The 132157-nt window shown below is 43.6% G+C and overlaps 4 protein-coding genes across 9 annotated transcripts; 1 reads left to right on the top strand and 3 right to left on the bottom strand.

Annotated features, from left to right (window-relative positions):
* Window positions 1-48191: 48191 nt before the first annotated feature.
* On the top strand, window positions 48192-62698 carry kansl1l (KAT8 regulatory NSL complex subunit 1-like). The gene is made up of 7 exons (XM_078403764.1): window positions 48192-48238; window positions 49945-50069; window positions 55245-55299; window positions 55739-55851; window positions 57289-57448; window positions 60050-60325; window positions 62358-62698. Exons 2-6 carry the CDS (start codon window positions 50008-50010, stop codon window positions 60272-60274), a joined length of 615 nt encoding a protein of 204 aa, XP_078259890.1. The 5' UTR covers window positions 48192-48238; window positions 49945-50007; the 3' UTR covers window positions 60275-60325; window positions 62358-62698.
* rpe (ribulose-5-phosphate-3-epimerase) lies at window positions 52084-86852 on the bottom strand. Of its 5 annotated transcripts, none has more exons than XM_078403761.1 (7): window positions 86701-86852; window positions 78209-78288; window positions 75021-75160; window positions 71300-71434; window positions 66348-66434; window positions 64633-64794; window positions 52084-52736 (listed from the first exon to the last, which is right to left on the bottom strand). In XM_078403761.1, exons 1-6 carry the CDS (start codon window positions 86820-86822, stop codon window positions 64672-64674), a joined length of 687 nt encoding a protein of 228 aa, XP_078259887.1. In that variant the 5' UTR covers window positions 86823-86852; the 3' UTR covers window positions 52084-52736; window positions 64633-64671. The 5 variants fall into 5 exon arrangements, with proteins under 5 accessions (XP_078259887.1, XP_078259885.1, XP_078259886.1 ...); XM_078403759.1 differs by lacking the exon at window positions 52084-52736 and adding an exon at window positions 60015-60218; XM_078403760.1 differs by lacking the exon at window positions 52084-52736 and adding an exon at window positions 60015-60215.
* A 2179-nt stretch (window positions 86853-89031) lies between these two features.
* Window positions 89032-115778, bottom strand: ftcd (formimidoyltransferase cyclodeaminase). Of its 2 annotated transcripts, none has more exons than XM_078404495.1 (14): window positions 115582-115778; window positions 113873-114056; window positions 112974-113102; window positions 110980-111068; window positions 109643-109822; window positions 103628-103765; window positions 102824-102955; window positions 101264-101325; window positions 100478-100607; window positions 98663-98824; window positions 97016-97059; window positions 96074-96212; window positions 91340-91435; window positions 89032-89308 (listed from the first exon to the last, which is right to left on the bottom strand). In XM_078404495.1, the coding sequence occupies exons 1-14, from the start codon at window positions 115633-115635 to the stop codon at window positions 89297-89299; spliced, it is 1551 nt and encodes a 516-aa protein (XP_078260621.1). In that variant the 5' UTR covers window positions 115636-115778; the 3' UTR covers window positions 89032-89296. The 2 variants fall into 2 exon arrangements, with proteins under 2 accessions (XP_078260621.1, XP_078260620.1); XM_078404494.1 differs by having other exon boundaries at window positions 89032-89274.
* A 3763-nt stretch (window positions 115779-119541) lies between these two features.
* On the bottom strand, window positions 119542-129808 carry LOC144596270 (speriolin-like protein). The gene is made up of 4 exons (XM_078404493.1): window positions 129616-129808; window positions 126042-126416; window positions 121088-121239; window positions 119542-119865 (listed from the first exon to the last, which is right to left on the bottom strand). The coding sequence occupies exons 1-4, from the start codon at window positions 129806-129808 to the stop codon at window positions 119542-119544; spliced, it is 1044 nt and encodes a 347-aa protein (XP_078260619.1).
* Window positions 129809-132157: the final 2349 nt, after the last annotated feature.

The raw sequence follows: 132157 nt of genomic DNA, 5'->3' as shown, positions 1-132157 counted from the left end.
AAACCCAACTACTACAGGCCAGTCAGTTTAACCTCAGTGATGGGAAGCTTTTATATTTTACATAACTTATAAAAGATGTTATAAACCTCTGAGATCATTCCTCAGCCTGCTGTACTCCAAAGAAAAGAACTCCACTCTATCTACGCTCTCTATAACTCAAGCTTTCAGTCCCAGTAGCATACTTGGAGTCATACACGCTGACCAATATGCCCATTTGCACTTATGCCCTGTGCGCTTGGCCCATAACCCTCTAAATCTGTCCTATCCATGTACCTGTCCAATTGTCTCTTAAATGAAATGTTATGATAGTACCTGTCTCAACTACCTCCTCCAGCAGCTTGTTCCACATACCCACCACCCTTTGTGTAAAAAAAGTTACCCTTCCGGTTCCTATGAAATCTTTGCCCCCACCCCCCTCACCTTAGACCTATGTTCCCTGATTTTCGATTCACCTACCTTGGTCAAAAGACTCTATGCATATACCCAATCTATTCCTGTCAAGATTTTGTAGACCTCTACAAGTTCATCCCATCCTCCTGTGCTGCAAGGAATAAAGTCCTAGCCTGCTGAACACCTCCCCATAGCTCAAGCTCTCTTGTCCTGGCAACATCCTTGTAAATCTTCTGTGCCTTTTCCAGCTTGACACTATCTTATCTATAACGTGGTGACCAAAACTGAACACAATACTCAAAATGTGGCCTCCCCAATGTCTTATACAACTGTAACATGACCTCCCAACTTCTGTACTCAACACTCTGACTGATGAAGGCAAATATGCCAAAAGCCTTTTTGACCACCCTTTCTACCTGTGATACCACTTTAAAGGAACTATGTACCTCTACTCTACAACACTCCCCAGAGCCCTACTATTCATGGGTCCTGCTCTTGTTAGACTTCCCAAAATGCAACACCTCACATTTCTCAGTATTAAATTCCATCAACCATTCCTCATTCCACCTGCCCAACTGATCAAAATCCTGCTACAATTTTCGATGTCCATCTTCACTTGTATGTTTTATCCCTCCGAATATTCCCTAGTAACTTTCTGACTACAGATGTTAGGCTTACTGGCCTTTAATTCCCAGGCTTTTCCCCTTGTGAATCTTTTCTGCACCCTTTCTAGCTTAATAACATCCATCACTGGGTGACCAGAACTGCACACAATAGTCCAAGTGCGGTCTCGCCAACATTTTGTACAACTGTGACATGACATCCAACTCATGTAATCCGGACCCTGAACAATGAAGGCAAGTTTGCCAAATACCTTCATCACCATCCTGACTATCTGCGTCACTGTTTTCAGGGAAAGGTTTGTCATTACATCCCCACCATACTCTATGCCTCCAGCAATAACTGCAACCATCTTAATGCAAGGAGTATTTTACTTTTGATACCCATCAAGATGCAACAGGCATGTCTGGCTAATATTTCCTCTCCAACTACAACATTTGTAACTTCTAACAGCTGGATTCATGATTTAAATTGTGGCTCTCTTATTTACCAACTCTGGCCATGAATTTGCCACAATGCTGCTTTGTCACCACAAGAATATTTCGGCTTTCTGCTGCATATTTGGACCAAGATTGTGATGAGGTTTGGAACCAATTTGTTCTGGTGATTCTCAAACTAGGCATCAATGACAATTGATCAAAGGTCAATAACCTGAAACATTAACATTGTTTCAAAATCCACAGATACTGCCTGATCTGCTGAGTACTTCCAATATTTTCTATTTCTACCCCAGGTTTCTAGTTTTCTGCTTTTAGGTTGGTGGCCATTGAGAGAACTGTCAATGACACCTTGAAGGTATATTTGACAGTCTAATTAACTGCTTTGTGGAGAACAAATTGCCTCAGGTACATAATTTTAGTAGTTTTTTTCATTGATTATATGGAAGGAAGATAATGTTTGATACGTCTTTATTTGGAAGTAGAATGCTTTAAAGTTTTTAGACTTGCATTCACCTGAATTATTGTTGGAAGTTATAAACCATGCTGTTAGGAAGGGAAATATCAGCCAGACATAGACATTCCTATTGCATTTAGATAAGCGGTAACTCCCTGCCAGAAGTGCACGTGTTGGCGTTGAAGGGCAAGATCAGACACTTCTACATTGACCCTGTGTGCAGACAGCCTTCCAGCATTTGCTCGCTTGAATATTTGGCTCAAAGGTCTGAGGCACTGGAGGATAACCAGTGACTCTGCAGTCAGCACCCTCAGCAAATGATGAAGATTGGTGAGGTACCATACAGCCTGGGGTTTGGTGCTAACTGGCATGTGTGCAAATGATTCTCATTAAGCTGCCAGTGAGATAATTATGGAAAGTGTAAATGAAAGGCTCCAAAAATGGTGGAGTTGTCAGTTAATCATACAGGACCCTGAACGGCAGGGTCCCTTTAGAACACCGTTTCTCAACCGGGGTTCCCAGGAACCCTGGGGTCTGCGAGAGGTCGCTTGGGGTTCCTAGAGAAATAGTGATAAATAGGCTAATCGTATGTAAATGCATTTTGGAGGTATAGGGACAGGTGTTACATCTCCTGGAGTTGCAGGGTAGGCCATTTAGGACTGAGATGTGGAAAAACGTTTTCACCCAGAGAGTTGTGAATCTGTGGAATTCTCTGCCACAGAAGGCAGTGGAGGCCAATTCCCTGGATGTTTTCAAGAGAGAGTTAGATTTAGCTCTTCGGGCTAAGGGAATCAAGGGATAGGGGGAAAAAGCCAGAATGGGGTACTGATTTTAGATGATCAGCCATGATCATATTGAATGGTGGTTCTGGCTCAAAGGGCCGAATGGCCTACTCCTGCACCTATTTTTTATGTTTCTAAAGATATAAACGGTACTTAGGATCAATGAATGGAAGATATGCAAAAAGCAACGATAATCAAGGAATTGTGGAGCCCACAATGATTAATTGTTGGCTGCGGGGTAGTAAAACTAGTATGATGACCGGGTGGGGTGGGGGAGGAGGAGGAGGGGGGGAGGGGGAGGAGGAGGAGGGGGGGGGGAGAGGAGGAGGGGGGGGGGGGGGGAAAGAGAGAGAGAGAGAGAGAGAGTGAGGGATTTTCATACCGGCAGTTTACATCCAGCGGTATGAATATTGATTTCGCCAACTTCAAGTAACTGCAAAGAATCATGCAGAGCTTGTGACTGCGCTTTAAACGTTGGCGAGTGGATGAAAACATTTCCAAATACTCTGTGCCATTTCCAATGTTTAATGGTTTCTCCAACTTGTACAGCGACTAGGGTGGGGAGGGATGGAGAGAGGGGAGGATCTGGAGGTCATGATTCATGTAAGCACCAACAACATTGCAAGGGCAGGGAGGATTATAAGGAGGTCAGGGCAAAACGGGAAAGCGGAATTACAAAAGTGATAATTTCTGGATTATTACCTGAATTTGCAAAGGGTACATTTGATGTGTCACATTGTTCAGAATAATAAATGCACGGCTCAAAAATGGGCATGGAGAAATATATTCCGATCCATGGGACACTGGTACCAGTACTTTGGAATGAGAGAGCTGTTGGGATGGGATGGGTTGCACCTGACTGTGCTGGAACCAGTATCTGATACATCACACATCCTGCGTTGTAGATAGATCTTTTACATAAGTAAATAGGAGAGAGGACGGCTGCAGAAACAAAATGTTTAATAAATCAGGAGGACATAAAAGAGGAGCAGGATAATCCTGGATCGCCCATGATATCCAGTAGAACAACAGAAAGAGCCCGACTTCGTTTCCTGAGTGGAACTTTTCTATGGTTCGGTGCCGATTATTTTCCGGCCCCTATGATTATGGTTCGTGTGCTCAGAATCAGGTAGTGGACGAAAGATTGGAACGGAATTAAAGAACGATTAGGTTTTATGTCCCGTTCTTTAACGGAATTCATCAAAATCCGTTGGATGTGAATCCAGACCATTTTTTTTCTGACCGAGGATGCCGCAGAACTGACAAGAGGATAAACTAAAATAAAACTCGAAATTGTCTTGCTTACCTCTAATATTTTAAACATGCTCAGCTTGAAGAAACATGACCTTCGACAACAAATTTGTCTTTTTTCTTAGTATCATGCGGCTTCATTTGAACTCCATATCGCTTTTGATGGGTATAGGGGGAACACGATTACAACTTAAAACAGTCAGCCCAAGTGTAAGAACAAATTGAATGTGGACCAGACTGAGGACACCCTTGCATGTAACCAGTGTGTTGTTGACCAATCCTTTTAAAACTTAAATGGTCACCGATTTTTTGCTTATTGTGAGTATACTTGATAAGTTTTATAATTTATTTTTATCTTGTAGTAAAATTAGAGTATGTGCATGTACCACGGTGTGTCGCTTTCTGAAATGTATCATCTTGTAAACAATATCTTAAATCTCAGATCAGATTGTCTGAAGAGGATTCCCGCCCGAAGCGTCACTTACAAATGTTCTCCAGAAACGCTGTCTGGCCCGTTTAGTTGCTGCAGCACTTTGGGGGTTTTTTCTCAGAATGTTTTAAATTCTGAAAATCACACCTTTCGCGAAGACATTTAAAGTGAATATTGTAAATGAAATTGTTGCTGAGTTTGTACACTAAATGTCAAATTTAGATGCACGATCAATCACATTTGTCTCGATGTTTTTCCCGCATATTTATTTTCATGGTAATTGAGTAGGACGGAACTGCAGATGCTGGTTTAAACCGAAGACAGGCACACACTGCTGGAGTAACTCAGTGGGACAGGCAGTATCTCTGGAGAGAATGAAAGGGTGACGTTTCGTGTCGAGACCCTTCTTCAGACAAAAATGAATACTACAGTTCAGACAAAAAACAGTGCTGCAATTCACTAAAGCATTGCCTTTTTAAGCCGTGCTTACTAGCTCTAACTGAACAGATGTTGGGGGCGCCTAGTTTCTGAAAATGCAAAATAGATTCACAACTTGACCATTTAAAATGGTGTTTGTAAGTTGAAAACCCAGAACCTTGCTCAGTCATTGCAAGGCGCTCGCTGTCAAATGCAGCTCCACCTGTGCGGTTCATTCTTGCTGGAGGCCAGAGGGTGGGAGCGGGGATAGATCAGGCGCTCTCATTCGCCAGTTCCTCGGTCCCTGGGCGCGATTGGCAGCTGCTCCCTTCCCTGATGTGCGCGTGTCTTGGTGTCACGTGATACGGGGGTCGCCTCATGACGGGCTAGATCGCTCATCAATCACCACGCGTCACGACAGGTTGGTCCCGCCCCCCCGTTAAAAGCGCGGTGACGCGGCGAGCTGCGGGACAACGACACTTCTGCCAGAACAGCAGCGGGAATAGGCGCCGTCCGACTGCGCAACACAAACGGCCCCCCTTTACTGTGGTATTCTAGAAAGGCCATGGGTACTTTCGTTGTATAACTGGAAGATTTTCGTGATAAAAGTTGATATTTTGGGGTCGGAAGAGACCGAAGCGTGTGCGTGTTTATGCGCGGAGTTGCCGAGGGCGGGTGGGCGGGCGAGCGAGACGCGTTCGTTTTTTTCGCCTTGGCTGCGCGGGGCGGGGCCTGGCGGCGCCGGATCACGTGGTCAGGTTCACTGGTCGCCTCCGCTGTCGACACAAGATACTGGAGTAACTCAGTGGGACAGAAGGTCCGAAAAAATGGTATCGACCCGAAACGTCACCCATTCCTACTCTCCAGAGATGCCTGTCACGCTGAGTTACTCCAGCATTTTGTACCTATCTTCGGTTTAAACCAACATCATGCAGTTCCTTCCTACACGTGCAGTGAACGACAAGACTCGCTGGCTGCGTCTGCTCTTCGCTACCGCAATGCTCACCTTCCAATGCGGGGGAAATTCGGCGATCACAAGGGAGGGAAAAGGTTGGCAAAGATCTGCTTTGGCAAATTCAATCACACTCTTCACGGGTAAATGTGTCGGTTCCCAGGGAGCGAAGTAGTAAAGGCAGTGGACTAACTCTTTCAACTGGTCATTCTTGCAAACACGAAAAAACAAAACAAATTAATTTTAATAAATATAGTGTCTGTTTCTACTTGTCCACCTCATACTTATAGGATAAAATTTATTGCATAATTTGGTGTTTTGTGAAACACCATGGAGCGTTTAGATTAGGATGTTTGCCTTTGACATAATTTGAAAAATGTAAAGAATAAGCTGATTACTGACAGACAGGTTGTCACTGGAAATGTCCAGTGAAGAGAAATTGTACATTTAAAAGACATTGTATCAAACATCTAAAGGAAGCTGAATATTTTTAAACTGCACAGAAACAAGCCCTTTGGCCAAACTCATCCACACTGACCAAAATCCCCACATGAGCTGGTCCCATTTGACTGCCTTTGGCTCATATCTCTCTATCCATGTATTTGTCCAAATGTTTTAAAAGTTGTATCTGCCTCAATTACTTCCTCTGGCAGCCTGTTCCATCTTTCCACCACCCTGCTGTATGCAGAAGAGATATGCTGACTTATATAAGAAACTAGCAGCAGTGTATCTATTAAGCATACAAGTTGGGGCATCCTACTACAGTTGTACATGACAATGGTAAGGCTGCACTTGGAGTATTGTGTTCAGTTTTGGTTTCCCTGTGAAAGGAAAGACGCCATTAAGCTGGAAAGAATTATGAGGATGTTGCCAGGACAAGGGCCTGAGCTATGGGGAGAGGTTGGCAGGTCTTTATTCCTTGAACCACAGGAGGCTGAGAGGTAATCTTACAATGGTGTATATAATTATGAGGGGAATAGATAGAGTGAATGCAGTCTTTTTCCCCATGATAGGAGAATCAAAAACTACAGGGCCTGTTTCTGTGCCCTATGACTTAAGTTTGAAAATATTCAGCTTTCTTTGATTAGCACGGGTGTCAGGGTTAATGAGAAGACAGGAGAATGGGATTGAGAGGGAAAAATAGATCAGCCATGATTGAATAGACAGTGGGCTGAATGGCCTAATTTTCCTCCTATAACTTATTAACATGAACTCAGGCTTTTGTAAATGAGTCATTGTTTTAGAAAATTGTGTTAAATAGACAGCTTAACAGTACATCAAGTGGAACTGGTGCCCTACAGCTTCACTGACAGTGTGGACTTTGCTCATTTTGCTGTCAGTGTGGACTTTGCACATTCCCTTGTCACTGCATAAGTGTTATCTGAGTGCTCTGGGGTTTTCTCCCACATCCCATGTTGGCTGTTAAGTTAATAGACAATAGGTGCAGGAGTAGGCCATTCGGCCCTTCGAGCCAGCCGAAGTAATTAATTAATTATGGGGATATGGGGAGAAGGCAGGAATGGGGTACTGATTGAGAATGGTCAGCCATGATCACATTGAATGTATTCTTTTCCTGCCTTTTTGATTCTTCAGAGATTATTCTTATTTGAAAAAAATCTATATTATTTTGCAGTAAATATAAATTGAGAACAATTTATATTCTTAAAAGAATAATTTTATAAGAAAATAATTTTAGAAAAATGTTTTGGACTTAAACAGCTCAAATGTATTTAGCAAGTAGAGTGTTGAGTATCTGTATAAAGAGCAGTTTTCAGACCTCCCAACCCTTCCGAATTTGGCGGAAAGTTTCTGCTTTCTTATTTCATTTCCGCCATTTTGATTTCGCCTCACATTTTTCCGCAAAACACATGCCTCGCCGCTCGCTTCGCCTCTGGCCTAGCTGCTGGACCGGCCTCGCCGCTGTACTCGCCTCACCGCTAGCCTGGCCGGGCTTTGCCACTGGACCGGCATCGCCGCTAGCCTCGCCTCACCTTGTCTCTGGCCTCGCCTCGCCGCTGGCCCGGCCTCACCTCGCTGCTGGCCTGGCCTAGCCTCGCTGCGGAGTGTGAGGCCCGTTGATGTTGAGAGGGGATGGGGGGGGTTGGGGTAGGGGGGCAGTGGAGTGGGAGGAGGGAGTGGGGATCGGGGGGGTGGAGGAAGGGAGGGGGAGAGTGGGGGAGGAGGGGTGGGGGAGTGGATTTGGGGGGAAAGGATTTGGGGGGAAAGGGTGGAGGGAGTAGGGTGGGGGGGAGTTCGGGGGGTGGAGAGAGGTGGGGTGGGGGGGAGTAGGGTTGGGGGGGACATGGACCATTGTAATTTGCTGTTGAGCACTGGAGCAAGTATGTACTCAATTAAATTAGGTATATGCAGTTTCTTTAATGAAACTCTTCATAACTTAGTCATACATTTTATGATCATTGCTTTATTTAATACCAAGAGAATTGGGATGTATAAGGAAAATGCAAAATAGAAAAAACAAAACAACAATTTTTTCTTTGTTGTAAAAAGTATTTCTGTTCAATAACCTTTCTATATTATTATATACTCATGATAGGCCTGACATAGGAAAATAACTGCAGATGCTGGGACAAATCGAAGGTATCACAAAATGCTGGAGTAACTCAGCAGGTCAAGCAGCATCTAGGAGAGAGGGAATGGGTGACGTTTCGGGTCGAGACTGAAGAAGGGTTTCGACCCGAAACGTCACCCATTCCCTCTCTCCTAGATGCTGCCTGACCTACTGAGTTACTCCAGCATTTTGTGATACCTTTGATAGGCCTGACATTGTCCACGTAGTCCAAGAACTACAGACTGTTGGAAATAATAGTTGTTTTTCACAACGCATTTGGCCTGCATACTTTTTTTTGCTGAAAAGTTGCATTACGCGCCATATTATGAATTTTGATGTAAAATTCTGAATTTGTAAAATCAAATGTTGGGAGGTCTGAGTTTTGAGGCACGTTGTTTGAAATTTCTCAACAAGAAAAGTAATTGTTTTGCAATTAACATTAAGTTTTTATTTAATTTTGTTTCAGAGGGTTAACATTGTAATTGCCCTGGGATTGGTTGTGCAACACTGCATGGCTGCAATGGCTCCTGCTCTCACCGAAACAACTACAGAAGGGCATGGATTCCAGCTATCATCATCTTTACCTTCTAGTTCTATTGAACCTGACACATTCATGCACAAGGATGATACTAGTGCAGAACAGAAGCTAAATGGAAATTGTGACACACAGGCTACTTGGTCTCAATTGGCATATCCTTGTGCAGCACATGGCCAAGATGCAAGTGATTTGAAAAATAAACCTTATGGATCTACAGTAATGCACTCCTCAATCCCAAATAATACTGCCTTGTTAACCAGTGTTAATTCTCTACTGGATAGACTGTCTTTAAACTTAAATCTTTCCGGTAAAAAATCGTTCAGCAAAGACTCACCAAATATTGTTACCAAAACGAACTTATTCTGTGATAGAACTACACAAACATGTGGTTTTAATACTAGTAAAATATATGCTGAACCTGAAGCAAAACTAAATAGTAATAAAAACAGTATAAAAGGTTTGAGCTGCAAGAAAAATAGTCCTTTGAAGTGCATGAGCATGTTAACTGATGCTGGAGGGATTAATATGGCCTGTGTCTCAGCTTCAGTAAACCTCAACACTCCCAGTGACATAGCTTCAAGTCAAAAGGCCGAGTTGAAACCAAATGAAGTTAACGGAATTCAGAACATTGTACCAGCAGAGAATACCATGCATGCTGAAAATGTACCTGATTGTTCCAGAGAACTGATCCAGCTGAGAAAAGAGAAGCAACTCAGTAGTTCTACAAATATTCAGAAAACTGAAAAAAATGCTGAGCTGCTTGTGTGCCTTGACAGACAGCAAAAACTAGCAAAAAAGGCAAGCAGACTTAGAAAACGTTTGCAGATAATACAGGCAAAACATATTGCACACCATATTAAACAAAGAATGCAGCAGTTGAGAGATTCGGAACCAAAAAGGCAGCAGGCACTTAGCAAACTTGATGGTTCAAAAACTAAGCTTGCTCATTTGGATGGAAGAAAACATAAAGACGGTGTGCAGATTGGATTAGTTCCAAATCCTGTAATTTCTGAACTTTGCAAATATACTTACTTTTCCAAAGCACAACTTTCGCATGTAGAAGGAAATATGGATTCGGATGCAACTGATAGTAGCACAGATGAGGATTCAGATATGGAACAGATTTCATTGAGGAAGAATATTTCTGTGTAAGTAGAATTGATAGCACTCTCATTTTGGTTCAATTTAGGAGACTGGATTGGCTGCAATTCAAATTGGAAAATGATCTTGATCAGCACTTTATGCAATCTTAATTATTAAATCCCAACATTTGAATACTTTTAAATGTTGACATGGGCTACTCCTTAATGTTGCTGGATATCAGTTTGGTTTAGTTTAGTTTAGACATACAGCATGGAAGCAGGCTATTTGGCCCACTGAGTCCATGCAGACCAATGATTACCAATGATCACCTGTTCACACTAGTTTTAAAATGTAATTTTAGTTTAGAGATACAGCTTGGAAATTGGCCCTTTGGCCCACCAGAGTCCATGCCGACCATTGTTCACTTGTACACTAGTTCTATGTCCTACACACTAGGGGAAATTTACAGAAGCCAATTTACCCGCAAACCTACACATCTTTGGAAGGTGGGAGGGAACTCCATACAGACAGCACCTGTAGTCGGGATCAAATCCAGGTTACTGGCGCTGTGAAGCAGCAGCTCTCACTGCCACCCTAAATGTTATCCCACTTGTGCATCCATTGTGGGAGGAAACCAGGGCAGGATCTTCACAGTGAATAGTAGGCCATTGGGGAGTGTTGTAGTGCAGAGAGATCTAGGAGTACAAGCACGTAATTCCTTGAAAGTGGTTTTGCCATTAGCTGGGGTGATCAAAAAGGCTGTCGGTACATTGGCTTTCATCAGTCAAAGTATTGAGTATAGAAGTTGGGAGGCCATGTTACAGTTGTGCAAAACGTTGGTGAGGACACACTTGGTTCAGAGGTATTGAATTGAATTAAATTGAACTGTGCTCAGTTATGGTCATCCTGATGTAGGAAGGGTAATTAAGCTGGAAAAAGTGTAGAGAAGATTTATGAAGATGTTGCCTGGACTTGAGAGGCTGAGCTATAGGGAGAAGTTCGGCAGGCTAGGACGTTATTCATTAGAGTGCGGGAAGCTAAGGAGTGATCTTATCAAGGTGTATAAAATCATGAGGGAATAGATAGAGTGAATGCAGTTTTTTACCCAGGGTAGGGGAATTAAAACCAGAGGGCATATGTTTAAGGTGAGAGGCGCAAGATTTAATAGGAACCTGAGGTCAAACATTTTCACTTAGGGTGATGGGTATATGAAACAAGCTGCAGAGGAGGCAGTTGAGGCAGGTTCTATAACAGTATTTAAAAGGCACTTGAACAGGTACATAGATAGGTAAAGTTTAGAAAAATATGGACCAAATGCGAGCAAATGGGATTAGCTTAGTTGGCATGGATGAGTTGGGCTGACGGACTATATGACTATGACACCTGGATGAAAAACATGTGGTCACAGAGGACCTGCAAACTCCACACAGATAGTATCCGAGGTCAGGTTTGTACCCGGGTCTCTGAGGCACCAGCTCCAGTACAGCTGCAGCTGTGCCACTGCAAAGATCCTATATAGCTGATATTGACAGAACTGATATACGGAGAGAAAGAAATTTGTGTGTTGATATGGTAGGTCTGTGTAGGTAGCTTAATGGTGTTTGCATTGTCGCTTCACTGCTGATCACAAAATCTGAGCAGTTGTTTTGAAGTCGAGGAAAAAATGGGAGATTGTTGATTCGGGTATAAATATTTAAACAATTAGCATGGAAATCAAGAATCACGACCTGGATCATGATTGGAGAGACCAATGTGAGGCCCTCTTTGTTTCACACTTTTTAATCTTCCCATAAGATGGGTTCTAATCATGGGTTTTAAATCTAGCATGAAACTTTTCAAGTGATAATTTGGATTGGTTGGGTATTTAAGTGGAACAAGCCGGTATTGATAAAACGCTTGGCTGCTTCTGTTGCAAAAAAAACCATTTGAGTGTGGATCTGCACTCTTAAGTATTAAAAATAACTGCACATGCAGACATGATTTAGTGGGTTCAGTCCAATGCTTGACTATTCCAGTATCTTCACCACAAATTACACTCTAATGAGCTTTTGGATCGCTGGTACAATCCGGGTACACAAAAGCAAGCCGATTGCAAGACTAAATACTGATTACAAACTATTCAAAACAACTGCACATTGCTATTGCTACTGTTTGGGAGAAGTATTTTGATGCAGGATCTAAGTGTTTTCTTTTTTCTCATTTTTCTTAATGTGCATTTGCACAAATGTTCAATAAACTCATGAAAATTACTTCAGTGTTTGTATGAATGAAATACTTAATTGTAAATTCTTTTCAAACATTGTTACCAAAAAATCTATTTGGTAAATGTAGGATTTAAGAGCACAAACTAAGAGCAGGAATAGGTCCTTGTCTGCTCTACCATTTCATAATGTTGTGGCTGATAATCTACCTTAACATCATTTGCGGCTGTATAGAATGTGTAAACTGCAAAAACACTTCATCCAAGGTCAGGATCGACTTGAGTCACGAGCTCTGCCATCCTGGCTCTTGGGTAGAAATTGCATTCGAGAACAGACTGATAGAGCTTTTTTGTCATTTGTCTACAGTGGAATCTGAACCCCTTTGGACATCAACATTTCCCAGTCTCTACATTTCAAAAATATCATTTTTTCTACTGAAGTGGATAATCTCAGTCTTTCACATTGTTTACACCCACTCAGTTGCTATTGCTTTAGTCCACAAATAGTAATTTCAATGCTATTTGTTGTTATTATTATAGCTGTTCATAGAATGAAATACCAGAAGAGGCATTTGACTTTTGTTGTCTGTAAAATACTTTGTTGACTAGTTCTGTCCTTTCTCCCATTGCCATTCTTTAAATTTTAACCAGTTCCTCTTTGGATGTGAACATTCTTCATCATTCGTTAATTCTTCATCATATTTTGAGGAGGTATAGATCATGACAAGTTTTTATGTACCCTTAAAGACTGACCATCCTGAGTGTTTCTAGCATTTTCTAGTTTTATTTCAGATTTCCGATTGATTTCACTTTTTATTCTACAGACCATTCGGAAAGTATTCAGACCCCTTCACTTTTTCCACATTTTGTCATGTTAAAGCCTTATTTTAAAATGGATTAAATTCATTTTTTTAATCATCAATTTACACACAATACCCCATAATAAAAAAGCAAGAATAGGTGTTTAGAAATTTTTGCAAAGTAATTAAAAAGAAATAACTGAAATATCACATTTATATAAGTATTCAGACCCTTTACTCAGTACTTTGTTGAGGCACCTTTGGCAGCGATTACAGCCTCAAGTCTTCATGGGTATGACGCTACAAGCTTGGCACACCTTTATTTGGGTAATTTCTCCCATTCTTCTCTGCAGATCCTCTCAAGCTCTGTCAGGTTGGATGGGGAGGGTCGATGCACAGCTATTTTCAGGTCCCCCCAGAGATGTTCGATTGGGTTCAAGTCGGGCTCTGGCTGGGTCACTCAAGAACATTCACAGGCCTGTCACGAAGCCACTCCTGCATTGTGTGCTTAGGGTTGTTTTGTTGGAAGGTGAACTTCCGCCCCAGTCTGAGGTCCAGAACGCTCTGGAGCAGGCTTTCATCAAGGATCTCTCTGTACTTTGCTCCGTTCATCTTTCCTTCAATCCTGACTAGTCTCCCAGTTTCTGCCGCTGAAAAATATCCACACAACATGATGCTGCCACCACCATTCTTCACCGTAGGTAATGGTATTGGCCAGGAGATGAGCGGTGCCTGGCTTCCTCCAGACGTGACGCTTGGCATTCAGGCCAAAGAGTTCAATATTGGTTTAATCAGACCAGCGAATCTTGTTTCTCATGGTCTGAGAGTTTTTGGTGCCTTTTGGCAAACTCCAAGCGGGCTGTCATGTGCCTTTTACTAAGGAGTGGCTTCCGTCTGGCCACTATACCGTAAAGGCCTGATTGAAGGAGTGCTGCAGATATAGTTGTCCTTCTGGAAGGTTCTCCCATCTTCACACAGGAGCTCTGTCAGAGTGACCATCGGGTTCTTGGTCTAATGCGTATTTTTATTAAAAGTCGTGAATCATTGTTAGACATGTTTGTCTTTGTCGCCTATTTTTCCCTCCTTGCCACCGCCGCTCACCCTGGGGCTTCTGAACAACAACTACAACACTTGTTTGTTATTTAGCTGCGCTAAAGGGAGACAGGGCTGGGGAAGAGAGTGGAGGAGCGGCGCAGATCTCGTTGGCGCTGGGAGAGAGAGGGGAGAGCAGCATCCGCAAGTGGCGGCGCTCCTTCACCAGACCCTCTGACCCCCTCCCTGCGCTCCCGCTCTCACCCGCTGCTCCCTCTACCCCGACTCTCTCTCTCTACCCCCTCTCTCTCGCCACCCCCTCTCTCTCCCCTATCTCTCTATCTCTCCCTCCCCTCTCTCCCTGCGCCAGCGAGATCTGCACCGCTCCTCCACTTTCTTCCCCAGCCCCGTCTCCCACTAGCGCAGTGAAATAAGAATAAACACGTGTTGTTGTTCAGAAGCCACGCATCCCTGGCATGAGCGGCGGTGGTGGCGGCGAGGAGGGAAATTTCCTTGGGTTTGTTGTTTGCGAGGGGGCGCTGCGATCTCTCGCCTTGTCCCGGCTTTGGGTCGGTGGCAATTCGCTCTCCGGTGAACCTTCGCCGGCAGCTTCTGCCTCCAGTCCCCGCAGCCACGGCTCCGGGACAAGTTAAAGAGTCGGGGGGAGTTATGGGGAACTCGCCGCATAAAGCAAAGAAAACCTTCAAAATCATCGTAGTTTTTACTAATTAACCATATATACACCAAATTAACAGTTTTGAAAATAGTATTTTCTTACCTATACGGAGAAAAACTGGAAAAAAACATCAATGTTTGCTGGATTTTGGTCCTTGAAAATGGGATTTTTGGATCTTGAAAGTCCTTGAATTTTTTGCTGTTCTAAGTGTACGAACCCTGTCAACTCCTGTTGTGATTGCAGCATCTGAATATTTTGCTTGATTTCCTGCAAAACATAACAGGTAACATTGAAACATTAATGAATTTAAGGAAAACCTGGAAAAGCACAAGATAGAAGAATAATAATTCAAGATTCAAGATTCAAGATATCTTTATTTGTCATCCAAAAAACAAGTTTTTTGGACGAAATTTCGTCACCCACAGTCCAACAATAAGAGCAATAAAATAAGCAAATTACACAACCCCAACCAACACAAAACCCCCCAAAAAGAAACATCCATCACAGTGAGTCTCCTCCAGTCCCCTCCTCACTGTGATGGAAGGCCAGAATGTCTTTTTCTCTTCCCCTGCCGTCTTCTCCTGCGGTCAGGCTGTTGTCGTTGCCATGTTCCAGGCTGCGCCGGACGGTGAAATGTCCGCAACGGGCCGACCCAAGCCCCGCTGTAAGTCGGGGTGGTCGGGGCTCCCGACATTGAAGCCCCCGCCGAGCAGAGAAAATTCCGTGGCCTATTTCAGGCCGCGCCGGACGGTGAAATATCCGCGGCGGGCCGACCCAAGCCCCGCGATCCGGGGCGGGCGAACACGCTGCCGCTGCCGGAGCTCCCGATGTCGGCATCCACGCGGCCCGAGCCTAAGGCGAGTCGCAGCCGCTCCCGCAGCCTCCGAGAACGGCCGGCTCCGCTGATGGTGAGTCTGGTCCGCGGGCTCTGCGAACCAGAGCCCTGGAGGCCGCCAGCTCCAGGAGTTGGGCCGATGGTAGGCCGCAGCAGGAACGGAGACACGGCCCAGAACACAAAGGTCGGGTCTCCGTTCGGAAGGGACACATATTTACAATGTTACAGTTCCCCCCCTCCCCCCCACATACACACATAGTACACAAACACAAAAACACCACATCACAACTACAATTAAGACAACAAAAACAACAAAAACACAAAGACAAATGGACTGCAGGTAAGCCGCAGCTGCTAGGGCAGCGCCGCCATCTTTTTATAGAATAACATAAGCTAATTTTTAACTCTTCCCATCACAATTGAAATTGCAATCACTTGCACTTGGAAGATTTTGTAAAAACATGTGTTTAATGGGAAACTCTTCTCATTTTTCTCATTCTCAAAGCCTGAGATTGAAAGTTTGGAACTAAATTAAGAAAAGCTTGTGTTAAATTGTATCCACTGGGCTTGATAAGACTCATTAAACCCTGAATTTTTAGGAGTGATTCATCAAATTCTGGAACTCTCCAAATAAGAAAGGAATTATAGATAGGTTTCAGTTCAAAATAATATTTCAAAGTTCATTGAAATAGAAAGCATGTGGTGCTGGAAAATTTTGTGTTGCTGGAAAATAAACACGAGCTTGAATTTCAGTGTTAAACTGTTGAGCGATGTTTTTTGTATGGTAAATTAATTTAAAAGATAATGTTAATCTGCTATTATTTTACCATTTACTTAATTGAGTGTGAACACAGCAAAACAAATAGTCTGCCGGAGTTTGGCCCATATCCCTCTAAACCTTTCCTATCCATGCCCCTGTCCAAATGTCTTATACATGTTATTGTTTTTACCTCAATTACCTCCTCTGGCTGCTAGTTCCATTCTACCACCCTCTGTGTGAAAATGTTGTTCCTCAGATTCCTATTAAATCTTTCCCCCTCATCTTAAACCTGTCCTCTGGTTCTCGATTCTCCTACTTTGGGCAAGGGATTGCATCTACCCGATCTATTCCTCTCATGATTTTATACACCTGTATAAGATCTCCCCACATCTTAATGCGCTCCAAGGAATAGAGTCCCACTTGCTCAACCTCTCCCTATAGCTCAGGCCCTCGAGTCCTGGCAACATCCTGGGGGTTGGAGGGAGAGATAGATCAGCCATGATTGAATGGCGGAGTAGACTTTGTGGGCCGAATGGCCTAATACTGCTCCTATCACATGATCTTTGTAAATTTTCCAACTTTCCAACATCTTTCCTATAACCTGATGTCCAGAACTGAACACAATACTCTAAATGCGGCCTCACCAATGTCTTGTATAACTGCAACATGACCTGCCAACTTCTATACAATACGGATGAAGGCCAATGTGTCAAAAGCCTTTTTGATCACCCTATTTACCCGTGATACCACCTTTGCAACGTTGTTCCTTGATCCTGAATTTTGTTCCTGAATGTTGTTCCCATAGTGGATGGTTGGGGGGAGGTACATAAACAGGAGTGTATGGGGGTTTGTGGTAAGAGGTCGGAGTTTTTAACAGAATTTGAGGAGGATGTCTTTGTACATAAAATGGTTGATATCTGGCACTCATTGCCAGAGGAGGTGGTGGAATCAGGAACATTGTATAAGAACACATGTTTAAAAACCATTTCGGCAGGCATTTCAAAAGACCAAGCACAAGAAGATACAGACCTAAGGCAGGCAAATTGGATTATTGTATATGGGCAATATAGTGGTAGGCTGAGGTGCTCATGTTTGTACGGTACAACTCTGACTCTGTGAACACGATCTCTCCTGTGTATAGGTATTTGTGAAGTACCTTTTAACCCTTATTTTTAAAAAAATAGGTATTTTAAAATGGAGAAGCTCTTAAAAACTAATTTCAAAATATTCGTAAGTATTAAACTGATGTCATAAATGTATTCCTTTTTATTTTATTTTGATTTAACTGCAGATCTGAATTTCTGAATTAATATTGTTTTATATTTGTAAATTTGTATATCTTATTGCTTTAAAAGTTTCCCATAATGTTTTACATTTTGAAAAATAGTGCTTTTTTTTGAGTGTGCTACAAAAGACAGCAATTTATTTTATTGTCTTGTTTTACAGCAAGCACAGATCAGAATGGGGGTGGGCAATGGATCGAGGCAAAATTTCAAGTCGGTGGACATGGCTTCAAGCACATATATCAGACCTGGAATACAGGATACAACATATGTCTGATATCCACAGGCAAATACGTTCCACCAAGGTAGAGATTGTCAAAATCGTGGTTTTAGTTCAACAAATTTGAAGAAAATAGTTAATGATATGTATACCAGACCAAATGAGATAACAACTTAATCCACTAGCATTTAGACAATAGACAATAGGTGCAGGAGTAGGCCATTCAGCCCTTCGAGCCAGCACCGCCATTCAATGCGATCATGGCTGATCACTCTCAATCAGTACCCCGTTCCTGCCTTCTCCCCATACCCCCTCACTCCGCTATCCTTAAGAGCTCTATCCAGCTCTCTCTTGAAAGCATCCAACGAACTGGCCTCCACTGCCTTCTGAGGCAGAGAATTCCACACCTTCACCACCCTCTGACTGAAAAAGTTCTTCCTCATCTCCGTTCTAAATGGCCTACCCCTTATTCTTAAACTGTGGCCCCTTGTTCTGGACTCCCCCAACATTGGGAACATGTTATCTGCCTCTAATGTGTCCAATCCCCTAATTATCTTATATGTTTCAATAAGATCCCCCCTCATCCTTCTAAATTCCAGTGTATACAAGCCCAATCGCTCCAGCCTTTCAACATACGACAGTCCCGCCATTCCGGGAATTAACCTAGTGAACCTACGCTGCACGCCCTCCATAGCAAGAATATCCTTCCTCAAATTTGGAGACCAAAACTGCACACAGTACTCCAGGTGCGGTCTCACCAGGGCCCGGTACAACTGTAGAAGGACCTCTTTGCTCCTATACTCAACTCCTCTTGTTACGAAGGCCAACATTCCATTGGCTTTCTTCACTGCCTGCTGTACCTGCATGCTTCCTTTCATTGACTGATGCACTAGGACACCCAGATCTCGTTGTACTCCCCCTCCTCCTAACTTGACACCATTCAGATAATAATCTGCCTTTCTATTCTTACTTCCAAAGTGAATAACCTCACACTTATCTACATTAAACTGCATCTGCCATGTATCCGCCCACTCACACAACCTGTCCAAGTCACCCTGCAGCCTTATTGCATCTTCCTCACAATTCACACTACCCCCCAACTTAGTATCATCTGCAAATTTGCTAATGGCACTTTTAATCCCTTCGTCTAAGTCATTAATGTATATCGTAAATAGCTGGGGTCCCAGCACCGAACCTTGCGGTACCCCACTGGTCACTGCCTGCCATTCCGAAAGGGACCCATTTATCCCCACTCTTTGTTTTCTGTCTGTCAACCAATTTTCTATCCATGTCAGTACCCTACCCCCAATACCATGTGCCCTAATTTTGCCCACTAATCTCCTATGTGGGACCTTGTCGAAGGCTTTCTGAAAGTCGAGGTACACCACATCCACTGACTCTCCCTTGTCAATTTTCCTAGTTACATCCTCAAAAAATTCCAGTAGATTTGTCAAGCATGATTTCCCCTTCGTAAATCCATGCTGACTCGGAATGATCCCGTTACTGCTATCCAAATGCTCAGCAATTTCGTCTTTTATAATTGACTCCAGCATCTTCCCCACCACTGATGTCAGACTAACTGGTCTATAATTACCCGTTTTCTCTCTCCCTCCTTTCTTAAAAAGTGGGATAACATTTGCTATCCTCCAATCCACAGGAACTGATCCTGAATCTATAGAACATTGAAAAATGATCTCCAATGCTTCCACTATTTCTAGAGCCAGCTCTTTAAGTACTCTGGGATGCAGACCATCAGGCCCTGGGGATTTATCAGCCTTCAGTCCCATCAGTCTACCCAAAACCATTTCCTGCCTAATGTGGATTTCCTTCAGTTCCTCCATCACCCTAGGTTCTCCGGCCCCTAGAACATTTGGGAGATTGTGTGTATCTTCCTCAGTGAAGACAGATCCAAAGTAACGGTTTAACTCGTCTGCCATTTCTTTGTTCCCCATAATAAATTCCCCTGCTTCTGTCTTCAAGGGACCCACATTTGCCTTGACTATTTTTTTCCTCTTCACGTACCTAAAAAAACTTTTGCTATCCTCCTTTATATTATTGGCTAGTTTACCCTCGTACCTCATCTTTTCTCCCCGTATTGCCTTTTTAGTTAACTTTTGTTGCTCTTTAAAAGAGTCCCAATCCTCTGTCTTCCCACTCTTCTTTGCTATGTTATACTTCCTCTCCTTAATTTTTATGCTGCCCCTGACTTCCCTTGTCAGCCACAGGTGTCTCTTACTCCCCTTAGAGTCTTTCCACCTCTTTGGAATAAATTGATCCTGCAACCTCTGCATTATTCCCAGGAATACCTGCCATTGCTGTTCTACCGTCTTCCCTGCTAGGGCCTCCTTCCAATCAATTTTGGCCAGCTCCTGCCTCATGCCTCTGTAATCCCCTTTGCTATACTGTAATACCGACACTTCCGATTTTCCCTTCTGCCTTTCCATTTGCAGAGTAAAACTTATCATGTTGTGATCACTGCCTCCTAATGGCTCTTTTACCTCTAGTCCCCTTATCAGATCAGGATCATTACACAACACTAAATCCAGAATTGCCTTCTCCCTGGTAGGCTCCAGTACAAGCTGTTCTAAGAATCCATCCCGAAGGCACTCTACAAACTCTCTTTCCTGGGGTCCATTTCCAACCTGATTTTCCCAGTCTACCTGCATGTTGAAATCTCCCATAACCACCGTAGCATTACATTTTTGACACGCCAATTTTATCTCCTGATTCAACTTGCACCCTATGTCGAGGCTACTGTTTGGGGGCCTATAGATAACTCCCATTAGGGTCTTTTTACCCTTACAATTTCTCATTTCTATCCATACTGATTCAACATCTCCTGATTCTATGTCACCCCTTGCAAGGGAATGAATATCATTCCTTACCATCAGAGCAACCCCACCCCCTCTGCCCACCTGTCTGTCTTTTCTATACGTTGTGTACCCCTGAATATTCAGTTCCCAGCCCTGGTCCTCTTGTAGCCATGTCTCAGTGATCCCTACAACATCATACTTGCCCATGACTAACTGAGCCTCAAGCTCATCCACTTTATTTTTTATACTACGCGCATTTACTACGCGCATTTCATCCACTTTGCACACTAGCATCCTGTCACTCTCTGCTCCTTCATTAAATTCTGGCTTTTTGCAATGACATTATAACTGGATGTACAGTGAAGCTACCTTCACGCTGCCCTTATTTCACCACCAACCTCTGGTGTCCTGTCCTGTCATATTAATGTGAAAATGTTGTCATGTCTGAATGCTATTGTCATTTTATCTCCAAATGATTTGGTAATAGGCCCCAGCCCATTGTGAGGTGGGATTTCCAAACCAAATGCAATGTTATGGGATATTGCCAAAAACTCGGCTAGAGAGAATTATTTTGAAGGAACATCTGAAAGGAATTCCAGAGCTTTTTGACGTAATTGATGTCTGGAATGAGCAGGATGTCAGGAACTTGTGACTGGCAGTGTGTTGGAATCAAGTCAGTGCTGACAATTTCAGCAACAGCTGAGCTAAGGCCGTGAATATAACACCAAGTGTAGGAGCATTTAGTCCAGATGTTTGCCAGGGAAAGTGATGTAGTTATGATGTTGTGTAGAGCACTAAACACATGGGCTTGTGCAGTTGAAAACTAAAGGCAGCTGTTCCAATTATTATAACGTTTTGTGATCTAGTTCAGATGGAAACAGCACCTCAATGCACCTAAGCCATAAAGATCAGTTAAATTCCAGACCACCTCTAATCTTGAGTAAAGTGCATCTCTAACCTTGAGTAATTCAGCACTGCAGTTGGGATATTTAAATAACCTTAAGTTTAGAGTTGGAAGAATAAACCCTGCCAGGGCTATTTTCTCATTTTGATTTCCAAGTAAAAACCTGTTGGAACGTAGACGTTGGTTGAGGATAAGATTGGACTTATATCTTGATGCATTGTATAGGAATCGCATTTGCAGAAGATCACCTGGGCAATGGGAACTATGCAATTTTAATTTACTGACTACTGAAGCTATTTGATAAACCAAATGATTTCTAACTCCAGCCATTCTTTGCAATCGTTGTCTAGGAAATGGTAATCCTGGATGATTTGCAGCCTTCCAAAGGCATTCTCAAGCAGCAGCTACAGTTGATAGAAGCAACAGTTTTATTAGTTGCAACTGAGGATAATAAAACTCCTGCAGAGATGATGTATTCAACTCTGCATTGCAATTTGGAAATGTCACCAAGCAGCCCTTCACTTCTTCTAAGGAATATAGATAAACAGGTAGAAAGAAAATGTCTTAAGAACTTTAATCTGGAATCAGTTTATAACAGAACACTCTTAGCAGTGCATGTAATAATCTGTCACACTCTGTTGTACAAAAACATATTAAATAAGTGGGATAAAGATTTTTTGTAAAAATTGTGTTTGTTCAAGATATAGATGTTAAGGATGGTTCAACCTAGAAAATTGCTGTTTAGGTATTTGCTTCACATACACAGACTTGTGCACTTAGACGCAGAAGTTGAAAGGATTGTTTATTAATTGCCTGCAGAGTGCACAGCTGACGGAATCAGTCAACAGTTTGATTCCTCCACTCAATTTATCTCCTGCTTCTTCTCCTGTATCCTGTAAGCCATGTAACAGTCTTGAAGTCCCTGTCTACAGGTAAGACATTTGTTCATTTATCTTTTTAACAGTCAAATTGGTAATTTATTTTGCATTTTCTACATTAGGATGGAAGTCAAATGACGAATGCCTCATGTCAGAATTTAATATCATAATCTTCTTATCAATATAGTATTAATTAAACACAACCCTAGTATTAAATGGTATATGAGGTGTAAAATGTATGTCCTTGGACTGAAAAAAGTACTTAAATGAAATAAGGAGGCTATCTAGTATTTGATCCCCTGGAAAAAGTTTGTTCTTCTGTACTGCGATGGTATTTTAGAGATTACATTGTATTGGTCCTAAATTGGAATGCCGTGATTTGAAGATTTGTCACTGCGATTAGTATATTCTCCTTAAACCATATATCATTAATTCTGTTAAGAAAACAGTCCATGGCAAAGTACCAAGCACAAATCTAATTGTGTTTCAAAGTATTTGAACCACTTCATTCACTCCCAATCACCATAGCTGAAAGCCAGAAGTACTGAAAAAATGTGCAAAGTGCAACAAAAATAATTAATAGACTTAGATAATCAAGCTGCTGTCTAGACTCCTGAATGTCAGACATTTGCTGACAGGAAAATTAGCTTGAACACAATTCATGTTTAACATGTGAAGTGGATAGTTAAGAGGAAATTAGAACCGACTTGTTAGAAACTACAAATTTAATTCTAAAAATACTTTAATATGTAGAACTAAAGATAACTAAAAAGGCAATACGGGAAGAAAAGATGAGGTACGAGGGTAAACTAGCCAATAATATAAAGGAGGATAGTAAAAGCTTTTTTAGGTATGCAAAGAGGAATAAAATAGTCAAGGCAAATGTGGGTCCCTTGAAGACAGAAGCAGGGGAATTTATTATGGGGAACAAGGAAATGGCAGACGAGTTGAACCGGTACTTTGGATCTGTCTTCACTAAGGAAGATACAAGCAAACTCCCAGATGTTCTAGTGGCAAGAGATCCTAGGGTGACGGAAGAACTGAAGGAAATCCACATTAGGCAGGAAATGGTGTTGGGTGGACTGTTGGGACTGAAGGCTGATAAATCCCCAGGGCCTGATGGTCTGCATCCCAGGGTGCTTAAGGAGGTGGCGCTAGAAATTGTGGACGCATTGGTGATCATTTTCCAATGTTCTATAGATTCAGGATCAGTTCCTGTGGATTGGAGGATAGCTAATGTTGTCCCACTTTTTAAGAAAGGAGGGAGAGAGAAAACGGGAAATTATAGACCAGTTAGTCTTACATCAGTGTTGGGGAAGATGCTGGAGTCAATTATAAAAGACGAAATTGCGGAGCATTTGGATAGTAGTAACAGGATCGTTCCGAGTCAGCATGGATTTACGAAGGGGAAATCATGCTTGACTAATCTTCTGGAATTCTTTGAGGATGTAACTAGGAAAATTGACAGGGGAGAGCCGGTGGATGTGGTGTACCTCGATTTTCAGAAAACCTTCGACAAGGTTCCACATAGGAGATTAGTGGGCAAAATTAGAGCGCATGGTATTGGAGGTAGGGTACTGACATGGATAGAAAATTGTATGACAGACAGAAAGCAAAGAGTGGGGATAAATGGGTCCCTTTCAGAATGGCAGGCAGTAACTAGTGGGGTACCACAAGGCTCGGTGCTGGGACCGCAGCTATTTACAATATACATTAAAGACTTGGATGAAGGAATTAAAAGTACCATTAGCAAATTTGCAGATGATACAAAGCTGGGTGGTAGTGTGAACGGTGAGGAAGATGCTATGAGGTTGCGGGGGGACTTGGACAGGTTGTGTGAGTGATAGGAAGGCAATTATCTGAATGGTGTCAAGTTAGGAAAAGGGGACGTACAACGAGATCTGGGTGTTCTAGTGCATCAGTCACTGAAAGGAAGCATGCAGGTACAGCAGGCAGTGAAGAAAGCCAATGGGATGTTGGCCTTCATAACAAGAGGAGTTGAGTATAGGAGCAAAGAGGTCCTTCTGCAGTTGTACAGGGCCCTAGTGAGACCGCACCTGGAGGTACTGTGTGCAGTTTTGGTCTCCAGATTTGAGGAAGGATATTCTTGCTATTGAGGGCGTGCAGCGTAGGTTTACTAGGTTAATTCCCGGAATGGCGGGACTGTCATATGTTGAAAGACTGGAGCGGCTGGCTTGTATACACTGAAATTTAGAAGGATGAGAGGGGATCTTATCGAAACGTATAAGATTATTAAGGGGTTGGACACGTTAGAGGCAGGAAACATGTTCCCAATGTTGGGGGAGTCCAGAACAAGGGGCCACAGTTTAAGAATAAGGGGTAGGCCATTTAGAACGGAGATGAGGAAAAACTTTTTCAGTCAGAGAGTTGTGAATCTGTGGAATTCTCTGCCTCAGAAGGCAGTGGAGGCCAATTCTCTGAATGCATTCAAGTGAGAGCTAGAGAGAGCTCTTAAGGATAGCAGAGTCAGGGGGTATAGGGAGAAGGCAGGAACGGGGTACTGATTGAGAATGATCAGCCATGATCACATTGAATGGCGGTGCTGGCTCGAAGGGCCGAATGGCCTACTCCTGCACCTATTGTCTATTGTCTTTAGTCATGTTGTCCTGCATTTAGGTATGAATAATGCAGTCAGTTTCTCAAGTGAATAAAGTTGTGGAGTAGATCCCAGAATATGAAGCACACTGATACTAATTTTTAACAGAAGTGTAACTGTCAGTATTTCACCATAGTTACATTGTCAACTTTGGAATTTATGTGGAAAACTCGCTTATCAAGAACTTAAGGTGTTCACTAGATGGTCTCCCTGTAAAGTGTCCTGAGTCTGAAGAAGCGTCCCAAGCCGGTTTTATCTGCCTATTCCCTCCACAGATGCTGCCAGATAGGTTGAGTTCCTCCAACACTTAGTGTTTCACTGAAACGCTTATGCATTGTTGCATACGGTTTGAGAGTTTTTAAGTGTATTAACAATAATTGTTCTGCTCTGATAAAATGTATTTTTAACACTGTAGATTGTAAATCTATCATTTACTTTGGAAAATAACATTTTCTGTTTCTGTTTAAATCTATGTGTAAGTTCCAGTCTTTATTTACTACTTTATTAAATATTTAAAACGTTACTTAAAAGTTGTCCTTTTGTCCTGTTTTCTTGTCTCAAAGTTAATGAAAATGTCAGCCAGTCTAAATTTTGCAGTTGCTGAATTGAAAGAATCAACAACAACCAGTGTCAGAAAAGGAGAAGCCAAAGCCATGGAGTTTACCAATTCTTCTTGACTAACAGTCTCTGCTAACTTCAAAATCCAGACCTATGAGTTGACCACAATCAGAACAGCATGTTCACTGGACCCAGAAAAGCCCAATGATCATGCTAAGATTATAGCTATGAAGACGCTGCTTTAAACTAAATCTTTTCCAGAACAAAAGAGAGAGTTTATATTGGACTAGGATTTTCTCAATTTAAATTATGTTGGTATTATCAATTTGGCCACATCAAAGAGGATCTGACATGGGCAACGCACATTGCCGCACTGGTGGGTAAGGCAAAGCAGCGCCTTTACCACTTTAGACAGCTGAGGAAATTCAGAGTGTCTCTGAGGATCCTTCATTGCTTCTACTCTGGGGCTGTAGAGAGCATCCTGTCCGGCAACATTACAGTCTGGTTTGGGAACAGCTCTGCCCAGGACAGGAAGGCCCTGCAGAGAGTAGTGCGTTCGGCAGAACGCACCATGGGAACTACACTCGTCCCCCTGCAGGACCTATACATCAGGAGGTGTAGATCGAGAGCAAGCAAGATTATGAGGGACCCCTGCCACCCCAGCAACGGACTGTTCCAGATGCTACGGTCAGGCAAACGCCTCTGCTGTCACGCTGTGAAAACGGAGAGGATGAGACGGAGTTTCTTCCCACAGGCCATCAGGACTGTTAACTTTTATAACTCCAGGGACTAAATTTTGTCTTCTCTGTATTAACTTTATTTGTATGCTGTAACTGTAATTTTTTTTTGTGCACAATCCGCAGGCATTGCCACTTTCATTTCACTGCACATCGTGTATGTGCATGTGACAAATAAACTTGACTTGACTTGGATTTTGTGATAATTGTGTCCGTTTGAAATAGTATTTTTAAAGAAATAAAATCATTACCATTGTCTAAGTCACAAAAGTAAAAAAATAACTGTCTGTTAGTATTTTAGGTGGTGATGATCCAAACTCTTCAAACAGTTCTGGTTCTGAGAAAAAGCAACTGGAGAAGACCGAACAAGAGCTTCTTTCAACGACTGACACGTCAGCAAGAGTTAGGCAACTCCGGACACACAATAAACGCAAACTTTTCTTTTCTGTTCATAATGCAAATAGAGAGGTAAGTTGAATTGCTTTAACATAGTAGAAGAAATATTTTTGATGTTTGATCAAAGTTCAAATTTTGCATTAATTTTAGGATTAGAATTCCTCCCATTTTGGGTGTTTTTTAGTTGTCAAAAGGTATGTATAAAACACATTTCAATTAGGGCAGGCAGATGTCTTTTATTTAATCAGTTTGCGCTAAAATAAACTCGGGACCATGGAGTAATCAAAGTTCACTTAATTCAATAGCCTTCATTCAAATTTCACTTGTTTTTGTTTACAGAAATTTAGGTATTTTACTTGTGCAATAGTTCCCAATCTTTTTCAGTAGAAGTTGCTTTCTTCACACTCAGTAAAAATCACCCCCTGCTCTCAAATAATGTCCATCATGGGCTGCCTTTTGTAAGGAGTTGGAACTATTCTGTGCATTCCCGCTAGCAGTGTTGCAAACAGCGTATCAGGTTTTTAAAATCTATTTGCGCATTTTTGTGAACCGTCTTACTCAATTATCTCTATGATTTAAAGCTTTATAGGTTCGCAACAATTGTGAACCATTGTACTAGTGTTACACTGGTTGTCATTATGAAGACAGTACTGATATAATTAATGGTAGCTTATGTAGTAATGATGCTTAAAGAGCAGCGAAAACCCCAAATCTGACCAATCTGATTAATTTTTTTAAGAAGGTAACAAAGTGTATTGATGAGGGCAGTGTAGTAGATGTAGTTACATAGACTTCAGTAAGTCTTTTGACAAGGTCCCACATGGGAGATTGGTCTAAAAGTCAAATGGCCAGTGGATCTAGGGCAAGTTATAGAACTATACAGCACAAAACAGGTCCATTGCCCCAACTCGTTTATGCTGCCCAAATTGTCTAGTCCCACTTGCCTGTGCCTGGCCCATATCGCTCCAAATCTTTCCTATCTATTCACTTGTCCAAGTGTTTTTTAAATGTCAGATAGATCCTTGAGGGTGGCAGCACAGGTAGATAATGTGATAAAGCAGAGTTACAGGTAGATAACGGAATGTAGGCAGAGTCACTAACATCATTTAAGAAGTGTCTAGAAGAGTCCTAGAATCACCTTAGCATTGAAGGGTTTTGGCTTAGTGCTGGAAGATGGAATGAATACACGCTAGTTGGCATGGACATGCTGAGCCAAATGGCCTGTTTCCACAATGTATGACTCAATGACAAATGGACAAAATTTTGTTACTGTGAGCGAACCCTCATTTCAAATGTTTAAAGATAATGTGAAATAAAACATAAGAACAAATGAATAATTTATGCCACAAAATGCAGGAGTAACCCGGGTCAGGCAGCATCACTGGAGAAAATGGATAGGTAATGTTTTTGGACTCACCCTTCTTCAGACTGATTGTAGTAGGGAGAGTGGGGGAAAAAAACTGGAAGCACAAAAGAACCAGGACAAATCAGGGTTGGCAACAGATGACCCCAGGCAAGGAGGTTTCCTGATAGGGCGATTTTGGATAGAAACTGGTGTGAGCCTAAGAGGGATGCATCGTTGCAAACTATGGAGCTGGCTAATTGACTTTTAATGGAGGGAGGGGAGGTGGGAGAGGTGTTTGCAGAAGTTAACTAAAATTGGAGAATTCAATGCTCATACTGTTGGGTTGTAAGCTACAACATGATAATGTTGAACAATGAAGAATATGAATATAATATGAATAGCTTACATATTGTCTACGCTTAAAATTCAAGTGAAATATTCCCAGTTGCTGCACAGGAACATTATCAAATGGAATTTGACATTGACACTACAGATGGTAAGGTAGTCTGGACAAAACGGTAGGCTTTAAGAAATGTCCAAGAGGGAAAGAGAGGTGAAGCAGTTTAACTGCCTTTGGAAAAGGTGATATGTGGGTTGTGTCAATTTGTACATTGTAACTTTAAATACAGACATGACATCACATCAATATTTATGGTGTGCTTGGGTGGAATTATGCGAGTTATGAGGCAAGATGTTAAGTACAGGTATTGCTGCTAGAACTAGATGGTTGCAGAAAAATTCTACAGGCCCGTATGTTGCATTGTTTAATTGTGTATGGTTGCACAAGTGTCAATGGAAGTGGTTGCATGTTATTTTCCATGGCCACCCATAGTTAAAGTAGCAGCTATGTTCTTAAGTGACAATGGCGTCTGATTACTGCAGTGAGGTTACATAGATCAAGGAGGGGAGATAAAAGGGAAATGTGGAACTTGGGGATGGGAAGTGAGCATACAATGGTGGTGAGAGTGGCAGGGTGACGAGATGTATGCCCATTGGGATGGCTTGGGGCAGGGAAAAGAGAGCGGGGGTAGAGGAGATTATCACTTGGATTGAGAGAATTCAGTGTACAAACTGTTGGATTTTAAGATGCCCAAATGGAATATCAGGTGCTGTTCCTGTAGTTTGGCCGCACTCAATGAATGAGGGAGGCCAGTGGAAGAAAGGTTGGAAGGGGAAGGGGTATTAAAATGCTTTGCAGCCAGGAGATCCAGCAGGCCTTGGCAGACAGATGCAAATGTTTGACGAAACAGCCGTCTGGTCTATCCTTGGTCTTTCCAATGTAAAGGAGGTCACATCCAGAACATTGAATGCAGTAGATGAGTTTGGAAGAGATACACATGAACCTCTGTCTCACATGGAAGGGCGGCTGGGTTCCTGGAGTGAATTGAGAGAGGTGTAGGGACACGTGTAACATTTCCTGTAGTTACAGGAGAAGGTGTCTGGGGAGGGGGCAAGTTGGAATGGGATGAGCAAAACAATCATTTGTGGAGGCGGTCTCTTTGGTAAGCGGAAAGAGATGGTGACAGGAAGATGTGACTCGTGGTTGGATCACATTGAAGATTGGCAGAAATGTTAGACAATGAGGTGTTGGGTGCAGAGGCTGGGGGCAGCAGGGTGAAAGGTGAAGGCCAGAGGAATTTTATTAGTCTGGGTAGAGTGGGTATGAGAGCAAAACTGTGGGACACAGGAGACTTGTGAGATCTTCAACCACAAGAACAGGGGGGAAGCCACGTTTACTAAAGAAAGAGGACTTCCTGGATATCCTAGAGTAGAAAGCCTCATCTTGGGCGCATATGCAGCGAAGATGGAGATATTGAGAGGTAGGGATGGCATCTTGCAAGGGGTAGGGTGGGAGAAGGTTTAGTCAGGTTAGCTGAGGGAGCTGGTGTTGTTGTAGATGTCAGTCGATAGGCTGTCCCCTGTGATGGAGACAGATTAAGAAAGGAAGTGTGTCAAGTTGTTGAAGTCGATTTTGAGGGCAGGGTGGAAGCTAGTAATAAAATTGATGAAATCATTGAATTCTGCCCCAATGCAATTGTCGAAGTAGCAGAGGAAAAGTTGAGTAATGGCACTGGGGCATGTTTTGATCAAGGAGTGACAGGCATAGCTGGTGCCCATGTGAGCGCTGATGGCTACACCTTTGAACTGAAAAAAAAAGAGTAGAGTCAAAAGAGAAATTGTTAAGTGTGAAGACAGGTTTCACCAGGCAGAGGAGTGCATTAATTGAGGAGAACTAATTTGGTCTCTGCAAGGAAAAATCGGAGGGCCCCAAGGCTTTTCTGGTGGAGAATGGACATGGTAAAGATGAGGCGATTGAGTGCCTAGGAACTGAAAGTACATGTGAGAAATCTTGGATGTAGATCAGAAGGGACTGAACAAGGCGGGACAAGATAGAATAGGGGTTTTGGATAAGAGTTGGATGGGGCAGGAGCAGGCAGAAACAATGGATCTGCCAAGGCAGTCTGCTTGTGGATTTTGGTAAGGAGATAGAAAAAGGCAGTGCAGAGTTGGTAAATTATAAGGTTGGAGGCTGTGGTGATTATAAGGTGATGATCGCTGTTGGTGTGTGAGATAATGCCTGGTGTTTGTCCGTGGGGTCACCCTGCTTCTTTATACCTATGATGTTTAAAATTAATCAATTCTGGTGCTTTTTAAAAATAAGTCTCAAACTTTTAAAGAATAGGTGTATTGTGACAATAAAATGGATTTCATTATGGACAAGGAAAAACAGTCTGTGAATGGCACAGATTGAGACAGTATGAACACCAAGATTCTCTGAGATTGGGGAAGAAATAAATCCTAGAGAGCTAGGAAGCAATTATTTAGCACACATATCCTCTGAACTCACTTAGCCTGCCAAACTGACAATATTCATTATCAGTCAGAAATTATAACTAATATTCACATTCACCCATGCCGCCGCAGCCTCCTGTCCACATCTTATAGATGGCACACAATGAAATCTGGCCAACTGGGGCAGTAGTATTATCTGGACTGCACTACATTTTCCCTGATTGCAGGAGAAGGTGGCATATGTTGGAGAAATAGGAGTCTAGTAGGAATTAAGGAAGTGAAGAGATTAAATAATATATTTTTTAATTGAGAAATTGGTGTCGATGGAAGTTGATAAATCCTACGGATTTAATGATCATCTTCCCAGAGTTTTGAAAGAGTAAAGAGATCATTGTCAGGCCAGTTTGGTGGGCTAAGAAGAATAATAAACTGGGAATTGGTGGTTTGGCCCCAGCTTTTCGCAATCAATATCAGTAGTTTGACCAACATAACATAACTTAAATAGTTGAAGGTTAAATGTGATGTTTAAGGTGATCAAGTTATGTTTATAAACAAGCTGCTGCAGGTTAATTTGCATTTGCACTAAGTAATTAAGAAATGAGATTGCATCTGTTAATTGCAGTCATCTATCCATGTTCTCCAGACACACTGCCTGACCAGCTGAGTTACTCCAGCACTTTGTCTTTGTCAGTAAACCAGTATCTGCAGTACCTTTACATCCTTAGGTCTCCTCACCTAAGAAAGGATGTATGTGCCATAAAGAAAGATTCACTAAACTGGTTCCAGGGTTGGCACGTTTGCCATAAAAGGAGGGATTGAGTAATCTCGTATCATGTTGTCCAGAGTTTAGAAGAATAAAGGGAGGCCACATTGAAGCATACGACATGTTTAAAAATCTTGAAATTTTTTGGACTTTCAGACACCAGCACAGCTGCCTGTAATTTGGCGTGTATAATATAACACAAATAAGTTTTAACACGAGTGATGAATTAGGGAACACCAGTGTCATACAACACGGAAACAGGCCATTCTGCCAACTCCATACTGACCAAGATGCCCCATCTAAGCTAGTCCCATTTGCCTGCATTTGGCCCATATCCCCCTAAACCTTTCCATGATATGGAAGTATGGGCATTTGAATTAAATGTAAAACCAAGTCTCTGCTTTGTTTATTTAGATGAATACAATAGATTGTTTATAATCTATATTGAAGCTTTGCTTGTGCTTGGCTAGTTTTATCCTGCTACTGGTACCACTAATACAAATCATCCTATCATTTGTTGTTCAAAGTTTGCTCTTAAGAAATGTTTGTAATATCTGCCTATAAAGTAGTCCAAATAATTTATTAAATACCTTGCAAACTCTTAAGGCTATGGAAGTCTACTTTTTAAATTATAAATACAAAATAAAAGAGCATTGTGGAAGGAAGATGCTGTAGAGTCTTAGTATCCTGAGACACCATCCATTTTACACCCATAGTCCATAGAGCATTGATAGATAGAAAATTACATGGTTTAGTTCTGGAATGTCATTTATACATCCTTAAACTAATTCAGTTACTTTATTGTGTGAAAGCTTGTTTCTAATTGTCATCTGCTTTAACTCCAGTTGACAAAAATCTAACTGTGAAACCAACATTTTCTGATTTGTTTTAACACGGCAATTGTACTTCCAGCTTCAGTCTGCTGCTGTGCAGTATCAAAGTAGCTTGCCAGTATGCTGCAATAAATGTGATGTGGTAGACCAAAGAACACTGATGCGGGAGGATCAAATAGCTCTACTGGACCCAAGCTTTCATCCAGTGTTGTCACTTCATTGTGGTATGACTAGTTATACAATATTATTTTTCTGGAATATTCTTCAGCTTTTTTGCATTTCTGGTTTGAGTTTTTATGTTAGCTTTATTGTTAGCGTTGTTTCATTTCTGTTTACTCCCATTTTATAAAAAATAAACTGCCTCCATCTGTGGTTCAGAACTGCTGGTGTTGGCAGGCCTCTGGTACATCACCCTGAGGTGACAAGGTAATTGAGTGAGAAAGATGTCATAAGCACAATCTGCTTTGTGCAAGAGTCACAATAGAAATCAGGTGTGAAATCTTGGCTCTTCCCCTAATCTTCTGTACCTCCTTGGTCACATTTTGCTCTGTGGAAACATATGAAACGGTGCAATACAGCAGGATTCTGCTTCTCATTTATAGTTTAGTTTAGTTTAGAGATACAGTGCAGAAACAGGCCCTTCGGCCCACCGAGTCTGCACCGACCAGTGATCCCCGCACATTATAGACAATAGACAATAGGTGCAGGAGTAGGCCATTCAGCCCTTCGAGCCAGCACCGCCATTCAATGCGATCATGGCTGATCACTCTCAATCAGTACCCCGTTCCTGCCTTCTCCCCATACCCCCTCACTCCGCTATCCTTAACACTATCCATCTGCTGCCGCTTGGCTGGAGGACGTAATGTTCTTTCTAAAACTAGAAAAGATCAAATTTACACTGAGGGGATCTGTGAAAAAGTTTAATTCAAAATGGGAAGCTTTTTTGTCATACTTTGAGAGTCTAAAAGAATTACCCACTGACTGAGAGCACTTGACTGTAGCTGGGGATCTGCCTTTAAATATGTTTTACTTTTATTTATTTACTTATTTTTTGTTTACACAAGTGTTGATTACCTCACAGGACGGTTGATGCATAATGAATGAGTTTATTCTGAACCATCTGGTAGGCTGTGGGTATGTATGGGCCTGCGCGTTGGAAGAATGTAGAGGTTTTGCTTGTATCTGTGATATGTTGTATTATGAACACATCAGCTGCCAAGGGGTGTCCAGGGAGGGTGGGTGAGGGTTATTTTGTTGTTATATATAAAAACAAAATTGGAGGGGAATGTAATGCACTACGTCAGCCTTATTGTATCTTTCCTTCAATTTAAAAAATGAAATACACTATCCTACACACATTAGGGACAATTTACACTTGTACCAAGCCAATTAACTTACATCTTTGTCTTTGAAGTGTTGGAGGAAACCGAAGATCTCGGAGAAAACCCACGCGGTCATGGGGAGAACGGACAAACTCCGTACAGACAGCACCTGTAGTCGGGATCAAACCCGGGTCTCCGGCGCTTTAAGTGCTGTAAGGCAGCAATTCTACCGCTGCGCCATTGTGCCGCCCCTCTGCACTCTGGCTATCAGAGCTGAGGTGAACTAAATCAGAACAAAATCATAACCTGGAGTAGTTTGTATGCCTTAGTGCCACAGAGGTGATACCGTCAGTCAGATTTCTAACAGAACTTTATGTAATTATTAGTCATATTTAATTATGCATCTCGGCAGACAGATATAAGACCACACCAATAAGACCAAAAAGAATTTAAAGTAATTCCTTATGTATTTTTAGTAGCTAAAGTGATTTTGAGGCATAGAGAGATATAACAGTTCCTTCAGCCCACCAAGTTTGTGCTGACCATTTACAATCCTACATTAACGATGTTTGTGCAGATCATCAATCAGCCCACATAGTCATAGAATTTTACAACGTGCAAACGAGCCCTTTGACCCAACTGGTCCACACTGGCCATCATGTCCCATCTACACTAGTCCCACCAGCCTGCATTTGGCTCATATCCCTCTAAACCTGTACTATCCATATAGCTGTCTAAATATTTCTTAAACGTTGCGATAGTACCTGCTTCAACTACCTCCTCCAGCAGCTCGTTTCAGATACCTACCACGCTCTATGTGAAAAAATTACCCCTTAGGTTCCTAGTAAATCTTAGAAAACATAAAAATATAGGTGCAGGAGTAGGCCATTCGGCTCTTCAATATTCAACATGATCATGGCTAATCTAAAATCAGTACCCGGTTCCTGCTTTTTCCCCATATTCCTTGATTCCTTTAACATAACATAACATAACACTTTATTGTCATTCGGCACAACACCGAACGAAATTTCAGCAGTCACAAAACACAGCAAAAAGAAAAAAACACAGGACACCCGACCCCAACACAAACATCCATCACAGTGACTCCAAACACCCCCTCACTGTGATGGAGGCAACAAAACTTCCCCTCTCTTCCCCCCGCACCCACGGACAGGCAGTCCTAAGAGCTAAATCTTTCCCGCCACACCTTAAACCTATGTTCTCTGATTCTCGATTCCCCTGCTCTGTGCATCTACCTGATCTATTTAGACAATAGACAATAGGTGCAGGAGTAGGCCATTCGACCCTTCGAGCCAGCACCACCATTCAATGTGATCATGGCTGATTCTCAATCAGTACCCCGTTCCTGCCTTCTCCCCATACCCCCTGACTCCGCTATCCTTAAGAGCTCTATCTAGCTCTCTCTTGAATGCATTCAGAGAATTGGCCTCCACTGCCTTCTGAGGCAGAGAATTCCACAGATTTACAACTCTCTGACTGAAAACGTTTTTCCTCATCTCATCTATTTGTCTCATGATTTTGTACACCTCTGTAAGAACATCCCTCATCCTCCAGCGCTCCAAGGAATAGAGTCTTAGCCTGCACAACCTCTCCCTATATAGCTCAGGCCCTTGAGTCCTGGCAACATCCTCATAAATCTTTGCACCCTTTCCAGCTTGACAACATCTCTCCTATAACATGGTGCCCAAACCTGAACACAATACTCTAAATGCAGCCTTACCAACATCTCATGCAACTGCAACATGACCTCCCAACTTCTTTTCTCAATACTCTGACTGATGAAGGCCAATGTGTGCGGCACGGTGGCGCAGCGGTAGAGTTGCTGCCTTATAGCGAATGCAGCGCCAGAAACCCGCGTTCGATCCCGACTACGGGTGCTGTCTGTACGGAGTTTATACATTCTCTCCGTGACCTGCGTGGGTTTTCTCCAAGATCTTCGGTTTCCTCCCACACTCCAAAGACGTACAGGTATGTCGTTTAATTGGCTTGGTAAATGTAAAAATTGTCCCTAGTGGGTGTAGGATAGTGTTAGTGTGCGGGGATCGCAACTCGGCAAGGACCTGGTGGGCTGAAAGGGCCTGTTTCCGTGCTGTATCTCTAAACTAAATTACAATAAACTAAATGTGCCAAAAGCCCTTTTGACCACCCTATCTACCTGAGGTGCCGTTTTCCATGAACTAGGTACCTTTTTCTCTTAGATCCCTCTGCTCTACTACACTCCCCAGAGCCATACTATTCACTGTGTAGGTCCTGCCCATGCTAGTGCTTCCAAAATGCAACACCTCACATTTTTCTGTAGTAAATTCCATCAACCATTCCTCTGCCCAACCGATCAAGATCCTGCTGCAATTGTTGACATTAAGCTCATTTTATTAACCCTACGTTCTCAGCAATTCTGCCCAGATTTTACCATTCAGCTAACCAAGGGGACAATTTATATTGCCCAGTTAATCTACTAATCTGCGTGTTTTGGGGATATTAGAGGAAACTAGATCACCTAGAAGAAACCCATGTGGCTACAGGGAGAATGTACAAACTCCTCAAATCCAGAGGTTGGGATTGAACCCAGGTCTCTGGCACTGTTAGGTAGTGGATGTACCCAGCTGCTCCACTGCCACAGTCTTTTCTGCAATAGCTTGGATCATCTGCTAACCTGCTTTACATTAACATATTTAATGAATTATCATGGTAAAATGTATATTTCCAATTTGTGGCCTGTAAAATAACTCTTAGTAGTGCCTGATGAAACATCACCCATTCTCTCCAGAGAAGCTGCCTGTCTTGCTGAGTTACTCCAGCATTTTGTGTCTACCTTCGATTTAAACCAGCATCTGCAGTTCTTTCCTACACAATTGAGTATTGAGGTTGGGTCGTTATAAAACAATTGTACAAACTGGTGAGGCTGCACTTTGAGTACAGTAAACCCTCACAATACCCCGGGGATGGGAATGGTGTCCGTTATTGCCAATTGTTCGCTATAACCGAGGTGGGTACCATTTAACCCAAGGCTGGGAAGGAAGAAGTGCGGTGTTGTGGGGGGTTAAACAAGCGGGAATTCACAGGCTGGGGTCCCACAGAGACCCCCTCAACCCCTCATGCTGTGCACCAGGGACGGGTCCGGCTCTCACGTCGCCTTTATGCTGCTCGCTCTCCCCACTCCTGCAACTAGAAGTACACTACGTGGCGGCAGCTGATTGAGTAACTGATGGAAATGGGCGGGAGGGGCAGTACAACGGGAACCTTGGTCCGCTATAACTCTAGAGAGGTCCATAATTGGAGGGTTTACTGTATTTTGTTCAGTTGTAGGAAATATACCAATAAGATGGTATAGAACCACGAGTTCCTGACTACGAGTGCTGTCTGTATGGAGTTTGTATGTTCTCCCTGTGATTGCATGTGCTTTCGCTCGGTGCTCTGGTTTCCTCTCACGTTCCAAATACGTTCAGGGTTGTCGGTTAATTGGCTTCAGTAAAATTGTAAATTGTCCCTAGTGCATGTGATAGTACTAGTGTACCTTTTTCCATACTGTATTTCTGAAGCCTAAAGAATATTTATGAGGATGTTGCCAAGACTCGAGGAACAATGAGCCAAATTTAGGCAGATATGGTCCACATTTAGAGGGGTATAGGCCAAACAAAGCCAAATGTGATGAGCCTAAAAAGGCCATCTTGGTCAGCATTGATGGGTCAACAGGCCTGTTTCCATGTTGTATGATTCTGTGACCGCGTGAAAGGGATAGATTAGAACTTTATTTCTTGGAGTGTAGGAGACTGAGGGGTTGTTCTCCTTTGTTTCCCACAATATCCTGGAATAGATCCCATTGGCCCCTGCCGACTAATCCACCTTAATATTTTTCATGACACCCATAACTATATGCCCTCGAATATCAACATATCCCTCCCTCCAAAAGCCCACTATCATCCATGTGCTTGTTTTCAATTTAGCCTTGCCCATAGAGGATCCACATGGTAGGAATTTAATGTATGTACTATTCTGAATTAAGAGGTGGAGAGGATATATATGAAGATAACATACAAATTGCTAGTGTAATTGATAAGAATGATATTGATGAATTGCAGAGATGGGCAAATGGAATTCACTCCTGAAAAATGTGAGATGATGCATTTTGGGTTTAAGTTCCTCTAACAGTTTGTTTTATACTATTCCAATTGCTTGAATTATGCTTTATTTTGCCTATTATTTACTTTATCTTAAAACTTGAATAAATGAATACACATGGGGAAATTGTGAAGATCTCAAATCAAACAATGGGAGAAATGCCCAGCTGGTGGTAATGTGGTGTTAACGATGCAACTTTTTTTTAATATAGATGTGCCTCTTGGTGTCCACTTTCAAACTTTATTGAATGGGGAGGAATGGGACAATCAGCCCTTTCCACCAGTAATGAATAATTTAAAGGCTTCCTCAGCAAACAGTACACTGTGTAAAAGACATACATGTGAGGACATTTTAGATTTAGTTGGTAAGTGACAATTAACTTTATTTTACTTATAGTTGTACTGCTGCTTTATGCTTCATGGACTTCATAGGCATTTCATTTGCATGAGCAGTCCTTGATCTTCCTTCATTAAAACATTAAACAAGTATATTGTACATATTTTGTCACTTGAGTAAATTGTAAAATACAGTTCTTTAGAACCATGGCCTGTCTTGTAAGTGAGCAGAATGTTACCAGGTGTCTGTACTGCCTTATTATTGACAATTGGTCTTGTATAGTCAAATTTATTTCCTCAAAAACAGTAACATGTGATTCTTGTGAACTTTTCTGCCAAGGTCAGTGTGCTAGATCATAGAGCAGTGGGATTGAATTAATGTCTGAAATTTGTATTGATTTTTTAAAATAACACAGATGTCACCTCACTCTTGTTTGCTATATAAACATGGACATCTGGTTTAAACAATTTCTATGATGTTGTTTTGATTATATTCATGTAGACATGCTAGTTTACCAGTCACTGCACTGGTGCATAACATTTTTCTTGGAGACTGACAAGCCAAATCACTTTTGAGGGCAACTTAATTGCATAGAGGGATTATTGCATAGAGGGATAATTACATAGAGGGACAACCATGTACATGTACAGAACAGCCTCATTGAGCTTAGGCGCTGTCATCCCAACTACCTTACAGCCCTGGAATTCTCATGAAGTCCACAGTTAACCACTTACCCTAAACTGAACTTTGTATTTTCAGCACAGAGCAGCTGTAAATCAAGACAGTCGAGTTTATTGTCATATGTACATGGTGAGACACAGGTACAATAAAATCTTGATTGCAACTGCATCATAGCACATAGATTCAGACAACACGCAAAAACATAAAAGACGGGAGAGGGTGATGCTTGATCTAGTCTTGGGAAATTGGGAGGGGCAAGTGGATGAAATGTTCATGCATGAGCCTTTTGGGACAAGCGACCAAAATTCTATTAGGATTAAGATAGTTCTAGATAGAGACGGAGTGGGCACACAAGTTAAAATTCTAAATTGGGGCAAGCCTAATAACTTTGAGGGTATGTGACAGGAACTCGCTGAAGTTGATTGGAGTAGTTTGAAGGAAAAGGAACATCAGGACAAATCGACGTGGGCATGTTGGGCCGAAGGGCCTGTTCCCACGCTATGTGACTCTGACTCTAAATGTGAGGTTTTGCATTTTGGGAAGTTTAACTGGGACAGATCCTAGACAGTAAATGACAGGGCTCTGGGGAGTCTTATAGAAAGAGGGATCTTGGGGTGCAGGTACATAGGTAGATAAGATGGTCAAGAAGGCTTTCATCAGTCAAGGCACTGAGTGGAGACGTTGGGATGTTATGCTACAGCTGCACAGATGCTACAGATGCTGGTGAGGCCTTAGTTGGAGTATTGTGTTCAATTTTGGTCACTCTGCTTTAAGAAAAATGTTGTTAAGCAGGAAACAACGCAGAAATGATTTATGAGGATGTTACCAGGATTTGAGGTCCTGAGCTAGCGGCAAAGGTTGGGCAGGCTAAGACTGCTAGGACTATATTTCTTGGAGCATAGGAGAATGAGAGATGTTTTTACTGAGGTGCATTAGATCATGAGAATAGATACGGTAGATGCACAGAGTCCTTTACCCAGAGTAGTAGAATCAAGAACCAGAGGGCATAGGTTTAAGGTGAGAGGGGAAACATTTAATAGGCATCTGAGAAGCAAATTTCTCAGAGGGTGGTGGGCATATGGATGAGCTGTCGGAGGAGGTAGTTGAGGCAGAAACTATAACAGCATTTATGAGACATTTAGACATGGATAGGAAAGATTTAGAGGGATATATGGACCAAATGTGAGCAGGTGGGACTAGCGTAGATAGGCTACCATGGTTGGCAATAGCAAGCTGAGCCGTAGGGCCTGTTTCTATGTTGTATGAGGTGGTTAAGGTAGATACTATCACATTTTTAAAAAATTGGATAGGTACTTGGATAGGGTAGGTTTGGAGGGATATTAGCCAAAGACAGGCAGGTGGTACTGGTGTAGATGGGACATGTTGGCCGGAGTGGGCAAGTTGGGATGAATGGCCTTGTTTGCACAATGTATGACTCTGGTGGGCTGCCCAAACTAAATATGAGGTGCTGTTCCTCCAATTTCCGGTGGGCCTCACTATGACACTGGAGGAGGCCCATGACAGAAAGGTCAGACTGAGAGTGGGAGGGGGAGTTGAAGTGCTCAGCCACCGGGAGATCAGGTTGGTTAAGGCGGACTGAGCGAAGCTGTTGAGCGAAATGATTGCCGAGCCTGCGTTTGGTCTCGCCGATGTAGAGAAGTTGACATCTGGAACTGCGGATACAATAGATGAGGTTGGAGGAGGTGCAGGTGAACTTCTGTCTCACCTGGAAAGACTGTTTGGGTCCTTGGATGGAGTCGAGGGGGGAGGTAAAGGGACAGGTGTTGCATCTCCCTGTCTGATCTTTCTGTAATGGGCCTCCTCCAGTGTCATAGTGAGGCCCACCGGAAATTGGAGGACAGCACCTCATATTTCGCTTGGGCAGCTTACAGCCCAACGGTATGAACATTGACTTCTCTAACTTTAGATAGTTCCTCTGTCCCTCTCTTCCCTTCCCCCTTCCCAGTTCTCCCACTGTCTTCCTGTCTCCACCTATATTCTTTCTTTGTCCCTGACATCAGTCTGAAGAAAGGTCTCGACCCGAAACATCACCCATTCCTTCTCTCCAAGATGCTGCCTGACCTGCTGAGTTACTCCAGCATTTTGTGATACCCGTACACTAGTTCTATTCTTTCCACTAGGGGTAATTAACAGAAGCTAATTAACCTCCAAACCTGCTAGTCTTTGCAATGAGGGAGGAAACTGGAGCACCCTGAGAAAACCCAAGTGGTCACATGTACGTACAAACTGAAAATTCAAGTAAACAGCATCCAATGACTTTCCTTCGTCTATCGTGTTATTTACTTCCTCAAAGCTTTCCAACAAATTTGTCAAGCCAAGATCTCCCCTTCACAAAACCATGCTCACTTCAGTTTATTTTATCATGTTGTCTTTGTATACTGTGTATACTGTTTACTCTGAGCATCTAAATTTGCTGGAATTTAGAAGACTGAGGGGGGATCTTATTGAAACATATATAATTCTTAAGGGGTTGGAGAGGCTAGATGCGGGAAGATTGTTCCCGATGTTGGGGAAGTCCAGAACCAGGGGTCACAGCTTAAGGATAAGGGGGAAGTCTTTTAGGACCGAGATGAGAAAACATTTCTTCACACAGAGAGTGGTGAGTCTGTGGAATTCTCTGCCACAGAAGGTAGTTGAGCCAGTTCATTGGCTATATTTAAGAGGGAGTTAGATGTGGCCCTTGTGGCTAAAGGGATCAGGGGGTATGGAGAGAAGGCAGGTACAGGTTACTGAGCTGGATGATCAGCCATGATCATATTGAATGGCGGTGCAGGCTCGAAGGGCCGAATGGCCTACCCCTGCACCTATTTTCTATGTTTCTAATAAGGAATTTCATGGCATTCTGGGGTATATGGCAATAATATAATCTAATCTGCACTCCCGCTGTGACAAGGAGAATAAAACTGCACAATTCTCTGGGTGTTGCCTTGCCAAGGCCTGATATAACTTAAACCATAGAACAGTACAGCACACAAACATTAGGCCCATAATGTTTGTGTCGAACATGATACCAAGTTAAGCTGATCTCATCCTCCAGTACATGATATATATCCCTCTACTTCCTGCACTGCCATGTGCCCATCTAAAAGCGCTTAAATGGCACAATCATATCTGCCTCCACTACCCCAGGCAACACGTTCCAGGCCCCCACTACTCTCTGTGTAAAAAAACATCTATGCTACTTGGTCAAAGTCATATAATTCCAAACCAACAAGCACTGTGGGAGTACATTCAAGAAGTTGACTCAACACTACTGTTCCCTTGAACATTTGGAAATAGAAACATAGAAACATAGAAAATAGGTGCAGGAGTAGGCCATTCGGCCCTTCGAGCCTGCACCGCCATTCAATATGATCATGGCTGATCATCCATGTCCACTAGACCATATGCAGAATAGAGTCATTAGTTTACTACATAACCAAGATCTGGAGAATATCTCCCTCTTTCAACTACAACATTCTAGTGTATTTCCTGAATTTCTTGTCAGCTTTGAGCTTCATACCATGCATATTATTGAATGCTAATGCAATGACATTAACATGGTCCACCTTGACAGAAATTTCATTTGGATCCGCAAAAGCTAATCCAATGTGAATTAAGATTTGACTCTTCTTCAGTTGAGTGTGTAAAGAGCACTATTAATTTTAATAACTGTACAAAAATAAATGCCTCCAGGAGGGTATAAAATGAAGAGAAATTAAAAGTGAACTGCATTGGGAAGTTTGAAAATATGTTAATATCTTGGAAAAAATGTGTACTTTAAAATTGACAAATTCCAGAAATATTGTCAAATTTTTATTTCTTCCTTGCAAGCCAAGCACGCAGTACTGGAGTAACTCAGCAGGTCAGAAGGCATCTATGGAGGGATTGGATAAGCAACTTTTCCGGTTAGGACCCTTCTTCAGACTTGTCCATTCTCCAGAGATGCTGCCTGACCTGCTGACTCCAGCATTTTGTATTTTGCTCATGGTTCCCGCATCTGCAGTTCCTTGTGTTTGTCAAAAAATTGTATTGATTTTAATTTTAATTCAAATCTTGTATATTTGTACGAAATCCATGATCTTTATAACTCATCAAATAAATCTTCAGGGTGCAATGTTAATAAAGAATACTGTGCAAAGGTGCGGGGACAGCATTGGAACCAGTCTTTTAACCCTGAGCTGCATACTCGGACAGAAGCATCAAGGAAGCCCCTCAAAGAAATAAGAAAAAGAAAGCATTCAAATGAAAAAACTGCTGGTGAGGACATCACATTCTTTTTGGGGGATCCATTCTGTAGATATAATAGCATTATTTTTTGTGTTCAAATTATGAAAGGTCTTGCTCCCAAATTGGCATTACAGCATTTACAGGCTTAATTGCTGTATCTGCTTCTCCTCCCAGATTAGATGGGGGTGTGTATATCACATTACAAGAGCCATATATTTCCACATAGGCTGTGACATTTACCCTGCCAAGTCACATCCATCCCAGTACTTAGTATAGTACTGGTGCTTTGACCAGAAGAGAGATTTTTTTTTCTCTCTGGTTGAGAATAATTTCTTTCAATTGTGCTTCTCTTTCTGCAATCAATGGGTTTATGTCTCCAGGATTTGATCAGATAGGCTGGATTGATGCAATTTGTGCAATACCAAGTGTGTGCTATCTTCTTGTACCCCTTATACACAGGTATATAGGACATTTTAACATTTATCCTTCAATCATGATCATAAAAATATATTACTGTGAGCATCTTGCCTTTGTTAAACAAGTAACCTTGGTATGCATATTTATTTAACATTTGCTCTTACAAGTGTCTGCACTTCAAAAGTTCTGATTTGTTTGTGAACTACTTTGGTTTCACTTGCGGAGGGCAGATTAATTATTTTAGTACTGTTCCTCAAGCCAAACTGCTTAAGTTCCTTGTTGCCTTTGTCACCACTGATTCATGTTGCACTGATAATTTATGGATATTTTCTCCTACCAATTCCCACCTAGATCCCTTTATGTTACTTCCTCTGCTCAGGTTCCACAAACTTTGCACTTGCATTATTTGAACCCCAGTCCTTATCACCTTGAATTCCCCTTTTTCAACAGGAAAAATGGTGTATAAAATCATGAGGAAAAATAGATAAGGAGAATGCACAGTCTTTTTTTTCCAGGGTAGGGGAATCTAGACATAAAGGGCATGGGTTTAAGAAGAGAGGAAGGACTTAATAGGCAACTTTTTCACACAAAAGATGGTGGGTATATGGAATGAACTGCCAGGGGAAGTAGTTGAGGCAAGTACAATAACAACATTTAAAAAACATTTGGATATGTACATGGATAGGAAAAGTTTAGACGGATATGGGCCAAAAGCAGGACCAGCATAGATGGGGTATCTTAGTCGGATTTGGAAGGGTTGGGCTGAAGGACTGTTTCTGTGCTGTATGACTCTCTACCTCCATAAACAACATCTTCAGCTTGTTATTTTAATTTTAAAATATCTGTCTGCCTGTTTTGTAGTGTTCACTGCCCTTCCTAATTCAAGTGATGCCTAAAGAGCAAAAGCAATCACAGCTAAAGATTACCAGTTAGGTGTTTGAACAGTGCCCTATCATTATTTCCTGAACCCAAGTTGGTTAAATTGTCTTGTCAACCTTTGAAGTCTTCAATCAGTCACTGCATATTTATTTTGTATTTCAGTTGTAAATAAAAGACACTGTGCTCTGCTGAACTCTGGTGAACCTCCTGGCTCATTGGTGAAAGTAACACAGACACCGGGTCTTATTCAAGGACCTCAATGTTCCAGTCCAACAGATAGCTGGGTGTCTCGATCAACACCATCTCAAAGAGCACTTCCACAGACAAAAGATGTAAGATGTAGTGGAAAAACTCAATAATTTATTTGACAAATTGAAACCAACCTCTGGTATTCTGTTCTTAAAGGTTTTGCAGTATATTGTTTCCTGACATCAAATCTCTTAAGGTCATAAAAATGTTTAGTTCTGCATTTTTAAAATAGCTAGAATGGAAGATGTTTTCCTCACGGTGATAAGGATATTTTCTCTCATGATAAAAGTTTGAAATTATGGTCATTTAATTTTGGTCTATGAAAATGTCAGTGTTTTATTTTCCCCCTTATTGAAATATATCCCCATATCGCTTAGGAAATGGGGATATTGAGTGGATTGGTAAGGACACCCTCACCTGCCTGTAGATCGCATAACCAACTACATAACTACACAAACATACACATGAACAGGATTGGAGGCACAGTTACATTGTACCTGTGAGACTGATGTTCTAGGGACTTTTAACCTCTTGCTCCCGACCAATATAACCGATTAGGTTAATAATGAAACTTATGTGTGACATTGCTGTAATCTGAAGGTGATTTCAGCCTTTGATTTACTGGAATGAATCCAGATGAGAGAGAAGGCAAAGGCCATCCCCACACATTTTGATGAAGTATTTGTTCATTCACAATCTCAATGTGCAATAATGTATGAAGTGTGGTATATTAGGCAGGTTGGTCATGGATATGGCAACCCGTCCTCATTTGTCATTTTTTAGGACCGAGATGAGAAAACATTTCTTCTCACAGAGAGTGGTGAGTCTGTGGAATTCTCTGCCACAGAAGGTAGTTGAGGCCAGTTCATTGGCTATATTTAAGAGGGAGTTGGATGTGGCCCTTTTTGCTAAAGGGATCAGGGGGTATGGAGAGAAGGCAGGTACAGGCTACTGAGCTGAATGATCAGCCATGATCATATTGAATGGCGGTGCAGGCTCGAAGGGCCGAATGGCCTACTCCACCTATTTTCTTTGTTTCTATGTCATCTATATATACTAAAACTTGTTTGTTTGTTCCTGAACTACAGCCAAAACAGTACACAATAGCATGATAGTTTTAGGCCCAACGTACTCACTGTCGTCCCTTTGGTGCTAATGGAATTGGTTTCATTGAAATTGGTATATATTTAAAATTATTCACATTTTAAAGTTTAAATCTATCTCCTAGGGGGGGGAGGAGGGGGGATAAGGGGGGTTGAGGGGCATGGAGTGGGGGGGGGGGAGGGGAAGGGGGTTGGAGGAAGGGGGGGAGGAGAGGGTGCTGCACCAATGCAGGTTTGGGCCCAACGGGCCCACGGTCTAGTATCTTTTATCTATCCATCTTATATATATATATATATATATATATATATATATATTTTATATTACTAAAACTCAGATCTTGTATATATATATGTATATATTTCTGAGATTTGGCCGTGGGACTACGTCAAAACGGTAAACGATAGCGCCACAATTTTAGCATCACCTTAATCACCGTTGTCCTGGCGACTGTCAATGAAAAGTTTTATTTAAATTGGTCTTATATTTTTAAAGATAGAGATTTTAAAGTTTAAAAATTACCTTTCAATCTGAGTTCTTAAAGGTCCTCAGCGTGTGACGTCACAATGGGACATGCACAACTTTAATTACGCTCCCCCCCCCCCCCCCCCCCGGAGGGGTGCGGCGCCAGAGAGAAGGCCCCTCCGTCTCCTTGAGTGCCCGCTTCAACTGACGGCGTCGTTGAGTCCCCGCCCGGGCCCAGCTCCCCGCACCATTACCGGTATACAAACCCCCACGTGCAGCTTCTTCTCCTCCTCCCGCGTCTCCTCCAGCGGCCGCTTCAACCAACATCGTCATTGACAACTCCACAAAATGGCGGTCGCTCTCCGTCTTCTCCCGCTCCGCCATCTTGTATATATTTCTGAGATTTGGCCGTGGGACTACGCCAAAACGGTAAAGGATGGCGCCACAATTTTAGCACCACCTTAATCACCATTGTCCTGGTGATTCGATGAAAAGTTAAAGGTCCTCAGCGTGTAACGTCACAATGGGACACGCACGACTTTAATTGTGATCCCCCACCCCCCGAGGAGTGCAGCGCCAGGGAGAAGGCAGAAGAAGATGGCCGCTGGCAGGACTGGGTCAGTGGCTCCCTCTCCCCTTTCCTCTCCCCTCTCGCCCGCACCAGGCCCCAGGGGAGACTCCGAGTAGGAGGGAGATGGTCTTCGACTGATCGTTTCCCTTCGTCTACTCGAGCGCCCGCTTCAACCGATGGTGTCGTCGAGTCCCCGCTCCCTCCCGGGCACCATCACCGGAATACAACCCCCAGCGGCCAGCTTCATCTCCGTCTCCTCCAGTGGTCGCTTCAACTGACGGCAATATATATATATATATATGTCTGAGATTTGGTTGTGGACCTAGAGCCAAAACGGTAAACGATAGCACCACAATTTTAGCACCACCTTAATCACCATTATCCTGGCGACTGTTAATGAAAAGTTTAATTTAAATTGGTCTTATATTTTTAAATTTGGAGAGATTTTAAAGTAAAAAAATTACCTTTCAAACCGATTTCTTAAAGGTCTTCAGCATGTGACATCACAATGGGACCCGCACAACTTTAATTCCCCCCCCCTCCGGAGCAGTGCGGCGCCAGAGAGAAGGCGAAAGAAGATGACCGCTAGCAGGAGTGGGTGAGTGGGGGGAAGTGCCGGAGAGCCCCTGACTGGAGAGGGGGGAGGGGGGTGAGGGGGGATGGTGCACAAGGGGGGTTGAGGGGGGATGGAGTGGATGGGGGGGGGGGGGGGAGGAGGATGCAACACCAATGCAGGAGGCGTTGGGCCCAACGGTTGTCTGCCGGATCAGTGCGTGCACGGTTGGGGAAAGGTTGCCATGTTGTTTTCAGCTCCGTCACGTCCGCAATTGGGGGAGGGTTGCCATTTTGTGTTCAGCTCCGACCACACTCGACGCCCAATTGGTCCGGATGCAAAGTGGGGGGAGCGCCGGCGCTCCCCGCTCTGATTGGTCGCCGGAGCATCCTCATTTACTCTTGCCGCTCACCCCCACATGGGTTCATTGATTGGCTCCGACCTCACGCTCGACGCCCGATTGGTCCGTCTCCCACGTGGGGGAGTGCTGACGCACCCCCCGCTCTGATTGCTCGTCGGCAAGTCCTGATTTGCTCCAGACATTCACCCTCATGTGGAGTCCATTGATTGGCTACAACCTCCCATTCGACCTCTTTATTTTACATAGGATCTTTATTTCCTTGAGATTAATATCATTTTTTAAAAAAAGTAGTTTATTTTAAAGAAAGGATGAAGGGGGGGGGGGGGGGGGTGTGTGAGTGTGCTAGACCAATATAGGAGAGGCTTTGGGACCACGGCTCGCTCTCGCTGCAGCGCTGGTGCCACGGGGCCGAGGTGAGTACAGGCGCCCATCCCACCGTGCCCCGCGCCTGACCTTCCTCCCGTGGTGCAGCGTGGCGGCAGAGAGGTGAAAGAAGATGGCCACTGGCGGAACGAACATGCGGCAGCGCCGTGCGGCCGCTCTCCTGCTGCCAGTTGCCCGGGGTGAGTGGCTCCCCTTTCTTCTCGCCCCCCACCACCCGGTGTCCGCGTCCGCCCGTTGCCGTGCTTCCCGGCCTGCGGCTTGCAGGGCTTCCAGGAGTAGATGGAGCGCCTTGGTGCCGGTGGAGCTGCAGAAGCTGGCACACGGCGGCCTGGTGGGTGGAGGCCGCAACCGGCCGCCGCACAGCCCACTCCGCCTGCTGCTCGATGCCGAGAATTGCCTGCACCACCTGTATGGCGGCTTCTACAATGACTGGATGAGCGGCGGGCAGTGGTGTCACATATGTGAGCTACCTTGCCTCCCTGTTCAAGGCCTGCCTCAGCGGCAACATCGAGCTGGTCATGTACTTCAGCGGCGTGCTGGAGAAGCCCAGCATCTTTGAGTGGGTGAAGAAACAGATCAACGACAGCCAGACAGCCCAGCTGATCATCAGCCACGTCCAGAACAAAGCCACTCCGCCACCCAAAGTCTGGTTCCTGCCCCCTGTCCGTATGAGCCATTGCATCCGCCTCGCTCTTCTTCGCTTCCGTGTGAAGGTAAATACAGACTCACAGGCTCGGCCTACATGCATTCAAGCATTAATTGATTAACCTGCAGCTCCATGCCCTCGGTTTATATTTCATTGCTCTGGTGTGGGTTTGGGTGCAATACATGTCATTCAAATTGAAGGACTCGAGGGACTTGTGGTAATAGCAACAATTTGTTAACATTCCTATCCCAAACTAACATTCATTTAAAAATAATCAGACTGTCGATACTGCTCAGGATTACATCATAACAAGAAATTGTATTACGTAAAGGTTTGCCTGTCCGCTGAGTTACTCCAGCATTTTGTGTTTATTAAAGTTTGGAGATTATGTTAATGCATATATCCGATCTATTGTGTATTTTCAAGTTTCGTTCAAATTATTGCGCTAACGTGTACCATTTTGGCTGTATTTCGGACACATACCCTATAAAATAAACATTGCCATTTTGATCTAATACTTCCGTGTTCAATGTGTGCTTCGTTGAACTCCTGAGGTAAATGCTCAAATTTTCTTCAAGTTAAAGTTTGACCACTCAATAATATTAAAATTGTGTGTCTTTTTTTTCATCAACCACGGTCACAACAGGAACCCAACGGGTCCATGGATCGTGTTTCATTCAAATTGTTGCGCTATCGTGTACTGTTTTGGCTACTTTCTGCCCAACCAATTTTTAAAGCACTTTTGATTGCAACATGCGCCTTAATTAGTTCAGCAAAGAAACTGACAAGTTACTAAAGAGCCTTTAGTAACAACGGGACCCAACGGGTCCATGGGTCATCTAGTGATTTCTAAAGATAACTGTATCAGAGAACCCTTTACCTTTCCTGATATACATCCATTCCAGTAGATCAAAGGCCTTGCAGAGGTAGCCTTCAGGATGCATGAAATTTCTTGTAAATCTAATCATTTTTTAACAGCAAATTTAGAAGTCTTTAGCACATCAGTTTCACAGGAACAATGTAACTATGCCCCTAGTTAATCCTATTCATGTATGTGGATGAAACTGGAAAGACTAAGGATCAGAACATTGTAGGACCTTTACTTAATGCTATGCCAATTAAATCATGGGTTGTTATTTGCATCTCTGCTTTAAATATTGATCTGACATATAGTAAATTGAGCTGGCTGCTATCACAAGTCTTCATAACAAAAAAACTGTATACATTTTATCTTTCCAGATTCCTTTACGTCAAAGGCATCAGAGTGAATGTTGTTATGATATTGATAACATCGTGGTGCCCATGTCATTGGTTGCTACTTCCAAGATTGAGAAGCTCCAGTATAAGGAAATAATTACACCAAGGTATAAGTTTTTACATGATTGTATCTGCAAGAGCAGTAACTTCAAGGGAATATAGGTGTTTATGGAGTTGCGTATTGACAGCTTGGTCTCTATCTTTCCAATGGCTAGACTCTATCCAAGGGCAGCACAGAACATACAAACTCCGCACAGACAGCACCAGAGGTCAGGATCAATCCTCTGTCTCTGGTGCTGTTAGGCGGCAACTGTACGTTCTCCCTATGACAAGCGTGGGTTTTCTCCAGGTGCTCTGAATTCCTCCCACATTCCAAAGATGTGTAGGTTTGTAGGTTAATTGGCTTCTGTAAATTTTTTCTAGTATGTAGGACAGAATTGGTGTATGCGGGTTGGTCATATTAATCTAGGGTCATTGAAAAGATGGAGACTAAGAATAGTAAATAAAAATTAAATATGAAACTATAAGGGATTGCACCATATTCTTCTTAAGGAGTGAAATGGTCAGTGCAAAATTATATGGTGCAAAGAGCACTGTCTGGTTTGGTTTGCTTTAGTTTAGAGATACAGCATGGAATCAGGCTCTTCGGCCCACTGAGTTCATGCCAACCATTGATCCCCATATACTAGTTCTATTCAACACACTAGGGACAATTTATAGAAGCCAATTAACCTACAAATATGCATGTCTTTGAAATGTGGAAGGAAACCGGAGCACCCAAAGAAAACCCATGCGGTCACAGGGAGAACACACAAACTCCGTACAGACAACACCCATAGTCAGGACGAACCTAGGTCTCTAATGCTGTAAGGCCTACGGCTACACCACTGTGCCCCCTAATTGGAATGTATTTAAACAGTCATTAAAGATTTTCATTCATTTTATTCTTGATCACATTTTTCAATAAATGCATGGGTAAATAACCATGCTCAGTGGGAAGAGGTTAGGTTAGGGGACCAGACTTTTATAATAGGAGCTTTGGAGAGCCCTTAGTTATTTTACATTGTCTTGTTCTGGGTAGCGTTGTAAGGGGTTTCTGCGCCGAGTTTTCGCCCGACCTAAGGTCCCCGTGCCTTGCTCTGATCCCTTGACCAGGCCGTGCACACTGGTTCCCCGTGAGTGGTTCGACCCACTCACCCCTTACGGTTCTAGACACTGGACTTAGGTGCAGGAGCTCTGATAGTGCAGAAAAATTCAACCAGACCAGATTTTAAAACCAGGGTTTAAATGAAAAGGCTTTTATTCAGCACTTGGGACTATTGTCCATGAATACGTATACAGTTCTATAATACATGTCTATGAAACACATACCGAATCACACGAATACTTATAACTATGAATCATAAAACACAGTTCTATAAGACATATACACAAATACCTTTTACTTATGAATTCTTAAACACAGTTCTGCAAGACACATACACGAATACCTTTTACTTATGAATTCTTAAACACAGTTCTGCAAGACACATACACGACTGTAAGATGGGGAACGCACGACGCATCGCAACCTTGACCAACACATATTTTAGTACACACCCAACGTTTATTCACAACCACCCTCCCCTCTACACTAAACTATGTCCAGGATATGTAGGATTTGGAATGCATGCTCACCATGGGGCTATTACTGGGGTTACTGGCTGTTCGTTTGGCAGTATTTCTCCTCGAGTTGCGTGCCTGTTCCTCTCTCTTGCATCCGTTTTTCTTGCCTGTCTTTTCTTCCTCCTGCATTCGTTTTCTTGCCTGCTTGCGTTTCTTGCAGGTTTTCTTCTCGAGTTGACTTAACTTCTTCTTCCAGTATTTCTTCTTGAGTTTAAAACCCAAAAGTAGTGGCCAGTTATACTGTTTCTGACCCGTCCTATCTCCCGCCAGATCTTGGAATCTCTTTGTTCAAAAAGATATGTATGAGGTTTTCTTCTGATCTGCGCTTATGTTCGGGGATACCGGGGATGGCCAGAAGGTGTAAATTGGGATTTCATTGTGAGGTGATGGGTGTTAACTGGTTTCCCATCACCTACCAGGTAGTTTTCTATGGGCTATTGTGCCCCCTCACTGAGATGAACTGTTTAGGTCGGCTTGGGGCATTGTGAGTATGCTGATGTCAGCGCCCCAGTGTCTGGACTCCGACCTGGTTTCGTAGGTTTCTGCATGGCCAATACCCATCCTTTGTTCTGGCCATGGCTTTGCAGAAAACCTAGAGACTGGGATGTAAGGTTTTTACCTTTTTTGTGGCTGGTCACGAGGTCCTGCGGCCATTTTAGGACCCACAGATTGTGACATCCTTTGGTAAACTGACTGCAGCCTTTCTCCGCTATCAGCCCCAGTCTCCCGTTTAAAATGTCCAAACTGCCGCTCTTTGGTTTTGTGTTGAATTGTGTTGCTTTCCAAATGAGGGAAAACTTCTCAAATCTTACAGCGTCAAAGTGTAATACAGGTAGTTCTGCTCTATAATGTGATAATAATAATAATATATTCCTTTATTCGTCCCACACCGGGGAAATTTACAGTGTTACAGCAGCAAAGTGGATAGCAAGAGAGCAAGAGATCATTCATTATAAATCAAAGATACATAAATTGTCATCAGGTTTTTTTTTCGTGTGTTCTTAGCTGTTATTGTTGATAGTTGCATACCCAAGAAACCTCACGATATAGAAAGTAACCGTGTAAAAACCGTTGTTCAATGGAGAAGTGGTGAAACTGACAGACCGCATCTGAAGAGACAATGGTATCCAATTATTGTTTGATGGTTACATGGGGGGAAAAAATTCCCTAGGCGTATTTCCCCCCCCCAAGACAAGCTTTTTTACAGCATGTCAATTTCCAATGTATCAGTTTTTCATTTCCAGACCAAAATCGCATTGTAAGCAATTTGGCCCACATAATACCATGTTCCCTAATGCATCAGTTACGTCATACCCAATTTGTATTATGAAAATTATTATGTTATTAGCAGATATGTTCACAGGTAAATTAGAAGCAAATCACTGAACGCCAGTTGTGTAGAAAGTGCAGATCAATTTTCCTGCTAATCAGCAAGTGCTTCTTAAATGTTCAGTGTATGGTTATAGTCAAGCATGGGTACCCCAGCAGTGTTTCCTCAGAATGCTGATGGTATCATACAATTGGACAGCCGAGAAGTTGCTTGTTTTAGGTCATTGAAACAGCTTTCCACTGACCCTAGACTTTCACCTGATCCTTCACAATAGCTCTGCCCTATATCTGCTTACCTTTAGAAGTTACTGTTGAATCAGCTTTTCCTGTGTTCAGTGTTTCCAAAGCATAACAAGCTATTGCTTAATTTCTCTGGTTCAATTGCCAATTAATTTCTGGTTCTCTGGTTCAATTGCCAATAAATCTGTCTCCTCTAGTTAGCAACTCTTTTTTCCTAAAATGGGACTAAATTTCCTAAGACTTAATTTCACATTTTATTTGAAATGTGGAACAAATAACGTGCATTAAAGATAAACACAAAATGCTGGAGTAACTCAGCGGGACAGGCAGCATCTCTGGAGAGAAGGAATGGGTGATGTTTCGGGTCGTAACCCTTCTTCAGACATTGTTCTTTCAATATTGAACCGTAATGGCATCATTGAGCAAGTGGGCTGAAATCTGCTGTTGATAGTTGCAATGAAAATGGGGTTTGGGTTTTAATTTTTTTTATTCCACTTTATTTTCTGATATTTCCCACATTTCCTTTTTTAATTTCAGATTTACTGCAACTATGTTTTGAATCTCAGTTCAAGCTTTTTGTTCTGTTCTCGTTCATTCCTTCTCTCAACAGAGCAGCTATGATTAACAGGTCTTCACCAAACCGTCTCAACTGGGTCCATAACCACGTATTATTGATTTCCTTGGTCTCACCCCATAAACACTCTTTTCTCGCTGTTTTTTTCAGCCAATCTATATGCTAAAACTCTCGTTTGTTTGCTTGTTCCTGAACTACAGCCAAAACGGTACACTATAGTGTGACAATTTTAGGCCCGCCTTACCCACCGCCGCCCCGTGGTCCTATAGAAGAAGTTTCATTGAAATTGGTGTTATATTTTAAAAGTTATTCATGTTTTAAAGTTGGGGCCCCTTTGATCTGGTACTTCCGTAAGATGACCGCCGCATCTGTGCGTGCGCAGAACAAACACGTCCGCGCCTGCGCAGTTGGGGCCCGTTAATCTCGGGTAGGAGCAGGGCTCGGTCGCCTGTCTCTTGGGGGTGGGTTTGCCGGCTCCGAATCGGCGGGAGAGCCAGGCCTAGTGTCAGGGGAAGCAGCCGGAGCCTGGGCCTGAGGTGGGCCAAGGGGAAAGGCGGCAGCAGCAGCGCCAATGAGGCTGGCCGTTGGAGGCCTGGCGCTGGCCCTGTCAATGGCTCCCCCGTTCCCCCTCCTCGCCCCGGCCGGCTCAGCACCTTCCTCACGCTTCCCAGAGTCCAGCGGCATCGGCAGCTGTCAGGCGGGGGGGGGGAAGAGTCCAGCGGCATCGACCCGAAGCCCATCGGTGGGAGAGGCGCCGCCGTCTACCCACCGCACTGGACCCCCACACCGGGACGGGACAGGACACACCCCCCCCCCCCCCCCCCCCCAGTTGTACTAACGGTGGCCGCCCGGGCCGGGAGGCGGGTTGCTAAGCAACCTCTTAGGTGGCGCCCGGACCGAGGGGGGGAGGGAGGGGGGAGAATGGGGGGAGGGGGGAAAGAGAAGGGGCGGGTGAGGGGGGAGGAGAGGGTGCTGCACCAATGCAGGAGCGGTTTGGGCCCAATGGGTCCACTTGGTCTAGTTAAAAATAAACATTTGATTTCCAATTTTCCCAGGACATTTGAAGGGTTTTTGGCTTGAAACAAATTTTCTCTACTGATGCTACATGATCTACTTAATGTTTCCAGCATTTTTTGATTTTTCTGGGATTTGCAATTTTCCTACTTTCCTCCAAGTTTTTATGGTGAGGAGCAGGGCAAATCTCATTGGCGCAAGTAACCGAAGAATACAGGTTTAAGATAACTGGCAAAGAAATAAAAGGTAAGATGACATTGTGGTTTCATGGAGCTTGTTGATGTACATTTAATCATGCCTTCCAACGTTGGATTAATATTTGAGGGGAACTGGTTTGGGGAAAGACATGGAGTGTAGGATTAATTGTAAAGTTTCTTCACTGAGCTATCAAAGGCGATCAACTGTCTATGCTGGACTATACAGTAAGTAGTTGATCAACTGTTTCCCATTGTATCAACAGCTGGCGAACTATGGCCTTCCAACCGCTAAAGGAACTGTACATGAAAGAAAATGAGGTAGGCTTGAAGTGTTCACCAGATTTTCCACTAACACAGTGGTATTTAATGTGACCCTTTCATCATGCATTCAGGTTTCTATTGTCAAATTGACCTGTTCATATTTTCCATTAATAGTAACTTTGTGCCAGCACACCTCTGCTTTTGCTTCCAGCTCACTGCCAACTTTTTCATTTTCTATCCTTGATAAAGTCCACACAGTAATTAAGAAAAATCAATGGTCACAAACCTGTACATACTGACTTCTGGAACTTTTTAAGATTCTGACCTCTATCAAATACCTTCAACAAGTAAGAGGGTGGGAGGGAATGAAATGGTAGAGAGTGGGGAATAAGAATATTACAGGCCTATCAGTAAATATGCAAACATCTTGGTTCTCCACCCAAAAAACATTCTGCTAAAAGGAATAAGATGCTAATTCTAACTTTCTGTCTTACAGTTGGAGGACACTTCAGATAAAGCATTTTCTCTACGACATAAAAAGCATGAAGTAAGGGAGCAAGCAAGGTGGCTCTTGTGGGAGCAAAGCAGATGTCATCGAAGGAGCAACAGGCAGGTGTACCGTTCCACCGAAAGTATTTCACTCTTTCCCCTCCCACATTATGAAATCATTTTGGAGGTTGTTAAGAATTGTGTTCTGCTGTTCATAGGTTCACAAGTCAGAGAAGTAGGCCATTCAGCCCATCGAGTCAACTCTACCATTCAATCATGGCTGATCTATCTTTCCCTCTCAATCCCATTCTCCTGCCTTCTCCCCATCACCTTTGACATCCCTTACTAATCAAGTATCTGTCACTCTGCTTCAAAAATTCCCAATGACTTGGCCTCCACAGCCGTCAGTAGCAATGAATTCCACAGATTCACCACCTTCTGACGAAATAAAATTTTCTTCATCTCCTTTCTAAAGGTATATCCTTTTATTCTGAGGCTGTTTCTAGACTCCCACTAGTGGAAACAGCCTCTCCTCATCCACTCTATCCAGGTCTTTCAGTAAGTTTCAATGAGGTCCCCCCTCATCCTTCTAAACTCCAGCGAGTCAAGGCCCAGTGCCATCAAACATTCATCATACGTTAACCCAAACATATCTGTGATCATTCTCGTAAACCACCCCTGGACCCTCTCCAATGCCAGCACCTAGTTCCTCAGATATGGGGCCCAAAACTGCTCACAATACTTGAAATGCAGTCTGACTTGTTGCTTATAAAGCCTCAGCATTTCATTCCTGTTTTTATATTCTAGTCCTCTCAAAATAAATGCTAACATTGCATTTGCCTTCCTTACCACCAATTCAACTTGCAAATTAACCTTTTCGCACTCCCATGTCCCTTAGGGAGATTTACTCTTCATCCTAAAGATGGTAAATTTGTGGATAAATTATAAAAGCATTATCACATGTATTTTAGGCAACTCAACATATACTAACACCTGCCCAAATCCTCTCTATGCACTGACTAATGTTCGTCAGGTTAAGAGTTTCAGTATTTTCTGAGGTTTTGTTGTGCCAATATTGCAGTGACGGTGAAATTGCTATTTGAAGCTTTGTCACAACATCAGAGCTGAAGAATTTATGATGCTGTGGTCTGCAGATTGGTTCCCAACATGTATGTGTTTAGTTTTGAATGATTGTAGATTATAAAATAGTATTATTGGGGTGGCGGTGGGGGGGGGGGGGGGGGGTAAATCCCTTTTTTTGATGAACAGTACAAAAAGGATCAGTAATCCAGATGGTGCTCCTGTGAATCTGCATCCTGCTAGCCTCATTACTTTGGAGCACTTCAGGAACAATTTCATGTATAAACTAATTTCCACTCCACAAAAGGGAGAGTTTATCTCTTAAATTAAGTAAGTTGTCAGAGATTTGTTCTCAATTTTCAAGTAATACATCTGGGCATGTAACTTGTGCTGAAAATTGTTAGGTTTCCCTTCCAATTTTAAAATCCTCTATTTTGTGTTCGCAATTCAACTTTTCACTTCAGTATTTCCCTTTAGGTTACCATCATTCATTAAGAATAACGACGCACATTTGAATCCTCGCTTTCAACCTCCTCCAAATAGTGAAAAACCTTCTTGCTCAATGCTTTGGTGTTCTGAATTGGCACAAAACAAAGAGACTCAGGTTTTACTGATGGAGGGAGAGCTTGACACAAAGGTAGGAAAGTGATTAATGTTCATCAGGTTGTAGAAAAAGTTATTCTCATAGTTCACTGATGTAATGCTTGTGACATAAATATTGTTTGAAGGAAAAGAAACATCAGGAAAGTGGGATGTTTTTAAAAGTGTGCTGACAAGAATTCAGGACATGCACGTCACTGTTAGAGAGAAGGCCAAGGCAGGTAAATGTAAGGAAGCATGAATGATGAGGGAAATTGAGGCTTTGGTCAAGAGTAAGAAGGAGGCATGGTATGGGCAGCTGGAATCAAGTGTATCCCTGGAGTTTTAGGAACTAAGGAGCAAGCTAAAAAAGGAAATCAGAAGGGCAAAAAGGCGACAGGAGATAGCTCTGGCAGATAGCATTAAGGATTATCCCAAAAGATTTTATAAGTACATAAAGGGAAAAAAGAGTAGTTGGGAGAGAGTAGGACCCCTAAGGAATCAAAGTGGGAAACTCTGCGTGGAGCCACAGGAGATGTGCATGGTCCTTAATCAGTATTTCTCTTTAAAAAATCTGAAACTTGGGGCAGTCACTGGAAGTGTCTTGAGCGCAGTCGATATTACTGTCGAGGAGGTGCTGACACGTATGAAGGCAGAAAATCTCACGGGCCTGATCAGATATATCCCAGGACACTGTTGGAAGCTAGAGAGGAAATTACAGGAGACCTGGCTGAGATTATGTCATTAAATACAGGTGATGTGCTGTAAGACTGGAGGTTGGCAAATGTGCTTCTATTCAAGAAGGGCTGCATGGAAAATGCTGTGAAATGCAGGCCAGTGAGCTTAATATCTGTGGTCGGGAAGTTACTAGAGAGTATTCTGTGGGATAGGATATATATGCATGTAGGCAGACAAGGGCTGATTTGGGATAGTCAGCATGGTTTTGTAAGTGGGGGGACGTGTCTCACGAATCTGATTGAGTTTTTTGATGATGTGATCAAAGATGATGAAGGCAGAGCTGTAGATGTATATATGGACTTCAGCAAGGCATTTGACAAGATACCACATAGTAGGCTGCTCTGGAAGGTTAGTTCCCATGGGATCCAAGGAGAGATAGCTGAATGGATAGAAAATTGGCTTCATGAAAGGAAGCAGAGGGTAATGGTGAAAGGTTGCTTTTCAGACTGAAGGCCTGTGACTTGTGGTGTACCTCAGGGTTCGGTATCAGGCCCAATGCTGTTTGTCATGTATATCAATGATTTGGATGAGAATGTACATGACATGATTAGCAAGTTTGCAGCTGACACTAAAGTGGGTGGTATTGTAGATAGTGAAGAAGGTTGTCAAAGATTGCACCAGGATCTTGATCAGTTGGGCCGAGGAATGGTTGTTAGTATTTAGTACAGAGAAATGTGAAGTGTTGCATTTTGGGAAGACTAACACGGGCAGGGCCTACACAGTGAATGGTGGGGCTCTGAGAGTGTTGCAAAGCAGAGGGATCTAGGGAGTGTGGGGACATAGTTAATTGAAGTGGCACCACAGGTAGATAGGGTGGTCTTCACACTAACAGGAACATGCATGCCCTGAACTGTCATCATACATTTAAAAGCATCCTACTTTCCTTCCAAACGTTCCTTTGCACGCTAACCACCTACTCCACTCAACTTGAGCAAGTTCCTGGCCTGCCCCAATTCAGTATTTTAACTCGTGGGCCTGCGCAGTCTTTATCCATAACTATTATAAAGCTAATAGAAAAGTGGTTGCTGGTCCACAAAAGGCTAGCCCACATACACACTGTCACGTGCCCTTCCCAATTTCCTTAGATCATTCTTTGTCCTCTCCCATGTAGGGCCCTCCACATATTGCCTGAGGAAACTTTCTTGAATATATTTTACAAATTCTACCCTGTCGAAGCCCTTGGTAATAAGATAGTCCCAGTCAATATTAGGAAAGTTAAAATCCCCTACCAAGACTACCTTATTAGTCTTGCAGCTGAAGCAATCTCCTGGCATATTTTCTCTACTAATTCCCATTGACTATCCCTCTGAAAAATAAAAGGAACCAAGCTAATTGGTCCAAAGACTATAAGAACTTAAATGGAAGAGTGCAAATAAGTTTTGCTCAGGAAGGTGGTGTTTGTGCAGTACCAAACGTGCGCAAATACTTCCCACTCCAGTTTAATTTTGCTGTCATAATCATGACATAGCTTAATCATCCACGATATAGTGAAAGAGATCATTTTGCATTGGTGAAAGAGATAATTTTGACTTTGAGCATCTAGATGGGGCAGCATAGTGGCTCAGCAGGTAGTGTTTGCACCTGAATCATGAGGCTGTGAGGAGACATGTTAACCATGGTGCTATTTGTGTGGCGTTTAAATGACTCTCTGTAACCACTAGGGACCCATTCCCTCCCTTCTCTCTACTCTTCCCCCTCCCCTCCCCAATGTGGTCCAGATTCAAAGACAGGGTAGGTCTGTGGCTGCTGTATATCCTGTAGTATTTCAGCTTCACAGGGATTGAAATACAGACATCAAATAGTTCTGCTCAAAGTTTCAGGATTTGCTTACGTGTAGGTCCTTGCGAGCATCATATTGATAACATGTAATGGAAAAATCAAACATCTTTCTCCTGTTAAAAAATATTATACTTTATTGCAGGTTGTACTACCATGGAATTGTCATACATTCCCTCTGAGCGAGGAAGATATAAAACACTCAAATCATCCGGAAGAAGTTGTCGATGAAAAAGGTAGTCTTAGGCCTCTCACAAGATTATACGCAGCACTCAGTGAGAATGGCCGGGCAGCTTCGGAGAGAGTGCCATCTGCTGGAGAAACAGAATGTAAACTCTCAATCTGGGGACAGAACCGTGCAAAGCAATAGTGCCAATAAATCTGGATTTATTTGGAAATAAAGTTTAAGAACTATAATAAGGTAATATTACAACATTTTTACTTTTCCTTGTGAAGATCTTAGTTCTAGCCGAACTGTCATCATTGTGATGCACGTTGCACAAGAAATTGTAATAAGATTAAATCTCTGGGAGATCCTACAGTTCCTGCCTGAATAGTGCAAAAACATTACTATGATGTGGCTGTTTCTTTGTTTAGTATATTCTGCTGAAAAAGATATTGGTATTGATGTTAAGTGAACAGAGTATTTTATCTCTTTTCAGAATGTAATGGAAACATGCCTGTTAAAAAATGCCTGGAAAAAAAATTACCTAAATTTAAACCAGTCCTTAATGCTAGCATAAAATGTTGAACATTTGGTTATTTATAAGTGAAACTCAGTTCATAAGTTCTAGGAGCAGATTTGGCCTATCAAGTTACTCTGCCATTCCATTATGGCTGATGTATCTTTTCCTTTCAACCCCATTCTCCTGCCTTCACCCCATAACCCCCGACACCCTTACTAATCAATCTCCGCCGTAAAAATATCCATTGACTTGGCTTCCACAGCCACCTGTGGCAATGAATTCCACAGATTCACCACCCTCTGACTAAAGAAATTCCATCACATCTCCTTTCTAAAGGCAAGTCGTTTTATTCTGAGGCTATGGCCTCTGGTTCTAGACTCTCCCACTAAACATCCTCTGGAAACATCCTCCCCACATTCACTCTATCCAGTCCGTTCACTATTTCAATGAGGGCCTCATCCATCTAAACTCCGGTGAGTACAGGCCCAGTGCCTTCAAACACTCAATAATTGTTAACCCAACCATTCCTGGGATCATTCTTGTAAACTTCTTCTGGACCCTCTCCAATTTGAGCATTCTTCCTCAGATATGGGGTCCAAAACTGCTCACAATACTCCACATTTCTATTTACATTGAGATTTTCTGTTGCATCTGCATTTCTCACTGTGGACATAGGCCAAATTACACATTGGGATTACGTCAGATGTTTGGAAATGGACTCTAAGTAATCCATTACAATTGAGTCAAGTTCTATCGATAATACCCTAGTAATATTGGCCTTTATAACAGAGGAGAATTTGTGACCAATTATTCACCACTTGACATCTTCCATTTGTGACGGTGCAATTAATTATAGATTCCTTAAATAACACGAAAATAGACACAAAAAGCTGGAGTAACTCAGCATCTCTGGAGATAAGGAATGGGCGACGTTTCGGGTCGAGACCCTTAGATTTAAACCAGCATCTGCTGTTCTTTCCTTCAGGGAAACGAGAGATATAGACAGTGATGTGGAGAGATAAAGAACAATGAATGAAAGATATGCAAAAAAGTAATGATGATAAAGGAAAACAGGCTGTTTGCAGGTTGAAAAAGAGAAGCCAGTGCGACTTGGGTGGGGGAGCGATAGAGAGGGAATGCTGGGGCTGCCTGAAGTGAGAGAAATCAATATTCATACCACTGGGCTGTAAGCTGCCCAAGCGAAATACGAGATGCTGTTCCTCCAATTTGCCTTTAGCTTCACTCTGACAATGAAGGAGACCGAGGTCAGAAAGGACTGTGTAGGAATGGGAAGGAGAATTAAAGTGTCCAGCAACTGGGAAAGTTCACGCGGGCTGAACGAAGGTGTTCTGCGAAATGATCGCCCAGTCTGCGTTTAGTCTCGCTGATAAGAGTCCACATCTTGAACAAGGGATACAGTAGATGAGGTTGGAGGAGGTGCAAGTGAACCTCTGCCTAACCTGAAAGGACAAGGACTGTCGGGGTCCCTGAAACAGCACGAGGGAGGAGGTATAGGGACAGTTGTTGCATCTTTTGCTGTTGCAGGGGAAGGTACCAGGGGAGGGGGTGGTTTGGGTGGGAAGGGATGAGTTAACTAGGGAGTTGTGGAGGGAACGATCTCTGCGGAAGGCAGAAAAGGGAGGAGATGGGAAAATGTGGGGATCCCGTTGGAGGTGGCGGAAATTTGAGGATTGTGTGGTGTAACATATCCTGTTTGATTCTGTCACTATTAAACGCAACTAATGCTTTGCATTTTCTTTCCGTAAGGTAATAAATTGAAGCCATTCACTTCAAGAACCTTCCTATGTGATTGATTTGACATCTCAAAATGAGTAAACTGCACAAATATTTTGAAGTTGAAGTCTGAAGATTTACAGCTGCCAAGTATCACTGCAAAGCCATGAATGTTTGCATTTCAGGAAACAAACATTGAATGTATTAACAGACTCCACGGTGATGTTGTGTCATAGTGCAACGTCCAAATACAAGCTTTGCTAAATCCACTGGATATTCTGTACTAAGATCATTTGACCAGCGGCTGGCTCGGAGGTCATAATTCAACAACAAGAAAATGTTTAAGAATTGTTCTAAAACTACATTTCACACCAAATTGCCTTGTTTACTTTTTTTTTTTTAAGTAAAATTATTTTAGTAAAATGTCTCTCTCATTGGCCTGTCACGTGCACAAAGGGTTTCTATCCTCAGCTACAAAAGGGGGAAAATGTGGGCACCTTGAGCATAGCAGATATGCACTGATGTTTGCAGTCAAATCAGGTCAGCATCAGAAATCATAACTTGGGCAGCAAGGTGGTGCAGCGGCAGAGTTGCTGCCTGACAGCACTGGAGACCCAGGTTCGATCCTGACTACGGGTGCTGTCTACATGGATTTTATGGGATTTCTCCGGTAGCAGGTGGGCCGGAGCCAGTTTCAGCACTGTATCTCTAAACTAAACATGTCTGCTCACAACATACTTTATATTAACATGGCATGTGGCTAAGTTGTATTCATCTTAATTTGCAAGATAGTGTCTGAGTTGAGAGTTTAGTTTAGTTTATTGTCACGTTTACCAAGGTACAGGGACTAGCTTTTGTTGTGTGCTAACCAGTCAGTGGACAGACAATACATGATTACTGTTGAGACATCCACAATGTACAGATACATGATAATGGGAATGGGTGCAAGATAAAGACCAGTAAGGTCTGATCAAAGCTAGTACCAGGGTCTCCAATGGGATATTATAGTAGCTCAGGACGAGTTGTTGGCACGAATGGTTTAGTTGCCTGATAACAGCTGGGAAGAAACTGTCCCCGAATCTAGAGGTGTGGGTTTTCACACTTCTATACCTTTTGCCCAATGAGAGAGGGCAGAAGGAGGAATGACAGGTGCGACAGAGAAGGGAGTGGCCGGGAGATTTCTAATTTGTGTCACAAGAAATATAATCCCAAATATTCCTAGTGCCACTTTGTTACTGAAAATATGTTAATACGTACCATGAGCTTTAATTCATGACCAACATTCACAGCATCAGTTATTTTTTTGTGGGGAAGACAAGATTCGGATGCATACCAAACAGCAGGGGCTGCTATTATAACCACTGATTTTTTTAAAGTTGTGCTTTCACTCACATCTCACTAAACATAGCAACGTAGTTAACTGAGGTTTATTTAGACTAGAAACATCAGAAATTGCAGACACTGAAATCTTAAGGTACTGTTTGACCTGACCCACTGGCATCCTATTTGAATAGACCAGACAAAATTAATGATAAATTCTCACTTCCTCTCTGGTACCATAACAAGACCAGATGACAGTAACACTCAATTAAGAACAAACTTGAATAGGTGCAGGCAATTCAGATTACATCTGATCTGTACTGTAACTCATTTCCCCACCTCCATGTGACTGGATACTTAACAATCCAAATAAATTCACTTAATTTCCACCACCAGGCTTCAAAGAGTTTGCCATAGTAATCAACAAAAGCTCCAGCTGCACACATAACATATTTTCTGCATTCTATCATGAAAAGTAACCCATTAACAAGCTTTTGATAATTTTCCTCACAACGATTGTGACGGTGCAAATCGATGTATTACAACCAAATTATGAATATGAATTCACATAATTCACACTTTCATGCTGCAATTTATTTTTTACACAGTGGGTGGTGAGTGTTTGGAACACGCTGCTGAAGGTAGTGGTTGAAGCAGTTGCATTAATGGCATTTGAAAGACTTTTGATAGGCATATGCAGAGAATAGAGAGATATGGGTTATGTGCAGATAGATAAGTGATGGTATTGGCATCATATTCGGTACAGACATTGTGGGCCGAAGGGCCTGTTCTTGTGCTGTAACTTCTATGCTCTATTTCTATGAAATATGATGGCAGTGTAACATTTATTCAAACCAGCAAAAACTATGGTCAGCCACAGAAAGTAAAATGGTAGTAAATATTTGCAGAGTACTATATCATTTTGGATTGAAATTTCTTTCAAATTGTTTGAACAGTACCAAAAAGTGTTTTAAGTTCATATTCTCACCACTAGACGCAGGCATGGTGTAGTTGTGCTATTGAGCTTTCACCTGTCCAGACAACGCTTCTGAATAGCTTCCATACAAGCATTTCGGAGCAGGTTAATCACCGATCTGGGATCATCACTCTTCATGACAGCACTGCCAGACACGATCATGTTTGCTCCAGCCTGAAAAAAATTACAAGTGAATGTGAAGCCCCAGAATCTCTCTCCACTTTAAGCCTCGCTGCATTTCGTTGACCAGTGAAACATAATATTCTGGGGATGTTTAATGAATACGAGCAATTATGCTAATAAACGCTGAATAGTCAAATAGCTGAAAAAATAGTTCAACAAAATGGAGAGAATAGTTATCGAAGCCCCGGCTTTATAAAAGTTGAGGATCAGGTGAAAATATAAGGACAGGATGTCCTACGGTGCTCCAAGCCGATAAGGTGCTTTGTTCCAGAGCCTGTCTGGATTATCCATTTTGCTGGACCATTAGAAGTCAGCCTCTGAGAGGAAATCCCGGAATGGGTCACCAAGGCAACCAAGGAGCCTAGCTAGATACCTGCTCGCAAAGTAAGCCTCAGAAGTCTGCTATGGGAACAGATCTACCGGCTCCGGCCAGGCCGGAGTTCCAGAACCCCAGTCGCAGGGGGCAAATTATACCCGCCGATTGCCACTGAAGTCTGCTAAGGGAACGGATCTGCTGGCTCTGGCTGGGCAGTTGGGCCCTGGAGAGTGTTGTATAGCAGAGGGATCTAGGAGTATGAGTACAGTTACTAGAAAGTAATGCCACAGGTAGATAAGGTGGTGGAGAAGGCTTTTCGCCTTCATCATCCCAAGAACTAAACACTGAAGTTGGAATGTTAATAAATAACATTTATTTCTTGGCAACTTTTTCCACACAGTGGGTGGTGGGAATATGGAACGAGCTGCCTGGGGAGGTAGTCGAGGCAGGTACAAAAACAAGCAGTTAAGACATTTGGACAGGTCCACGGATAGGAAATGTTTAGAGGGATATGGGCCAAACATGAGCAGGTGGGACTAGTGCAAATTATATAAATTATAATATCCTGTATATAAGTTGTACAAAACGTTTAGAAGAATGAGAGGTGACCTCATTCGAAGATCGTAAGTGGAGCTTGACAGGATAGGTAGTGGGATGTTTTCATTAGTCTCGATAAAGGGGACATAACTACTAACGCTGGTCATTTAAAATTGAGCTACACAGAAATTTCTTCTCAAGAGGGTGGAGAAAATCTGCAATCCTCTGCCCAACACGTGGCAGAAGCTGAATTATTAGAAATATTAATAGTAGAGGATAAATAACTGATAAAGGGCTAGAGGGATGTGTAGAAGAGCCAAGGCCAGAATAATTCAAACGTGGTCATATTTAACAATGGGGCTGTTAAAGGACCAGGTAGTCCACCCCTGCTCCTATTGTATTTTGGTGTAATTCCTGTTATATGGGCCACTGAATTCACTTTCTAGGTTACGGCAATAAAAGTGTTAAGTATCAGACAGATGCTGTCACCCAACTGTCCTCCTGCAAAGCTAATACTTTCAGGAGTATAGATTGATGCTCAAATGCATATCGAGTGACTCAGGCCCATGTCCCAATCACAGAATGGCCAAAGGAATAAGAAATGGACTTGCAAAGAATTATGTGAACTTGGAAATAATGGAATTTATTCTGTGATCATACATCTGGATTTCATATTTTAAGGGTACAATACCTCTGCACATTTATGAATAGTGTCTGGTCCTACACCTCCATCAACTTCAATATCCAGGGAAGGAAACTGTGTCCTCAACCAAAGCACCTGAAACAAACATAAAAATTGTTGCTTATGGTTCCAAAGCTTTTTCACAAATTATCAGCAAAAGATGGATGGGTAAGGGAAAAACAACATTCTAAGATAACCCATAACCAAAGGACGGCTAATATGTTATACTAGAACTTTACTCAGAGTAGGAGAATTAAGAGTGAGAGGACATAGATTTAAGGTGAGGGGAAAGATTTAATAGGAATCCGAGGGGCAACTTTTTCCACACAGTGGGTGGTGGGTATATGGAACGAGCTGCCTGGGGAGGTAGTCGAGGCAGGTACAAAAACAAGCAGTTAAGACATTTGGACAGGTCCACGGATAGGAAATGTTTAGAGGGATATGGGCCAAACATGAGCAGGTGGGACTCGTGCAAATGGGGCATATGGAATTGATCCTTGACTTTCTGACCCACCGATCACAATCTGCGAGGATAGGTGACAACAATAATTCTTAACACTAGGAAAAGAAGGGTCTTGACCCGAAACGTCACCCATTCCTTCTCTCCAAGATGCTGCCTGATCTGCTGAGTTACTCCAGCATTTTGTGATACCATAATTCTTAACACTGGTGCCCACAAGGATGTTTTCTCAGTCCTCTGGTATACTCTATATACACTCACAACTGTACAGCCAAATTCGGTTCTAACTCCATCTACAAAAAATTGCAGAGATGTAGACGTAGTCCAGTCCATCACACAGACCAGACTTCCAACCACTGACTCCATCTACACTTCATGTTGCCTTGGAAAAGGAAAAGCAGCCAACATAATCAAAGACTTGTCCCATCTTAGCCATTCGTCCTTCTCCAGTCGAGCAAATGGTACAGAAGCTTGAAAGCGTGCACCACCAGACTAGGGAACAGTGTGCAGCGCTGTTATCAGATTTTTGAACAGTCCTTTTATAAGCTAGGGTACATACGGTCATAAGGGATAGGAGCAGAATTAAGCCAATCGACCCATCTTCCATTGTACAACGGGCCATGCAGCCAGAAGGCTTCCCGACAGGCCGCGGCTGTGGACTGGGAACGCGGCCGGTGGCCTTTATTGAGGAGCCGTGGTCTTGATGCTGCGTGGAAGCCTGGCCGGGGCCGCGTGGGTCGGAGTCCGGGTCAGCGGAGCGGAGGCATGAAGTTGGGGGGAAGGGAGGACAATGGACAATTGGGGAGGGTGGGAGAACAAAGAACAATGAGGTCCCAGCGTGGGGGAAAGGAGAACAAAAGGGGGAGCCGGCGTGCTTTGTAACTTTGCCAGCGCTGTAGGAGGCTACAATCTGTATACATTGGGTATGCAGCAAAGAATTTCACTGTGTCTAGTCACATGTGACAATAAAGTATAAAGTATTCCATTTCATTCAAGTCTACTCTGCCATTCAATCATGGCTGATCTATCTTCTCTCCTAACCCCATTCACCTGACTTCTCCCCATAACCTCTGACACCTGTACTAATCAAAAATCTATCTATCTCTGCCTTAAAAATATCCACTGACTTGGTCTACACAGCCTTCTGTGGCAAAGAATTCCACAAATTCTTCACCCTCTGACTAAAGAAATTCCTCATCTTCCTAAAAGAACGTCCTTTAATTCTGAGGCTATGACCTCCAGTCCTAGACTCTCCCACTAGTGGAAACATCCTCTCCACATCCACTCCATCCAAGCCTTTCACTATTTTGTATGTTTCAATGAGGTTCCCCCTCATCTAAACTCCAGAGTACAGACCCAGTGCCGACAAATGCTCATCAAAGGTTAACCTACTCATTCCTGGGATCATACTTGTAAACTTCCTCTGGACCCTCTCCAGAGCCAGCACATCCTTCCTCAGATATGGTGCCCACAATATTTCAAATGCGGCCTTACCAGCACCTTATAGAGCCTCAGCATCACATCCCTGTGTAAAAAGGAACTGCAGATGCTAGTTTAAACCGAACATAAACACAAAAAGCTGGAGTAACTCAGCGGGACAGGCAGCATCTCTGGAGAGAAGGAATGGGTGATGTTTTGGATCAAGACCCTCCTTCCTAAGAAAGTCTCCCATTCCTTCTCTCCAGAGATGCTACCTATCCCGCTGAGTTACTCCAGCTTTTTGTGTCTATCTTTAGCATTGCATCCCTGTCTGATTTGCCTCTGTACGGTTGTGAACATTTAACTTACTCCATGGAACTGCTACGGTACAACACTCAGAACTATATCCCGCTCTCTGTATCTCCACTTTGCTCTATCAATCAAATAGATTGTATTTACCTACATTAATATCTGTTTTGTTTGGATAGCATGCAAAACAAAGCTTTTCACTGTACCTTGGCACAGTCATACAGCATGCAAACAGGCTCTTCGGCCCAACTTGCCCACACCGACCAACAAGCCATGTCAATACTAGTTCCACATGTCTGTGTTTGGCCCATATCCCTCGAAACCTATTCTATCCATGTACCTGTCCAAATGTTTTTTTTAAATGTGATAGCACCTGCCTCAACTACCTCCTCTGGCAGCTCGAAGGTAGACACAAAATGCTGGAGTAACTCAGCGGGTCAGGCAGCATCTCAGGAGAGAAGGAATGAGTGACGTTTCGAGTCGAGACCCTTCTTCAGACTGATGTCAGGGGAGGGGGCGGGACAAAGATAGGATGTAGTAGGAGACAGGAAGGCAGTGGGAGAATTGGAAAGGGGGAAGGGAAAGAGAGGGACAGAGGAGCTATTTGAAGTTGGAGAAGTCAATGTTCATACTGCTCGGGTGTAAACTGCGCCCAAGCAAAATATGAGACGCTGTTCCTCTAATTTGCGCTGGGCCTCACTAAGACAATGGAGGAGGCCCATGACAGAAAGGTCAGACTGGGAGTAGGAGTTGAAGTGCTGAGCCACCGGGAGATCAGGTTGGTTAAGGCGGACTGAGCAAAGGTGTTGAGCGAAACGATCGCTGAGCCTGCGTTTGGTCTCGCCGATGTAGCGAAGTTGACATCTGGAACAGCGGATACAATAGATGAGGTTGGAGGAGGTGCAGGTGAACCTCTACCTCACCTGGAAAGACTGTTTGGGTCCTTGGATGGAGTCATCTTCTGCGGTTGCAGGGGAAAGTACCTGGGGAGGGGGTGGTTTGGGTGGGAAGGGACGAGTGGACCAGGGAGTTACGGAGGGAACGGTCTCTGCGGAAAGCAGAAAGGGGTGGAGATGGGAAGATGTGGCCAGTAGTGGGATCCCGTTGGTGACGGAAATGTTGGAGGATAATTTGTTGTATACGATGGCTGATGGGGTGGAAGGCGAGGACAAGGGGGATTCAATCCTTGTTACGAATGGGGAAAGGGGGAGCAAGAGCGGAGCTGCGAGATATAGAGGAATCCCGAGTGAGAGCCTCATCTATAATGGAAGAGGGGAACCCTCGTTTCCTAAAGACGAGGTCATCTCTGATGTCCGAGTATGAAACGCCTCATCCTGGACGCAGATGCGGCATAGATGGAGGAAGTGGGAGTAGAGGATAGAGTTTTTACAGGAAACAGGGTGGGAAGAAGTGTAGTCAAGATAACTTTTATTGCTGTTTATCAACATGAGGACCAGTTGTGCCAATGAAAGTCAAAGAAGCCTTTATGAGACTGAGAAACAAGAATAAAACTATTAGAGACCAGCCAACCATAGGCTTACCAAAAGCAACTGTTTGGAACATTATTAAGAAGAAAGAGACCAATAGTGAGCTTAGGAATCGCAAAGGCACTGGCAGGCCAAGGAAGACCTCCATAGCTGATGACAGAATTCTCTCTATAATAATAAAAAATCTCCAAACACCTGGCCGGCAGATCAAAAACACTCTTCAGGTGTGGATTTGTCAATGACCACTATCCGCAGAAAACTTCATGAACAGAAATACAAGGCTACACTGCAAGATGCATACCACTGGTTAGCCGCAAAAATGGGATGGCCAGGTTACAGTTTGCCGAGAAGTATTTAAAAGAGCAACCACTGTTCTGGAATAAGGTCTTGTGGACAGATGAGACGACGATTAACCTATAACAGAGAGATGGCAAGAGCAAAGTATGGAGTAGAGAAGGAACTGCCCAAGATCCAAAGCATACCACCTCATCTATGAAACACGGTGGTGGGGGTGTTATGGCCTGGGCATGTATGGCTGCTGAAGGTACTGGCTCACTTATCTTCATTGATGATACAACTGCTGATGGTAGTAGCATAATGAATTCTGAAGTGTATAGACACATCCTATCTGCTCAAGTTCAAACAAATGCCTCAAAACTCATTAGCCAGTGGTTCATACTACAGCAAGACAATGATCCCAAACAAACTGCTAAAGCAACAAAGGAGTTTTTCAAAGCTAAAAAATGGTAAATTCTTGAGTGGCCAAGTCAATCACCCAATCTGAACCCAATTGAGCATGCCTTTTATATGCTGAAGAGAAAACTGAAGGGGGCTAGCCCCCAAAACAAGCATAAGCTAAAGATGGCTGTAATACAGGCCAGGCAGAGCATCACCAGAGAAGACACCCAGCAACTGGTGATGTCCATGAATCATTGCACGCAAAGGATATGCAACAAAATACTAAACATGTCTACTTTCATTTACATGACATTGCTGTGTCCCAAACATTATGGTGCCCTGAAATGGGGGGACAATGTATAAACACAGCTGTAATTTCTACATGGTGAAACCAAAATGGATAAAAATGGCCTTTATTAAAATCTGACAATGTGCACTTTAACCACGTGTGATTTTTTTTCTATTACAAATCTCAAATTGTGGAGTACAGAGACAAATAAATAAATGATGGGTCTTTGTCCCAAACATTATGGAGGGCACTGTACTTTTAAAACAGCATGGCAAGCCACAAAATAACTTAAAATAAAGCAAAATAGTCAATGATTTACCTTTGGCATCATATCAGCCATGAACGTCTGACCTCCAAACCCCGGCTCCACAGTCATCACCAGAGCCATATCAATCTGATTTGCCCATGGAGCCAAATCTTCTACAATTGTGCCTGGTTTAATTGCCAACCCCACCTGAGGAGAAACCATACAATGTTACCTCATTATGTGGTCTTGGTGACTACCTTAGTTACTGTGTCCATGAGGTAATCAAAGGTGGAAAGCTTATAGAACCAGGCATCAAATGTCTTTCACCTTTGGACTGAGAAACAGCGCGCACGTCAATGAAGTGGGTCTCCTGTAGCAGAAAACAACTAGGATTTAATTTAGGATCGTATCTAACAGTTATGGAGTAAAGGAACCATTCAACAACAAAACTGTAGGAAATAGAAATTCCAAGGGCTTTCATAGAAACCAATTCTTTGCTCACAGGTGAAATATAAAGTCAATGGAAGACTTTCTACTTCAAACATGTCCTTTAGCCCTGCGTTTTGTAACTTTTATGTTCATTCAAATTCTCACTAATCATAGCTGTTCCTCATTTTCTCTCTAACCACCAGCATTAATAAATCAACAAGCTCCACTACTTTACCCCTCAGTAACGCTGGCATCACCTTATCAGAGATATCCACTTTGCCCTATCCACCTCTCCCCACCTGTGCAAGTTAATGCTGACTTTTATCTGTGCCAGTTCTGATGAAGATCTTTGATCTGAAAGGTTAACTGTTTCTGTTCCCATGGACACTGTCCTACCTACTGAGTGTATCCAGCATTTTTCTTTTTAATTTCCGATTTAAGTATCTGAATTTTTTTTAGTTTTCAATTAGAGAAAAACTGTGCACGCACATAATAAAATTGATAAGCTGCAGATAAAAGTTGCTGCATATGTTTTTGATGTAGTTGAACTAATATAGATATTGTTCAAACAAGTCTCGTCGATATTCACCAGACATGACGATATGGAGGCTGGAAAAGTGAGGGGTACAGTGATATTCTGGAGTATGTCGGCATCAGGAAGAAGAAAATCTTAGACATATTGGCACAAATTAGAGTGGATAAATCCCTCGGGCATAACGGGATCTACCCCAAGATGGCAAAGGAAATAAGGGAGGAGACCTCTGGGGGTCTGATAGAGTTTGTTGCATCTTTAAGTCAAGTCAAGTTTATTTATATAGCACATTGAAAAACAACCCACGTTGACCAAAGTGCTGTACATCAGTTCAGGTACTAAGAACGAACATACATAACATAACAGCACGTACATAAACAGTTCACAGCCCCCCCCCCCCTCAGAGGGCCTCAAACGCTAGGGAGTAGAAATAGGTTTTGAGCCTGGACTTAAAGGAATCGATGGAGGGGGCAGTTCTGATGGGGAGAGGGATGCTGTTCCACAGTCTAGGAGCTGCAACCGCAAAAGCGCAGTCACCCCTGAGCTTAAGCATATACCATGTAGCCAGCAGACTGGAGAATAGATAATGTTGTCCCCTTAGGGATAAGATAGGAAACTATAGGGCAGTGAGCCTCTTTTAGTGATAGAAAAGTTGTAGAAGATTGTGAGGGACAGGATTTATGTTCACTTGGAAAGGTAGATACTGATTAGGAGGAAAACAAAGTGCTAAAGGCAGCATCTGTGGAGGGAATAGACAGACAACATCCATTTTACTGATTATAAAGAGCCAGCATGATTTTGTGCAGGGTAGATGATTTCTCACAAATCCCATCAAGTGCTTTTCTCATGAGGTTTGCATGGACTTCAGGAAGGCTTTTAACAAGGTTCTACCTGGTAGGCTTGTCCGGAACATTCAGACACAAAGGACCCAAGATGTGTTGCAAACTGCAACTAAAATTGGTTTGGTGATAGGAGAAGGTAGTGGTAGATGGGTGTTTTTTTTACTTGAACAAGTGATATATATTAGGGATTAGTGCTGGAACCTTTGTTGTTTCTAATAGAATGCAGATGATTCAATTAGTAGGATATTTAGTTTATTGCCACATGTACCAATGTACAGTGAAAAGCTTTTTGTTGCATGCTATCCAGCCAGCGGAATGACAATTCATGATTACAATCGAGCAATCCACAGTGTGCAGATACAGGATAAAGTGAATAATGTATTCACTTAAGCCCAGTAAAGTCCGATCAAAGATAGTCCGAGGGTCTTCAATGAGGTAGATGGTCGCCCAGGACTGCTCTCTAGTTGTTTATAGGATGGTTCAATTGCCAAATGACAGCTGGAAAGAAAATGTCCCTGCATCTGGAGGTATGCTTTTACCCAAAGGCATAGAAGAACATGGTCCTAATGCAGGCAAATCAGATTAGTGTAGATGATCAAAATGGATGGCGTGAACCTGGAAGAAATCCCCCTCACTGAGCTAAATCACACACCCAGGTGCAAGATGCATCTGCAGATAATAGCAGATAACAGCAAGAGTTAGGCTGCAGAATAACAGACAGGACTTCAAGTTGGATAGAAGTACAAAGCATTTCAATTACGAGGAGACGATTGCTGGGTTTATTTTCCTTGAAGCACAGTTGATGAAGGATGATGGAAGATTTGCAAAATTGTAAGGGGCATAGAGTACATTATAGACAACTTTTCTGAATGGTGAGTGTCTAGAAACAGAGGGTAGACACAAAATTCTGGAATAACTCAGCGGGACAAGCAGCATCTCTGGAGAGAAGGAATGGGTGACGTTTCGGGTTGTAAGGAGTCAGAGGCATCCGAGGAATAATTCTTTCACCCAGTAGGTCTTGGAATTTGTAACATTCTGCCCAAGTGATTGATGAAGGAGAATATTTCAAGAACATTTAATAATCAATATTTAGAGGTGGAGTACTTAAAATCACAAAGTCTTACTCATCTGTCAGAATATGGTGGACAACCTGAAAACTTGGCAGAAGCCAAATCCATGAATGATTTTTAAAGGGAAGGTGGACAATTACTTGAGCAGACCTAGAAGAAATGCCGAGAATGTGGAGGGGAGGGGCAAACAGAACATCCAGAAACAAATCACTGCAGATGGTGGAATTAAATATTCCAGGATATAAGATTTTGAGGAAAGATGCAGCAAATGAACCAATTAAAAATCCCATCAATTTTAATAGGTCAGGATGAAAGGAAGGAAAACAAGCAACAGAACTCCTTGATTATGTTAATCCTGAGTTGTCTACAGGCATCCTTAGAGCAGCATTCAAATGGAAAATCTATCAATTCAGAGTTGAAAGGGCTGGTAGCTAAAGAAACCTTTCACTCAAAGATTTCAGGAAAGCTCAAGGTATAAAGGCATTCAATTCCATGGGCACAACGAGGGTCGTTTTTCAGAGGTAATAAGATGGTAGGGTATACTACATTTTAAACAGAAAATGAAAATATATTAATTAGTTCAACTGTAAGGAACTATTTACCCAAGAGTGATAACAGTACAAGGAAATAAGGTGTTATATTTTAGAAATGTAACAGCTGGTGTTATTTGAGATTTTGGAATGGATGGGAAAAACAGCTGACCAAAGCCCAGACAGAATATTACTGGGCACAACTACAGAGGAGCATGGAGGCAATAAAAAAAGTTATATGACCCAGATTTGGAAGGATACAATCCAGGATTCTATTCACAGTTACTTTTCCACAGTTAAAGATAATGCAGTTGTTCCTTCTGTACACTGACAATTCACATAAACAAAACACTCTGGACAACACTGAACACATCAACTCTTTCATCTCACCTTCATACAGTTTTCTCTTATGTCTTTGATGAGAGGACCAGGGTTGTTTGTAGCCTCCAGGTGGAATGTGTACTGATTCGCTCCTGCTACTGCCATAGGCTTCACCCACTGCTCCGGCTTTGAGACCATCATGTGCATGTCTGTAAAACAAATAGTACAGTACAAGGCAATACTTCTTAAGTTCCTCTCACTAGTGTTCATAACCATTAGATCTATGAAACTCACTGTAGAAATAAAGCCAGGTTCTGCAAATGAAGAGAACAACTGCTCTGCAAATGACATTCACAAATTTCACTTTACAACCTTGACAATTAGTAAACTAAAAACCTCATAGAACTTATTTATTGAACATGGACAGCCCCACAGACACTCAGGATTAGTTAGGTTTTGAGGGGAATCTTAAAAGAAATTAGAGGTATTGAGAAGATTAACTGCGAAACATGAAATCTAGATAACTAAAGGTAAAGCTGCCAATGATACTTTTAAACCCCTTATTCTAAACTAAATGCACTGCCTCTCAAGTTTATGGTCTCCTTCACTCAAGATATCTTGGGATTTATTGGAAATTTTATTTACCGAGTGTTTACACAACATTCACATTCCATCCAGGACAAATGGCTAATCCAAGTTATAGCTGCTGTCCAAAAATATCCAGGTCAGCTTAACAATTCTTCTATATGGTGTTAAATCGATGAACTGTACTTATGGCATTGTGAGGATAGGGTGGTCTCTTTATTAAAATCTGCTGCATAGTATTGCAGCAATAAAGTGAGCAGCTGTGGGATGCCTCACCACTTCCAGTGGCTGAGAGTTAAATTTTGATTTGCTAAAGAACCTTTACTTTGCTCCATCTTTGCTTTGGTGAGAGATAAAGGTGCACTTTGTTGATTTTTCGCACCCTATGCCACCTTCCTGCCATTTTCAATACTAAAACATGCTAACATGCTTTGATATGGCACCAAATGCCTATACACAACTGCTCACCCTTAATGGAGTGCCATACTTGAGAGACAAGTACTCTGTCCTTCGTAGGCAGAAAGCATGAAATGCTCGAGTCACCATCCAGCTTTAGCTTCAACTTCCAGAAGCTAAGGAGCTTCAGGGGTAAAAGGAATGCAATTATCATCAACTTCCATTTATATCAAACCTCAAACATAGTAAAATATTGCAAATACCTCAGTGGAGCATATCAAACTAATGCCAAGGTTTACAAGATGATTACCAAAACCTGAATCTCAAAGAAGTAGATTCCAAAAAGTGTCTCAAGGGCAATAGACAATAGGTGCAGGAGGAGGCCATTTGGCCTCTCGAGCCAGCACCGCCATTCAATGTGATCATGGCTGATCATTCTCAATCAGTACCCCGTTCCTGCCTTCTCCCCATACCCCTGACTCCGCTATCCTTAAGAGCTTTATCTAGCTCTCTCTTGAATGCACTCAGAGAATTGGCCTCCACTGCCTTCTGAGGCAGAGAATTCCACAGATTCACAACTCTCTGACTGAAAAAGTTTTTCCTCATCTCAGTTCTAAATGGCCAACCCCTTATTCTTAAACTGTGGCCCCTTGTTCTGGACTCCCCCAACATTGGGAACATGTTTCCTGCCTCCAACATGTCCAACCCCTTAATAATCTTATACGTTTCGATAAGATCCCCTCTCATCCTTCTAAATTCCAGTGTATTCAGGGCAACAGGAGGCAGAGCACACCCAGCAGAGAACTTTGGAGCTTAGGATCTTGATTGCAGAAGCACAGCTGCCAATGATGCAGCCATTAAATTCAGGAATAGTGAAGAAGTCAAAACTGGAGCAGTGTGGGTATCTGGGATGTTCACCTGGTTGGAGCAAATTACAGGGTAATGGTGCTTGAAATCAGGGCTTGAATAGGAAAGATGACTTTTTTTTTCAATTGAGACATTAACTCAGAATTGATGTTGGTCAGCGGGTTGTTGAGTGGACGGAGCCTGGTGCAAGTTAGACTGGCAGTAAAGTTCTGTTAAACTACAAGTTTACAGAATATAGAACTTGAGAACCAGGAGTGCACTGGAACCATCAAGTCTGGAAGTATCAAGACATACATTAAAGCTTCTGCCCCACAGGCTGGGGTAAGGGAAGCAGGCAGACTGGCATGGCAGGCAGACTGGCATGGCACCAAGGCTGCAAATGGTCTGGGTACATTTTGACCACTATTGCTGGTGAGGATGAAGTTATTGGCTGAGAAATAATGAGTGACAGAGCCCAAGATGAGGTCTTTAGCATTCCCAATATTTAGATGAGCTGTTCCTGTAATCCGTCTTAGTCATACAGTTACTTCATTAAAGCAATTTATAATGCTTGGAGTGAAAGACAACATGCATCTCGAGCTTTATTGCAACTTTTTCATTTATTCTAAGACATTAGAATTTAAGAGATTAAGTAATTGTTGATGTTTTCAAACATAGGCTTGAACATGGCTGCCAAAGATCAAATAATCTCTTTGAATTCATGGTTTAAAGTGGAAGAATATATTTAGAGTCACCTCTGTCGAAACAAAGAACAGAAGATGCTGGTTAATTTGATGTTTCCAAGGAGCTGCACTATAAATAATGATTAGTCCAAACCTGGATAAATTGTGAATGGGGGAAATGCGCAAGTCAGAGGTAAAATCAATCCTTGAGAAAGAGAAAACATACAGGTCTCAGCATCCTGCTTGTCATAGCTCAGATATTAGCTTCATGTTCAATCATAGGATAAAATCCAGGCATCTCCATACAAGCACATACAAAACACAACACAAACAGGGCTGCAACATATAACATGAGCGATTAAGAGTGGTTTTGTTTGATTTATTATTGTCAAACGTATTGATATACAGCAAAAAATTGGTTTGCATTTATAATAGATGCAAGTAAATTGGCTGGTGCCAGCATGCAAACCACGCTCCAACATCTACTGCTTGCAATGTAAATACTGTTTATCTGTGCCACCATTTCAATAATTTGATGTACACAACTACACACATCTGTATTGACCAGAGACTGCAGGTGCTGGAATCTGGAGCGACGAACAATCTGCTGGAGGAACTCAGCAGCATCTGTGGATATAAAGTAATGGTCCACTTTTCGGGTCAAAACCCTAATGAAGGTGCTACTCGGCCTCTGATCTCCTCCAACAGATTGTTTGTTGCACAAGACACTGATGCTGCAAATCTTACCAAAGAAGGGCTCTTGTCCAAGTTCTTTCCGAAGACATTCCACCACAGGATGACCAAAGGTGATATTAGGCACAAAATGGCTGAAGGAGAGAGGACAAAGTCTTCAAATGTTTGAATCATGACATTACCTGCAATCAGAATATTACAACACACATGGCAGCCATTCAGAATCAGAACTCAACCCAACTCTGCAATTCAGATCTCCAAAAGCACGATCCCTTCTCCAAATCCCTATCTGATGCCTTTCGGACAGTGCATTAAACACCCTATCTTCCCTTTTTATGCTGGAGGTTAAAATGAGTCCCATTTTTGCTGCCATATTTTTGCCAATTCATTCCACAAATATATCCTATTTGTAAGCTCATTTTCAGAGCAAACTGATACTTGCTCACATAACTTAAATATTTCAATAAATCTCTTCCTCCTACGTCCTGATATACTTAGAATGAAATCTTCAGAATTCAACCAAAACCAAAATTCAATAAAACACAATAACTGAGACCTAACTAATGAATTGTAAGAGCTTACTGTTAACTCTCGGCAAATGTTCATCCCACCTTCCTCTATACTTAGAACCTCCCCCAAAAATTGTATTATTGACTCTTCATGCTGTTTCTCCAAAATTTCACGTTTATTAACACACTTATTCACGACATTAATCCACCTCTGCCTTGCATGTTCACATTTTATCAGTTGTCCCTGTTCTCATGAAGTCTGCAATAATCCTGCTTAATTTTCTTCTCCTGTCAAGTCTTGTATCTTGAAGAGAGACACAAAATACTGGAGTGACTCAGCGGGACAGGCAACATCTCTGGAGAGAAGGAACCCATTCCTTCTAAAAGGAACCCAGAAATGTTGCCTGTCCCGCTGAGTTACTCCAGCATGTTGTGTCTATCTTGGATTGAAACCAGCATCTGCAGTTCCTTCCTACACAAGAGTTGAATCTTGTTCAACAATCAAATTTGCATTCCTTATACCCAAGTTCAGGGTCTGTCAGGTAAAAGAAGAAAAGTCTTAATGCGAACCCTGACAGGAAACCAGTGTAAATTTCTCTCCAGCCACAAAATATCAATTCACTATCTGTCACCTTCCCCTTGCCCAATGCATCCCATGCATCTAATTGATCACAACTCTCATACCATGGGCTTCTCTAACACTGATGTGCAGAACTATTGGGAAGTATTCTGTCATTGTATCACAGGGTTCCAAGTGGACACAGATCATTCACTGCAAGAATGAGGTCCAAAACTGTGGTATTCCATCACCACATAACACAGATGTACTGGGATGGTAGGTATATATCTGTTAACACATGATACTTGTAAATAATCTATGGTGCGTAGGTCTAGATTAGAAGACGAGGACACAAGGGATGTGAGTGAGGAAATTGAATACAAAAATGGTTTGCTGATAGGAGGTAGATGGTGTTAGTGGACGCCTGTCACCAGTGTTGTGCCACAAGGATCGGTGCTGGATCCTTTGTTGTTTATTATGTATATTAATGATTCGGATGACAATGTAGAGCTACCTTGCCACATTTTCTTACTGCCAGTCCCTCCGGGAGTCAGAGTCTCAAGAGCGGGGCGGGGCGGGGGGTCAATGATTCAAGGCACACAAAGTTTTATTTATCCACTCCAGAGGACTATGGCGGCTCAGACATCAAATAGTGAAGGCCCCCCTCGGTCATGGCTGACCATGGGTGATGCATCCTGGTTGTTGGCTGCTTGCTGCAAACCTCAGCTGGAGCAGCGTCGATGTGTGGTCGGATGCAAGCCTGGGCGATGTCATATGAAGGACAGGCTGTTGCCCATGCAGCACGTCCCCCCTCTCCACGTCGCTGATCAATCCAAAGGAACGGCAGAGCCATTACAGTTTGGCACCAGCACCGTCGCAGGAGCTGCCAGAACGAGGTTGTAGACAACGACAAACTGCCTTAGCAACTCCAACTCCAGATTTTTCTTGAGGTTTACTCCTGGAGCCTTTTCCATGACTGGATATGGCCACAAGGCAGTGGAGGTTTTAGATCAGAGTTTTCCCTCTCCTAGATGGACTGCCTTCCCAGGCTGATGAGCCTCATCTGCCCGAGAGTCATGGGGGCGGGAGCGTCTACCTTCCCGTCTGTAAACATTTGGATATTAAGGGAATTGATATGGGATTAGTACAGGAAAGGAGTGCTGAAGTAAGAGGGATTCAAGGAAGAGAACCAAGAAGCGGGGGGGGGGGGGGGGGGGGGGGGGGCACGCTTGTTGGCCCAGAGATGGCAGTTAGGGGCCTGGCGAGTTTGTGGAGCATGGGTAATAGCAAGTAGAACGAGACTAGGTAAACAGAACCCGGACAAGAAAATAGTTAAAAGAATGCAGCGGCAGGAAGGGGACGAGCAACCATTCGGCAGAGCAGCATTCATAAAAATTAGACTTTTAGGAGGGACTGGCAGTAAGAAAATGTGGCAAGGTAGCTCTACTAATAAAATGTAGAAAAGCCAAGCCAAGATGTATTTAAAAAAACAAAGTGCCAGAGTAACTCAGCAGGTCAGGACCTTTCCCCAACCTGAAACGTCACCTATTCATGTTCCCCAGAGATGCTGTCTGACTTGCTGAGCTACTCCAGCACTTTGCACTTTTTTTGTAAGCCAGCATCTTTAGTTCCTCATTTCTTCAAAAGATGTAGTCATTTTGGAGGGAGCCAAGGCAAGAAAACACTGCTGTAATACCATATAGCCACAGCATAGGAAAGGATATAAATCCACAAATAGTGGGACCTAAGAGTCCGGGAGGAGTTGGCTGCGCCTAACGGCTGTGGTTCTCTGGCAGTCTGTTGTCTTTTTTTGTTGTTTGTGTCGGTGTTGGGATGGTTTTTGTTTCTGTTTTTGGCTGTGTATGTGTGGTGGGGGGTGTGGGGTGGGGCGGGGGGAAACCTTTCTTTTATTAGGTCTCTTCCCCGGGGCGCGGCTCGCCCGCGGGGCCTTCCATCGCCCGGCGCGGCTCGGCTGCGGGACTTAACATCGCCGGCGCGGCTCAGCCGCGGGACGTTTCAGTGCCCGGTGCGGCTCGGCCGCTGGACTTAACATCGCCCGGTGCGACCGCGGGACGTTTCAGTGCCCGGCGCGGCTTGGCCGCTGGACTTAACATCGCCAGCGCGGCTCGGCCGCGGGACGTTTCAGTGCCTGGTGCGGCTCGGCGGCGGGACGTTTCAGTGCCCGGCGAGGCTTGGCCGCTGGACTTAACATCACCAGCGCGGCTCGGCCGCGGGACGTTTCAGTGCCCGGTGCGGCTCGGCCGCGGGACGTTTCAGTGCCCGGTGCAGCTCGGCCGCTGGACTTAACATCGCCCGGTGCGACCGCGGGACGTTTCAGTGCCCGGCGCGGCTTGGCCGCTGGACTTAACATCGCCAGCGCGGCTCGGCCGCGGGACATTTCAGTGCCTGGTGCGGCTCGGCCGCGGGACGTTTCAGTGCCCGGCGAGGCTTGGCCGCTGGACTTAACATCGCCAGCGCGGCTCGGCCGCGGGACGTTTCAGTGCCCGGTGCGGCTCGGCCGCGGGACGTTTCAATGCCCGGTGCGGCTCGGCCGCGGGACGTTTCAGTGCCCGGTGCGGCTCGGCCGCGGGACGTTTCAGAGCCCGGTGCGGCTCGGCCGCTGGACTTAACATCGCCCGGTGCGACCGCGGGACGTTTCAGTGCCCGGCGCGGCTTGGCCGCTGGACTTAACATCGCCAGCGCGGCTCGGCCGCGGGACGTTTCAGTGCCTGGTGCGGCTCGGCCGCGGGACGTTTCAGTGCCCGGCGAGGCTTGGCCGCTGGACTTAACATCACCAGCGCGGCTCGGCTGCGGGACGTTTCAGTGCCCGGTGCGGCGCGGCCGCGGGACGTTTCAATGCCCGGCGCGGCTCGGCTGCGGGACTTAACATCGCCGGCGCGGCTCGGCCGCGGGACGTTTCAGTGCCCGGTGCGGCTCGGCCGCGGGACGTTTCAGTGCCCGGTGCGGCTCGGCCACTGGACTTAACATCGCCCGGTGCGACCGCGGGACGTTTCAGTGCCCGGCGCGGCTTGGCCGCTGGACTTAACATCGCCAGCGCGGCTCGGCCGCGGGACATTTCAGTGCCTGGTGCGGCTCGGCCGCGGGACGTTTCAGTGCCCGGCGAGGCTTGGCCGCTGGACTTAACATCGCCAGCGCGGCTCGGCCGCGGGACGTTTCAGTGCCCGGTGCGGCTCGGCCGCGGGACGTTTTAGTGCCCGGTGCGGCTCGGCCGCGGGACGTTTCAGTGCCCGGTGCGGCTCGGCCGCTGGACTTAACATCGCCCGGTGCGACCGCGGGACGTTTCAGTGCCCAGCGCGGCTTGGCCGCTGGACTTAACATCGCCAGCGCGGCTCGGCCGCGGGACATTTCAGTGCCTGGTGCGGCTCGGCCGCGGGACGTTTCAATGCCCGGTGCGGCTCGGCCGCGGGACGTTTCAGTGCCCGGTGCGGCTCGGCCGCGGGACGTTTCAGTGCCCGGTGCGGCTCGGCCGCTGGACTTAACATCGCCCGGTGCGGCCGCGGGACGTTTCAGTGCCCGGTGCGGCTCGGCCGCTGGACTTAACATCGCCCGGTGCGACCGCGGGACGTTTCAGTGCCCGGCGCGGCTTGGCCGCTGGACTTAACATCGCCAGCGCGGCTCGGCCGCGGGACATTTCAGTGCCGGGTGCGGCTCGGCCGCGGGACGTTTCAGTGCCCGGCGAGGCTTGGCCGCTGGGCTTAACATCGCCAGCGCGGCTCGGCCGCGGGACGTTTCAGTGCCCGGTGCGGCTCGGCCGCGGGACGTTTCAATGCCCGGTGCGGCTCGGCCGCGGGACGTTTCAGTGCCCGGTGCAGCTCGGCCGCGGGACGTTTCAGTGCCCGGTGCGGCTCGGCCGCTGGACTTAACATCGCCCGGTGCGACCGCGGGACGTTTCAGTGCCCAGCGCGGCTTGGCCGCTGGACTTAACATCGCCAGCGCGGCTCGGCCGCGGGACGTTTCAGTGCCTGGTGCGGCTCGGCCGCGGGACGTTTCAGTGCCCGGCGAGGCTTGGCCGCTGGACTTAACATCGCCAGCGCGGCTCGGCCGCGGGACGTTTCAGTGCCCGGTGCGGCTCGGCCGCGGGACGTTTCAATGCCCAGCGCGGCTCGGCTGCGGGACTCAACATCGCCGGCGCGACCGCGGGACGTTTCAGTGCCCGGCGCGGCTTGGCCGCTGGACTTAACATCGCCAGCGCGGCTCGGCCGCGGGACATTTCAGTGCCTGGTGCGGCTCGGCCGCGGGACGTTTCAATGCCCGGTGCGGCTCGGCCGCGGGACGTTTCAGTGCCCGGTGCGGCTCGGCCGCGGGACGTTTCAGTGCCTGGTGCGGCTCGGCCGCTGGACTTAACATCGCCCGGTGCGGCCGCGGGACGTTTCAGTGCCCGGTGCGGCTCGGCCGCTGGACTTAACATCGCCCGGCGTGGCCGCGGGACGTTTCAGTGCCCGGTGCGGCTCGGCCGCTGGACTTAACATCGTCCGGTGCGGCCGCGGGACGTTTCGGTGCCAGGGGCGGCTCGGCCGCGGGGCCTTCCATCCCCTTGCGGGGGCTGTGCGTGTCGTTTGCCTCGGTAGGGGTCGAGCTGCCTGTCCGTGGGTGCGGGGGGAAGAGAGGGGAAGTTTTGTTGCCTCCATCACAGTGAGGGGGTGTTTGGAGTCACTGTGATTTATGTTTGTGTTGGGGTCGGGTGTCCTGTGTTCTTTTCTTTTTTGCTGTGTCTTGTGGCTGCTGAAATTTCGTTCGGTGTTTGTGCCGAGTGACAATAAAGTGTTGTTATGTTATGTTATGGAGTATGATAATTATTGGAGACTTTCATCTTTATGTAGACTAAGATTGTCAAGTTGGAAAGGGCAGCTGTAGCAGCAAATTCATGGAGTGCATTTGGGATAGTTTCTAAGAGTAATATGCCATGGAGCCAACCAGGGGGGCAGGCCATTTTGGATTTAGAAAGGTGGCAGGATAAATAAATGACCTCTGTAAAAAGATTCCCAAGGCAATGGCATAGGAAGGAACAACAGATGCTGGTTTCCATTGAAGATAGACACAAAATACTGGAGTAGCTCAGCGGGACAGGCAGCATCTCTGGATAGAAGAAATGGGTGATGTGTTGGGTCGAGACCCTTCTTCAAACCAAGAGTCAAGTGAGAGGACGACACAGAGATAACGAGAAGGATAACGTGTGAAACGAGACATCAAAGGGGATGAAAATCACGGAAAATGTAGAATAAATTATTGTTAGCTAGGGGAAGGTGACAACAAAGCGCACAAAGATAAAAATTTAATCAAGGGGACAGTCAGACTGGTCGGAGAACTAGGCTGGGGGAGAGAGGGAATACAAGGGTTACTTGAAGTTAGAGAAGTCGATATTCATACTGCTGGGTTGTAAGATGCCATTCCTCCAATTTGCATTGGGCCGGCCTCTGACAGAGGAGGAGGCACAGGGCCGAAATGCCACCCAGTCCTTCTACCCAAGGCAAACCAGACATCATGCAACATTGTTGTAGGTAATGCATTGGCAAGTATTAGGGGATTGCACATAAGGTCGTAAGGTCAAAGTGCGTGGCGCACGGAGTCGCTCAAGCCATCTGGAGGACATGGCAGCTTACAGCATACCCTACCAATACATGCAACACGGACATCCCTACCTTTAAAAAGCCGCCAAAAGGCCAATTTTTGTGCTGTAAAAAATGAGGAAGAAGCTGGAGGATCTGGCGGAGGAAGAGGAACCAGGAGAAGGGCTGCCAAGCCCGCGGACACAAGAAGCAGCTGGGAAGACGTTTGGCCAGCCGGCGGGAGAAGGGTAAACGCGGCCGAGAATGGAGCCAGGAGAGCAAGGCCGAGAAGCAGAGGGCCGCTGACCGGGGGAGAAGAAGTGGAGCCTGGAGGGTCTGCAAGGGCAGAAGCAGCGAGCGCTGGAGGTCGGCGATCCGCCGGGGCCTGAGGGCGAAGGGCCCAGGGAGCCGTGCTCGACGGCCTTGGAGAGGAGGTAGAAGAAAATAACTGCAGATGCTGGTACAAATCGAAGGTATTTATTCACAAAATGCTGGATTAACTCAGCAGGTCGGGCAGCATCTCGGGAGAGAAGGAATGGGTGACGTTTCGGGTCGAGACCCTTCTTCAGACTTGGAGAGGAGGTGGTGGAAGAGGAGGAGGAACGGAGTATCGAGCCCGAAGAGGAGCCGGGGAGCGGCCGATGGGCAGCGAGAGCTGGGCTGGGCGCTGGGAGCCGAGGCAATAGGCGGAGGACCAGGCCACGGCTCTGCTCGGAAGCCCCAGCCACGAGGTGTTGAGGTCGGCCAATTGGAAGCGGACCCCGGCTGACGGAGGGCGAGCGGGGAGAAGGGCCAGCAGGAGCGGCGAGGGGTCGAAGAGCCGCAGGAAGCGAGGCACGGAGCAGGGGTGCCGAGCCTGGAGGAGTGCGGGAACGGGGAGAGGTGGCGGGACACTCGGAGCGCCGGGAGGTAGCCGGAGACGCGCTGATGGGAGAAAGCCAGCCGGAGGGTCCAGGGCGGAAAGCCGAGCTGCAGCAAAGTGCGGCCGCAACATTGAACTGCAGTGCACGGCACGGCACGGCATGCCCTCCAGTAGGCGTTGCGTGGCAACAGTACGGGCCATGGGCCGTGACTGCCGTGCAATCACTCTACAGACTGGCTCACCCGCAGCGCAGGAAGCAGGGGAAAGAAATGAGCTCCAACCGATATCCAATGGGGTGCCACAGAGATCTGTAACTCTTGGGAATGTTTATTAAGTTTGGTATGAAACTTATGGGAAAGCAAATTGTGAGGAAGGTATAAGGTTTGTGAGTGCATGGGTGAAAAGTTGGCAAATGGAGTAAATTTGGGAAAATATGAACCTGGTCGGGTGACGGAGGGGTAAGAAGAATCTCTAGATCTCAACGGGTTAAATCAAAGTCAGAGTTAGAACCAAAGTGTTTGTGGGGGAAGTTCAATTATGTCGTGAGGATGGCCTGAATTAATTTGACAGTGGGTCGTGTGCAGGAAAGTAACACTGGAAAGGGCAGGGGTCTCGACCCGAAACGTCGCCCATTCCTTCTCTCCTGAGATGCTGCCTGACCTGCTGAGTTACTCCAGCATTTTGTGAATAAATACCTTCGATTTGTACCAGCATCTGCAGTTATTTTCTTATACTGGAAAGGACAGGAACACAAGGTGAGGAATAAGGGAGATTTTGAGACATTGAAATGAACAATACCCAAGCCTATGGGGCATGAGAAGCACAAATCACCACGGGCAGATAGGGAAGGAGAATGCCAACCCGTACTTCAACCCCGACCCACGCACATGCAACCTGTCCCCCTCCTCAGCGCCCCACCGCAGCCCGAGTCGTTCCCCGGGTCCCTGAACACCCTCTCCTCCCATCCCCCCGAGCAACGCCTGTTTGCCGTCGCTTCGCCACAGGCCCCGGTTCACCGCTGTCCCAAGCCGTCGCACGCCTCCCCTTACCCGTCCATCACATCCAAATGCAGGAAATCGGCTCCGCAAACCAGCATGCGGCGGCACTCGGCGCCCAGGCGCGCCAGGTCGCTGTTGAGGATGGACGGCCCGATGCGGCAGCTGTGCGCCATCGCGATCCCCCGCCGCGGCCTAGACCGTGACTACAACTCCCGGCCTGCCCTGCGGCGCGCACGCGCATACGCTGTGGGCAGCTGCTGCTGGTCTTGTCTCGCCTCCAGCTCCACCCAGCCCATCCTTTCCGTCTGAAGAAGGGTCCCGACCCGAAACACCATCTATCCTTTTTCTCCAGAGATGCTGTCTGACCCGCGGAGTTATTCCAGCACTTTGTGTCTATCTTTGGGAAGCTTTGGGTTAATTGCGAGCCACCGCTGCCAGAGTGTATTACTCCAGCAGCAACTGATCGGACCATGCAAATGATATAGGGTAGACCAGACCAACCACTGTAATCAAGAGAGAGTTAGATTTAGCTCTTGAGGCTAACAGAATCAAGGGATATTGGGGCAAAAGCAGGAACAGGGCACTGATTTTGGATGATCAGCCATGATCATATTGAATGGTGCTGGCTCGAAGGGCTGAATGGTCTAGTCCTGCACCTATTTTTTATATTTCTATGTAAACCATTGAAACATTAGCTGAGCATCTGTTTGTGTGGATTTGTAACGAGCTTCTTAGTTTTACTAATAATCATCCAGGCAAATGGAAAGTTTTCCATCACACTATTAACTTAAGACAGACACAAAGAGCTGGAATAATGCAGCGGGTCAGGCGGCATCTCTGGAGAAAGGGGAACAAGAGATATAAGACAGGAGAAATGAATGGAAAATATGCTAAAAGCATAGATAATCAAGGAAATGTGGGAATTTTAGTTTTAGAGATACAGCATATAAACAGGTCCTTCAGCCCACCAAGTCCACGATAACCAATGATCACCATACGCTAGTTCTATCCTACACCGTGGAGACAATTTACAGAAGCCAATTAACCTACAAATGTGGGAAGAAATCAGAGCCCCTGGAGAAAACCCATGTGGTCACATGGATCGAACTTGGGTCTCTGGTGCCTTAAGGCAACAACTCTACCGCTGCGCCACTTCCATAAATCTTCTCATCCTTCTATCCATTGCTTCAAATTTATATCCACAAGAATGGTTCCTACTCTGGTAATCTGTCGTGGCTTTGCCAGCTGCATCACTGTGCCACCCATAATTATGGGCCTGCCGCAACCCCTAAGATCCAGCCTTTAGCTTCCGTGATTAATCTACATTAGCATTTTGACAAATGCCTGGCTGAAATCCATATAAACACCGCAAATACTCCACCCACGTAGACACACCTTTAGTTATCTTCAAAACTTAAAGGTGTTCCCTTAACAAATCCCGGTTTTCTTACACTTCATACACTTGATTAATCCTTGGTTTTTGAAAGGAGGGATTTTTGGCCACCATGCAGGGACAGAGGACTGTTAAGAGTTTGAATGTAAACAACCAAGAGCATTTATTTTTGACAACATGAATTTGAGGGACTTGAGAAAGCCCCATGAAGAAGATGGGCAGAAATCATTTACCACTATTAGTGATTTCCATCTAAATTGCAGTGCTTGTGAATGCAATGGGAAAAGATTCATTAATGCTTTTCAAGAGGGAATAGAAAGAGAAAAATGACAAAGCTATGAGGACTGATTGGATAGCCCTACTGAAAAGACGGCACAGGCACAACAAGGTGAAGAGTATCCTATGATATTGCATTAATCTACCTAATGGAAGTGTATGAAATTACGAGGGACCTGGACTGGATGGATAGCATATTTCTCCCAGGGCAAAAATGCCCAAAAATAGACGGCATTGATTAAAGGTGAGAGGGGAAAGTAAAGGAGATTTGCAAGGCAATTTTGTTTTTGCACAGAGCTGTGGCCAGGAGAGGTGGTAGAAGCAGGTATTATAGCAATGTTTAAGAGGTGTTTGGACAAACATTTGAACATTAGAGAATGGCGGGATATAGACCATGTGCAAGCAGATGGGATTCATTTTAACTTGTGTTGTGGTTGGCAAATACATTGTGGGCTGAAGAGTCTATTCCTATGTGTGTGTTATGCATATGTGATCATGATTAGGAGAGCAGGGTATTGAGGATGTATTGGACATGATTAGGAGAGCAGGGTATTGAGGATGGACGCTCTAGCACTGTGCCCCAGCAAAGAATCAAACTTTTTGAGTAAGTAGAGTATGTACAAAAAGGGAGCTTCTTAGGACCCCTCCTGTATATTCTGCACCGAATATTTTATGTTGATCAATTTTCCAAGGCCAAGCACAATTCACACATGTAATGAACCAATATTATTCTTTATTCGCCTCTGCTGATGCACACAAACATTTGAATTGGGGAACATCCCTGACGAGCTTCTGAAGAAAGCTGCAATGGAGTATCAGTCATCAGTAGTATCAGTCAGCAGCTGCTGTCTGGTTTTTCACTCTTTTCCTGATTCTTGCCGTTTATCGATCAGATCCAAAATCTGCACTGTGTTCCATTTAGCCTGTTCCAGGAGGTCACAAGTCCTCTTCCGAGTCTGTGAACCAGCAGAGAGAAACTTAACTCCTGACCTGTAAAGAAATGTGATTGCCCTAGATTTGTTTAGGTCTTCAAGGCTAAGAGAGAGCTGTAAATGTTTGCATGGTTTGTAAGCCTACAAGGAAATGAAATAGCTTGAAAAATCTATTCAGCTTCCTTCACAATGATTCTATTTATGAAACAGTAGATTATCACATATAACTGTTATATATATTATATATATTATGGGCACGGTGACGCAGCGGTAGAGTTGCTGCCTTACAGCGAATGCAGCGCCGGAGACTCAGGTTCGATCCTGACTACGGGTGCTGTACTGTACGGAGTTTGTACGTTCTCCCCGTGACATGCGTGGGTTTTCTCCGAGATCTTCGGACACTCCAAAGACGTACAAAAATGTAGGTTAATTGGCTGGGCAAATGTAAAAATTGTCCCTAGTGGGTGTAGGATAGTGTTAATGTGTGGGGATCGCTGGGCGGCGCGGACCCGGTGGGCCGAAGGGCCTGTTTCTGCGCTGTATCTCTAAATCTAAATCTAAAAAAATCTAAACTAAAAAAGGCACGAAGTGCGAGAGTAACTCAGTGAGTCAGGCAGCATCTCTGGAGAAATGGATAGGTAACGTTTTGGATTCGGATCTTTACCCGTTCTCCAGAGATGCTATCTGACCTGCTGAGTTACTCCAGCACTTTGTGTCTTTTGTTTTGTAAATCAGCATCAGCAGTTTCTTATTTCTAGAGGGGCAGAACAAAGCCTGGCAAGTATTAGGTGAATTCAAGTGAGGGGGGGGGGGGGCTTGATAGGCAGATTTTTGGACAAAGACCAGAGATGTGGACCAGAGATGATGACAGAAGGTGTGGGACAAAAGGATTGAAGAATCGCAAATTGTGAAGCTTGTGGGATGTGGGTGTAAGGGGAGGGGAGGGGAAGGGAGAAATAGGTGCAGGTCCAAGTCGATCACAGGAGAATTGGGGGTGGTTATTACCTAAAATTTGAGAATTCAGTGTTCATACCATTGGGTTGCAAGCTGGTTATAAGAGGTGTTGTTGCTCCAGTTTGCATGTGACCTCACTCTGGTAATGGAGGAGATCCAGGACAGATAGGTCAGTCTGGGAATGGGAAGAGGAGTTAACTGGGAGATGTAGTAGGCCTTGGCAGACTGAGCGTAAGCATTCGTCTGGGCCAATGCTTTGCCACGCTGATGTACACAGCAGGCCACATCGGGAACACCAGATGCATATAATTGTTGTGTATCCTACACAAGAACACATCATTGGTGTACCTGGGTAATGTATCCTCTTCATCCTTGGTGCAGAAGAAGCCAATTTTTACTTGGGTGCAGTACAGGAGCCCATAAAACATCAACCATCAAGAATACATGCAATCCTTTTTGAGTGTTACTATTGAAACTGCTGTCCCTATTCTTCCACACAATGTCTTCAGACCACAATTCATTAGTAAAACACAAGATCATGTTCAATCTGGAAGTTGGCAACTGTCTCATATGTGAATTGTGTATTTACAACATTTTAGCCATTGGAAATAGTCATATATTATTGATATAAAATCATGCATAATTTTTGAACATTTGAATCTCCTGACCTCTAGTCCAGGAAGATCTTATGTCCCAGATCCTTGGTACATTCTGCTTTGAGGTTTTAGACCTCCAGAGATATTTTCCTTCCCTCTGTCTATCATCTGCTCAGCACCACCACTATCTAATTCTGGACTTTTGTTAATCTCCAAATATATGTGCTCCATAGCGACGGCCCAGTCTCAGTTTCTAATGTCACAAGCTCAGGAATTCTCTGTGTGAATCCCATCTCTCTCTACCTCTTTCTCCTAATTCAAGACACTCCTTAATCCTACAACTTTTACCTTTTTTTTTTTTGATGCCCTCATGTGGATTTGTTTATTTTGTTAATGTAGTTGCTATGATGCACCTTGGGATGATGTTAAAGGTAAAAAAAAACATACAGACTGTCCATGTTCTCCTCCACTGTATTTTTTTCCTTCACCCTCCCCAAACAGCTCACATGCCAGACCTCTAACCTCAGCTTAGTCAATACCTTGGCATTGAAGTCTTCCTCTTTGATGTCCTTCAGGTTTGTCATGATGTTGTAAAATGCCCCAAATATGCCCAGTTCCAAAGCTTTGGCAGCAACCTAGAAACAGACAGTCCTCTTAGAATGGAGCAGTACCAAATCTGATTCAAATGGTCAGAATGATTAACATTTGTTACTGGTTAACTAAATTTGCACAATAGCCAACCATAATAAAAGTAAGTAGCCCAGCCAGCGAAGGGACCAAACTAGATCTGCTACTGTGAAATAAACCTGGCCAGGTGATTGGAGTTTCAGTGGAAGAGCATTTTGGGAATAGTGACATAACTCACTGTTTTCAGATAGATTTGGATACGGGTAAGACTGGTCCTGGGGTGAAAGCATTAAATGGATGAAGGCTAGTTACAACAGTATTAGGCAGAAACTGGGTAAAGTTGTAAGGGAGCAGCTGTTTGATTGGGACCATCTGACATGAATGAATGTTTACTGGCCAAGTATGCATATACAAGGAATGTGCCTTGGTGCTCCGCTCACAAATGACAACACAAACAAACATTAAGAATAAAGCATAACCACATCAAAACAATAAGGATACAATATTACGATCTAAACGTGGGTGAAAATAAACCAGAGCAAAAAAGGGACTACAGACATGTGGAACTCTTAAAGGCCAACTGATTTGAGTTCAGGACCAGCATGTTCCTGTGAGGATTGAAGACAAGGATGGAAAGGTTCAAGAACCTTGGATGACAAGAGGTAAAGGAAGCATATGTCAGGTATAGGAAGTTGAAATTGGAGAAGGCTCTAAGAATATGAATTAAGCTGGAAAGAAATTAACAAGCAATCAGGAAGATTATAAGGGGATATGAATATTTTTAGTAAGTAGGATTAAGGAGAATCTCAAAGCAAGTATATGTATATTAAAAACAAGGAGGTTGCTGGGGAAAGGAAGGGTCAACTGCAGGGCACGAGAAGGAATCTAGGTCTGGAGTCAGAAGAAGGGGGCAAGGTCCTAAATGAATATTTTGCATCTGTATTAACCATGGAAAAGGACATGGATGATGGTGAAATGTGGGAGAAGGATGTTGATATACTTGGACATATGTTGATATTCTTGGGGATTAAGCAGGAGATGGTGATGGATATCCTGAAAAACAATAAGGTGGATGAATCCCCAGAGCTTGACAGAATCCAGCTCAGGATTTTGAGGATAGCAATGGATGAGATTGCAGGGGGGCTGACTAAGATCTTTGTATCCTGTTTAGGCAGTGTCCCAGATGAGTGGAGCAGAACCAATGTGGTTCATTTGTTTAACAAATCCTGGAAATTATACACTAGTGAGCATCTGTAATATGGAAATCATTGGAGAACATTTTTAGGGACAGGGTTTATACTCATTATTTTATCCATTCAAGAAGGCAGCACACCACCACCTTCTCAATTTCCCCATGAGAAGGTGGTTTGCTGCCTTCTTGAACTACTGCAGTTCTTGTGGTGTGGGCAGGTAGTTCCAGAATCTTGACCTAGGTTGAGATTTATTATTGTCGCATGTACTGAAGTACAGTGTTTTGCATGTTATTCAACAAATCAAATATATTATAAATGAATATAATCAAGTCAAACTTAAGGACAATAGTCAGAGCAAAGCGGAAGATACAGAGTGCAGAATATAGTTCACAGCATTGTAGTACACCAGTTCCAGCGAGCAAAGTCCAACATCCACAATGGAGTAAAGGTGAATCGTACAGCACCCTAGCTTATGGAAGGACCATTTAGAAGCCTGATAACAGAGGGACAGAAGCTGCTCCTGAGTCTAGTGGTGCGCACTTTCAAGCTTCCGTACCTTCTGCAGAACAGGAGCAGGGAGAGGAAGAAATGACATGGGTGGGAAAGAACTGCAGATGCTGGTTTAAATCGAAGGTAGACAAAAAATGCTGGAGTAACTCAGCGGGACAGGCAGCATCTCTGGAGAGAAGGAATGGGTGACGTTTTGGGTCGAGACCCTTCTTCAGATATGGGTGGGATGTCTTCGATTATGTTGGCTGCTTTTCCGTGGCAGCGTGAAATGTAGATGGAGTCAATGATGGGATGTCCGATTTGCTCTGTGTGATGGACTGGGCTACATGTATAACTCCCTGCAATTTCTTGCAATCTTGGGCAGAGCTATTCCCAAACCAATGCAACCCTAATGCTTTCTAAGGTGCATCTGTAACCTGGTGATAGTGAAAGAACAGCAATATATTTACAAGGCAAGATGGTGTGCAGATGGAAGAGCAACTTTCAGGTGGTCTTTCCATACTTTTGCTGCCCTTATACTTTTAGTTGTTAGTGGGAGATAATCCTGTAGATGATACAAATTGCTGCTGTTGTACATTGGTGATAGTGAATGCTCTTGGATGGGATGCTGATTATCTGGGCTGCTATGTCCTGTATGGTGTTCAGCAACTTGAGCGTAGTTAAAGCTGCAGACATCCAGGGAAGTGAAGAGAATTCCATCACACCGTTGACTTGAGCATTATAGATGGTAGACAAGCTTTCAGGCATCAGGAGGCGAGTTACTTGCTGCAACTTTCCCATCCTCAGACCTGCTCTTCTAGCGCATTGTTTATATGCTTATCCTACTCAGTTTCTAGTCAATGGTAACATATTAATAGTGGGGGATTCAGTGATGGTAATGTCATTGAATGACAGGGAGTGAAAGCCATATTTTCTCTTGTTGGATGAAAAACATAGATTTAGAATCGTACAGTCATACAGCACCGAAATAGGCCCTTCGGTACAACTTGTCCAATGCATAACAAGATGTCCAATCTAAGCTAGTTCCATGTAGCCCATTTCCCTTTAAACCTTTCCTATCCATGTACCTGTCATTGTGGCTCTGCACAGAGGAAGTCCTGTCCCAGAAATGTGATTGAATGTTTTGGAGGATACGCCAATGATGTTGTCTAAATGGACTTTGATCATAGATAACATAACAAGGTCCCTAATGGTAGGATGGTCCAGAACATTAAATTACCAGGTTAGTTGGTAAGTTGGGTACAAAATTGGCTTGTTGTAGTCGGGGGATGGATGGATATTTTGCTAACTGGAGGTCTGAGACAAGTGGTGTTCCTCAAGGATCAATGTTGGCATCTGTGTTGTTTGCAACATGTACTAATGATTTGGATGTAGGTAATCTGATTTGCAGACAACTATGTTTGGAGACAACACAACAACTGATGGAATTACAGATAGTGAGAAGATTATAAAAGGATATATATCAACAGTTGTAAGTGCAGGCAAAGAAAGAGCAGATGGTGTTTAATGAAAACATACGTGAGGTATTACATTTTGGAAGATCAAATGCAAGAGGAAAGTATACAGTAAATGGTGGGACTCTCAGGCAAATTTATACGCAGATAAATCTTGGGGTGCAATTCCATAGTTCCTTAAATGACAACATGATTGGATAGAGTGGTAAATACTCTTCATTGGTCAGGAACTTCAGTATAATCTTTGAGAAGTCATGTTATAGCTCTGTAAAACTTTAGACGGCTACAATTAGATTATTATATGCAGTCTTGTTCACCAACTACAGGAAGAATGTGAAGCTTTGCAGAAGAGATTCACCAGGATATAGCCTAGATTGGAGAATATTAGCTCTAAGAAGTTGGACAAGTTTGGATCAATTTTTTCCTCAGCGTTAGAGGTTGAAGGGAGACCTGAAGGAACTATATAACATTTTGAGAGGCATAGATAGGGTGGATAGAACCTTTTTCCCCCAGAGTAGAAACGTCAAAGACAAGCCGCAGAGCTTTAAGGTCAGAAGAGCAAAGTTTAAGGAAATGTGTGGGGTAAGTTTTATTTACACAGTGTAATGGGTACCTTGAATGCACTGTCAGGAAGTGGTGGCCGTAGCTATAATTGTGGCGTTTAAGAGGCTTTTAGTACACAAATATGCAGGGAATTAAGGGATATGGATCACAAGAATAAATTAGTTTAATCATGTCTGGCCTAGACACGACAGACAGAACAGCTGTTCCTGTGCTATACTGTTTGATGATCTATGGAAGAGATAGATGGGGAGATGGTCTTTTTCCCAGGGTGCAAATGTCAAATAGTTGAAGGTATCGATTTAAGATGAGAGGGGCAAAGTTTAAAGAAGATGTTTAAGGCAATTTATTTTTTGGTAGATGGGATGGTAGATTGACATCATGGTCAGCACACTCATGTGGACCAAAGGGTATGTTCCTATGCTGTACTGCTCTATGTTCCACATTCTATGTTCTAAAACGTCATAGAATTGGTTCTCCCAGTACATTTTAGGCGTGTTTCAAAAATGTGAACATGAACTGCTTTAGACTTTAGAGATACAGCACAGAAACAGGCCCTTTGTCTCACCGAGTCTGCACCGACCAGCGATCACCCCATACACTAGTTCTATCCTACACACTTGGGACATTTTCCAATTTTTACCAAAGTCAATTAACCTATAAACCTGTACGTCTTTGGAATATGGGAGGAAACCGGAGCACCCGGAGAAAACCCATGTGGTCTGGGAGAGAACGTACAAACTCCGTATAGATGGCACCCCTAGTCAGGATCAAACCAGGTTTCTGTCAGTGTAAGACAGCAACTCTACCATTGCACCACTATACAAAGGGGGGTAGGACGCAGCTCCAGCTGATATCCACGACCTGCTGAGAAATAATACTCCATTCATAGTTTTGGCCCTCTGAGCCCACCCAAGACCACATCTACCTGCAGATCAGATTTGCAGCCAAAATTTCCAAATATTGCCATCTCTCGTAGGAGTGGCCAGAGGCTGGTTACTCTCTCCGCCAAGGCCAGTGGGACCAGGACAGCCTTTTTCAAGCCATCCTGCATTGCCGCTTCACGCCTGCAAGAGGAAAAAAAAGATCATTTGGAATTGTGTTGAACCACCATAATATGACTGCCAGATTACCTAAATTATTAACCTTCAGCACAGTCATGGTGAATATGGGTAGTGTACATTGTCTGAGTGTTTAGCCCTGGATGCTATCTCAACACTTCCCACCCATCTGACTCAATTAACACCTCCTCACCTGGATCCACCTCCATGATTTCAGTCCAAATAAGTGTTCCAACCTGAAACAGCCTGATCCGCTGAGTCCCTCCTGAAGTTTGTATTTTGCTTAAGGTTCCAGCATCTACAGCCTCTTGCATTTCTCTTTTCTTTATTCCTCTGTCGAAAATTTGCACTTCCACTATTTGCATTAAATTCTACTTGTATGTGTGCTCCCTCCACCAGTTTATGTCCCCCTCCATTTGAATACCATATTTGTCACAGCTGACCACAACTAAAAAGCAAGCAGCCTGCCGCAAAGGTGCAGCAAGGCACCATGAGGGCACAAAGGTGCAGAGTGCTGTGAAGGCAACAATGCATAGCCCTAAAATACTGAGGCACAGAGTATTGCAGCACCAATGTCCAGGATACCACAGGAAAACAATGCAGCTCCACACAAACATCACTACAATGTGTCCTTGTTGTCTTTCCTTTGCCGTTCACCTCACGATTCATTGTCAGTTAAGGGACCACAAGGTCAACAGTGTAAGAAAATACAACGGCAATACTACAGAACACAAATAAGCAAGAGCCAGGGCTGTTGGGAGCACTAATAGTCAGGACTATGTAGTGTGAAACTGGCAGTTAAAGATCACCTTTCTTTTTCCATTGGTGTCAATTTGGGCATCTTGAGGGCAGCCTGCAGGAAATATAGAAAAAACATACGTCTGAGAATGACAGCATATTCTTTCAGTGGATGAAAGCCCAGCATATGGAGAGATGCAGTAGTAATCCATCAACAATACAATGAGGTCAAACATTTTTTGAAAGTTTTAGAAAGTAGTTTCAGCTCCAACAATCTGTTATCCTTCCATTCCCTCTTACACCTATTAATGTTCAGCCCATGCTGTGAAAGGTGCGACTAACTCAAAGACTGTCTCTCATTTTATGGCATAGAGTGACATAGCTTACGGCAAAGAGATAGGCCATTGCCTGCTGATGGTCTCTGACCCTGTCTGTGCTCCATCCCAACTTGTTCAGGGCTAAACAGCACATTTTCTGTCCTTCGTCAGATGTCTGTAAATAATTCCTTGCTGGATTTATTCATGATTGCCTTATATTTATGGCTACTAAATTTACTGACAGTTTCCCCTCTGGACTTTTTTGGTCCCCTCAGAGTAAAGAGCTTTAAGACTACTCATCCTTCCCTGATACCCTTCAATTCCAATGTTATCTTGTATTTTTTGTATCTTCTCCAATGTTTCTATCCTTTGTATGATAAATCACAACTGTTCGCTATTGCTTGTAAAAATAGAAAGATTAAGCAGGTTGGCTTAACATTCCTTTGAATTCAGAAGAATGAGAGGTGATCTAATTGAAACATAATTTGTTTTATAATTCCTCTCGGAGGGTGCAGAGTTGAAAGAGAGTGGTAGATTCTCAATAAATAAGGGAGTGAAAGATCTCATACCTTATCTACTGTTACTGCTGCCTTCAGGGATCTTTGGACATTCATAACAAGGTCTCTCTGTCCTCGGTACTTTAGAGGGTTCCACCATGTATCCTAATTATTCCTCCCAAAATTCATCACCATACATTTAGCAGGATTAAGTTCCCTAAGAATTTTGTGTGCCCATCTCATCAATGTTGTTTTGAGCTGAAGACAACCCTTCTCGCCATAAACAACACCACCAATTTTCTTGTCACCCGAGAACTTATGAATCATATCTTCTACATTCACATTCAGATCGTCATGTTTTTGAACAAAAAGTAAGTACCGTAGTTAGTCACAAAAAGCTGTAGTAATTCAGCGGGTCAGACAGCATCTCCGGAGAAAAGGAATAGGTGACGTTTCGGGACAAGACCTTTCAAGGGTCTGACCTGCTGAGTTTTTCCAGCTTTTTGTGTCTATCTTCAGTTTAAACCAGCATCTGCAATTCCTTCCTACCCAGTAGGGATCCTCGTGGATCCCGGAGATAGACGAGGATCAAAGGCTTCCAATTGCCAAAAAATAATCTACCATCACCCTCTGCCTCTCATCATCATGCCCATTTTGGATATTATGGCTCTTACAGTTTGGACCAATCTCCCAAGTGGAATCTCAACTGCACTGCTCCCATAAATACACCTGATTACCTTTTTAAAAAATTCAGTCAAATTGTCAGAAAGGATTTCTCCTTCAGAAATCATGCTGACTATTCTGGCTTAATCCCTGGCTCTCCAAATTCAATTAACCATGTCCTGAGGTTGTGAAGATAGCTCGTGTAACAGCAAACTCTTCATCACTTTACTGACTCACTCACCATGTAGCTGTTAAATGCGTTGGAGTCATCATCCACCATAGCGATAAGGTCATTCATGACGTGATGGAATGGAGTGATCAGCCTCCTCATTGTTCCATCCAGATGTTCATATTGTCGTTTCCCATAGGTCATCAGCCCAACCATTGAGCCCAATGCTGCACCCTGGTGAACCAGATGACATCAAGGAGTAGGGAAGGACATACAATAGACAATAGGTGCAGGAGGAGGCCATTCGGCCCTTCGAGCCAGCACCGCAATTCAATGTGATCATGGTTGATCATTCTCAATCAGTACCCCGTTCCTGCCTTCTCCCCATACCCCCTGACTCTGCTATCCTTAAGAGCTCTATCCAGCTCTCTCTTGAATGCATTCAGAGAATTGGCCTCCACTGCCTTCTGAGGCAGAGAATTCCACAGATTCACAACTCTTTGACTGAAAAAGTTTTTCCTCATCTCAGTTCTAAATGGCCTACCCCTTATACACAGGCACTGTAGACAAGCCATTGTCAGGGAATCTCTGAGGTCATACAGCTGGTCAGGTATTTCACAGCCTGGCACTGGAGGCCAACAGAGACCCCTCATTTGCAGTGAGGAAGGTTGGTAAGGGTTCTCTGAAGAAGGGTCTCGACCCAAAACGTCACCCATTCCTTCTCTCCAGAGATGCTGCCTGTCCCGCTGAGTTACTCAAGCTTTTTGTGTCTATCATTAGTTTAAACCAGCATCTGCAGTTCCTTCCTATACACATGCTTTCTGACCCGCTGAGTTACTCCAGCTTTTTGTGTCTATCTTTGTTGTTAAGGATTCTTGTGCAATGGAATGACAGCACCAGAAAAAGGCAGAAAGCAGCTATTCTGGTTGAATCAAGTAATTTGAAGGGAATATGGTTCATAATTTAATAACACAGAAGGTAATGCTCGCAGGCATGATCTCAGTTACTCAGTGAAGTTAGCTTTAGAATTAAAAACACTTAGCCTAAAAATTGGATCTTTTGATTCTTTTTTTAATGCAGAAATCATATATGGGTTGAACCTAACTATTATTTTCAGATGAAATCACACTCATTAGTCCACTGTCCCAGGTACTTCCATGTACGATTCACCTGTGAATGCCGGACATTTGTCTTGTGTAATTGCACCTCATGTTATCACACATTAGGCAGCATTGCACTGGAGCCTTTGGGTACAACTGACAAACCACTGAATACCAATGAGAAAACCACGAGTGCATTGTGCTAAAATTTGCAATGATCGACAATTCTGGGTCTATGTCTGGCACACACTATCCACCACCTTCATCACTGGATGCTCTGCCACCGATTACAGTCTTTCCATGCTGCACAGTAACGTGTGGCATGGGACTCCAGCAGAACAATCGCCTGGGGGTCTTCCGCACATAAAGGCACATAATGGGGAAGTCCCTTCCCCAACCTCCAGCCAGCCTGATTTCCCGTAACTCTGAACACTGCCTTTAAGGTCCAATATCCTTCCTAAGAACCAAGGTGGGAAAATAACAGCATCTAGGAACTGCAGTCCCATTCCAGCACATTACTTGGGATGTGAACCAACATCAGGATGTGTTCAATGTATTTTTGGTCTGTTTCATGATTTCTTTTTCTACAGGGGTGCTGACTGGGGCTAAACACTGTTCACAGCCCATTCATTAATGGAACAGCTGAACTCTCATCAAATAAACAGGTCACAAAAATTACATTGCCAATTGGAGGCAAGTAACCAAAAATTATAATCTGGGACCAATAACATGAGTCACTGGATTATGATGTTGATTCTCAGCCCTTCTCAAACTTTGCTGTACAAACCATGGCAGCCACGGCGGCAGCAACGGAACCTCCCCCTGGGGCTGCAGTCCGTGCTCCAACGCTCTGGATAAATTCCCGCAAGGGCAAAGAAATTAGGCAGCCCTCTTCCTTCTCATCCCTGATCATGTATCTGATAAAGATAATATAAATAAGAAAACAGAAACTGCAGGAAAGACAGCAGTTCAGGTAGTAACTGGGGAAAGAGAAACAGGGTTAACGTTTCAGCTCATTTTTCTGTCTCAGCAAATGCCCCCTTAGCTGCCAAATATTTTGAACGTTCTCTTTCTTTTTGCTTTCCATCAGAACTAGAAACAAGAATTCAGTCCCCTGTTCAAGATCAAAGGTGATATTTTACCTAGGCACCACTTTCCTCATATCCCTAACCTCATATCCCATGATTTCCTTAATATTTAAAAATCTTGTCTTGAATAAACTTGGCAAATGAGCTTCCACAGACGTCCCGGTAGAAGATTCCAACAATTTCCCACACTCTCGATTAAAAAAATTCTTATCATCTCTGCCCTGAATGGCCAGCCCCTTATTTTGACAATAAACAACGTACATGGAACAAGCATTTGAAAGTCCAAGTGTCATGGAGGGATACAGCCCAGAAACAGGTCCTTCGGCCCAACTCATCCCTGCCAATCACTTTGACTATCTGAGTTAGTCCTATTTACCTGCATTTGTCCCCACCACTTCTTTTCTATAAATGTCTTTTATACATTGAATTCTTGAAGAAAATCTGAGAATTAGAAGTATATCGATGATTTCCTGTTCAATACTTACTCAATTATTCTTTCTTTAGCATTGAAAGGAGCAAGAGAATCCAGTCCCAGGCGATTTACTACCTACAGTAAAGTAGATGAAGCAATATTAATATATCGCAGGTATTCAGTCCAAACCTATTTTGACTATTAAGTAAATCATAGCTCTACCATATGTTACCCCAATCTTACTGCCGTAATGGTGTGACCTTTAAAACTTCAGTCTAATAACAAATTTCTGTAAATTTTAAATTGTCCCTAATGTGTAGGATAGTGTTAGTGTAAGGGGTGATCGCTGATCTGTGCGGATTCGGTGAGCCAAATGGTCTGTTTCCATGCTGCATCTCTAAAGTCTAAAGTTTGAAATCAAGGCTATATATTGGAAGTGCTGATGTCACCTCCATGTTACAAACTAATTTAAGGCCATCATGGGGTAAATTAGTTGACTATTACACGTGACACTCTAGATATTTTCTGGAAGGCAGGCATCAGATAATCAAAGTCATACAGTGCAGGACCAGGCCTTTTGGCCCATCATATCCATGCTGGCCATCATGAACACATCCAATCGAATCCCATTTTCTAAGCAATCAGCCCATAACTACGCCATGGTGCTGCAAGTCAAAATATTACATGGATCATAGTACAGTTCAACACAGGACAAGCCCTTTGACTCCCAATGTTTGTACCAAACATGATGCCAGAGTTAAACTGACCTCATCTGCCTCTATATAATCCATATCTCTCTATTCCTTGCACTTCCATGTGTCTACCTAAAACCTCTTAAAAGCCACTATTGTATCAGTCTCCAGCACCTCCCCTGAGAATGTGTTCCAGGCCCTCATCACTCTATTAAAAAACTTCTTCCGTACATCTCCATGAAACTTTCTCCCTCTCACCGTATAGTGATGCCTTCTAGTGTTGGACATTTTCACCAAGGGAAAAAGGTTCTGCCTGTCTACCCTATCTATGCCTTTCATGGTTTTATATACTTCTATCCTTTATCTCTCCTCAACCTCCGACATTCCAGAGAAAACAATCTAAGTTTATCCAACTTTTTCATGTAGCTGAAATCCTCTAATCCAGGCAGCATTCTGGTAAGCCTCCTCTGCACCCTCTCCAAAGCCTCACAGAGATCTTTGCTAAGAAGTAAATGTTCACACTTTCTATACCCTCATAACTTTCTGTATTCAATTAGGCTCCTCTAAATCCTCTCCGCTCCAAGGGAGCCAACCCAGTCTAAGTTATCTCTCCTCGTAGAGGAAAGCTTCATTCCAGGTTCTGCCTCCACCCCCACCCCTGACAAGGTGTTCTAGGCCACCACTACTCTCTCTGTGACATAACTTGCCCCACACATTTTCATGAAACCTTTCTTCTCTTACCTCAAAGCCATTCCCTCTAGAGAGGGACACTTCCACCCTGGGAAAAAGGTTTAGAATGTCTACACTACCTATGCCTCTCATCATTTTATATACTTCTATTAAGTCCCCCCTCATCCGCTGATGTTCCAGAGAAAGAGTAGATATGTGGTAAACTGGTAAGAATTTACTACATTTATAGGGAATCAAGTTATGACACAAACCAATCGGATTTTGTGCTCCTCTTCGAGAAGAAACAAGTTTTCCTTCTTCATGTAAAATTCTGCAGCATCAATCATGGCTTTCAATGGGATGAGGCCTACAATTTGAGAACCCACCACCGGTAAGTTCAAATCCTACAGAGCAAACAGCATTTTCAATGTGAATATCCATCAAGAGCATTTAATTAGCAAATAACTTAAATAAATCCTAGATTTGCATTGAAACTGTTTCTAGTTAAAGGAAGTACCACAGAGCACTAGAGACCTCAGTTCCATTATCTAATAGATATCGAATATGTCATCTGAGAAGATGTGATTAAGCTTGAGGGGGTGCAGAACAGATTCACAAGCATATTGCCAGTACCGGAGGGCTTTGGTCATAAAGAGAGGCTGGATAGGATGGGGCTGATTTCTCTGAAACGTAGGAGGCTCAGAGATGACCTGGTAGAGGTTTATAAAATCAGATGAGGCATAGATAAAATGGATGCTCACAGTCTTTTTCCATGGGTAGGCAATCTAAAACTAAAAAGTACAGGCTTAAGGTGAGTGGATTTAAAATAGACCCGAGGGACAGGCTTTTCCCACAGAGGGTGGTGGGTATGTGGAAGAGCAGCCAGAGGAGGTGGTAGAGGTGGGTACAATTATGTTTAAGACATTCAGATAGGTACATGGATGGGAAAGATTTTAAGTGGAATTAGACAAATTTCCCTCCAAAAGGGTCGGCATGGCAAATTGGGCCGGAGGGCGTGTTTCCCTGCAGTATAACACAATGACTCCAGCATAATACTTATATTATGTTAATATTACCTCAGCATCCTTACGAACTTCTTCAAATACTGCATGCAGTGCAGTCACCTCAAAATCAAGCAGGTTAGTAGACACCTGGGCAATATTGGCCTCCTCCAAGTACCAGCCAATAGCCTGCACTTTGTTCAGACGTCCTGGCTACACAAAGGAAAAAGAAGTGTCAAGGAAATAGCGTCAAAATTGGTCCATGATAAACTTTAGCAGACAGCTTCCATCTAAATGAGATTTGGGTTCAGAATTATCAAGGCCACCACATGGATTTTACCCATACTAGCATTCCCTTAACATCAGGGTATTAATTATTGCAGAATAATTAGGTATCTGATAGTTAAGGTGGTATAGCGTAATTGTGAACGATGTTTCCAAAGCAAAGTAATTGGGCATCTGTTAGTTACAGTGTAGGGCTTCTTTTTTTCTGATGATTATAGTTTACTGTAGCTGGGTATTTATGTAGAGCAGTGAAACTGGGTTCGTAATTAATATTGAACAGGGTAACCATGCATCAGATAGTTATAGAACAGTGTAACTACTCATCTGCTAGTTACAGAGAGGTAGAAGCAGCAAACTGATGGTTATACTACAGTATTACTGGATATCACTTGGTTGGCAGAGCAATTATTTCATGAAAAATATAACACTGGAAAGCAAAGTAAAGCACAGGATCGGTCAAAGTCAGTATGGATTTATGAAGGGGAGATCATGCTTGACTAATCATTTGGAATTTTTTGAGGATGTAAGAAGTAGAATGGATAAGGGAGAGCCAGTGGATGTGATGTATTTGGACTTTCAAAAAGCCTTTGACAAGGTCCCAAACAAGAGATTAGTGTGCAAAATTAGAGCATATGGTATTGGGGGTAGGGTATTGACATGGATAGAGAACTGGTTGGCAGACAGGAAGCAAAGAGTAGGAATTAACAGGTCCTTTTTCAGAATGGCAGGCAGCGACTAGTGGGGTGCTGCAAGGCTTGGTGCTGGGACCCCAGTTGTTTACAATATATAAAAAGAGGATTGAGCTACTAGATCTCCTCAACTTGGTCAAAAAGGCCCACTTCAAAATTTAATCACTACTCACTCCGACCTGCGCGAGATAACCACTTATGAGGTGTTTGCGCAGTAATCAACCAGAACCAGATATATTAACGATTTAGACGAGGGAATTAAATGTAACATCTCTAAGTTTGCGGATGACACAAAGCTGGGTGGCAGTGTGAGCTGCGAGAAGGATGCTATGAAGCTGCAGGGTGACTTGGATAGGTTGGGTGAGTGGGCAGAAGCATGGCAGATGCAGTATAATATGGATAAATGTGAGGTTATTCACTTTGGTGGCAAGAACAGGAAGGCAGATTATTATCAGAATGGTGTCAGATTAGGAGAAGGGGATGTGCAACGAGACCTGGGTGTGCTTGTACATCAGTCACTGAAAGTAAGCATGCAGGTACAGCAGGCAGTGAAGAAAGCTAATGGCATGTTGGCCTTCATTGCAAGAGGATTTGAGTTTAGGAGCAAGGACGTGTCAGGTCGAGAGACATCAAGCGTTTGTTGGTGAGTTTCATGTACCTGCAGAGCCTCCTGCAACCCAAGAACAGGTGAGCATCCCGTGCCAGGGTTTACCTTGCCTGGGGTTCCTGCAGCCCATGCCAGGGTTCGATCCTTACTCAGTGTGTGTCAGGCAGCCGGGGGTTGCTGCTTTGTGTGACGGTTCGGTCCTTACCCGGTCTGGGGTTGATCTTTACCCAGTCTGGGGTTGATCTTTACCCAGTCTGGGGTTGATCTTTACCCAGTCTGGGGTTGATCTTTACCAAGGAGGTAGTTGATGCTGGGACTATCCCAACGTTCAAGAAACAGTTAGACGGGTACATGGATAGGACAGGTTTGGAGGGATATGGACCAAATGGGGGCAGGTGGGACTAGTGTTGATGGGGCATGTTGGCCGGTGTGGGCAAGTTGGGCCGAAGGGCCTGTTTCCACATTGTATCACTCTCTCTCTCTCTCTGACTAAGACGTCCTACTGCAGTTGTACAGGGCCCTGGTGAGACCGCACCTGGAGTATTGTATGCAATTTTGGTCTTCTAATTTGAGGAAGGACATTATTGCTATCGAGGGAGTGCAGTTTCGGTTCACCAGATTAATTCCCGGGATGGCAGAACTAAGATATGATGAAAGAATGGGTTGACTGGGCTTATATTCGCTGGAATTTAGAAGGATGAGAAAAATGTTCCCGATGTTGGGGGAGTCCAGAACCAGGGGTCACAGTTTAAGAATAAGCAGTAGGCTACTTGGGACTGAGAGGAAAAACCTTTTCACCCAGAGAGTTGTGAATCTGTGGAATTCTCTGCCACGGAAGGCAGTGGAGGTCAATTCACTGGATGTGTTCAAGAGAGAGTTAGAGTTAGATTGTAAGGGAATCAAGGGATATGGGGAAAAAGCCGGAATGGGGTACAGATTTTGGATGATCGGCCATGATCATATTGAATGGCGGTGCTGCCTCAAAGGGCCAAATGGCCTACTCCTACTACTTCTGTTTCTATGTTTCTAACACAAAATCTGCAAGATGTTTTGGAGAACTATTGACAATGAGCATGATTACCTAATTGATGCTGATTGAGGTCAGGGCATTTCCAGTGCCCCTGACGTCGACACCTGCAATATGTGCATTCAGCTGTAGTTCCTTCGGGACTGTTAAGGAATTGGAGTTGCAATTGATGATCTCAGGTTTATCCGGGGGTGTGAGAGTGTCATAGATAAGAGTTCCAGTGAGGTGGTTGCACCTAAGGTACAAGCATGAAGTAGGTCGGTGACCACCAGGAAAGGGAGTAGGCAGAAAGTGCAGGATCCCCTTGGGGCCATTCCCCTCCACACTGTGGATGGCACAGTTATTGACTCCATTTATACCTCATGCTGCCTCGGCAAGGCCAGCAGCATAATCAAGGATGAGTCGCACCCTGGCCACTCCCTCCTCCTCTCTCCCATCAGGCAAAGGGTATAGAAGTGTAAAAACACACACCACCAGATTCAGGGACAGTTTCTTCCCAGCTGTTATCAGGCAACTGAATTATCCTACCAAAACCAGAGAGCAGTACTGACCCTCGGACTATCCTTGATTGGACTTTGCTGGCGTTACCTTGCACAAACATTATTCCCATATCATGTATCTATACACTGTAAATCGATCGATTGTAATCATCCATTGTCTTTCTGCTGACCGGATTAGTACGCAACAAAAGCTTTTCACTGTACCTTGGTACTCGTGACAATAAACTAAACTGAACTAAGTGGTGCAGTGGTAGAGTTGCTGCCTTACAGAGCCAGGACCTGGGTTTGAACCCGACTACGGGTACTGACTGTACGGAGTAGGTACATTCACTCTGTGACAGTGTGGGTTTTCTCCAGGTGCTCTGGTTTCCTCCCACATTCCAAAGGCATGCAGGTTTGTAGGTTAATTGGCTTCTGAAAATTGTCCCTAGAGTGTAGGTTAGAACTAGTGTACAGGGTGATCGTTGGTCAGTGCAGACTCGGCAAGGGTCTGTTTCCACGTTGTATTTCTAAAACTAAAAGCAAACTAAAACAGGTATGCTCCTTTGGATGCCGTTGTAGCAGAGGACCAATTAGGGAAAAGCAGCAGCAGTGCGCTGACCTGTGGTGTTGAGTCTGGCTCCGAGGCACAGCTACGAAAGGAAAAGTCATACAGAGGCATAGTGACAGGAGACTCGTTAAAGGCACAGACAGGAGATTCTGTGGCTGCAAATGAGACTCTAGGATGGTGTATTGCCTCCCTAGTGCCAGGGTCCAGGATGCCTCTGAGCTGTTGCAGAACATTCTCACGGGGGAGGCGCTGTAGCCGGAAGTCGTTGTGCATATTGATGCAATTGACATGGGTAGGAAAAGGGATGACGTCCTGCAAAGTGGATATTGGGAGTTAGGCAAAAGATTAAAAATCAGGACTCTGAGTGTAGTAATCTCGGTGCCACGTGCTAGTGAGGGTAGAAATAGGAAGATAGGACATATGAAAGTTTGGCTCAGGAGTTGATGCAGAGGGCAGGATTTCAGATTTTTAGACCACTGGGAAATCTTCTGGGGCAGAGGTGACCTGTACAGATGGATGTGTTGCATCTGAACTGGAGGGGACCAAGTATCCTCGCAGGTTGGCTAGTGCTAATCAGAAGGGTTTCATCTAGAGAGGCAGGGAGGTGGGAACCAGAGTAGAAGGCCAGAAATTGGAAAGAGTGATGGGCTGGTCGTGGCTAGGGCCAATAAGTCAAAGAAGGAAGGACAAACAGGGAGATATGATGACGCTGATGGGTTGAAGTGTGTTTTTATTTCCATGCAAGGAGTACTGCGGAGAAAATAGATGAACTTAAAGCTTGGATTGAAGCTTGGGACTATGATGTTGTGGCCATAGTAGAAATATGGATGTGGGAAGGACATGACTGGCAGCTCAATGTTATAGAGTTTGATCTTTTAGACGTGGTTGAGAGGAAGACGAGGAGTTGCATTACTGGTCAGAGATTCTGTCATGGTAGCACTCAGAAGAATTACTGGAGGGTTTGTCCACTAAGGCAATATGGGTAGAGCTAAGAAATAAGAAAGGTGCAAGCTCTCTAATGGGATTGCACTATACGCCCTTAATACAACCCTCACCAACAGTCACTTGTCAGTTCTTGTGCTGCCCCTTCCCCTCACTATTTACTCGCTGCTATTTCCCCAATTTCAGTCTTGAAGAAGAGTCCTGCCTAAAAATGTCATCTGTCTATTTCTCTCTTTCAAGGAACTATGTACCACCACAGATGTTGCCTGACCTGGATGAAAATTGACGGCATGATAAGCAAGTTTGCAGATGACATTAAAGTGGATGGCATCGTAGATAGTGAAGAAGGTTAGCAAAAATTGCAGCAGGATCTTGATCAATTGGACAGGAGGGCTGAGGATTGGTTATTGGAGTTTAATACAGATAAATGCAATGTTGCTTTTTGGGAAATTAAAATAGGGTGGGACCTTCACAATGAACGGCAGGGTTCTGAGGAGTGTAACACAGCAGAGGGATCTAGGAGTGCAGGTACATGGTTCCTTAAAAATGCCAGGTAGATAGGGTAGTCAAGAAGGTTTTCAGCACATTAGCCTTCATCAGTCAGAGTATTGAGCATCGAAGATGGGAGGTTATGTTGCAGTTGTATAAGACATTGTTGAGGTCACACTTGGTGTATTGAGTTCAGTTTTAGTCACCCTATTATTAAAAAGATGTTGTTAAGCTGAAAAGTGTACAGAGAAGATTAGATAATTAGATTGGGTAAATGCACAGTCTTTTGCCCAGAGTAGGGGAATCAAGAATCAAAATAGGTTCAAGGTGAGAGGGGGGAAAGATTTAATCGGAAGCCGAGGGGGCTTCTTTTTACACACAAAGGATGGTGAATATATGGAACGATTTCTAGAGGAGATAGTCGAGGCAGGTGCGATCACAATATTTAAAAGACATTTGGACAGGTGCATGGATAGGATTGGTTTAGAGGGAAATGGGTCAAATACAGGCAGGTGGAACTAGTGTAGATGGGGCATATTGGTCCGGCATGGGCAAGTTAGCTCGAGGAGGTTGGGTCATAGAAACCAGTGACATTTCTGAAACTGCATGTGCCTATATACTGTAAGTTTCCACGCTGTATGATTCTATGACTTTTATGACCGGCTGAATTCTCCAGCAGTTTCCTTTTTTGCATTGTGCAAAATATTCATTGATGTCACTTGCTATTGCTTTCCTTTAATGTTTAGAGACTACAATATGAAGCACTGGAAATTGGTGTTTCTGCGAATAGCATCGGCCCCCCTCACTGTAGGTTAGGATGAAATTGATTTGGGTAAACTGATCCAGATCGATTGACAGGCAGACTTGTTAGGCAATCCTTTTTGCTGTAGAGCATTTGGTTGATTTCTTCACAGCAAGATGGATCTTTCCAGGTATAGTGTGGAGGAAACTGCATAGGTTTGTTTTACAGATGCCCTAATGCAGCGCTGAAGAGCACTGACCTGGTCCTTCCCACGCCCCTGTTCTCGGATGTTCAGTGCGAGACGGTGAGCTTGCTCCTTCGTGCTCAAGAGATTAACATTGTACGCGATGAGGAAATTCCGTGCTCCGGTTACCGTGGCTCCCCAACGTGGAACAAAGGTTGCCGTGCCAAAATCAGGAACCCAGTCAGAATTCTGCAACTGGATGCAAAAGGTGGATTATTGCACAAAAGCTGCTGGGTCACAGAAACCAGTGATTTTTCTCGAACTGCATGCGCCTATATAAGCTAACTTGGTCTGTGTAAGGACCATCTCCAAGACATAAACATCACCCTGCCCACTCCCACACCACCCCATTTGTAAAGACAGCCACAAACTTTGACTAATTGCAGAATGAAAGGCTTATTCCGAGGTTACTGTGGAGAAAGTGGCCATGGCATTAGAGTGAAACCAACACAGGAACAGCATGAAGTGATAGACAGTTCAGGTGCTATGATTCCTAATACAACATTATGCCTTTGCATCTGTAGATACTAGAGCTATATCTTCACTGTGGGCAGTGAGGTTCCATGGGGATCAGTGCAAGCTTCCTAGTTTCTCGTGATGCACACAAATAACTTGAATGAAGGGAGTAAGAAGTTTGCAAAACTGACAGTGGTTTGATTATGCCGGAGAGGTCCCTCTGCATGATCGTTGGACTGGTCAGATGGGCACAACAGAGCCAAAGAAGTCTGAGATGATGGAGGTAAACACGGCAAGTGAATACACAATAATAAAATGCAATGAAATTAACAATCACTTCATCTCCTCTTCTCCAGATGAAGGCAGGACATCCGAGAGTGCAGAATAGGCTGATTAATCTATCTATTGTTTCGAAAAGGCTAGCTATCAAATAGCTCCTCAATTCTCTTTTGAATTGTTCCAATTTTTCTCCTACAGTTCGTCTCTGCCCAATCCAATCCACACATTCACCACACAAGTTGACTTCCCTCAAAGCTTGGGTTCCAGATTTTGTTGATATTGCAAACATATTATCAGATTTTTATTTGCTTATTCCTTTTTGTCTTAAATATTTGTAAAATGTTGGTTTCTTCTTTAAATTATGACACAGAATCTCTGACACCAGCCCATCTCTTCAGAAGAGGCAAGTCCAACCTCAATTTCGAGTTTCAGCTTGAGAGAAACAATGACTACATGCCTCCCATAATCAGTAAAATAGAATGGAGAAAAACAACCCAAATTATCCTGGATTTTGAACGAAACAGTTAAATGGAAGTCAGTGTAATGCCTGGGAATGGGATTGAATGATTTTCCCCTCCTTACTATACTCTGGATAATGTCAGTCCTCCTTTGTGTACCTTTCCCTTTAGGCCCTCGTATTCACCAGCTCGAATGCTGGGCAGTGCTCTGCGCCGTTCATCTCGAGCTGCTTCTGCATACAAATAAACTGTAGGAAGAGTAATTGTGTTAATCAGTCCGACAGAAAAAAGCATGGCAAACTTAGAGGGTAAGGGCTTGAATTTTAGCAGTGCTCTTCTCAAGTCTAGCAAGGAAATATTTGATCTCCTCCAGCTTTAACCTCAGCCCCCCACTGACTGGTAAGGTCCACTTCTACTGCTGAGTTTGCGAAAGTGCAATGGATGGAGCTCAATGTGGGGACGTGAGAGCTGGATCCACAGAGGGTAAACAAGAATGCTTTATAACTAATGGTAAACTAAGAAACAGAGAGGCACAAGGAGGTATTGCTGTTTGTGGGGCAAATTACGAAATGTTAATGCAAAACTCATTAAAAGCTGATGCAATACTGGCCTTAGGTCAAGAGGATTAGAAGACTTGGACCAAGGGGAGGAAGTGATGCTTCAGTGACACAGAGCCACTGCCACATCCTTCTGGGGAAGCAGGTTTACGTTTGGTGCAGAAACTGAGAAAAGAGATGTTGGCTCTGGTGCATTTTCAACAAAATAGCACCCAAAGAAAAGAATTTGAGTGACCTAGTCACATGACCTAGACAAGCAGTATAGTCGTAGAGTCATATAGCACAGAACCAATCTGCTCAGCCCAACTTGCCCATGCCAACTAAGATGCCCTATCTAAGCTAGTCCCACCTGCTCACGTTTGGCCCAGATCCCTCTAAACCTTTCTCATCCATGTACCTGTTCAAATATCTTTTAAATGCTGTGATAGTACCTGCCTCAACTACCTCCTCTGGTAGCTCAATCCATATACCCCCACCCTCTGCGTGAAAAAGTTACCCCTCAGGTTCTAATTAAATCTTTCACCTTAAACCTATATCCTCTGGTTCTTGATTCCCAACCTGTGGGTAAAAGACTGTGCACTCATCCTATCTAATTCCCTCTTGATTTTATACACCTCTGCAAGATCACCCCTCAGCCTCTTGTGCGCTCCAAGGACTGAAGTCCTTGCCTGCCCAACCTCTCTCTATAGTTCAGGCCCCCGAGTCCTGGCAACATCCTCCTAAATCCTCTGCATTCGTTCCAGCTAATGACATTATGACAGCAGAAGATGAACAATCAGAGTGAGGTCTATTTTAATTGATTATATGGCGCCTTTTATTGGTGACTTAATATAAGGATCCTTAATCTCAAAGGCCATTGAGAAGAGAAGTACTTATAGATAGAAAAAGCAGCAGATGACATACGATTCTCCTATGCCTCCCTCCCCCCCCCCCCTCCCAGATTCACCAGGATGTTATATGAATTGGAGAACTTCGGTAATGTGGAGAGATTGGACAGGCTTGGCTTGTTTTCCCTGGAGCAAAAGAAGGTTGTGGTGATCTGATATAAAAATTATAAGATTATGAGAGGTAATCTCTCCCCCAATGCTGGTGTTATCAAAAACAGGAGGACTTAAACAAGAGAAAGGAGTTCTAAAGGGAATGTGAGACACAATTTTATTTTCAGAGTATGGTTGATATCTGGACCCTGCAGCCAAAGGCCGTGTTGGAATCAGATACAATTACTCTGTTTAAGTGACGTTTAGATAGGCCCCAAAATAAGCAACACGTAGCGGATCTAGAACTAAGTGTGAACAAATGGGATTACGATAGTTGGGCAAAAATGGTTGGCATGGTGGAGGGAAGGATTGTTTGTGTGCTGTACAATTCTATGACTGTTGAAATTCTTGTAGATGGAAATGGGAGCTTTTTGTTAGGCAAGGATGAAGAGTTACTGATCAGTCATTGAATGGCCTTGCTCCTACAGATCACAGACAAAGATATGGAGTGACTGGGTCAGCAGCTGTAGAATAAATACAGTTCTCAGAATACACACAGACCTGGTAGTGTGCTTTCACTGACTGGGTCCTATGGTTCGGCAGGGCTTTACTCACTCACCAGGTACTTCCAGCATTTCCGCAAGCCGTTTCCCAAACTCATTTGCGCACTGAACACATTCCTCCATGCAGACATTACGCACTGGGATGAAGGGACACACATCCAAAGCACCCAATCTGGGATGTTCACCTGCCAGTAAAGTTCATCAGACTAAGACCGGAGCTGATCATCATCCCACAATGGAAAATAACAATGAAACAATATCCAAAATAGCACAGTTTTATTTCCAGCATTTAAAGTTAGAGGAAGGAAAATTCAACCACTCCAATCCCAATCATAACCTCACGATGCTCATTAGAGGTGAAGATGATTTTTTCCATAGATGCTGGATACCTTGCCTAAGTTCATTGTTTCAGCTTGTAACTGAAAAATGGCCATGTACGCATACAAGAAGCAAAATTCCAGCATGACTCCACATCTTCAGAAGAGGCAAGTGAGAAAGTGAGGAGGAAGTCCACCCGCCTCCACCCAATAAGTTAACTTGGCTACAAACTGCTTCCAACTTCTGCCAATCTGTGGAGAAAGAGAAAGCAAGGGGAGACTAATATCAGCCTGCTCCTCCATTAGGGCCCCAGCTCAGCCTTTAGCCCAATCCCCTACAGACCAAAAAGTTATCAAATGCTGCTCTGCACATTCTCAATGCCCCCAGTTTCCAAGGAAATAATGATGAAAAGAAATAGAAGGATCAATTGTTTCTGTAAAGGTATTTTTGGGACTATGCACCATCCTCATCAATATACTGATTTCATAAGGTCTGAAGAAGGGTCTCGACCCGAAACGTCACCCATTCCTTCACTCCTGGGATGTTGCCTGACCTGCTGAGTTACTCCAGCATTTTGTGAATGAATACCTTCATAAGGTTGTCTGATCTCTTCCCGATATGCCTGCTGCCAGCTCACCTTTGTGTGTTGCCATATCAATGAGTTGAAAGGCCACCTGAGCAGCATTCAGTGCCCCATTCACTGCAGCCTCTGGAGAACCAACAAATGTGTAAACCGTTCGATTAGTGGACTGGCCAGGGTCCACATCCAGCAGTGAGCAGCCTTTAGATTGTGAAATGGCGTCAGCAATGGCATCAATAACCTACCAGGAAAAATGCATGAAGCCATGTGAATTCATAATTTGCATCAGTATTCATTAAAATAACGACATAGATGATAGTGAGTTTAGGGAAAGGTATGTTAATATTAAAGGACATTTTGATATTAAGAAGGAAGAGATTGAGAAACATTAAAGTGGATATCTCAGCCAGGGCCTGATGGCATATATCCAGAAAACTGAGTGAGGCAAGGGAGGTGAGTGATAGGATCTTGACAAAGATCTTTGTATCCCCTCTCACCACAGGCACAATCCCAGAAGACAGGAGAATAGACAATGCTGTTCCTTTGTTTAAGGGAAACAAGGACAAAGAAGGAAATTATAAACAGGTAGTTACATCAGTAGTTGGGAAATTCAGGATTCCTCAACCCAGGGGAATATACGGTGCATTCTTCCCATCTATTCTCCTCATGATTTTATACACCTCTATAATATCACCCCTCAGCCTCTTGTGTACAAAGGAATAAAGTCCTAGCCTGCCTAACTTCTTCCTATAGCTTGGAGGGAACAGTTTTAAGGTGAAAGGGGAGAAATTTACAGATCTGCGCTTACATTTCGCAGAGGATGGCAGTTGTCTGGAATGTGCTGCCAGAAGCAGTGGGAGAGGTGGTTATAATTACAACATTGAAAAGGCATTGGACAAGTATATGGATAGGAATGGTGTATAGGAATCTGGGCTGAATGCAGGCAAATGGGATTATAGTAGATAGGCATCACTGTATGGATGAGGTGGGCTGAAAGGGCTCATTTCTATGCTTTGTGAATTTATGATTCTGTAACTTTAATAAGGCCTGGTTAGTTTCTGCTGGCCAGGGTGAAGGCATTTCCTCTAGTCAAAGGGCCACATGAAAGGCTATGCTTTACAATCAGCAGAGTCACAATCCCTGGTCTTACTCTCCCTTTTCCATACAGGTACTCTCCCCTTTCCCAGATTAACTTTAAAAAAATAATACTATCAACCAGGGTGGGTTTGACAGATAGATCCCCATAACTACTCCATCCTCTCTGGTGACAAGACCTCCCACAGCTGTAGCTGCTGCAACCATTCCTGTGACCCTGTCTCCTTTTGTCTTCACAATTTCTTGATCCTGAGGGAAGGGAAATATGTGGTGAGCTTCCCGCAGGAAACCCATACACTTCAGGAGATAAAGCCACCTGACTCCTGGAATGATGAGTGATTCTTCATGAGTCATTTCAGTTCAATGTCTTGAACTGAATGCCCCAACTTTTCAGTTGGAGATCTTGAGGGATAAGGGGTTAGTGCCAGACCACTTGCTCCACCTTGACACATGCCTGGATGGCGGCCGTTAAACTTTGTGGACATCGAACATCATTAAACTTTCCTGAACATCATTCACATGCCTGGGCTTCATGCTGGCCGCCAAATCCAGTTCAGGTCTTCAGGGCAACATCCATTTGGTTCGTTATCTCTGCTGCTTAAAGTGCTCTAAACTGTGAATATATTGTAGGTCACTCACCACGCACAGTTCCAGCCCATTGACAGCCTTACCGTTTGACTTTGCCCATTGGAAAAATTTGGAACACATTCCACAAGTCTGGACATGATTCTTCAAACAACAGTCAGACACTGCAAATAAATAAATTGTAAAAACAATCTCTTCAGTACTGCAGGATGCAGTGGGTTCGAAGTTGATCGCAACTGTAGATTTTAATTGCAGAATGCTTGCGCCCTGACTCTTGCCTCAATGGACTTTCCAAAATCTATCAATCATTTACTCGAGAGGACAGGACCCTGCTGCATCAGCTGACACAAGATAATACAGGACAACATCTCTTAAAGGCACATGGGCATCAAACACATCTGAAAGGAATAGTTCTCCCCAGAAAAAATGAAGCAAAAATAGCAATTTATTTATTTCTGGGTTCACCAACTCTGTAGTTTAATTTATATCCTTGGTATCAACATCTGGCAAAGCCAAAGCACTGGGAAATTCGCCAAAGTTAGTTTAATTTAGACATACAGTGTGGAAACAGGCCCTTCAGCCCATCGAGTCCCTGCTGACCAGCAATCACCAATGTACTAGTTCTATCCTACACATTAGCAACAATTCCTTGTATGTTGCAAAACTACTTGGCTAATAAATACTATTATGATTATGATTATGAGAAGCCGATTAACTTACACAGCTGCACATCTTCAATGGTTCTTACTATCATGTGATAGATAGTAATGTATCTACCAAGGTACGGTGAAATTCTCTTTTTGCACACAGATCAATAAAGTTATTGCCATAAATAAATGCAATCCCCGAATACGTACAGAATTTACAGAAACAGCCCACAGAATTCACATGCAAAAGTCGCCAGATAATGGTGTCATTTTCAAAGTCCCAGCTGCAGCTGGTCATGAAGGCCTGTTGCAGCCACTGCTTCAATCCTGATTGTCCCGTGAACCGTCATCCCTCTCCTCACCCGGCCACCTTCAGCCAGAATCTTTGGAATGTGGAAGGAAATGGGAGCATCTGGAGAAAACCCATGCAGTCACAGGAAGAATGTACAAACTCTTTACAGGCAGCACCCATAGTTTGGATTAAACCTGGGTCTCTGGGGCTGTAAGGAAGCTGCTCTCCTGCTGTGCCACTGTTCCGCCTGTCTTTGTCTTTTAACTTCACTGCCTAGTTTCACAGAACATAGAGCACTTATATTGCCCAGTTCCCAGAACTTTTCATGAATCTAACAAGTTCAGTACAAGTCAGGTTTGTCATATCCTGCAGAGCAACACATTTACTGTCTTGGCAGTCAAACTCTACATTGTCCACTTAACATTCAGCTCATGCATTGTTTGTTTCATTACATCCGTTCTGTCCTCTCCCAATCCTTATGTAAAGTGATCCAACTCATGCAACTTAATTAATTGGACACATATACAAAAATGGCATTGCCCAGAGAGAATAAAATCTTAGTGCTTGTAAATCAGAGATTCAAGACCAGAAAGGCTGGTTAAACTGAAACTGTTGAATTGAGCACAAAGTCTCTTAGGCTGCAGGGTACCCATTCAAAAGATGAGGTGCTGCTTATAAGTCTACATGGATTTTGTTTGAACAGTAACACAGAGGTCAGAGTGAGAGTGTGCCAGGGAATTAAAGAGATAGGTGACTTAAAGAGCTCGGTTCCCACGTAGTCGGAATGGAAGTGTTCTTGAAAAAGATTATTCCATGTGCACTTGGTTTCTGGTTGAAAGCAGGCACATTACAACCACCAAATGCTGTGCATTAGATAGGGAAAAATGCAGGTTAACGACTGCCTCATGCAGAAAGAACATAGAACATAGAAGAATGCATCATGGGAGCATACCCTTCAGCCACAATGTTTGTGCTAAAGATGATGGCAAGTTAAACTAATCTCCTCTGCCTGTATGTCATTCATATCCCTCCATTTCCCACATATCCATGTGCCTATCTAAAAGCCCATTTAATGCCACTATAATATCCGCTTCCTCCACCACCCCTGGCAATAGGTTTAAGCCACCCACCACTTTCTGGGAGAAAAACCTCACATAACTCCTTTAATCTTTCCCCCTTCTGACCTTAAAGCTATGCCATCTATCTTTGACATTTCCACTCTGGGAAAAATATTCTATCCATGCCTCTCATAATTTTATATATTCTATTAGGTCATCCTTCATCTCCAATGCTTCAGAGAAAACAATCTAAATCTGTCCAATCTCTCCTTATAGCTAATACCCTCTAATCCAAGAAACATTCTTATAAACCTCTTCTGCGCCCTCTTCAAAGCCTCCGCATCCTTCCTGTAATGGGACGACCAGAACTCCAAAAGCAGCCTAACTAAAGTTTTATAAGCTACAACTTTACTTTCTCTTATATTCAATGCCACAGCTGATGAAGGCAAACACACGATACACCGCCTTCTTTCTAGAGAAGGGTCTCGATACGAAACATCCCTATTACTTTTTATATAATAATAATAATAATACATTTTATTTATATAGCGCTTTTCATATACTCAAAGACGCTTTACAGAGATTTACAGAGTTACAGATTTACAGAGTTTTGGTCTGTAGTCATCCGCCATTAGGACCTTTGTTCCTGTAGATGCAGGAATCAATACAATTAAAGAAAACGCTGCAATTCAATAAATAAATACTTTAAACTATGGCTGGTAGTATTTCACTGAGATGTTGAAATGGATACCTGCCTAAACCAGTGGTTGATACACTTCTTCCTCCTTCCATTGCTGATCCAAGGTGCCTTTGCTGGTGGAGTGGTGGCAAGGTCCTCTTGGCATCAAATGGTTGATTGTCAGCAACTATCTCAGAGGTAAGAGTAGGAATCCATGTTTAAATCACAGTGTGTACAGCATGCTGAAGAACTGAAGAGAAAAACATTTATGGTTCTATATGAATTCATACATAGGTGTTTACAACATCCCTAAATATATTTTGCACAGCTGTATCACTTCCCCTGCTACGTGGCAACATGAATTTTCATTTGAGCATTTTCACCTGCTGGTGGAACTCAGCCAATCAGGTAGCATGTGGATGGAAATGAAAAGACAATGTTTCGGGTCAGGACCCTCTGTCAGTTTCCCTCCACAGATACTGCCTGACCTGCTGAGTTCTTCCAGCTGTTTGGTTTTTGCTCAAGGTCAAGCATCTGCAGACTCTTGTGACTCCATGAAACTCCACTTATTTCAGGCTGCAGATTTAATTGCCCACAGTGAGATGGCATCCGTGACAAGCTAGATACAAAATGCTGGAGTAACTCAGTGGGTCAGTTAACCTTTGGTGTAAACTAACATTTAAAGTTCCTTCCTACATACCTGTGACAAGGTGGATGGTTCAAGATTGGAAACTGCAAAGATTGGGGAGCAGGCGAAGGGAAGTGGTAACTATTAGGTGCAATGTGTAAGACAACTCTTGAGCAGTTGTGCGACCGTCTGATCCGAGTGTCCCCACTTTGTTGATTCTGCAGGTATCTTCATAATGAAGAGTGCTGGCAATCTCCCCCCACCACCACAAGACTAATGCCACATTTCATTGAACACAGCAAGGCACAATTATTCTGAAGACATTCTGCAAAAACTGCAGACAAATTATGTATTATCATTTCAGCAAGCATGGGACAGAGTTAAATAAGAATGGGCCAAGTGTAAGAGCACTTTCAATTTGTCAGCAAAAGCTTCAGAACCAAACAAATACAGAAATAGTGGCCATGAGATTGTTGAATTCAATGCATCTCAAGAGCTAATAGAGTCATACATACAAAGTTACATCCCCTCAAGATTTAAACACAATTTGGCAAAAACTTTTCTTTCCAAAATCATAGGTTTATTTATAACTCTTCTGCCCTTTGAATGCTGAGTATACATACAATAGAATAAAATGGGGACATCAATATTTTCTGCAATCTATTTTGATAGGATTTTTAAAAAAAGAGGGAAATAGAAATGTCTTTGTATTATGCATAATGTTAGCTGCTGCGTCCTCTGGTCACCATGGAAACAGAGGTTTCTTGTCATTACGTGACAGCTCACATAGACAATTCAGCAGGACCAGGGTGTCCCGTAGGAACTTGGCAGGAACCATGTCAATGACCAACTTGCGCAGGATGATAGGATTGTACGTGATGTTGGTATAAGCATTCGGACGCTGCTTGAGAATTCCATAGGTATTGACCAGGAATTCACTGAAGCCAGTATGGATATCTGTTTTGTAATTGAGTTTTTCCATTTTTGATAGTAAAGCTGCATAACACTGTGACATTTCTTTCCATTTCTGCTTATCCACTGTTCCATCGATGGCATTAACCGAATTCTGTGGGAAATACCAAAACACATGGAAATAATGAGTCAGAAATGTGTTATCCAATAACGAATTTGAAATTTAGATTATCTTCAGTGAATTTCGCAAACACCAGAGCTCAACAGCTGACAAGAATTCAAAACTTCTGACATATTTTATTACCATGTACAAACGGATTTCCAATTTCTTCAACCGGATCTAATCTTTTCTGCAGGACATTACACAGCAAGATAGAACATAGAACAGTACAGCACAGGAACAGGCCCTTCGGCCCTTAAACTTTGTGCCAAACATGATGCCCAGCTGAACAGATCTCACCTGCCTGCACATGATCCATAACCCTCTATTCCCTGCAGAGTCATGAGCCTATCTAAAAGCCTCTTAAACTGCACCATCATTTCTGCCTCCACCAGCACCCTTGGTAATGCGTCCCAGGCCCCTACCCACCCCCACCCCCCCTCCCCCCACCTCACACATCTCCATTAAACTTTTCCCCTCCCACCTCTTAGCTGTGCCCTCTAGTGTTGGACATTACCAATATGTACTCTAACAATGACTCTCACAATTTAATATGTTTATATCGAGTCTCTCCTCAACTACTGACATTCCAGAGAAAACAAACCAAATCTATCCAACCTCTCCCTATAATTGAGACCTCTAATCCAGACAGCATCCTGGTAATCCTCCTCTGCACTCTTTCCAAAGCCTCCACATCTTTCCTGCAATGGGATTGGCCAGAACTGCATGCAATACTCCATATGTGGCCCTAACCAGTTCTATAGAGCTGCATCATGACTTCTTGACTCTTACATTCAATGCTCCTAACAATGAAGGCAAGCATATCATATGCCTTCTTTACCATCCTATCTATTTGTGCTGCCACCTTTAGTGAGCTGTTAACATTAAAAACATTGAAACATTGAAAATAGGTGCAGGAGTAGGCCATTCAGCCCTTCAAGCCAACACAGCCATTCAATATGATCATGGCTGATCATCCAAAATCAGTACCCCATTCCTGCTTTCTCCCCATATCCCTTGGACTCCAAGTTGAATCTGCATATTAATGCTATTAAGGCACATACCATTAACTGTATACTCTCTCCTTACATTCAACTTCTTAAGTGCACTACCTCGCACTTGCTCGGGTTAAACTCCATCTGCCATTTCTCTGCCCATTTCTCCAAGCTTACTCATCAACAGATCTACATTTATGTCTAGGTCTAGATGGAAGTACCTGTTTGATTTTTGATGGAATATTGGATACTGTGTATCCGTACAACCTGGTTAGTCCTGGGAACACGTGTGCGAGGATCCTCCGGTCCAGCTGGAACGCTATCTCTCCAATCACTCGACTATTCTTTGCCAGGTTTGAGAAGGAGTCCATCTCTGAAAGAATTTCAAGTTAAAAATATGGTTTCAATAGCAGGAAGGACAGTAGTGGGTTTTGGAGGACACAACCATATTGGTGACCTAGATAAAAACATGGTTGTGATGCTCAAATATAAAAGCATAAGAAACATAAGCGGGAGTGAACCATTCAACCCCTCCTGTCCGCCCTGCCATTCGGTAATGTCTTAGTTTAACCTCAGTACCACTTTCCTTCACACGCCACGGTTCCCTTAATTTCAAAAAATCTATCGAGCTCAGTCTTGGACACATTCAGCAACCAAATCTCCACAACCCCTCTGTGGTAGAGAATTCCATATGTTCACACCCTTTTGAGTGAAGATATTACTTTTCATCCCTCTCCAGAATTGGCAACCCCATTATTTTGCACCTGCGATGCCTGGTTGTAGACATCATCAGAATGGGGAATCCACAACCTCTTATAGACACTCTCAAGCCACAAAAGAATGTTCTGTATTTCAATGAGACCGTCTTTCATTCTTCTAAATGAAGTGTGGATATGCCTTATCTGTTTAACCTCTCCTCATAGGACATACATTCTATCCCATCCACCAACCTGATGAGCCAGCATTGCCTTTGTTAATCGCAGGTAACTCCTGGGTAATGTGTTTTGGTGGGAAACATGAGGTGCAACAGTATAAATTAAGGTTCAGTTATGAGAGGGACCTGGTGTACGTAAGAAATTCTCAATGGTTAACTACTGTATGTTGGACAGACTGAAACAAGGCTCAGTCCGCCTGGACCTATCTGATCTCCCAGTTGCTAAACACTTTAATTCTCCTTCCCATTCCCACACTGACCTTTCTGTCCTAGGCCTCCTCCATTGTCGAGTGAGGCTAAACACAAATTGGAGGAACAGCTTCTCATATTTCGTTTGGGCAGCTTACAATCCAATGTTATGAATATTGATTTCTTTAACTTCAAGTAACCCCAGCATTTCCTCTCTCTCCATTCCCCCCCCCCCCCCCCCACCCAGGTCACACCAGGTTCTCGTTTTCACCCAACAAACAGCTAACAATGGCCTGTTTCCTTTATCATCATTACTTTTTTGCATATCTTTCATTCATTGTACTGTATCTCTCTACATCATCGTCTATATCTCTCATTTCCCTTTCTTGTGACTTTCAGTCTGAAGAAGGGTCTCGACCCGAAACGTCACCCATTCCTTCTCTCCAGAGATGCTGCCTGTCCCACTGAGTTACTCCAGCTTTTTGTGTCTATCTTCTAGAATCATAGTTATAGAGCCATACACTACAGAAACATACCCTTTGGCCACCATCAAAATGCCATCACCAGGGGCATTGAATGTATGAGTCAGGAACTCATGATGCAGCTCTATAGAACTTTGATGGGCCGCATTTGGAGTATTGTGTGCAGTTTTGGTTGCCCCATTACGGGAAAGCATTACCGGAATGCTGCCTAGCTTAGAGGGTTTCAGTTACAGGGAGAGGTTGGGTAGACTTGGATTGTCTTCTCTGGAACATCAGAGGATGAGGGGATAGAAAATTATGACAGGCATAGATAGGGTAGAGAGTCAGAACCTTTTTCCCAAGGTGGAAATGTTAAACACGAGAGGGCATAGCTATAAGGTGAGAGGGGGAATGTTTATTGGAGATGTGCAGGACAAGTATTTTTTACAGAGAGTGTAGGGCCTGGATCGCACTGCCAGGGGATTGGAACCAGATATGATAGTGGTGTTTAAAAGGCTTTTGGATAGGCACATGGAAGTGCAGGGAATAGAGGGATATAGATCATGTACAGGGAGATGAGATCAGTTTAATTTGTGATGATGTTCAGCACAATCATACTTGTGCTGTACTGTTCTGTGTTCTATTGACACCACGTCCTTCTTGATTTTAAACTGGCCTTGCACCTCCATGTCCTTCTCCTTGTGAATACAGATGCAAAGTATTACATTCTCTGACTCGAAGAACAAATTCCCTTCTTTATCCTTCAGCAGTCCTACAATCTACCTGGCGACCCTCTTGTTTTTAATGTAATAACCAATGCAATACACTAGATTGGAAGAAGTACAAGTGAAATGTTGCTCCTTGCCTGGAAGAATTGGGTCCCTGGATGGTGGGAAGGGAAGATGTAAAGGGAGAGGAGTTGTATGGAAAGATGCTAAGGAAAGGGGAGTAGTTGAAAATGAAAGAATGAACAAGAGAACCCAACCAAAGATTCTGTTCCACTGTAATTGACTGGGCTCTCAACAGTGTTTGTTCCATTCACTGCTCTTTTGTTCTCAACCCATTACTTCCTTTTTTTGCCTTTCAATTCACTAACCTCCACATTTACTGGCTCAGCCTCCATTATTCCACATACTTCTCAATGTGATGACACCAACAAATACATCTTCCTCTTTCCTTTGGACACTGGTTTATTTATCAGGATACTGGTTTATTTATCAGTCTCAATCAACACTCAATGTAACTTCCCAAATCAGTCATTTTACCCCCTCCCCACTATCCAGGTGTCAAATTTGGGCAGCACAGTGGTGCAGCTGGTAGAGTTGCTGCCTCATAGTGCCAAAGACCTGGGTTTGATCCTGACCTCAGTTGCTGTATCTGTGGAGTTTTCATGTTCTCCCTGTGACTGCATGGGTTTCTTCCAGGTTCTCCGGTTTCCTTCCACATCCCAAAGACACAAAGGGTTTGTAGGTTGACTGGCCTCTACAAATTGATGGTCGACATAGACTCGGTGGGCCGAAAAGTCTGCATCTCTAAAACTGAAACTAAAACTAAAAACTGAAGAAACTTGACAAATTCCACTGCCATGATGTTCTCCTAATCAATAAAGCAACTCCTTTCTTACCCCCACCTCTATCTCACCTGTAGCACCTACATGCAAGAAAATTAAGCTGCCAGTCATGTCCCTCCCTTAGCCAGGCTTCTGTAATGGCTATAATGTCCCAATCACACATAGCTATCTGCGCCCTGTTTTCATTTGTTTTTAATCCAACCGTCTTTCCTTGCTCCCTGTCAGACCTGTCTACTGATCTTGTTATCTTTACCTTCTTCATAAGTTCATATTATTATCAAGTCCTCTATTTATGCGAAACATCTTCTCCACATTCAATCTATCCAAGTCTTTCACTATTCGGTAAGTTTCCATGAGGTCCCCCTCATCCTTCTAAACTCCAATAAGTACAGGCCCAGTGCCGTCAAACCCTCAACGTATTTGCCCCACGAAATGCCATATCTCCCCGTGGTTCTCCATTTCCTAGTTTCCCATAAATTATAAAGCATTCTTGTTTAGCTTTTGCGGATCCAGCTCTCACGTCTCCACTTTGAGCTCCGTCCATCGCACTTTTTTCCCAATCAGCAGTGGAAATGGACCTAAGCAGTCAGTGGAGGGTTGAGAATGAGGCTAGAGGACGTCAAATATTTCCTTGTTAGACTTGGGAATAGCATTCCCAAATATCAAGCCCATACCCTCTGTAAGTTTACCATGTTTTTTTTTGGTCAGACTGATTAACACAATTATTCTTCCTACAGTTTATTTGTATGGAGAAGCAGCTTGTGATGAACGGTGCAGAGCACTGCCCATCATTCGAGCTGGTGAATACGAGGGCCGAAAGGAAAAGGTACACAAAGGAGGACTGACATTATCCAGAGTATAGTAAGGAGGGGAAAATCATTCAATCCCATTCCCAGGCATTACACTGACTTCCATTTAACTGTTAGTTCAAAGTACAGGATAATTTGGGTTAATTTTCTCCATCTTATGTTACTGATTATGTGTGGCATGCAGTAATTGTTGCACATATTCTTATGTTATAGGAACAGAATTAGGATATGTGGCCCATTGAGTCTGCTCCGCCATTCATTCGTGGCTGATCTATCTTTCCCTCTCAACCACATTCTCCTGAATCAAGAACTGTCAAGCTCCGCCTTAAAAATATCCATTGATTTGGCCGCCACAGTCGTCTGTGGTAATGAATTCCACAGATTCATCCTCATCCCCTTTCTAAAGGTATGTTCTTTATTTCTGAGGCTATGGCCTCTGGTCCTCGACTCTCTCACTAGTGGAAACATCCTATCCACATCCAGGCCTTTCACTATTCGACTCTTCTGTGCCAACTTCCAGCTTCTCACCTGCCTCAACACTGCATTGGATCATATCCCTCTGCCAATCTAGTTTAAAGCTCTCGCCTTGTACTTGCAAACCAGCCTGCCAGGATATTGGCCTTCTCCACTTCAGGTGCAAAACATGCCTCTTGTACAAGAGATCCCAGTGATCCAGAAATCTGAAACCCAGTGCCCAGTCCCAACTCCTCACACGTGCATTAATCCGTCCTATCTTCCTATTCCTACCTTCACTAGCACCTGGCACCGGGTATAATTTAGTTTAGTTTAGAGTTATTACCCATCTACTTTCTGCCTGTATCTTAGGTGTGACAACCGCATGTTAAGGCCTCAAGATGACACTCTTATACCCCCAGATGAGCTGCAGTTCACCCAACCACTGCTCAAGTTGCCTCACTTGGTCAGTTAGGAGTTGCAGCTGTAAGCAACTTCCCACAGGTGTAGTCCTCATGGATACTGGAAGTCTCCTTGAATTGCCACATGCTGTAGGATGCGCATACCACTGCCCTAGCTACCATCTTCACTGTGCCAACACTAGAGGACCTTGTAAAAAGAAAAATTTCAACACATGTTACGTTTTACCTCCCCTCAGCCTCGACGAAACCTCTTGAGGCATCAATCGCTGCATTCACCCTCAAAAACAGCATTTCACCTATGCCACAAGCTAGCCACATAAAAGAAAGAAAGCCTTACCATTCACATAAAACACTCGTGTTTTGTTTCCTTCCTCGAGGAACAGCTTTTTAGATTCATCAGATGTGGTCGATTCTGAAAACCAGATCTTCTTGTTGGTGGGCCGGGCCTCGGAGTCGGAAAGCTGGCTGTTCATGATTTCATCACACGAGCTGTTCGTGACATCAGGATTACTGGCTTCAAACAGTTCAGTGCTGCGGCAGTAAGCAGGGACCTGAGTTGGCTGCAGTCCACCGAGAGCAGTGTTACAGCTCACCGCATGGGAATCATCAGACAGCGAAAGGGTAAGAAGGTTCTCCAAGGTTGGACTTGGCTGCCGATTGTCCTGGAAGACATTGGGGCTGATCCGTTCTGTGGAACAGCACAACGTGGCACCTACACATTAAAATAAACAGAATGTGTATGGACAAATGTGTTATGCATGATCCCTGCAAAAAGTGGACTCTCTCTGGTGCCATCTTTAAAGGGTAATTTATCTATAATTTATTTTTTGTGCATTGTCTGAGTATATGTGCCTTAACGCTGCTGCATGCAAGATTTTCATTACCTTACTTCAAGAGTCAAATGTTTTTAATTGTCATATGTACTGAATTGGAACAATGAAATTCTTACTTGCAGCAGCACAACAGGTTTGTAAAAACAGTATTAAATAGATAATATAATAAACAAACAAAAAAAGTTCAATAAATTAAAAAAGAAAATATCGTTTCAAACACAACAAAAGCTTTAAGTCCCTAGAGCAAACAGGACAGTTCATATTTTTGATTAGTGGCAAGATAAATTCATGGGAATGTGAGGGTACAGGTACATTCTTGGGGAATGGGTTGTTACATAGAAACATAGAAACATAGAAACATGCCATTTGTTTAACTTTCCTGTGAACCTGATAAACTGGACCATATTTTGTTCCCAGTCCTGACTTTCTTACTTGCTACCTCGTTAATGATTAGTTATAATATTCTTCATCCATGTTGTATTGAAGCTTGCAATTTACTTGATTTGTTTTTTAGGGGGTATGGGGAGAAGGCAGGAACGAGGTACTGATTGTGAATGATCAGCCATGATCACAGCTGGCTCGAAGGGCCAAATGGCCTACTCCTGCACCTATTGTCTATTGTCTATTAACAGTCTAGACATCTGTATAAAATATGTTCACCCTTCTCTTTTTTGTTGACCTGTTGTGTTATTGACTTTTCTCTCCTAGTTTAATAATTTTACATTTGTTAGCTCCTACAATATATTTTCCAATTTCCAATTTTCCATATGCATGTTTGTTTAGAACCATTTTCCTTTTGCTGTACTTCTCCAACTCCCATTCGACTGGTTTCAAGTCTTTGTGAGGATTTTATTTAAACTTTCCACTGGATGCTTGTTCACAGTCTTTGGTTTAGAGTTTGATTTAGTTTAGAGATACAGCATGGGAAAGGGGCCTTCAGCAGACCAACGATCACCCGTACACTTGTCCTATGTTATCCCACCTTTGCACCCTTCACTTATAGAAGTGAATTAACCTGCAAACTTGCACATCTTTGGAATGTGGGAGGAAACCGAAGCACCCAGAGAAAACCCACGTGGTCACAGGGAGAACATACAAACCCCATACAGAAAGCACCCTTAGTCAGGATTGAACCTGAGTTTATGCAAACTACTGTGTGACACTTTGTCCTGTTTCACATGCTAGAGTGCTTAAAACTAACATTTTTGAGCTAGATAGATTACATACAAGCACAGCAACTGAAGATGTGGTTTGTTCCCTTGGCATGGTCTGGCTGTCACAACCTCCCATACATTCCAGGCCCAAACACTGTCACATCGCAGACTATTTTCTTACATCTATATTTTCCAGTCATAAGCTCTTCTTTTAAAAACCCACAAATGTGCACTAAAAAGCTAGAACATATTTTTATATTTCCTCAAGCTTGCAGTTATGCCTATAAACATTAAAGGCAATTTGCAGCACTTCCTTTCCCCTGCACTGAATTTCTATACAATCCTTCTCTCAACTTTACACTCAATATTAAGTTATTCAAACATCAAAGTTTTTCATTCCTGTCAGCATTTTGACAATATTATTCTGTCAACTATTTCAACCAATAGTTTGTGTCTGTGTTTCTCTGTTCATTCTGTACCTAAGGATGTGTAGTCCTTCTCACTGTCGTTCTCTGAATCTTCTACAAAATATCCCTTGGCTAAAATTAATCACAGTATTCCACATTAGGTTAGAATCACATTGAATCACAATCGCTGATGATTTCAAACCAAGATAACTTTATTGTCACATACACGTATGGTGAGGTAGAAGCAATGAGAATCTTGCTTGCAGCAGCATCAAAACACAGACTCAGATACACAAAAATAAATTATACATAAATTACACATAAAAGTTATAAAAGGAAGAGGACTCCAAAACAAGCCAATAGTGCAAAAACATAATTAGAACATAAAACAAGTCCATAGTTGTGCAAGAGGTGGGCCACGATGTTCCATCTTCAAGGTTGGATTAGGGTTGTGTAGATTTGTTCAGGAAGCTGATCGTTGTAAGAAAATAGCTGTTCTTGAACCTGGAGGTGTGGGACCAGGCTTCTGTACCTGCTGCTTGATGATAGCAGCAAGGACATGACCCGGATGGTTTGGATCCTTGATAATAGAAGCCATTTTCCTGAGTCAACCACTCTTTGCAGCCTCTTATGTTCTTGCGCATTGGAATTGCCACACCAGGCTAAAATGCAACCAGTCAGCATCGTTTCTACAGTACATCTGTAGATGACAGACATCCTGTGTTTTTTCTAAACTAACATGGACCAGTGAAGATTACATATTTCAGGATATGTAGTCACACACAATTTATATGTATGCGATTTCTTGATGTGCTTGACAATCATTAACATGGGAACAAACAAAATGTCTACCAATTAATGCTCCACTGGCAATTAAACAAGGCAGGTGAAAAACCCCCCAATGCAAGCTCTCCTGAACGCCATCTGGTTAATCTGCAATTAGCTGAAACGTACACTTTAAGATCTGAGGAACTCCTTCCTCCACAATATTGTAGCAACACTTTCGCCAGGACTGCAGCAGCTCAATAAGTAGCTCACCACCACCTTCTCAATGCCATTAAGGAATGGACAATAAATGCTGGCCTAGCCAGTGATACCTAAATCCCATAACTGAATGGAAAAATACCTACTCCTCATTGATGATTTAAATTGGGATAGTGCTGGAGTACCGAAAGTTGCCATAATTGTACAAGACATTGGTGAAGTCACATTTAGAGTACCGTGTTCAGTTTTAGTTACCCTGTTCTGGGAAAGATGTTGTTCAGCTGGAAAGGGAGCAGAGAAGATTTACAAAGAAGTTGCCAAGACTCGAGGGCCTGCACTATTGGGAGAGTTTGGGCAGGCTAGGGCTTAATTCCTTGGGGAGCAGGAGGATGAAAGGTGATCTTCCAACTGTTGGATAAATTTATCTCAGATTTGAGCTTCCCATGATTGAACTATGAAACACCTTGGATCACCTTACAAAATCAAGATCCCAAATAAATTTACAGGCCAACCACAAAGTCAAATTGAATTACCTCGTGCTCCGGTGGGGTGGCTGAAGGCTGGGAAACAGTTTGGGTTCTGTCCAAGTGCGGGTGCACTGTTGGATGACAGGAGATGACGTAGCTCCTCGTTTTCCTTTAGGAGGGTAATCTGGTGCTTTAATGCTTTGTTTTCAGCATTGAGCTTCACATTATCTCGGCGAATCTTTTCCGCATCATCGCACATGGTTATGAATCGAGGTGAAACGCAGAAGTGAATGCCTCATGAGCCCAAGAGGATGCTGGTGATCATGTCAGAGGTGTTCCGAGCAGCCGCATTGTGATGTCACAACACTGGGACATGTCACAAGGGCAACTTTGACCCTGAGCAGAACCAAAGACCTCACTCTGTGCAGACTGAAATGTTACCCATCCTTGAGTCGGACTATCCACATCCTATTTAAGGAAAAGTTCTTGGAGACTTAGATGGGGAAGAATTTGCGAGGTGTATCCAAGAACTTTTCCTTAAATAGGATGTGGATAGTCCGACTCAAGGAGGGACTGGAGCTTCTATTGGGAAATAAGCTTGGCCAGATGACAGGTGTTACAGTGGCAGAGCATTTTGAAGATAATGGTTACAACTTCGTAAGTTTTAAGTAGAGACAAGGAACTGCAAATGCTGGTTTATACCAAAGATAGACACAAACTGCTAGGGTAACTCAGCGGGTTAGGCGTCAGGCAGCAACTCTGGAGAAAAAGGATGGGTGACATTTCAGTCTGCACAGAGTGCAAGAACCTCAGACCTGCTTGACAAGCTCAAAGGCTGAATCTCCTCCAACACTGCTTTTACCTCTAACCCCATGCTTGCTTCACTTGCAGCCACATCCTTCTCCAGACCACGGACCAAGTTGGAAGCAGTTACTATAACATGTCTGACTGCATCCAGAAACAGTGTCCAGGTAATAATCTCCAACCCTGCTCCAGCTCTCCACCAGTTTCTCAGCTTAACTGCCTTCAGCTAACATCTTAAATATTATTCAAGAAGGGTTAAACATATTACAAACCACTCATTGTCTTTTAATTTTCGGAATTTCCTACATTGATCACTTACAACGGGTAATTTTCCCTTCTTTTCAAAAGCTTGAAAGCATGTCTGTATAGATTCAAGAACAGTTACTTCTCCAATGTTATTAGACTCTAGAGCAGACCTCTCATCTTATAGTATTTATTCACAAAATGCTGGAGTAACTCAGCAGGTCAGGCAGCATCTCGGGAGAGAAGGAATGGGTGACGTTTCGGGTCGAGACCCTTCTTCAGACCCTTCTCATCTTATAGTTATCAACTTTTAATTTTCCAACCTACCTCTTTGTGCCCCTTGTACTATTTCATCAGCACTTTAGCTGTAACTGTTTTCCAATATTCTGCACGCTATTTATTTTCTATTGTATTAGCTGATATATTCATATATGGTATAACTTGCCTGGATAGCTTGCAAAACAACATTTCTTCCACTGTATCGTACACATGATAACAATAAACCAAATCCAAAAAAGTTCGAACAATAGCTAGAAACAGCACAGATGCAGTGTTCAGCGTGCCAGAAAAAGTAATGTGGAGGGCAACTGAACCAGACTGAAACAAGGACTACCTCCAGTGAACAATGGAAATACAAGCATGGCTTGGATCCATCAAAGTTCCTGTGGTTATTTGTTTGATCGAAATAAAGTTTAAGGAGAAGTTGAACAATGCGAGAATTAGTTCAATAACACAAATTGACTATCCCTCTTTTCTATATTCACATTAGGAGAGTCTGATGTGAATTGATGTCGAGAGGGATAGTCAATTCATGATGAAAATCAGTAGCTAGTACCAAGGACCAAGTACCAAGGAATTGGACGCCGCCAAAATGGTGGAGGGCATACGAAATGTCATGAATGTAAGTGGGAAGGGGCTGGACCAGGGGCAAGAGGATGAAATCAAGGTCAAAATCAATAGGTATAAAAGCAGGCCAAAATAATAGGCCTGCCTAGACATTCCTATAGTTTCATCTTGGTCAGACGGTACATGTTTAAGGAAAATTGAGCTTGAGCTGTGGAGAGAAAATTTGTGTAGGAATGAAATCTGTGATTGTTGTTCAGTGGTAGGGCCATGGTCCAGAGGGAGATTTGAGGATGTGTCTGAGTGCTGACTAGAAGAGCGAGATAGAAGTCATTTGAGCAGATCACAACAGCGCCATCCTTGTCAGCAAATATGATGATATCAGGATACACTTTCAGTGAATGGAATACTTCAAGTTCAGGAAGGCAAAGGTTAGATTGAGTGTGGAGAGAGGTGAAACATTTGGATGGTTAATGTTGTGCCAATAGTTACAATGAATAGTTCTAGAGAGGATGAGATGTTATATGAAGTGTACAACTCGTTCTGAAATTCTGGAGATTAGAGAAAGGGTTTAGGGGTAAAATCTGACCAAAGAAATAGGTGTGAACATGGAGGTTCCGATTGTTTTCAAACGCTATGTATAAGGACAGGGCTGGTCCACATGTTAATGTACTAAATTGGGCTAAGGCAAACATTTGAAGGTATTAGACAGGAACTT

Source organism: Rhinoraja longicauda, chromosome 8 (genome assembly GCF_053455715.1).
Source record: "Rhinoraja longicauda isolate Sanriku21f chromosome 8, sRhiLon1.1, whole genome shotgun sequence".
NCBI lineage: Eukaryota > Metazoa > Chordata > Chondrichthyes > Rajiformes > Arhynchobatidae > Rhinoraja > Rhinoraja longicauda.
This window is presented reverse-complemented; position numbering and strand designations above follow the sequence as displayed.

Bases quoted from the DNA above. Each gene is read 5' to 3' on its own strand.
- kansl1l (XM_078403764.1), top strand. From the start codon at position 50,008: ATGTCATTGGTTGCTACTTCCAAGATTGAGAAGCTCCAGTATAAGGAA. The intron at 50,070-55,244 runs GTATAAGTTTTT...TTGTATCAACAG, and splicing joins AAGGAAATAATTACACCAAG to CTGGCGAACTATGGCCTTCC. The intron at 57,449-60,049 runs GTAGGAAAGTGA...ACTTTATTGCAG, and splicing joins AGGGAGAGCTTGACACAAAG to GTTGTACTACCATGGAATTG.
- rpe (XM_078403761.1), bottom strand. From the start codon at position 86,822: ATGGCGCACAGCTGCCGCATCGGGCCGTCCATCCTCAACAGCGACCTG. The intron at 75,161-78,208 runs GTAAGATTTGCA...TTTGTTTTACAG, and splicing joins TGGACAAGAGCCCTTCTTTG to ACATGCACATGATGGTCTCA. The intron at 64,795-66,347 runs GTATTGTACCCT...AATTTTTTTCAG, and splicing joins CTATTCATAAATGTGCAGAG to GCTGGAGCAAACATGATCGT.
- ftcd (XM_078404494.1), bottom strand. From the start codon at position 115,635: ATGTCCAGACTTGTGGAATGTGTTCCAAATTTTTCCAATGGGCAAAGT. The intron at 100,608-101,263 runs GTAAGTATTGAA...TATCTTTATCAG, and splicing joins GCTAAAGAAAGAATAATTGA to ATACATGATCAGGGATGAGA. The intron at 97,060-98,662 runs GTGAGTGAGTCA...TATTTCCTGCAG, and splicing joins ACGCATTTAACAGCTACATG to GCTGCCCTCAAGATGCCCAA.
- LOC144596270 (XM_078404493.1), bottom strand. From the start codon at position 129,808: ATGTGCGATGATGCGGAAAAGATTCGCCGAGATAATGTGAAGCTCAAT. The intron at 126,417-129,615 runs GTAATTCAATTT...TTTAATGTGTAG, and splicing joins CCACCCCACCGGAGCACGAG to GTGCCACGTTGTGCTGTTCC. The intron at 119,866-121,087 runs GTACTTCCATCT...TATTTCCCACAG, and splicing joins TTCCATCAAAAATCAAACAG to AATTCGGTTAATGCCATCGA.